At 42.1% G+C, this 143,568-nt stretch overlaps 3 protein-coding genes across 5 annotated transcripts in view; 2 read left to right on the top strand and 1 right to left on the bottom strand.

Annotated features, from left to right (window-relative positions):
• The window catches only part of PPP2R5E (protein phosphatase 2 regulatory subunit B'epsilon), a 71,350-nt gene extending 18,025 nt beyond the window's left edge, over positions 1-53,325 (top strand). For both annotated transcript variants that reach the window (XM_064713384.1, XM_064713385.1), the window contains exons 3-14: positions 23,408-23,604; positions 35,548-35,649; positions 38,229-38,321; positions 42,228-42,358; positions 42,443-42,502; positions 43,153-43,261; positions 44,264-44,317; positions 44,412-44,462; positions 45,292-45,411; positions 46,496-46,623; positions 48,409-48,510; positions 51,119-53,325. In XM_064713384.1, the coding sequence (XP_064569454.1) occupies positions 23,408-23,604; positions 35,548-35,649; positions 38,229-38,321; positions 42,228-42,358; positions 42,443-42,502; positions 43,153-43,261; positions 44,264-44,317; positions 44,412-44,462; positions 45,292-45,411; positions 46,496-46,623; positions 48,409-48,510; positions 51,119-51,218 (1,247 nt within the window). In that variant the 3' untranslated portion in view covers positions 51,219-53,325. The remainder of the gene's footprint in view (positions 1-23,407; positions 23,605-35,547; positions 35,650-38,228; positions 38,322-42,227; positions 42,359-42,442; positions 42,503-43,152; positions 43,262-44,263; positions 44,318-44,411; positions 44,463-45,291; positions 45,412-46,495; positions 46,624-48,408; positions 48,511-51,118) is intronic.
• An 18,560-nt stretch (positions 53,326-71,885) lies between these two features.
• On the top strand, positions 71,886-73,983 carry GPHB5 (glycoprotein hormone subunit beta 5). The gene is made up of 2 exons (XM_064715640.1): positions 71,886-72,086; positions 73,795-73,983. Exons 1-2 carry the CDS (start codon positions 71,886-71,888, stop codon positions 73,981-73,983), a joined length of 390 nt encoding a protein of 129 aa, XP_064571710.1.
• Positions 73,984-78,278: 4,295 nt separating this feature from the next.
• On the bottom strand, positions 78,279-142,418 carry RHOJ (ras homolog family member J). Of its 2 annotated transcripts, XM_064714017.1 has the most exons (7): positions 142,319-142,418; positions 142,044-142,150; positions 140,185-140,400; positions 94,450-94,508; positions 88,443-88,607; positions 87,244-87,339; positions 78,279-85,926 (listed from the first exon to the last, which is right to left on the bottom strand). In XM_064714017.1, the coding sequence occupies exons 3-7, from the start codon at positions 140,360-140,362 to the stop codon at positions 85,780-85,782; spliced, it is 645 nt and encodes a 214-aa protein (XP_064570087.1). In that variant the 5' UTR covers positions 140,363-140,400; positions 142,044-142,150; positions 142,319-142,418; the 3' UTR covers positions 78,279-85,779. The 2 variants fall into 2 exon arrangements, with proteins under 2 accessions (XP_064570087.1, XP_064570086.1); XM_064714016.1 differs by lacking the exons at positions 142,044-142,150; positions 142,319-142,418 and having other exon boundaries at positions 140,185-141,146.
• Between the last annotated feature and the right edge of the window lie 1,150 nt (positions 142,419-143,568).

The following is a 143,568-nucleotide window of genomic DNA, read 5'->3' as shown; positions in this document are numbered from 1 at the left end:
TTTAGTAGGTTTGCCTAAAAAAAGAGACATTTAATGACTGGAGGAATTGGGACAAATATGACAAAGGAGTCGCAGTTTAAAAAGGTACTTACTGTGGGGATGTGATCTGCTGTTCATGTTGAATAAAAAAAAAAGAGTTCAGCTACAAATATTTTGCTAATCTTGATGGGAGGGCAGAAAAAATCCAACCCCAAGCCCTTTCTCTTCCTACCTGTCTTACGTTTTTTTTAAAATTATGTCAGTTTATGCAACATTTTGAACTTCATTTTCAAAGGGAACAATACTGTTTCTGATTATGATTATGTAAGTTAAGCTGAAAGCTGTGGAGTGTCATTTTCTGAAGTTTTCAGAAAGCTCAGTGTTACTATTAACATTTTTCTAAGCCATAACACAATGAAAATTTACCTTAAGGGTTTATTTTGTGCTGAAGCCTTTGGGAACACCCTAAGAAGACCATGAGTAGCATTAGTGAGGTGGTGGGACTGGGCTTGGCTTTCTGCTGGGTGTGTGTAGAGCTTCATGGATGATCCAGGAGGGGAAGTTTTCTTCATCCCTGCATGAGCATCATCCATCCCTGCAGGTTGGATAGTCCTGGCACCTGCCAGGGTTTCTCACCTTGTTGCTGAGCCAGAGTTCAAAGGCTCTTTAGCCATTTCATTTCTGACCTGTGAGATGCTGTGCAGGACACATGAAATGAGGTATCCCAGTATTCTTTGTTATTTTCTCTTTTAGGGATGGAGAGGGGAGATAAAAGTATTGTGAAGGTGCTGTGCAGCCTGGGTAAAGAAAAGACCTAAGAAATCCACTGCTCAGTTGATTTAACAGGGAGGATGAACTTCTAATTAATTTCCAAGTGGGATTTCTTTTATGACCAGTCCCATGGGGAGAGTTGATGAGAGGATCTCTGTGGCAGGTTATTAAATAGTTAATTTCAAGGGAGATAGTTTTGCTTCTGAAGCAGAGGTTTGCACACGTGTGGGTAACAAAGCATTTCCAGTAGAGCACATTTGATACTTAACCTGCAGAATGTCAAAAGAGGTGATAAATGTTTTGTACCTTTGGAATAGGTTTGATTTTTGTGTGCCTGAAGCTTCTAGCAGGTGCTATAGAAACCAGGGGAAAGCATTATCTTTTCAGCATGTTGCACTCAAAGTTCACGTTGAGCCACAAAATATCCAAATGAGTGACAATCTCTTGTTTGAATCTAAATGGAAAATGGAGTTTTCCGTGGCCTACTTATTCTAGAAATGATCATTTCATTGTAGGCAGATTTAACTAAAACCTAGGAGACTTGGTCAAAATTACAGGAAAGAAAAAAGATATTATTCACTTTTAAAGTGAGGCAAAGAAAATGACAAGAGACTTTTCAGAGGGTCTCTGTTGATCTATCTCGCCTGCTTGTTCTTCTTTTGAGAGAAAGCAGTTTTCAGTTTTCATAAATATGTTCTTGGTTGTTTGATTACTTTTTTTTTGTTACTACATTGTACAGTAATGTGGCTCAAATTGCTGTATACAGTTTTTTTAAATTTTGGGGGCGTTTTTCAGAGTTTATAAAGTGTATTTCAAAATGGTGCTTTAGAACTCTGCAAGTGGTCCCTTGCTATTTGTCAGGGGTGATGTTTGTGCTCTAGGTCAGCTTTTTGCCTTGTCTGTGAACACCAGCCCAAAACTGGCTGAATTCTGAGACAGCAGATGACTCTGTGTGTAACAGCTAGATAGGGTTATCATAATTAAGAATGCCCAGGCATTTTAGCATGTTATTAACCACAGTGTAGGTGTGTCATCCTCATGGAGCAGCTGAGGGTGATTTGTTTCCTCTGAGGTGTGATGGAGGCATCGCTGTTAGATCTGGCTGGGGCTCAGTAAGATCAATATGAGGATGCATCATGGCCAAACTTTAGGAGGATAAAAGAGATGTAGCCCCATTAAATGATGGAAAACTCAGAGAAAATGCCTTATGCAATACAATTAAAAAATAATTTTGAATAGTTTATTAAAAGGCTCATGAGCAGATGTGTTCATAGTGTCTTATGGGGAGGAAATACTGGTTAAATAGAAGAACTGATGCTGTCAGCTAAAGCAGGATCCATGTGGTTTTAATAGTGAGGGAAAGTCTGTGCTGGCAGGAGCTCTTTAAATGGATGGTAAATTCTCTGTGAGTTTGCTACAAGTCATGAGTTTTGATTTGAGAAGTTGTAGTTGAGCACATATTGCCAGATTAATTCGTGGAGGGTTGTTTCTGTAGGATATCTTAGGGACTGTTTTCATTTAGGGTAAATTACTTGCTTTGGTAGCTTCTTCCAGCTTGCAGTCTCCTACATCTGCAGCTCTAAGACTCCAGCTTCTCTCCCTTGTGAAGCTGTCCAAGTTGATGGAAAAGCAGCAAGGAATTTGGGAAGAAAAGTGAGGTTTTCATGAGTTAGACTAGTGGGATGTTCCCTTGGAGGAATTAGCCTCTGTTCTTTGCTCTGCTCTGTCTCTTGTGTGAATCTCTGCTCCTTTCTGTCTCTGCTGCTCAGCCTGAGACAGGAGGGGGTGATTTACTCAATGCACGATGACTCAAAGTGCAGGTGAACTTGGTGGGAGCTTCTCCTGAGCATCTCACAGTGCTAAGTAAACATCCAGAGAAATCAGCATGTCTCCAGTTGAGCATTGAGAATTAATGGGTGCTTTTAATCTGACTCTCTTTATTTCTCAGCATTCTTCTACATTGGTATCTTGTGAGTAATACAGCATAAAAATGACAGTCTCTTAAAAAATTATTATTGTCAGCTTTGAGGAAAAACAGCGTAAAAATTCCATACAACATTGTGCTAACTCTTTGAGATTCACTGCTTTTATTACAGCTAAGTAACGGAAAGATTGCTCTAATTTTATTTTAATAGAAACAAATCTGATTGAATTATTTCTGTTTTTCTTTTCAAAAATGTAACTATCACAAACATTTTAAAAAGTCTTGATTAGAGGTGATGAAGTGCCTAGTGAAATTCAAGTATCCAGACTGGAGCAGTGTTGCTTCATTGGTTCATTTTGAGCATGAAGTCCTTTGCTTTTCAATCATATTATATTTTTCTTTAGGAATAAAATTTTAAAATTAATTATTCTTGTTTTTTATACAATGCAGTAATTCCTGATTTTTATTATACAAAATTAATTACTTTTTTTCTTAAGAGTAGTGTACTCCTAGGGTTTTTAAAAATTTTAAACTGAAATCTATAGTCCATTTTGTTGCATCACTGGATATTTTTCCTATCCTAAGCACATTTTAGCAAGGCTCACCAGGTTAAAGAAAGGCCATAGTGTTAAAATAATTTTAAACTGGGATCCTGCTTAAGCTCTTCTATTTTCTCACTTCCTGACTGAGCCCAGCTATCTTTGCCTGCCCTTTCTCCCCTCTTTTGTTTACAGCTGAGGACAGGGCTGATACCCCATGCATTGGAGATCCTCACTGTCAGCTCAAGGAATTCATTAGCAAATGCTTTGTCTTAGGGAATATTGAACAGCACATCCCTACCCTGGGAAGTGATCTTTTATGGCATCAAAAAATTCATCTGTGTGGGCTTTCAGTGTTTATTCTACTAACTTGGTAGTGGAGCATGAAGTAATTTATTGTCATGTGTTACATATTAATAGATCCAAAAAAAAAAAAAAAAAGGAAAGCAAAATAAGGTTAAATAAGGTTTTCTGAATATTTTATTACTTTATCTGAGCTCCTTAAAACTTGCTTTTTGGTTTATTTGTAATAAGTTTGGAAACATGAAACAGTGTGCTGATGAATCTGAAATTTATGGAGATTTGATATATACCCTGCCCTTAAATATATGAAATGTTTATATCTGTGAATTGCTATTCAATATATCTTGTTGAAAAATGATTATGCTCATGTTCTCTGAAAATAAAGGCTTGTAATTCGAGACTGCCTGTTTGAGAGTTCCCTCCAACGCTGTCTCAAGGTAGAGTTTGAAAAAGGAAGCAGTTTATAAACTGCTGAAATACAGCTGAGTCTCAAAGCAACCAAAGAGTAAAATTGCTCAAAAGAAATAGTTGCTCTGATTTTGAAAGCGAGTCAGAGTGGAGGAGCTTGCTTTGTGCTCAGCTGCTATTGGCTGCACAAACCCCTCATCTCTGTGGCTAGTGCTAGATAGGAATATTAATAATATAACTCATGCCTCGTCGTATTTTGCTGCTTAATCATCTTGTTTGGCACACCCCTGGCCATGTTGTACGTGGCCATAATTCAGGAAAGCAAACTCACTGGGGCACTGTGTGTTAGAGTGCAGCAATCAGGCTGGGATCGTGCCGATGATGAAAGCACTGCCCGGCGTGGGTTTATCCAGGAAAACCGGGGAGAAGCTGTAGCAGGCAGGAGCCGGGAGAGGAGCTCCTCCTGTGCCAGCCCATGGCTGTGCCTCCCTCGGCACAGCTTTGCTGAGGATCCAGGCTGGGTAAGCAGAAACCTGTGTCAGCTTTGCTGCAGGCAAAAACTCCAGCTCTCTCATGTCCTTGCCACTGTTGTCTTCCCTGTGCTCTTGCTGCTGTCAGAAGTGGTGTTTCAAGGAGGTTGATAATATTGTGTTGGAAAATACTTGATTATGTTAATGTAGTTTGGGAAGGTAAAGAGGGGCTCTAGCATGAATTCCAATAGAAGAGAAAATTTTTATTTTTAATATTTCCTCTTAATTTTTTCTGAACCTGACATTTCCTCGGAGACCAGAACTGAGCCCTGTGAGTTGCTTTAATTCAAAGTGTTGCTATATTAGTCAGGAAAACTTCTGAAAAAAATGTGGAGTAGAAAACAAATGTTTGGCTTGATCCTAAAGGTTGGATCCTTTATAGTTGACGATCCAACCTTTATATATCCTAAAGGTTGGATCCTTGTATTCTCTCATCATTTTATCCTTTATAGGATAAAATGATGAGAGAATACAAGGAAGTAGCTAAAACAAATCAAAGGGGAAACTAAATTTGATTGGGTTTTGTTTGGTTGTTTTTGTTTTTTTCCTTTGTTTTATTTTTAAAAAACCAAGTAGTCCTTTCCCCCTTTTGGTTTATAAATAGTTTAATCTTTAAATAGTGTAGGTTCTTTCAAGAGACCCATGATTTTTTGTGAAGTGGCTTCCATGCTCTTGTCAATGCATGAATAAGAAATAATAGAATGGGTGGGGAGGAAGTTGATTGTAATTTGACTTAAAAGCGTGAATGTTTTGACCTCAGCGATTGGCAGTTTGAAAAGAATGATTTGCTGTGCTGTTTGTGTGAGTGCTGGGTTGTTTGGTGTTAATCACCATCCAGTTATGAATATAATTCACTCGTTAGACAAGTGAATTAGACTGTAGGCTAGTGCTGGACTTCTAAACATACCTTCAGTAAACACTCAGGTCAAAAGGAGGGAGGTTACTTGGAGTGCTTTGTTGAGGGAAATTTCACACTCATCTTGTGGAAATATTCATCTTGTGGATGTAATGAAGATAATGCTCTTCAATTTGGAGAGGTCTGTAAAAATAAGAAATTTTTATTATAGTTTCTTATGTAGTTAGCAAGTGTATTTTCTGAAATACAGTTTTGACTGTGAAGTTTTCATGTATAAACAAAGGTGTTAGGGTTTCCTTTTTGGTGAGATGTTGTTTTATTTGCTTTTTCTAGAAGTTTGTGTTTTGGGCTCTGAGTTTCAAGTAGGATGCTTTTTGGTTTGATTTATAACTTGACTACTTTAGCAGCTGATACCATTTAAGAATATTTTGTCTTTGCTTGCTGTAACAAAGCAGTTGAGTCAGAGGAAAGCTGATCCTTACTTTTCTAAAATGATACTTTTGTTTGTGGTTTTTAGAGCTTTGAGACAGTGGTTAGAAATCAAATCAACATAAAACCTGATCCTAGCTACAGAGTTCTCCTAGGCTGGAGAGGCGCAAATCTGAAAGTGTAGGATCAGTCCCCACATTGTAACAGTTTTTCCTGCATTTCAGAATTTAGAGCAGTTTTTGTGATGCTCAGGAATAATTCTTATTTGGTTATATTAGCACTTTGCCTGATTAAGGATTGCTGAATCAGGTTCAGTAGTTGAAAGGTGAAGGAAGATGAGTGTTAATGTTTGTATTACTCTGGCTGGTGTGTTTTGTGGTAACATTTTAATAAAGCAAGGGCTGATCATTGTGTTGAAGGATGTTAAGAGGGACTGTGTTTGTATTCTAAGCCAAAAGAGAGATTTTCAGTTTATTTTTTGCCCATCTTTTTGCTGAAGTTGTTGTTGAGCATGCCAGGGCCTGAGTTGGTTCTCCTCCAGTTGGAGGCAAAGAATTATGCTTAGAATACAGGTAAAATTTACTTACAAAAATAAACTTGAACTAGAATTTTCAAAGTTTTTATGTGAAAATTATAAATCCAGAAGTTTTTGTACCAGTAATGTGTGTGCTTAAATATTTTTCATAGGAATGAAACACTGTGTTTCAGTTTGGTTTAAGAGAGGACATCAGCACTCTTATTAGGCATAATAAAAAGTAGCTTAGTTTAAAAACACCAATCTAGTGGGTATTTCATACACCTCCTGTGTACTGTCCCCCATGGACATTAAGAAAACATTAGGGGTTTCAAGTACTGTAAATAAGACATTTACTGTGGTCACAGCGTGGTTTTGTTTTTCTTTTGTCCCCCCTAAACATTTTCAAATAGTTCTAAACTTCTTCTTCCTACAGATTTCAATGAGTTCCTTACTTACAATGAGAAAATAAACTTCCTGTTTTTTGTTGTTGGTTGTTTTTAGTTTGCTTTAAGGGCTCAGGAAGCAGAAAACCAGAAAATGACCGAAGATTGTTATCTTAGACCTCCCCAAAATTTAAGGGTTAAAGGCAGCTTGTGAGGGGGTGCCATGGAAAAAGTGGGATGATCAGGGAAGGGGGAAGAGCCAGGGAGGGAAGCTGTTGCTCAGTCCCAGAATGGGGAGCAGAGAGGAACTGGCCAGACCTGTTGTGTGGGAGGAGCTGGGGCAGGGGCAGGGCAGGGAGCGCACGGAGCTCGGCCCCAGCCCTGTGTTCTGCGCTGAGGGGCCGAGTGCGGCTGGCCGAGCTCAGCCGCCTGCCCTCAGCCTTTTACAGTCTGAGCTCTTTGTAACTTGGAAACAGAAGAAAGTTCATGGCTTGCTTGATGTGCTGTTTCTTGGAGATAGTGAGGATGTGGAGAAATGATAAGATTTTATTCCTGAACAGATAAAGTTCTGTACAATAGTACACCACTGTATAATAATACAATTTTGTTTGCCATACTTACTTATTATTCAATCAAAATCTCTATGTGTGAGCTTACGTCTGTCTATCAATTGTTTGAATTTTGGAATTATTTGATTTTTTTTCTCACGTATCTGAGCTGTTGAAGGGAGGGCCAAGAGTAAATACTTGCCCCATGAGTGCCCTAAAGTGGTGCAGGTGCTTCAAGGAAGGATTATCTCACAGTGGAAAGAGTAGTGCCCAGAGCAGAAGAACCTGTCATTTTCCTCTTCATTACACAAACAGCCTTTTTAATTTCCTCTGCCTTTCTGAATCCTGATTGAAACCTTGCATGAGGCCAAGGCAGACTGGGTGCCCAGGTATGGCTGTGTGCAGTGAGAGAGGTCTGCCTCAGAGATGGCATGAGAGGAGTGTCCTGTGAAATAGTGAGAAAATCATCAGGGCAAAGACTCCTTGGGTGTGCCTGAACCATTTCTTGGATGGTTGGAGTATGTGACTAGGGGTGACCATGTCCACAGCTAGAAACTCCCAAACGTTTTTTCCAGCATTTTGGGTGAGCAACCATAAAGTTTGGGAGTTGGAGGAGGAGTGAGAGGGATGCTCTCGAGCTGGATTTTAGGGCTCAGGTTCCCTGGTGATCTTGTGATGGGCTCTGAGTGTCCTGTGGGGTTTTGTTCTCCCTCTGCTCACTCCTTGCTCTCTGCAGGCACTGATGTCCCTCACAGTGCTGTGTCATGGCATTCCTCATTGGTTTTGAGCTATCTCCATGTGTTTGAGCCCAAAGAGATGTGCACACCCATTCTGTAATTGACTCAAACCCTCAGTCAGGACCACGGCTGTGCACAGCCATATGGAACTGTTCCTTCAGAAAGAGAAACAACCCCAGCCAAACCACACTAATGGGAGAGTGGGAAGCAGGGATGTGCCAGCTAATGGGGTGGTGGTGGTTTGCTAGGCAAGGATTTTGCAGTGTGTTGTATGTGTTCTTTCTTTTCAGCAAAATCACATTTAAAGCAGATTGTTTTAGCCTTCATTTCAAGTGAAAAGGAGTTCCTTTCTCAGCAAAACAAACCATCATAGAAGCATTCAGTTTCTCATTTGCAGAATAAATGATTTTAAGTTCTCTTGAGTCCAGCATGGAAAAAGTGTTCCATCGTTTAACTGGATGCTGTGTTCTCCAAAACATCAGGTTTTTTTAAATGGCTGTTTCTTAATGATCCACAGCTGAAGGACCTTCCCATTACTCTTGGCAGCCTGAGCTGTCTTCATAAGGTGGAACAGGCTCTCTCTTTGGTCCTAGGAAATAGTATTAATCCTGCCAGTATTGAACTGAATCCAGAATTACTAACCTGTCAAAACTCTGCTTTTAGTTACTACAGGTGATATTCAGGATATTTGAGAGTTGCATTCATGTTGTCAAAAACACATGATGTATTTGTCTGTGGTAACATCAGAATTTCTAGAAGGAGTTTGTTATGTTAATATTAAATTATTCCAGTCTCTGTTAGTAAAAATGAGTCAGGTTATCTTAATAAAATGGTAATTTTCTAATTATGTACTATATTTCTAAAGTAATGGCTTTTAAGTACTAAGCATTTAAATTTGCCTTTTTAGTGGAATAATGAAGTATTACAAAGGCTGTCAAATGTTTTAGGATGCATTCAGATAATTTAGTTATTTGTTTTTCCCAGTGTTTTCCTGGTAAAAGCTGCCTAACTGGTTTGTCTTTCTCATGGTCTGTTTTTCTGTTTGTACCAATTTGGTAGATAACTATACAGAAGCAGAATAGTTGGGAGGAAATTCCAAGATGTTTCAACTTTTCATTAGCAAAGTGATTGGGAAACAAGGAGGGTTTACTCAGATGTCTGAAACATCATTTTGTAGCTGTATAGCATGCTGGGCTGTGTCACATGCATAAGAAAGAAGTCCCTGTGGAAAAGCACCCCCTCAGAATGGGTTGCTTTTATGTGTGTATTGTCTTTGCTTGTTTCAGTCTTCAAAACTCAAAATTTGCATTATTTTTGTCATTTCTTTTGAGTAACCCTTGCAAGTTTGCACATTGGCGTAGGTAGTATGAGGGGAAAAAAACCCCTGGTGAATAGGCAGGGTGAAGTTGATCTTCAGTGCTGCAGTTTTATACGGTGCTTGCTTAAGGATTTTGAACTTTAAGCATCTTGTGCAGGAAGGCTATTATTAAAAAAAAAAGTGTGTGGGACACTGGTGTAAAATCTTAGAAACTAAATTCTGGTTAATTTGTGTTAAACCCTGGAACAGATTTACTGGAAGCTTCCCTGTGTGAATGAATGTGAGCAGCTGAGAAGGAGTTACTCAGCCAGGTTACTTTTCCAGTTGTGACTAAGGGGCCAATTAGCAGCATCCGGATGAGACGGCAGCGCCTCGGTAAAAATAGATGGCATTTGGAGGAGCTGGGGGCTGCCTTGGGGGAGGGCTTCAGCTCTAGACTGAGAGAAACAAGGGAAAGAGGCACCCTTCAGCAAGGAGTAGTGCAGGACTGTGAGAATTCCATGAGCAGCCCAGAGGAATGGCAAAGAGCAATGCCAAATTAGAGCCTGAAAGCAGCAGGCCTCTGCTGCCACAGGAGCTCCTGAGCTGGGCTCATGCTTCCATTTGACAAGAGCATAAGGCTGGCATTGATATGAAAATGAAACAAGCTGTAGCATCCTCTGAAAATGACAGGAACCAGAGGTGTGGGTGTAGAGCTCGCTAGATTGTTAGCTCTTGTGTTCAGGATTGATACGTTAATGCCTCAGTCAGAGGCAGGAGTAAGTCACACACCAGTGATGCTTCAGCTGATTTGCTTGCAGGCAATTAGCTGGCTACTGCTGGCATCTCTGAGACTAAATAATTAACTACCATGTGGGTACAGGGAGGAGAGCTGCTGGATGGGCTGGGATTTTGCTTTCCAGCCTTTACTGTTACAAGTTAGTCCTGGGACCACAGCAGCTTTGATGGTCCTGCCCTGTTGTTTTCATAGGATACTGAAGCTGCTGGATTAGGATAGTTAAAAACTCTTTTGTTGCCCACTGACCTACTTTGGCTGCATATTAGCTATTGGATTGGGAAAGGGCCATCTGTGTATGTGCCCACTGGTACAGCCTGAGTGCAAAGAGGGCCTAGGATGCTGTCTGCCTTCTCTGGATAAACCTCAGTGCAGGGGAGGCAATTACTTAAAATACTCCATTTTATTGTGAATGGCTGGCTTCACTCAGCATTTAATAATGTATTAGTGAATTTGATAACTTCATGGAAGAAAGAGAAGGCCTGAGGGATGCACTTGAAGTCCTGCCTTTAAATACAAAGGGTGTAAGTTAAAGATTTCTTACTAGTGGTGTAGTAGTGAGCTGGCTGCTTTCTGGAAAGTGCAAGCCAGGGGAGGTGTGATCTGTGTATTCCTTTGGACAGATACAAAGCATGTTTGCTGATCTGTACCTGCAAAAGCTCTATAAAAATGATTGCAGAATGTTAGGCTAATTCACCAGTAGTGTATTTGGATCACCTCACTTTTAGAGTTACCTGTATTTGTATAAATCTGCAGAACACACACTTTTCCTGCTGAGTTTTTCTCCATTAATTTGTTGTGGAATACATAACTGATGTGATTGCTCTTCCTTTTTTAATTTTTTGTTTTAGTCATTAGTAAGCAATGAGCTTTCTGCCAGTTAGAGCAAAGGTGTAATCACAGTTGTAATGAACCAGAGTCACACTCCTTGACTTCAGTTTGGCCAGGGTACCACCTTCAAGATGAAGTTTGTGACCACAGCACAGCTGGGGACAAATATTGCTGGAAATCTAATTTCAGTTTATCATCTTCAACAGAGAGGCAGCTGAACTAATGAGTAGCTTGGAAGAGGTAGAGAGGGTAACAGTTGATGATGAAGGGTATTGTTTGGTAACCACAGAGGAAGTGCCTTAATTATATTTAATGCCTAAACTGTTATGTCTGGTTAATATTTGTAACAGTCTAAACTAAGAAAGCTTTGCAAAGTGACTCTAAGCCCAGCAAGCTGTGCCTTTGGTTACTTGCATGGCATCCAGCATAAAGTTTCTAATTTTCTCAGACTTATTCTTAAGAATTTAATACAAAACTTCTAATATATTATGGGTCAAATATTTATTTTTAACAGCAATGTGCTGTTGTAGACTGATAGTGATATTGCAGAGAGTTTAAACAATTTCTATAGAAATTCAGGTGCCAAGGCCCAGTGGTCATCACATGTATTTGTCTGTCCAGGAGCAGACTGCATTTCTGTGAGACAGAACCCCCTGTGATGGATTTACACACAAGCAGGTAGAGAATGTTCTGCCTAAAAAAACCTAGATTATTTTCTTCAGCGTTTTTGAGGAGGTGAGAGGTAAAGATCTTGTGAAAGAAGGTCCATGTGCCTCATGCTAGTGTGAGGTTATGATAAAGGTTGTTCTTTAGACAGTTATAAATATTCTGAAATTAGATCTTTGCTCCCTAGAACCATGTTAGGGAGATAAAATGCCTATCCCCATTTAGGGTTCAAGAAGCAGAATAAAAAGTTTCTGTTCAAAAGGGAGAAAAGTGGCCTAATAGTCTATGTCAGTCAATTTTGCAAGTTTTAGCAAAAATACCTGGTTTAGGTATAACAGAGCAATAGACTCTAAAGGTAGATAATTACTAGTAAATGACTCTCATTTACATAGCTTTGAAACTGAGCTGAGCCATTCTGTGATGGACAAGATGCTATTTCTAAAGGAATAGCTGTTATTTTTACTTAGACATATGTAATGATAATACATAATAACATAAAATACCCAGCACAGCACATATTAACTTGACAGGTTATAGATGAGTATTATATAAATGTCATGTTTTTCCCTTCTATTGCTGAGTTGTTCCAGATCCTGAATAATCTGAAGATCAAAAAGTTGCTGTAGAAGTGGCATAGAATGGCAATGTGTTTCTGTGCACCAGGGAATGTGAGAGAGCTCTACAGCAATTGCAAAAGCAAAATAAAGTCGAGTTATATATTTATTTTCTGTCATTTAGACATATGCACTGGGCTTGGCAGTATGAAAAAGGGCGTTCCCTGTGAGTTATTTGAGTTATTGTCACAAGGTGTTGAATAGCAGAGTGTGAGGCTCACAGGTGACCGTGTCACACCTGCAGGGAGTGCACGGAGCGGGAGCCGCGTTCCCGGCAGGGAAACTGCACGGGCTGCTCCTGCTGCAGAGCCCTCACCCAGCACCCTCTGAGCAAGGCTTTGGAGCTTCTCAGCTGCCCAGGAGCTGTTATCCCAGCCTGCACATCAGGCTGTACCTGCAGGTTTTCCTGTGTTTGCCACGGCTGGGATGTAGCCGGGGTTTTGTTCTTGTGCTCAGCAAACACGGGGGCTCCTGTACCCAAGGGATTTGCTGCTGCAGTGGTGTGACCGTGTTCACAGGGGTTTTAGGATGAGGGAAGAGACAAGGGTCTGACTCCATGTTTCAGAAGGCTTGATTTATTATTTTATGATATATATTACATTAAAACTATACTAAAAGATTAGAAGAAAGGATTTCATCAGAAGGCTGGCTAAGAATAGAATAGCAAAGAATGATAACAAAGGTTTGTGGCTCGGCTCTCTGTCCGAGCCAGCTGACTGTGATTGGCCATTAATTAGAAACCCCCAACATGGGCCAATCACAGATGCACCTGTTGCATTCCACAGCAGATAACCATTGTTTACATTTTGTTCCTGAGGCCACTCAGCTTCTCAGGAGGAAAAATCCTAAGGAAAGGATTTTTCATAAAAGATGTCTGTGACACAGTGAAGCATCCCTGCAACCCCAGCTGGCTTTTGGCATAACGTTGAGTCCAGCTTGTTGATTCTCATCTTGGACATCTCAGTAGGCTGAAACTAGAATTAAAAAAAAAACTAAATGAATAATGAAGGCCAAACACCCCATGACTTTGTTGTTGCATCACACTGGAGCATATACAGAAAAGAAGGAGGTAAGAATATCTCTTAAGAAAGAGAAGAGTGAGAAAGACGAGATAAGAATAAGAATGTGTAAGAAGTTGAGCTTTCACTGTGTCCATTTGGGCACTTTGTAGTGATTTCCCAGCTTGTTTCTGCAGTTTTGGGGTATGTTTACTAAATACTGGGTTCTTTTCTTGCACAAACATAGTACTTTGACATGTGTCACAGACATATTTCCTGAAAAATCCTTTCCTTAGGATTTTTTTTTTCTGAGAAGCTGAGAGGCCTCAGGAACAAAATGTAGACATTGATTATCTGCTGCTGTGGAATGCAACAGGTGCATCTGTGATTGGTCTCATGTGGTTGTTTCTAATTAATGGCCAATCACAGTCAGCTGGCTCAGACTCTGTCCGAGACACAAGCCTTTGTTATTAATTTCCTGCTTTTTCTATTCTTAGCCAGCCTTCTGATGAAACCCTTTCTTCTATTCTTTTAGTATCATTTTAATGTAATATATATCATAAAATAATAAATCAAGCCTTCTGAAACATGGAGTCAACATTCTCATCTCTTCCCTCATCTTAAGACCCCTGTGATCACCACCACAGATGTGCAGTTCCATAAAATCTTTACTCCATTACACACATTTTTTCCCTCTGTGGAGGGAGTGAGAGAGCAAACAGTTGGGTTGTGTAGTGCATTACTGGAAAATGTTGGGAGCCTATTGTGGTAAATTAGCATGAAGTAGAATATGTTGCTGACTAAATTTATACTGCCAAATGAGAAGAGAATGGAAATAATGTTTTCAGGGTTCAATTAAACTCTTCTCAATGTATAAACAGGGTTGTAGAAATGTATATTTTATATGTATGTATATTATTTAAGCTAATAAATTTGAATATTTTAAAATATAAGCCTGAGCTCTTAGACATTGGGTTATGTATATAGAGCAGCTCTCACATAATTATTTGTTTCATTCGAGAATGAATTCCTGTAACTTCTGGGATAAATTAGTGGGTCAGTATCAAGCAAAGCAGCAGTTCTGGCACTTGCTCTGAGCCTGCTTGGATAAGAGTTATGAGTTGGGTTTCCTGTGCTCTTGTTCAAGCTTTTTTTCAAGTGTCTGGGCATTTCTGTATAAATTTCATAGAGCAGCTCTGTAGTTGAAGCAAAATGAATATTGCATATTTTATTTGGACAGATGGCAGTTTCAGAGCACTTACTAAGCAAGATACAATTTTTGCATTCTTACAGGAAGCATGTACAGATGTATAATTTTATCATTATTTCATTATGCACTTAATGCACTGAAGAAATGAATTGCAATGCAAATCCTGGACTGTGACTGCATTCAGGGTGGAAGTTGACTGTAAGATTGCTGTGACGTGTTTGTGTTCTTATGTTTAATGATCATTACAGAGCACAGGCCTCTCATGTCATGCAGAAAAAAAATTGTGATCTGGTAAGAATCTTATCAAAAGAAAGACAATAATCCTCTTAAGGCTTCTTCTGTCTTAGGTCAGGAGGCCATCATGGGGTTTGTGCAAAGGTTTGTTTCTTAGTGTCCTGGAAGTTGTAAACATTTTAAATCTAAGAAGCCTGGAAACAAGGTCCTGTTCATTATAAATGGCTGGTCTTGCCATAATATTGCCATTAATTTACAATGGAAAAAAAAAGTACACATGGTAGCAAGATAAAGCTGAAGCTGCAGTGCAATCCATCATGCTCTCTAAAATCAACAGAAAACAAGTATGAAATAAGAGATTTGAGCATACCTTGACCAAGTTGAAATAATGAGCTGGGACTTGGTGTTTCTGTTGATGTTCTGGCTTCCAGTGGTCTACTCCGAGCTTTGGAATGGATGTAGGATGGCAGGTCCTAGAGACCAGCTAGGCAATTAAAAACACACTGAAAAGCACCTGGAAGAACTGTTAGATATTTTAAAGGAAAGGGTGATTCCCATGGAGCACTAAGGTGCCATTGTGCAGCTTGCTCTATATTGGATGTTTGAGAAATCCCTTGGAAAACTAAGTGGTTTTATGTACATGGTGTTCTGCCTCTGCTCTTTGGGATGTGATTTAGGGCAGAGGAGTTGAGCATATAGGTAAGTTCAGTTTACTTTGCATTTACTCTACCTGTAGCTTTTGCTATTCAAATGTCTACAGAAAAACCTGACTTTAATTCTGGTGTGCTGCTCCTGCTGGTCAGGGCTGAATGGAGCTGGTGGAGGGCTCTGCACTGGAGGCATCACCAGCTGGGGCTCAGCAAAGGTGGAAGGAATAACACTTGGTGACTAATCCTGGAGCCTCCCCAGCTGCAAGGATTCCCCATGAAGAGTCAGTCTTGTGTTTGTAACCAAGCGTGGTGCTAAAATCCAGATCTTCTGAGTTTGTGGTATTTTGATTCTTACACTGAGAATGTTCTAACAGCTCAGGGAGTTGCAAGGCATGAGCTGAGTTTACTGTGTTTTAGGGCTGTCTCCCAGGTTGGGTTTTTTCTAATACGTCTGGCTAATTAAAAGGTTAGAGTCAGAAAAAAAACCAGAAGCAATAAACCATCCAAGAAACAAATAAAAAACCAAACTGAAAGATGCTTATGTTTATATACATGTAGAATTTAGGAAAGAAACAGTGGGGATTTTTTTTTGTGCTTTTTAATTTTAATGAAGAACATTTGCAATGGAAAAAAAAAGTACACATGGTAGCAAGATAAAGCTGAAGCTTCAGTGCAATCCATCATGCTCTCTAAAATCAACAGAATTGCTGTGCTTTTCTTCCCCTTCTTGGAGGAGACTTTGAAAAGTAACAATTAGGTGTTTCATGTGTAATGCTGGGTGGTATTGGGCAGAAAGTGTGTGGCAAAGGTATCCTGATAACTTCTTCACCACCTCAGGTCAGCGTTTTCAAGTGGCAGGACTGACATTGGCACCAGCTCTCTCTGGTGACTGTTCAGCAAACTCAGTGACTTAGCTGAGCGAAGAGTAGCTCCTACTTTGAAAGTGCAATTCAGTAAAAACCTTTCTAAAACAACTGGCATGAGCTTTCTGAGCCAGTGTAAAAGAAACTTGAGTCAGTCCAAGAAGCTGGCCACAGTAACTCTCAGTGTTTCAGCAAAGTATTTTTGTCTTCTTTTGGAACTTTGTGCCGTGTGTTCAATTTAGAGAATTGAAATCATATTTATGTGTATTTTTGCCAGCCTTCTTGCTTTCCTGGCAAAAAAAGAAATGACTAGTAATAATTTTTGAAATATTAGTAAAAACTGAGGAGGGAGAGAGCAAAAGGAACCTACAAAACCTTTGATCAGCCTGGGGCTCAAGTGTGTTAATTTGATGTCCAGGCAAACTCACCCCAAGTAATGTAATTGGATATATTAAAGATGTCAGAGTGTCAAGAACCTCCAGATATGTGGCTGCTTAATCAAATCCAGCCCCTAACCTCTAACTCCTTCATTCTTGTTTTGCTTAACCACTTTGAGCTTCTACTTTTTTTTCCTTTTAAAATATTTTTCCTTCACTGTGTACATCTTCCCTAAACATTTTTTCCCTCCATCTTCCAAGTCGTCTGCTCTACCTCATTCTCTCTCTCCTGATCTTTTAATAATTTATGTTGTTTCCCTGCCTTTTTTAACTTATCTCTACCTTCTTTATAATATTCACAGCCTCTTTGCTGTTCTTCCATCTCTGCTGAAAATTTTTTGTACACTCATCTACTTTTTTTTTGGCCATCAATTTTGCTCTGAAATCTTGTCATTTGAATCATTTTCCTTATCTTCTTTTACCTTCTTTGGCCTGGATCATTTTTGGAGTGAATGGACTTGCATGTAGAATAGGTAAATGTTGACTGTTGTGCGTTTATTTCATTAAACTCATCCCAGTTCTCGAAGAACTAATGGGGAAATGCTGAAAATATTGTCAGTTTACCTAAAAAACGAAGATATTGCTGCCTGATTATGAAGAGACATGGTTCTGCTGAGTGGTGATTATCAGTCCAAGCATAAGGACTGCTAATGTACAGACCAAATATCTCGTGAGGCTATTTTTGTGGGACACCAGTTGGTGCACCAAAATACCCTGGCAGACTTGTCTTCCATTAATTGCTCAGGAATTCTCACTATCCATCATGTATTTCCTTGATTACATGTCATTATCTGAGATGTTTGATGTAACTATTTCATAACAGATTCCTTGTGTAGGTCAGTGATGAGTGAGAGCACCCAAACTTGTAAAACCTCAGGTCCCTTAAGAGTCTCTCTGCTCCCTTGGGAGTGCACATCATCAATGCCACTTTGCACTAATACAGACCTTTTGCAGCCACTGTTCATGGAATAATGTTTTGTTATGGCTCATAAATGGCTTTGACAACCAGGCTTGTGGTCTTGGTTCACTTCCAAGTTGAAAGATGTTCACAGCCCAGACATCAGTGGTGAGAATGGACAAGTGTTGATCACAGGTTAATGAACCATAGCCCAGAGGAGGCTTTTCCTTGAAATTTTGACTGCTGTGGCTCTGGATTGAGCTGTATGAAAATGAAGAGAAATTAAATTAAATTATATTATTGCCTGCACTGTGCCTGCTGTGGAAATAGGCAAAAGGTTCAACTTCATAAAGTGTAAAAGTATAATTTTGAAAAATATGGTTTATTAAATTATTTTTATTGTCAATTTATAGCACTTCATCCACGTAGTAGTCTATTCAGGGGCTGAAACCTGAGGTAACAAGTATGTGAGTAAAGGCAGAATTTTGATTAATTTATCTACATGACAAAATTTGGGCAGTTTATATGACTAAGAATACATCTTTTAAGGAGTACACAACACAACCCTGTGTTGTTTGTAATGCTGCCCCACTCGAATGATATGTTAGATCTACACTGAGTTTATAATACCCACCCCAGTAAATGATGTTTGTTGAATATCTATTAAATGATTGGAGAGTCTTACAGGCAGTTGAGGCATTTGTAGATCCAGGATCCCTGTGGAACTACCCAGGAAAATCCCACTTGGTGAGAATTTGCTCAGTTTGTGTCAGGGCAAATTTATGGCCAGGGAAATAATTCTCAATTTTGTGACAGATTAGCTGAAGAGGCAGTGATTATCAGGAAATTGGTGGATTATGTCCTGTGTTGCATTTCTAATCATGCAGTTTGAATGTGCTGGAAATGGTATGGTAACGTTGTGCTTTTTCTTTCTGAGTGTTTTCACTCAGGAAAGTCAGCTTGAGTTTGTCCCACTGTATTTATTGCTGTGTGAATAATTGTACTGGTTAGATTTTACATATTTGGAACACAGTGCCTGACTGCTGCCCTGCCTGTATAATTATTAAGTCTAGAGAATGGCTTGGGAAAACAGCTTTGAGAAAAGCACCTCTTATAAATGAATGATTACTGACTTGGCTAAGCATTCATAATATTGACAGCCAGTTAGGAAAATTAAATCAATGGAATCAGGATAGTGATTATTTTTCTCAAGAAGTGTTTGTATAAGAAAAAGAGGGCAAACATTTGTACTTCTTGGAATGTTAAGAGCAATATTCTGCTGTGAGAAGCGACCTATAGACACGTGGTTGTTCTGTATTTCAGGACTGTAAGTTAGGAAAAACTCTGAGCTGGGTGTCACCTTCTTCTCAAAGAAAACCAAAAGCTTTCAAATTCAAATTTGCCAGTTTTATTGGAATGAAGACTAGAAAGGTAACTTCTTCCATAATAAAATCTTCACAGTGATTTGTGAGGGTGAGCCGTAGCAGTTTTATGCACCACTGCCCCCTTTGTGCAGGTAGGTCTTGATGCAGTACTTGGTTGTATTTAATGTGATTTGGTGAGTGGCAGCAAAGTGGGAGCTGTTTGGGGTTTGGAAGATTTTTTTTGTCATAAGGAGATTTTGCTTAACTAGAAAAAGAATTGTGCTAGGTTTACTTAGTAACTGGAAGATAGGAAAATTAAAGAAGAGTTGAGGAATTATTTTGCTATTAAGTCAAAAGGAAAAGTTGAAATTTTGCAACTGAATTGAAAGAGGAAATCTCAGAGGTGGAGTGAATGCAGAGTTCTCAGATGTTGGGACATTATAAAGAAGTTCTTAAAATTAATGTGAATAAAAATGTTACTATTAGTCTCTCTTCCTCATTTTGGATTTACTTTGGTTTTAGTATGTGTTTTTATTTTTTGTGTTTAGTGTGGTGTTTGCTTTTACTATCATACAAGAAGATGATGCTAATTCTCTATGCAAATGTCATCTTCAAGCTAATGAATACCATTAATGTATATACTGGAAGCAATACTTATTCTGAAAGCATTTTGATTTTAATGATTCATAAATGTTCTGATAGTGCATATGTGGGTGAAGGGGGTAGCATGTGTGAGCATCCTTTAGTTCTGCTGAATACTTCATATGTAACCTGCATATTTTGTCTTGTTTCATTCTGATTTTTGCTGCCCTGTGCCTGCAGTCCCATGGCTTTTTCTCACAGTTGTCATGCTGCTTTGAGCAGCTCAGTCCCTCCCTACACCTTCACTTCTTCACTTCCCAGCATTGTATCCTTCATTGCAAAATCAGGGGCAGGAGGGAACTGATCCAGGTTCTCCCCCATCTGTTTGTTCACTTGCCAGGGAGAGGAGAGGCAGAGCTCACTTCCCTGTGTGCAGTTTCTCTGGTGTGCAGTTTGTTTCCTATAATCCAAAATGAGTTACTTGTAAATGACTTTAATTAAAACATGAATGTAGTATAAATGTTGATATGTTTTTATGGATGTTACAGACTTGCATATAAAAGTCTGCCATCAGATTTTTATGTCTTTAGTTGATAAAAGGATGCAGAAGGCAGAGACTGATGAGAAGGGATGGGCTGGTTGGATTAGGATTATTTTGGGAAAAGACTATTAAGAGAAAAACAGAATTGCTTTAGCCATTTTACTATTTCAGCCCTTGCAGTAAAAAGTGTTGGTCCATGTCTAAAAAAATATTATAGCACTTTCTGTCAGTTTTTCTGATAACTTTATAAAAACTTGACTTTAAAGCTCTGATTCTGTCTTGATAACCAGCATTCAGATGTCCTAGTACATGCTTTCACTAAGCCGATTTCCTTTGAGTCTGTGAATACTCACTGTATTTCAAAAGCTCTGAACAGTTTTAAATGGCTGAGGAGAAAACTGACAAGCCTGAAAATTAAATTGTAGCAAAGACCTGAAAATGAGGAGAGTTCTCACAGTCACCCAAACAGAAATTTATCTTGCTTTAAATTTTGGTTTTAATAAATGTATACTCCTCTGTGTATTTGACATAAATCACACATGCTACTTAATAGTGTCACTTTAATTTTATTTTATAGGTTATTAAAGTGTTATGAGTATTTACACAGATTTATTAGAGTGGTTGCTCAATTTTCTGTTCTTTTATGTGAAAGTAGATACAATGGTAATATAGCAGGTTATTAAATTTTGGGACCTAAATGTGTGGCTGTGTGTTAGCATGGGAGTTAAATTCATTGAAAGCTCTGAGTATCTGCTGAGAAGAAAAGGGTTTGCTGTCTTTCCTCAGCCAGCTGTGAACATCTGTAAGGATCTGTGTGTTCATTCCAAGCTGCTGCATGAGGGAGTTCTGCTGTGGGCTCTGTAGGTATGTGCCCCAAATACCAGAAAAAGAACCCCCACCCCAGAATCTCAAACCAGCCATGGTCTGTGTGGGAAGGCTGGCAACATGGAATACTGATTTTATTTATTTGTGCCACCCTTTTCTTGGCTTAGGACCCCCTAATTTTTCAAGCATATTTACTCTCGTATACATGCCCTGTTTCCAAGTACAAACCCCCCCTGGCATTGTGTGTTACCCTGTTCCCAAGGCACCCCAAATTCCCAGGAACATTGAGAAAAATTACTGAGTGAAACTTCTTAGAGTTGTATTCCCTAGTGTGAGTGGCAACTTGCTTAATAAAGAAAAGCAGATATGACCAGAACAATTGGTTTGTGGGGTTTTATTCTGTGGGGCTTTGAGGTTTTTTTGTTGTTTGTTTAGAGGTTTTTTGCTTGGCTGTGGTTTGGTTTTACTTAGTTTCCCCTATGGTTCATATGGCCTGTTGATGCAGTCAGACTGGCATGAATTTCATGAAGGGTTTTAGAGTGGTTTTTCTTGAGAAGAATGTAATTATATTTTTTGTTTTGTTCCCACACCTCCAGATACTTAACAGGAGAAAGAAAAAGAAAAACTTTTATGACTTATTTTAATGCTTTAGTAATTTAAAAGTTTTTATTTAATATGAACCCTGCTTAAAATGAGTGTAATCTTGAGTCATATATATGAGTCTGGTTTTAACTTGTGCTGAATTGTATCCTAATGGATTCCACTTGATTTCAGCCTGTTTTTCTTTAGCTATAATGTCCTTGTTGGTCAAAACAAACATGTTAAAGTCATGTAGAACAGTGCAACCAAACCTCATTATGGTCATGTAGCAACATAGATTGTATTGATACCTTCTAAATATTTTCAAGGTCTGTGGTGCATTATAGGTGTAATAAAGAAGAGTGTAAGTTTTAGAAATAAAGCTTTTGAAAAGCAACCAATTGCACTTTTTCTTTTTTTCAGCCTGTGTATAAGGCTGTCTGTGGAAGAAATGTTTCATCATTTAACTGTTGCTTTCTTGTTAATAACAGTGAATTCTGAAGTCCATTCATCTCTTATTTGAAGGCAGGTAGTCAAGAGAGCAGTCACAGAACTCTGCTTCCCCAGGCCCTTTATGTCCTGTAGGGCTGTAACCTTAGAAAGGTCGTGTATAGAAATGATCTTTTTTGTTGTGGGTGAAAGCTAATGAGTTTCTCTGTCTCCTTGGCTCATCTTAAGTTTCAGCTCTGTTTGAATGTGTGAGGGAGACCTGGCCAGTGGAATGGCTTTAGGGTGCCTGATTTTGGGACCTTCAATATTCCAGAGGTGTACATGGAAGGAGGATTCTCCTCCCATGTAGATTCTACTTCAGTGCTGTAAACAAAAACAGGTTGAAGAAACTGTTGCATCTTTATTTGTACTGCAATCACATTTATTCTTTTTAGTGTTTAAGCACTGGTTTTAATTAAATTGAAGCACTGTGTTTAAGCAAAACAGATTTGTGGTGCTTAAGTCTTAAAACTATGTAAAAGTACCATACGATTATTAACACCTCCCAGCATTTGCCAGGTATTCCTTACTATGACTTATTCTTTGTCAGCAATGAGAAGTTCCATTTAGATTGGCCTTTGAGAAGTCCAGGTTTTAAGAAATAAACACAAATTCTCTACTACTGAAGCTTTTTTTAAAGTGAGATCAGGAAGGTCAACCAGTGGATTTTGGTGCTGAGGAAAGCATTGGTGCCTAAAGAAAACCAGGTAGTTGAAAGGAAGCTCCCTAGTCTGAGGACAGACCTTCAGAGTAAAAATGGGGAATTTCATCTCTACAACTTTCTGCTGTTGCTATCCTCTTGTGTACATGAACGTTGAATAAATGAAGCTGCCTCTGTATTCTTTTGAAGCATTTGGTAAAGTAACCAACAACTAAGAAGTTGACATTCCTTTTATTATTGTATTAAGTCTTTTCATTTGCTGTGAATTAAGAAAATGGAACAAAAGTAGTGAGTTCTGCTTACTTTATTGGTCAAGCACATACTATTTTTTGTGAAAATGTTCCTATTGATGCATGTTATATGTTCACAGTACAGAAAAAAATCCTCACTGTGTTTCAGTGAAATTGATTTTGCTATGGGAAGTGTCAATATGGGGATAATGATTGAAACTCAGAACTTGTTTATGGAATTATGGCCTTGCTGTGTGTTCATATATATGTATTCATGTATATTCATACAGGGCTATAAATGACGTGGTGTTTTTAGAAATACAAATTAATCAAGCTTGATGTGTTTGACACTTCTTTCATCCTCCTTTGGAGTTGAAGTTAATGATGGTAAAAACCAGCCTCCAGTCAAAGTAGTTGTTTATTGTAAAATTAAGTCTTGGATGCTGGTGTGTGTCCATCCTCTACTTCAGCCTGGACTTTCTTGGTGAACTTCATTTTCCTCATAGCAGTTGATGATTAAATTCCTTCTACAATACGTTCAAGATCTCAAACACACAATAGCAATACAGTTCCTGTAAGTGGTTCATTTGTTAATCTGAGCTCTGTTTTACAAGAATTGTATGAATGCTGCTTTCCTTTGAAATTGATCTTCAAAAAGAAATCCTGTTTTGTATAATAAGATGCCAGACTCACAAAGATTTCCTTTCTTGTTTCATAGACGTTCCATCTTCAGAGCAGCCTGAACTGTTCCTAAAGAAACTTCAACAGTGCTGTGTCATTTTTGACTTCATGGACACGCTTTCAGACCTTAAAATGAAAGAATACAAGCGCTCCACTCTTAATGAACTGGTGGACTACATTACAATAAGCAGAGGCTGTTTGACAGAGCAGACTTACCCTGAAGTAGTTAGAATGGTGAGTTCTTTCTTTCTCATGGTCTCTTTTTAAACCCACTTGCACTTCCAGTTACACCCTGTGGGCAAAATTGAACCCTGGAGTAGGTGGATTAAATGATGCCTTTGGCTTGGATTTGCTAATAGACATTGCTTGGGGATAATTCTCCAATGACAGAAATATTAATTTTTATATATTTTAATGAAAGTCAAGTAGATTATGGTTATTATAGTGCCACAGATTATGAAAGGAAACCTAGATTGTTTCCTGATAGAGAAAGCCAGCAGCCATTAAATCACAGTCCCTCATGTTTCCTCCAATCTATCTTCCCTCTCCTCCCAGTGTAAATAATGGAATAATTTTTGCAGGTTTCTTATCTTTCTTTGAACTTTCTCCAAGTTCTTGGGTGTCTGCCTCAGGTACAGATACCTTAAAGCATGCATGGATAATAATTTTAAAATAATAAATGCTAAAAATGTTGTACAGGATTGTTGTGTCAATTTCCTGGTTGGGTTATGTGGATTCATTGCAGGGGCTGTTAAGAGTGAGCAAGATTGCTCAACTATAAAGCCACACCTTGTATATATAAATTGTTAAATAATAGTGTTTAATTGTAAAAATGGAAACAGTACCAGATGCTCTATGGTGAAGAATGTTCGTTGCAACTGGCAAAATCAATCACTGCTTTAAAATGTTTGTTCTGTGCTGCTGTACAGAACCCTTATATCCTGTTCTCTAAATGAGAAAGCAATTAATTAAATATAGATTTAGTCTTGACAGTTTCCTAACAGTACTGTGTGATTGTGGAATCCACTGGCTATGTGCTGTAAGAAGAAAAACATGAATAGTTTTTGCATTGCATTGTGTTTGCTCCTTGCTTCTTTTCTGACACACAGATACATGCTGTGTTGCTTGTCTGTAGTATTTAAAAATAGCTGTAAATTGTGACAGAACCATCAAGCAGTTAATCATGAAGGAAAAAAAAACAGAATTAAGGGTGTATGAAAAAATCTTAATATGTCTTCTTTGTGTGTATGAATTGTCAGAAAGCCTGTAATTATGAGTTCAGATTCTTTCCCTTCTCCCTCACCCTCTCCTGCCCCTTTCTGCACTGGACCAGTCTTGTGAATGAGCTGCTTGCTGTGTTATTTCTTCACAATGTGAACTCATGCACCATTCACATACCAGGCAGAATACAGAATGACTTTTTTTTCTTCTCAGTTTTTCTGCTGGTGCTGCACTGTAGTATCTAAATGGTTTGCATGTGTTAGTTTAATCTGATGTGTACCCCTTGTGATGAACAAAGTGTATCACACCCTTTGCCTAGCAAGGATGTTGATGCACAGATAACTTTAATAAAATAGGGGACTTTCTCTGTGTGCAGCAGATGCCTCCAAACTCATCCCCCCAGAGAATTTGGTAATTTTTATAGCATTTCTGTTACTGAGGTTGTATTCTTGGGTTGACACTGGTTATAGTTGTTTACTGCAGCAACATCTCTTGAATAACAACTCTGCAAGTTAGTGTTGACTTAGCTTGGGCCCCAGGAAGCAAGAAGAATTTGATTTGTAATTGTTTGTGAGGTTCAATTTGAATCATAAATAATAATCTATGAAACAGTGTGATCTTGAACAGTAAAGTAAAACCCCTTTAGTATCATGTCCTGCTGTCCCTGCAGTCACTTTTATTGATTCACACAACAGGTTTTAACTTAAGGAAATGATGTATTGCCTAAAGAGTTTGAAAAGCATGGTTTTGAATAATTTCCTTAAATATAGTCTGTATCTATGATATGGAGTAGCTATTGGAAATAAAGATACAGCCTGAATATTTCCAGTGGATTTCACAGATATTTACTAATGGTGCTTAAGAAATTCCAGTTTCACCTTAGATCCTTTTAGATCGAAATCTGTTCTCTCATCTTTCCTTTCATGGCATCATGCCCTTCTTCATTCTACTTTCTTCTACTTTGCATTTGTGGTGCTGAACCCAGGCTGTTTTCTCTTCAGTGCTGGGATGCTAAAGCAGGAGAGGGCTGTGAATATTCTCATGTCCTCTGTCTGGCTACCCAGTGGCCCCTGACTGCCCAAATCTGATTTTTTTTTTAACGAGTAAAAAGATGCCTATTATTTAAGTATTTAAAGACGTGAACATGTTTTTTCCCTTAAGAATTTCCTGAGGAAATTTGAAGTAAATATAATTGGAAATTGTAATTTAGATTTTGAGTGAAACTCCAGCCTGCAGCAGCCACCTGAGCTTTGGTGAAGGTGTAAGCAGCTGAAAGCTGGACTCCCCTGATTGTGCCTGTCACAACCAGTGGTGTTCTTGGTGCATGTGCTGCTGGAAAACTTTGGTGGTTGTTGTGTTCCATGGGAGCAGGATGCAGTGCTGTGATGCTGAATTTGTGGGGGTGAACCCATAGCAGATACATGAATAATTCCTGTTGATGGTCCCAGTGAATGCTGTTGCTGTGTTTCTGCTAAACCACATCACCAGGGCTTTTGAGGCTTGCAGGTGGTTTGGTTTTTGTAGATGGACTATCTGGTAAAAATGCTAGTTTTTCCTGCTGGTCTTTGCATATAAAAGCAAGACTTCACCACTTTGAGAACAGTTACACACGCCCTAGAGGGAAAGGTAGTTCTTCTAATATGCTATAGGAAAAGTTTTGAGCACATACTGCCTGGTGAAGAGATGGCATTAGTCACTTTGTACTGAAGCACTGCTTTATAGTGTAACTTATTCTTTGCAGTAAATACATGTTCTTGTTTCAGGCAGTTTTGTGCCCATAGTCATACACTGAGACAGACTTAAATGTGCACAGTTGACTTCACAAGTGCAGCTGCCACCTTCATTGTGCTTTTGGGGATTTTCACCAAAGTCTCCAGCTGGGTTCACAAGGGAGCTGTCACATTGACAGTCTCAGACCTGTCATGATAGTGAAGAAAACAGCAATATCTGTGTTCTGACCAAATTAGCATCCCCACTGCCTGCCTGCCACAATTGTCATGGGAGTGTTTTGATTGAAAGACCAGGATCTTAAAACTGATCAAAACTGAGCCCAGTTGTTTTATGTCCCTTTGAAAGATCTCTGCCCCGTTATGTTTAGTGTTTATGAATCTGAGAATTAGTATTTTCTGCTTGTCCCTTTGGGCTACTGTGATCTGGAGGTGAAGGGAAGAAAAAGTTCTTTTGTGAGTTTTAACATCATCTAGGAGCAGGAGGGAAAAAAAGGCACACCAGTCTAAACCAGATGTTTTTAAAGTTACTAATATTCATAGAGAAGGATTAATAGTTAAAGTATTTTCTAAATAAACTAAAATATTTGAAAATAATTTATGTGGAAGAGACTTCTTTTGTTTGAAGGTTTTATAATGTATGTGTATGTTAATGATCTCTGTCAGTGACCCCAAAAGGTGTTTGGCTCTAGACATACTAGGCTAGGAAAAAGTTGCCAGTAGCATTCTTTAGAAGAGCTGAGATTTCTAAAATATAAAGGTTTGAAAAAGTCATTTGTGGCAGCCAAATAACTTAGAGATGTTTTTCATGCCATCTAAAATTTATGCCATTAAAAGCTTTATCCATGCTTGTAACATCACATGTTTTCATCTTCTTCTCTTGAGCATGTGATATGATTTTGTATTTATGTATATATATAAATGTGAAACCACTTGGCTGTTTGTCAACCTGTGTGCAAATCTGCTTTTTTAAACCCCTCTCTATAGCTTGATACAGTGTCTGGCATGTTATTTGTTATTCAAAAAAATAAAATAAACCAGAATCTCCTAATGGCCACCAAAGCGAGTTGCAGAGGCCTCATCCATGTCATCAATATCAGTTGATGGGGAGAGGAATTGGGATTTGTGGTAATGGCCATGAGCTGAACAGATTTATTCAGAAGGGGATTGCTCAGCATGCTTCCCCTGCAGTTTGATGTGTTGTTCAGAAGGGCAGATGACATTCTTTAGAATTAGGCAAATCTTAGGAAAAATGGCCTTGCCAATTAAGCCACACTCTGCTAAGAAGGAAATGCCTGTAATAGGACTTTATGAGCCAATAATTGGACACTTAATCTAAAATTTATTCCTGTCTGAGCAAAATGTGGAGGCTTAAACTAATGATACTGATTTTTGCTGGTAGATTAAGCAGTGGTAGTTGAAGGAAATAAATGTTTGTTTTTATCTGTGGTATCCTGAAGGGTGTATGTGGTAGAACTGTTTGTGTTTTATGGATGTTAAGACATAGATTGAGGAAACTCATCTATTTAATTTAAAAAATGGATGAAAAAAATTGACAAGCTTTTAAACTGAGAAGTCTGAATTAATCTCTTTGTTGGTGAGCAACCTTTCAGCTCTCCTACTTTCTTCTTTAGAAATTGTAGACCTGGGCCCTGACGTTTACACATCAGTGTGTGTTTGCCAGCCCACAGGAGATGGCTAATGAAACTCTCTTCAGATCCATCTTTTAGAATGGAGTAGTGATACTTTGTTCTCTTTTCTAAGTGCTGAAATGCCTCTGGCTTCCCATTGTCATCTTTATCTTTTCTGTAATGGCAAATTGAGTAAAATAAGACTGTAATTTCTGTTCAGCCCAAGTGAAACATCATAGGAGATGTCATGTGGTGTAGGAGCTGTGTTAAGCAACAGAGGGAAAGAAACTTGGTTAAATCAATACCCAAATAAACACAAAAAATGCATTTTAAAGGTCAGATTCTGGTTTGGGTTTATTTTTTTTTTTATTCTCTCTTTCTACTGACATAAATCTGGAGAGATTGCATTGGTTTTTACTGCAGGTTTGTCTCAACAGATGTGAGGGCAGAGTCTGTTCAGGAGTTTGTTTGTGACAGACCCGTTAAACATAAAGAATATCTTGCTAAGCCATGATTTTTTTTTTAGTATGTTGAGCAACCTATTTTTAGGAAGTGTTCTAGTGTTGATTAAACTATTCATATTCTTATTTTTGTTTACAAGTGATTTCGTTTCTATTATTGTGTCTTGTTAGAGATGAATCTAGTCTTATTAAAATTCTTGGTGATTTAAGGCCAAATTCTTATTTTGATTAAAAACTTGTATTTCATGTAAGATTTGCATTAGATTCAAAAATATATAATATCCAATGTTTTTGGATTTAAAAATGTATGTTGGCAAATCATTTTTACAAAATTAAAAATTCACATAATAATTTAATCGTAGGAGAAATCTTATAATTATTAGATTATTAATTCAGATACTTTGATTTTGTTTTTTATAATTATGTACAGATTTATGAAGGCATCTGAGTTTTGCTAAAAAACAATATCTTGAGTCATTGTTACAAACATTATCCTATGATTTTTGCATATCTAAATACTTTTGTTGCAGTGTTGCAATCTTAGCTATCTATTGATTCCTTCATTATAGTAGATTTTTGTTGCTCTCAAAAAATCAGTTGGAGGCAGCTCCTCTTGCAGCAGTTGTCCCTAATAATTTTTGTGTACAGTCTGTAATTACATTTACCTGTATCCATTATTGCTGTGGTTGGTTACATGGGCCTTGCATGTGTCAGGCTCTGTCTGCATAACAGTGCAGTGACTGGGTCTGAAGGAGAGAAATAAACTGGGAAAACACTTTCTTGTTCAAGAAGCACTTGAGCTGTATTTATTTATTAATTTATTTACTTACTTGAAGGACCTTTACATCCCCACACACTATTTTGGCTGTGTCAACCTTTAAAGCATTTTGTCTACAGACAAGCACAGTGTTAATCTGCTTCTGAGGGATTGTTTTCCTGAGTTTTGAATTGTGTGTTTTGTTCTTTAGTTTGGAGTCCAGGACAGCATGAGTTTTGTAATGCTGTCTAGAGTTCACGTTCATTCATTGGCAGGCTTTCACTTGATCTCCTGCCTGCTCCAGAGGTGAGGGGCTCTTTCTGCTGGTGCTGTGCTTTAATTTGTGCAAGGTACTTAGCTACTGCTGTGATTTTTCAGACTGTATTATAGAATTACCTTGGCACACATTAAATAAATAATTCTTCCATTGAATCATCTGAAAACTTAGTTACAGGGAGATAGTGATGAGTGGGGTTACTGGTAGGGTTTGGGTCTGGGTGACCCAGAGTGGAATTGCAGAGCTCCAGTTCCCAGCAGGGAGGAGGTTGTACCCAGGGCCGGGGCTGAGCTAACACTTCTAATTCAGATCCAAGTGCCATAATCCACCTTGGTTCTTGTCTGAGTGAACAAGATTAGAACAAGGGGTGGTGGCTTTAAACTGGAAGGGGAGAACAAAGAATAATGGCTTGAATTTGGAAGGGGACAGGGCCTGATTGCGTGTTAGGATGGAATTCTTGACTGTTAGCTTGGTGAGACACTTGCACAGATTATCCAGAGAAGCTGTGGCTGCCTCATCCCTGAAATTGTTTAAGGCCACGTTAAATGGGGCTTGGAAAAACCTGGTCTAGTGGAAAGTGTCTCTGCCTGTGGTAGGGCAGATTGGAATTAGATGACCTATAAGGTCCCTTCCAACCCAAACCATTCTGTGGTTCTGTGAGGAGTTTCAGGGTGTTTGTAAATTGGGTTTCTTTTGGGCAAAGCATCCACTGCAGGAGTATAGCTACTGATTTTTTCAGTGCAAGATATCACTAGAAAGCAGCTCCTCTCTCTGTAAACACACATGGTGTGGACATTGCACCTGGCTCCAGCTGTTTTCTCCTACAAACTCGCTCCTGTTGTAGTTCTGCCAAGAGAAGCATTGCCCAAGGATCTTGGGTTTGCTGCTTCCTCATCTGTATGGATGGAAGCTGCTGCCACCACTGAAGTGGGTAAGCTAACAAGTTTAGGAGCCCAGATCCAGAGCTAAATTCTTGCAGGTTATTGATTGAATTTTTAGAAGACTTAAAGGTCAAGGGAAAATGAGAAGAACTGTTTTCCCCCCAGCCTGTGATCTGGATTGTTGACTGTGTTCACAATCCAATGTAGTTCATTTTGATGCAGCCAAGTCAAAAGCAATGCTTCTGGGCAAAAGAAGGCACATAATATTAAGCCCTGAAAGACTGTGTTCAGGCAAGCAGTGGTGCAGAAAAGAACCTGAGCATTGTGGATTGCTTATCATGAGTATCTTAATATGAATTTCTGGTAGGCTGCACTGTTCAAAGAAGTGAATGTCGATAAATTAATATGACAACATGCAGGAGAAAAGAGGGAGATGGTCTGGCTCTTTATATATACCCCAGTGCACTTGTGCACAGGTGGGAGGTCAAAGGAAGGAAGCAAAAATAATCACAGGATTAAAAACAAACAGAGAAACCAACAACTGCCTGGGTTTAGGAGCTTTGTTTTTCCATTTAACGCCACAGAGGTTGAGAGTTGTCATGTCTATATAAAAATACCTATCTATAGATAGACACATACTGCATATGCAAATATATATATACAGGTGTAAAAGAGATCTGGTGGCTTAGCAAGAACCAACAGGGTATCAGGCAGATTCAACCTTGAGATCACAAACAGTGCTGTAGCTAAATTGGTAGTGAAACTTTAGGAAAAGAGAGCTGGTGGAACAGTTTATAATCTTTTAAGATAAAATTAGATACTACATTTTGTAAGATGTTCTTTAGTCAAACTTCTGGGAACAATTCAGAGGGTTTTATAGAGAGATTATAGCTGAGTGACTGCAGTAGTTGCTTCAGGCTCTAGAATATGTAAATGTGTAAATGATATTGAAAAACTCCACATATGCAGATATGTTTCAGAAGGAAAACTCCAGTGTCTTTTCTGGGGACCAGTGTTGTCTCCAGGTTAGATGGCTTCATGATATGACTTAATTTCATTTTATTGCTTCTCTATGTTATTATTATGCACAGCAGTTTAAACATTGTGAGCAGAGATACTGGGTTTGAATTTTATATGTACATGGGGTTTATTTGGATGATTCCACATATTTTTAATTGAAGAACAGGTGTTCCCTGTAAGCTAAATGGGTATCCACTTACCCTGCTTTTATATAGAGAATACATTAAACTTTGTGTGTGTTTGTTTTCATTTCAGCTTTCATTCAGGAAGACTATTACTGATAAAAATCTTTGTTTCAAACAGCACAGAGTAGAAGTGCTCAGCTGCAATTCAATTTGTGAAGTGTTTCTGTTACAGTGTTGTCACTTTTATAGCACTCCAGTGAGGGGCAAGGAGAGGACTTCCCAAAACACGAATTTTGACTTCAGGCTTGAGCCTCTTACTACCTTCTTTTCTAAAAGATTTTTTGAATATAAATGTGGTGATAAATGTATCTTGAAGCTTGATGCTTTTACCTTTATATTCCTAATTTTGTGGTTGTGTATTGCCAGGTAGCAGCCATCAGATTTGTTCTGAAATTGCAGCTCATTCTCAGGGAGGTTACAGAGCAGCCTTCCCTGTCTTGTTTGTTTTAAACAAATTGACATTGACTTGTAATTGCCTGGGAGAGTTTTTGTCTTGTGTCTGGCTGGAGTTAGGTGTTAGGTCAGATCTTAAGAAGAAATTCTTTATTAAGAGGGGAAGTGAAGCACTGGCACAGGTTGCCCAGAGAGGTTGTGATTGCCCATCCCTGGAAGTGTTCAAAGGCAGCCTGGATGGGGTTTGGAGCAGCCTGGTCTAGTGGGTGGCATCCCTGCCCATGGCAGGGTGGTGCAAGGAGATGACCTTAAAGGTCCCTTCCAACCCAAACCACTCCATGATTCTGGAGTTTGTGCCTGACTGACACAGAGCTCAGAGGTTTCTGTGCATCTCCAGTCTGGAAATCTGTCATTTCAGCATTTCCACTTTGGTCTGAGATGTTTTTGATTCAGTGCCAATGGATAGATTGAACTGCTTGTTAAGTTGGTTTCTGGCACTTGGGTGTTGAGATTCTGCTTGATGGAGGAGCTCTGGTGGACTTTGCACACCCGGTTTGGTGTGTGCTTCTGAAAGACACAGCCATGGAGAAGAAGTGCAGGTGTTTTTGAGGGCAGAGAGGGCACATCTGTCTTGATAGAACTTTCTAGAATATTGGAGTTCTGGTTTGCCTTCCAGAAGGATCATCTGGGCTTGGAGGCGTTCCTAATTGGTGGCAGACGGAAGTCAGTATTGATCCATGGTCATTTGTGCTGGCTTTGGGACAGGAAACCGTGGGGACTGTGTGTGCAGGCTGGCAGGGATGTCCTCTGCCTTGATGATCCAAGCAAGGTCAGGAGAGCAATGGTTCAGCCATCCAGCTGAAGGAATTTTGGCATGCTGCTTGGGCCCAGGGATCAATCCTAAATAGCTGCCTTATGCCTGTCTGAGAAAAAGTCTTTCCAGATCTGATGTTCCTGTGTTGTGTGGTGGCTGTCAGGGTCTCCAAAGTACAGCTGGGCAGTTCATGCATGGAAGGACTTGTTGTCTTCAGTTCTCCCTTAGAGGCTTATAAACATTAACCACCCAGAGGCTACTGATTCAGATAAGCTGCTATAAATTGACACTGCATGTAAATGAGCTATCGTGCTGTGTTGTGGTGATTAATGTAACTGTAATGGCACACATTATCTCCTAAAGTTATGATAACCTGGGGAAATCACTTAAAGATAACCTGTTCTGTCTGTCTTCCTCAGGGAGGAGGATATCTGCATTTTGGCTCCACATAGCTTATCTTTGCTCCTAATGCAAACCAGAAAATTAAAGAGAGCAGACTGCATACTAGGACCATATTCTAGCTTGCATTGCATTTACTCCTGCATGTTAATTTTCTTATGCAAAACTCCTGCTTTTGAGTTGCCTTGAGACTGGCATTTTTTAATAGGCACTCTCCAGAGATCATACTAATTCTGTCCCAAGCTCAAGATCCAGGTGTCTGTGCTGGAACTTAGCTAATTGTTGCTGAACCTCTCATACTTCTGTCGTGCTGGTAAGGCCCTGGCACTAACTGCTTGAGGCTTGGTTTGACTTAAATTAAGTCTTACAGGAATTTGTCTTTGTTTAGCTCTTCATTCTGAAAGTATGTGCTTTCCCTTGCAGGTTTTACTTGTGCCATAATTCAGTATTTGTTCCAGTTTCTAAACAAAACAGCTGATGAGTGATCTGTAGGTACAAGTTTTAATAATACACGTAGAGTTAAATTTGCAGAAAATTCTTTCTTGTTTCAAATGAAATTTAAAGCAGAAAAGGGGAAAAAAAAGCTGCCTTTGATTTTCTTAGTTTCTTATTTTGATCCAAATCCTGAGAGAGCTGGGATTTTTGACTGTGAAGCATTACCAAAAAATGCTTGAGTAAGTATTTTAGAATCCCAAATCTTTGGATTCAAGGTACATTTCCCACTTTTTACTTGGGAATCCTTTGGGCTGTCTGTTCTACCATAGAAACTCTGTCTTGCTAATTGTGATCACTCCTCCTCTCCCTGCATTTTCATATCAGGGATAGTAGAAGGAGGAGCTGAGGAATCCTTGAGGAAAGACAAACTGTAACATGTATGTATTCCTGGAATAGTTATTTGACCTCTCATGAGATTAGAAATGTCTCTTCATGAAAGGGCTCTTGAGAGAAGTGAAGGAGCTGGGGAAGAGGCAGGAGAAGGGAGAAGATCTTTTCCTAGTGAGTGCTGGCAGTCACTCTGTGCTGTGCACAGGGCAGGAGGAGCTCATGCCCATCTGCAGGAAGTGCTGATCTCTCCAGGCTGAAAGCAGCGCTGAGCTTTACAGAGAGGGGCTCCTGAGGAGCCTGCAGGACTGGAGCTGCAGTGGCACACACCCTCTTGTGGCAGGAAGGGACAAGTCCCAGCACAAACCAGCGTGGCCTCTTGTTTTCTGTGCTCCCTGGTTTGCCTTGCTCGCTCTTTTGTGTTCAGTGAACATCCCTCACTCAGGTGCACCACCTGTGCTTTCCTGCACTTGCCTCTTTCATCTTTCTGTTCTTGCAGTGCCTGAATCTGTTCTGTCTTGCAAATTCTAAAACTTCACCCTATTTAAAGCTGGTTTTATCAGTATTTGGATAGTATTTAAACTGTGGGCTTTAAAGTGCCCTTACTTACTTAGTTGCCAACCTACTGAAAATACTCCTTACGGACTAAAACATTTACAGGAACAAAAAGGCTGGAAAAATAACCAAGGGTGCTGAAGAACATACTAGTTTTGTGTCTTAAATAGCTTAGTTTGTCTGAACTACTATGAAGGGGTCATGTATAGATTAGGGGATAACATGCTGCTTTTCCCAGCTGTTTGATTAACCAGCTTAGGGCTGGGTCAGATGCACAGGAGCAGGGCAGGGAAGGCACATCATCACCTTCCAAGTGCAGAGGGGCCCTCCAGCATGTTTGCAGTTATCAGATTTGCTGCATAATAAGCTGTACGCTCCATTCAGCACTCTAATTAACCCAGGAAAGCTCTCTGGCTCAGTCTGTGCTGATAGCATGAACCTCACAAAGCCAGGCAGTCTCACCAAAGTACCTCTAAATAAGATTAAGCAAAGCGAGCCAGCCATGAAATAAAATGTAGGCTAAGTGTCGAGCAAATACTCTTATTTGCTTTCATTTAGTACCAAGTTCTGCACTTGGCATGAGGTGTCCAAGCATTTAATGTGTGAGTAGCACTGGCAACTCCTAGCAAGTGCTGACAGATGAGACCTTAATCATTAATGTTTCTCTGTAGAGACAAAAATAACCAAATGCTGTATGACAACACTTACAAACACGAGTTGATGGTATTTCCTACAACTCCTAAGCAGTCCTGGCTCCCACTGATCCCATCAGGATTGGGAATTACATGTTGGTGGAATATGGTGGCAGACTGGGTAATGCTGGGATGTCAGAGGAAAGGAGAAAAGCCAAGGCTGGCAGGTTTGTGAAGTGTCAGGTTCCGTAGCCCTGTGCTGCTGCTAAAGATCCTTGTCAGACAGCAGGAAAAAAACCCAGTGTGAGTGATGGAGGATGGAGCAGGTACAGACATACAGGGTCCTGAAATCTATTACCTGTTTGCAGAATGGATCTCATCCTCCTTTCTTTGCCTTTTCAGGTATCTTGCAATATCTTCAGAACTCTCCCACCTAGTGACAGCAATGAATTTGATCCAGAAGAAGATGAGCCCACCTTGGAGGCATCGTGGCCGCACTTACAGGTTTTTGATTATTTACCTCAGAAGAAATTCTTGTCATTGCTTGATGTATCTAATAATTTTCTCAGCTTTTTTTTAACCTGTGAATCAGAACGAGTCTGTGAGACACTAACATTTATTAATACTGTTTATGATTCTAATATAGTACCTACAGAGAAGGAAGAGAACTTTGTGATATTTCCAAAATGTTAAAGCTTTCTTTCAAAATGATATTGATGGTGTCCCTCATATTCCTGTTTTCCTTCACTGATTTAAAAATTATTTTACTTTCCCAACTGCTTTGATGCACAAGTATTTTTCAACAACTGCAGCAAGAGCATTGTGAGGATGACACTGCTGGCAGTTTTGCTTTATTGAAGGTGGTTAATATTCATAGGAAAGTGCACAGGTGTTGGCAGCTGATCAGAAAAAATGAATGAGAAGCTGCATCCCTATCTAAGTCCTCCTTCCTCTCCTCAAGGTTTGCTCCCAGGTGTTTGGAGCAGGAATCAAGCTCGCTCAGTAGCATCCCTTTCTCTGAATTTCAGTTGTCAAAACAAGCAATTTTGAGACCCCCATGTGGAATAACACTGCATCCAGGTCTGGGGTTACTACCACAAAAAAATTGTGGGCCTGTAGGAGTGGGTCCAGAGAGCAGGGTGCAGAGATGATCAGAGGGCTGGAGCACCTGTCCTGTGAGCACAGGCTGAGAGAGCAGGGATTGTTCATCCAGGGAAGCCCCATTGCAGCCTTCCTGTACTTGAAAGGGAGCTTGTAAAAAACCAAGGGAGAGAGTGGCTTTTTACATGGTCAGATGGTGACAGGACAAGGAGAGATTCAGATTGCACTTTATTAAGAAGCTCTTGAGTTGTGAGGGTGTGAGGGCCTGGCACAGAGGGTGCCAGAGAAGCTGTGGCTGCTCCATCTCTGGGAGTGTTGAAGGCCAGGTTGGATGAGCAGCCTTGTCTTGGGAATGCTGTCCCTGCCCATGGCAGGGAGGGTGAAATGAGGTGATCTTCAGTGTCCTTTCCAACCCAAACCATTCCATCGTTCTGCAATTTTCAGTGAAGAACATAAACTAAACTGGAGAAAATACTTGATACTAATGCAGTAAATTCCTTTATAGAAAATATAGATGAAGATGCTGTGTGTGTTAGTCAGGGTAATGACTCACACCACTGGTAAATTTACAGGAAGTTTGCTTGAGTAACAGTTTGTGGAGTTTGGGAGTTTTTGTGAGCAAAGGAGCAGAATTGATCTCAGCCTGAAATGAGGATTCTGTTTTACAGTTGCATGCACAATCCTGTGAGGGTTTTTTTTCACTCTCTTGTGCTCTCTAATTCAGAATCTGTTGAAATGTAGGTTCATCCCTCATTTATATTTAAATTTCACAAAAAATAAGAATCTTCAAAACTTCAAGGCAGCTCTGAGGAGCTGTGCCTGCCTGGAAACAGCACATTCAGTGACACTGGTGCTGTAGTTCAAAAAGTCATTACTTGCATGGAAATGAGGGAATTTCTTATCCAGTGGATGACTTAGCATTGTCAAGAAGAAATTCACCAAAGTATTTGTGAAAAGTCAATGGAATTGATTTCCTGATGATTTAATGTTGGTGTTATGTAAGCTGTCACTTTTCCCACAACTTACTTCTAAACCTCTCTCCTTCTTTTTGATTTTCTATTGCTTCCTTTGAGAAGTCAGAGAACACACTTAAAAAGTACCAGCAGCAGTTTTGCAGCGTATTTCTGTCATGGAGAAATTTAAAATTGTTTTAAAATGTAATTTTTAAGCTTCTTTTCTCCTTTCAGTATCAGTATTCATACTCACTAAAGACAAAAAGGAAGAAGTTTTCAGTGGCTGCTCTTTATGAAAAGGTTCTGCAAAGAGAATGGCTGGCTGGTAGCTCATTATCAGTGACAGATCAGAGTTGCTGTCTTATGAGGCCACAGCAGTCTCTGTTTCACTTCACTTCCTTGTTCCCTGCTTTTTATACTCTTCTTTTTCTCCACTAAATGAAAAGTCTTGCATGTCTCACTGAAGAGTTTAGGTAGAGATGGAATCGCATGAAAATAAGCAGATTTTCTCCAGCCCTGAGGCTAATCTTTACAGTAAGTTAGGAACTTCTGAATAAATTCTGGTTTGTATTCTTCTTCTGTGTTTCAAGTTGTACTAGAGCACTACTCTAAGCAGTTTCTAATTTAATTTAAATATTTCCAACTGTTTCACCAACCCCTTCAGAATTGTAATGTCTGTATTTGATGTGACTTCAGCAGTTCAGAGGGCAGTTTAAATGTGCTTCCCAATTACTCTGGGAAGCTTTACAAGATGATAACAAGCATTACAAGATGGCAGTGCCTGTTCTTGGTGATGAAATGTCTTTGACTGGAGTTAAATAAGCAGAGGCAGCTTAAAAAGCTCATGTAATTAATTTTAACTAAAAGGTGGTAACTTAATAAAGGAGAAAAATCTTTTCTGTTTTTTTAACCCTTTGTACTGGGGAAAAATAAGCACTTAATCTTTAATAATTTAGGGAAATACTAAAAATATAAAGAGTAATCAAGTCATAAATTAAACCCATGTTTTGTTTATTTTTTCTTTTGCAGCTTGTATATGAGTTTTTCATACGATTTTTGGAAAGCCAAGAATTTCAGCCCAGCATTGCCAAAAAGTACATAGATCAGAAATTTGTATTGCAGGTAAGCTGGTGTGTTTTCTTTAAGGCTTAGTGCTGCTTTTGGGGAAAAAAAAAATCCTTTAAAAAGATTTAGTTTAGAATTTGAAAGTGTAACTTCATTTGCAACAGAAAAATGCTAAACCAGCATCTACAATGAAAGTTTTCAATCTATGGAGGAAATGGAAAAAGGTGTGTGTGTTTATATGTTAGTCTCTGTTACTATAGATACATAAAATAGATAGCTTGGATCCAGTTTCAATACCTCAGTCAAAATATTTGACTTTCTGGTTTTGAGACAGAGCTGAAACAGTAATTGTTGAAAAATGAAAAGTTTCCCACCAAGTAGTCTCAGAATGCTGTTCTCTCTATCTAGAGACTACTTAAACACCAGTTTTAATGTGCCTTAGTATTGTTTATACTTCTGTTTTCCGGGTAAGCCAGGACACTCCACAGATACATTTTTTGTCTTCAAATTTGAGAACAGGCCTGACTTGGGTTTTGTTTTCCCTTTGTGAGGTTTTCTGTAACTGCACAGTCAAAAAGAACTTTGTGCTTGATGCTGTCTGTAGCTTGCTTGTGAAAATCAGGGGAATTTAGAAGGATTGCTGTTTAGTTAGAAAATGGAGTTTCCTTGCAGGCTGTCACTTGAATGAAAAAGCAGCTTGGAGTTGGCAGGAGAGACTCAGCATTTCTGAAGATCTTTCTCTTGCCCCTTATCACTCATGGAGCTTTTATTTTTCCCTGTACTGCTCAGGCAATAAAAGTTGTGCTTTTACTGTTCATCTATGTTGTCTGGATGAAGAATACCTGAAAAATGTAGAGAACAGAGCAATTTCTGTCCTTACATTCAAAGTTTCAAAGAAGATAATTCAGTTTCTTTCTTGATATCACAAGACCTTCTTCATCCTACAAAAGCAATAGGATATACTTAAATTTTTCCTTTATCCTTCTCCTAAACACAAGAGCATTTTTCTTTTGGATCAAACCTCTGGTGCTTTCCTTTTTGTTCATCTCAGTAGTGATTTGACAAGAAGATTCACCAATGTGTTCATCCAGTACCTGGTGGAGATAAAAGAACATGCATGACAAATCACTCCTGACAGGTTTTTTCTGGCTGGTTTTGGTTTGATTAGATAGAGCAGGATTGCATTAGGATGAATACATGTGCTCTCCTTCAAAATCTAGTAAAAATAATTCTTAGATGCTCCTGTTCTGTGCTGCTTGGTCATGACTGGCAACATCCCACTCAACCTTTTCAAGACATTCAAAACTGTCAGTTTGGCACAGAAGAATGGGTCTAAACCAAGGATTTTTAATTTTTTTTTAAATCTTGCTAGTTTCCATTAAATCTATTAAATGGAAGAATATTATCTACTGAAAGAGGGGAATATGAGATTTTAAAACCTACATATCAGAAAACATGATATGACAATTAAAAGGGCAAAGGAGTTCTGATGATCCCTATGTTCTTATGGGGTTTGGTGATGCACATTTTTATATTGCTGTGCACAGTGTCAATTTAAAATACACATTTTTCTAGAAAAAGTTCTATTCAGACATACATAGACACACATATGCACACTACATATAAGTAGTTATATTTCCATGTGTGTAAATACTTTGTGGTGAGCTGTAGGAAATTGGGGTGTCCTTCCACTTCTTGTTGTGTTTGTTGTGTGTCAGGGGTAACTTCTGGGTACCTGCAGATCCCTTACACAGGACAGCAATTTGAGACTTAAGAACATGAAGCATTTTGGTGTCTTGTGACACTGACAACACAAATGGGACTTTTGGAGTATTTGAAATCAGCTTTTTCTCAAAATTAATTTTTTTAAAATTTTAATGATGTGTTTCTTGGCAGTAAGGATGCCTGTATAAAAAAAAGGAAAATGTTAATTTTTTAATGGACTTTTTTCAAACTTTTTGCTTGTTTACTTGCTTTTTGCTTTCTTTTATTAAGTATAGCTGTGTTTCTGGCTTTCAGCTGTATGTTTTAATAAAATACTGTATTTACCAGTGTAGCTGTTCATTTCTAAAGCCTGCTTATGTACAGTTTGAAATGGTTGGCAGTGGTTGCTAAGAGACATACTATTCAAATATATCCACAAGTCTCTGTTATGTAGGTTGCTATTTTGGAAAATTAATTTCCCTTTTCTATGTATGTTTAGAATAGTCAAAATAAATTATGGAAGTCCTGCTGCTAATTCATAAAAATAAGACTTTATTGTTGAAACCTGAAAACCAATTGGACATAGCAAAATAACAGTCTTATTATTATTTTTTTTTTTAATGAGAGACTTAGTTTAGCAATGTTTCCAGATAGGATCTGCATAAGAGAACTGGAAATATAAATACTTTTCAATCCAGTAAGGAAACAAAAACCATAAGTGCTTCCAGCTGTTTGCCGTCTTAGGCTGAAATGTTCTATTTGGGGACGGATGAGGTGACTATTTATTTATTTAAATCCAGAGCTAATTGAGGAGAGCAATGTGTTTATAACCTCTGGAGGGCAGCTGACAAACCTCACACTGCCCTCATGAAATCCCCACCACTGCAAAGATGATACAGTGAGGTCTCACTGCAAGCTGCAGAAATGTTCCAAACAATGAGGAAGAATGTGTGCATCAGTCCTAGACCTGGGTGTTAGAAAGCAAGACCCCAGACAGCCTAACAAATTTAAATCATATTTTTTCTTATCTTTTTCACCTCCTCAGAGTTACATAGTAGTTTAACAGGGATCAGGTGTAGCATGCATACACTGACGTATCTACTTGCTGTAGGTATTTATAATTTATCTGTTTGTGAATCTAAGATAATTTTGTTTTCTGCCACTCCTGTAATGATTTTCTGACAGCATCTTACCCATTTGTAAGACCTGTTTGACAATCTACTTCTCTTGCAAGACAGGTACTGATTCACAGTTAATTTTTTTCATGCAAGACAGATACTAGTTGCCTATGATTACTAAAAATTACCTAAAATTCCCTGATTTCTGCATATTTGTGGCAGTTGGTTGTGCTTTTTGCTTTAAAGTTTACCTCTGCATTTATTCCAAACATCCACCAGAATACCCAATGTTGTGGTGTCACAAAAAAAATGAAGAGGGTGAATGAGCTAAAGGAAAGCTCATACTCTTGTGGCAGAGGATTCAAGGGGAATAAAACAAAGAGCTGCAGGTGATTTTCCTGCTGCTCATTTCATGCAGCTTCAGGTGTCAGTGTTTGGGATACATTTTGTACAATACCATACTAAAACATCTTCTTTCTTGGCTAAGTCTCACATAACCATTTAAGATCTACTTAGTAAACATGGGTTTTCTATTGGTTTTTTTTCTTTATTCATTGTTTTGGTTTTTTTTAATTGGCATTGATAATGAAATCGCCATTTTGTTCAAAGTGAAGGATTAATTCCCTGTGATGCTTTTGATTTGTGGCAATTGGTGGAGATCCCATAGCAGCAGATCCAGTCCTGGCATGGACTTCCCTGTTGAGTTTTTCCACAGCATGAGGGCCTTGCAATCACTAGGAAAGCTTAAGAGCTCTTCATATGAATGGCAAGCAATTAGAAAAATGTGACCTTGACACAACCTTGTGAGAACAAAGTGTTAGAGCAAATGAGGAGCTTCTGGTTCTGCAGAGTCAGGGAATGGTGGATGGTAAAAGGCAAACTGCCTTATCATATTTATTTTTGGGGAGAAGATGGGCAGCATTTTGGAGCTAGTTAATCACAAATTTATTTTTCTGAGGTTTATGATGTTATACTGAGGTTCCAGCAGGTTTTTTTAATACTGGTTATCTACTCCTGGGGTACCATGGATGTCACATTCTTTGACTCATGTGTTTCCATGAATTCAGTTTGATACAGAAGTCTGTTGTGTCCTGCTTGTCAAGTGTCTCCTGTTTCAGTTCTCTTTTTCATTTAAACACAGCTGTTGGAGCTGTTTGACAGTGAAGACCCTCGGGAACGAGACTACCTAAAAACAGTCTTGCACAGAATTTATGGCAAGTTCCTGGGCCTTAGAGCATTTATCCGAAAACAGATTAATAATATTTTTCTACGGTAAGTTGTGGAAGAAGGAGCTTTTCACTTATGAACCCTTTAGGAAACTGATATATTGCTTATATTTAACTTTTCTTTTTTTAGATTTGTTTATGAAACTGAACACTTCAATGGCGTAGCTGAGCTGTTGGAAATTTTAGGAAGGTAAAGGAGTCTTTATTTATTATCTAACTCAGACTTCCCTTTGGACACGTCAGGGTAGTGTCAGATTTGGAAAAAGTATTATGATAATCCCTGACTCTGCAAACAGATGTGTGCACATGCTCATCTTTAAGCCCATGTGCAAATCTCTGTCACATCTTTGCCAAGAATATCTAACTACAAGTTCCAGCCAAAGTGTTGGGTTGATTTTGTGTGTGAGTCCATTAAACACTGCACACTTCATCCTTACATGCTGGAGGATTATTTTCTTCTGAGCACACTTAGCAGAGGGGATGTTTTGAGTGAGTCTAATTTTGGTGCGTTAATTACTCAAGACCACCTTGCTCAGATGAATTTACAGACCACATAGACAGGTCTTTTCTGTTTGGCAGCAGGTTTGTGCAGCTGTTTATGTGATTATTCCTAATGGGAGCTGGATTGCTACCTGGATATGTAGTGCCCTGCTAATATAAATTAATACTGTTTATAAAGCAGGGCCAAAAGCAGGACCAAAGTCAGCAGCTGTTTACAAGTGCTGTTTGTAAACAGCTGCTGACTGCTAAATATATTTTAATCTAGAAAGTGCTTGTTCAGACCTCAGTAATGCTATCTGTGATGATGACACTAACAAATATTTCTTTTCTCATTTCCAGTATTATCAATGGTTTTGCTTTACCTCTCAAGGCAGAGCATAAACAGTTTCTGGTGAAGGTGCTGATCCCTTTACACACAGTCAGGAGTTTATCACTCTTCCATGCACAGGTAGAAATTAAGAAAATATTTGCTGTTCAGTAAGAATTATATGTATATTTTTAAAGGTTGCTTTGTAAATTTAATTACATGCACATAAAAAGGGGGAGGGGAATTCTAAATGTGGAAAAAATACAATTGATTTTTTTCAAAATTACTTCAGTATCTTTTGTATGAGAAATATCTAGCTTCTGTTCTGATTAGGTAATTAAAAACATAACATAAATCTGTAATAGTTTGGAAATTTTATTTGGTAGTTAGCTCTATCTCAAGGTTTTCCTCTCTGCTCTTTTCTCATTCTCACAAGTTTGCCTTTCCCATTCTCTCTCCCAAGAGGATTTTTGGGTTTCCTTAGTCTTGCCCTGTCAAGGCTGTTCTTCACCCTGGCAACGTTCTGAATACTAATACCCACATTTTTTCATATAATATTCTCCCTCACAGATTTCCTTAATACTGCATTTATGTTCTCATACATCTTTTTATACCTTCAGCTTTCATGATGTAATTTTTCCTCTGATAGCTGCTACCTGTTGCCTTTCTCTCTCATTCTCAGAAAGTGAAAATTTTCACTATTTCTTTTGGTGACAAAGCTCTGTTTCTAAGTATGTTATTCCAGGTTTTAGCTGTGTCGACTCATCTTGCAAGAATTCTCATGACTTTGCTGTATAAAATTAGTAAAAAGTTGCACTTTAAGAGAATAGCAGAAGCTTCAAAACATTTCTTGTATAACTATATTTAGAATTCAAAGTTGTTCTGATTTTTATTTTATATGCTACTTTGTCACTTTAATTGTTCTTGTGTAGAACAATTGTTTCTTATAAACTCATTTCTTATAAACTGATTTTTGAATGGATTTGCACAGTGCAAACTGCATCTTAGTCTAAAATTGGATGTAGTTTGAGAGAGCTGAATAGCATCTTGCCTTAAGTTTTTATTTTTAAAGAAGTTGAGGTTTTGTGGTTTCTTTATAGAAATGTTCTAATTTTGTTTTTGTAAATTGTTACCTCTTCACAGCTGGCGTATTGCATAGTACAGTTTCTGGAGAAGGACCCCTCACTCACAGAACCAGTAAATATTTCTTTCATACTTTTTTTTCACAATGAATGGTTTACTCTGTAGAGAGAAAAGTAAAAAATCTAACTTCTTTTTCCTTCTAATTTAGGTCATTAGAGGTTTAATGAAATTCTGGCCAAAAACCTGCAGTCAGAAAGAGGTAAGAGATATGCTGATATTACAAAGAAAAAGAAAGTCATTTTGCTCTAAAACATAATAAGCAGAGAATCTTTAAATAATTTGAGGTCAATAGCACATTCTGTGGTGAATCTTGGTATTATTTCTTGTAGATGATTTTTCAGTACTTTAATTCTATTTTTTTAAACAGTTTTGACTGTGCAAAGTTTGATAAGTCTGGTTCCTATTCACAAAATAGTTCCTGGTTCTGCTGCAGAGAATTTTTTAGAAAGGAGAAAATAAACATAATTAAGGATAGGTTGGAAAACTCTGTTAGATTTGGAATTGTTTCCATATGAAGACAGTATTTTTCCAGTGAGGATGAAAGATACTTTATGTGGTGTTTACCTACTAAACACGTAAAAGATACAGTTAAATATGTGCATTTTTGTTTCAGATGCAAATTAGAGTTTCCCTAGTGAGGTTTTGTGAAACAGCGAATCTGTTATTTTCAGTGTTGCTCTCGAAAATGGGGTAAAATTATGAGAATCTCCTTAGTTACTGAAGTTTGAGCCTTTGTTCAGATCTTTGTGTGAGACAAGGTTTTCAGCATGGATGTTTATCCTGGTGCAATTCTGAATTTCATTCAAAATTCTTTAAATGCAGCACTTGAAGAAACTTGTCCTTGTTTTAAGGGACTGAGTCCAAAAGCTGCCAGTGGAGAACTGATGAGATTTTTTGAGACAGGGTCTCACTGAGCTGAGTGAGGTTTCCATTTCTTCCTGAAGCAGTAGAATTTGGAGGTTACCATCATTCTGCAGAACAAGATGATTTGGAGATTTTATATTCAATGCTTTCTTTTTTGTCTTTAGGTCATGTTCCTAGGAGAGCTGGAGGAAATCTTGGATGTAATTGAACCATCACAATTTGTCAAAATCCAGGAACCCTTGTTTAAACAAATTGCCAAGTGTGTCTCTAGCCCTCATTTTCAGGTCAGTGGTAAAGGTTATTGTTTATATGGGAATGTATAGTCTCAGTTTCAAACATAACTCCCCTCAAATGTAAATATTATTCTATGTTATGTTTTTAAGTACTTGTCCTCTGTGGAAGAGGATTATGTTGGGGTGGAAGGTTAGGTCTGAGCTCCATTAATAACTTGCTGGAGGTGTTTGGGGTTACAGCTCAGAGCTTGTCCTTCTGAGCCCCTCACAAATCCTTAACCTGTGTCCAAGCAGGCTTTGAGCCCTCTCACTGAGGGTGGCAGGTGCTGGCCCCATAGACCCTGGAGGATGGATTTGCTCCCTGGTTTTGGTGCAGTTCCTGTTTTCTGGCTTGATTCCTTCTAACCATGTACCCACGTGTCTGGTTAGAGGTGACACAAACTGTGTAGCCTGGTTTAATCACATTGTGTAATGGGAGGAAGGGGAATGGATGGGATGTAAATGGATATGTGAAGAGGATATAGAGTTCATGGCCTGTAGTGTCTCCATATTAAGCCTGGTGATCTGTCCTGGCACAAAGACAGATGTGACTTTTCCAGCTCTTCCTTGGACTACATCCTTTTTTAAATCATAATTCAGATCAGCATCCTCCTTCCTACCCCCCAGCTCCTCTCCGGGGTAATTGCTGTCCTTGGTTCCTTCCCCACACTTCAGATTTCTCCTCCCTTATCCAGCCCAGCTCCTGGGCCTTTCCCTGTCTCCTTCCTCTGGTATCCCAGCGCTGCTGGGTTTTTTCCAACTGCACTCTTCCTGATTTTGAGGGAAAGGGTGATGGGAAGTCTGTCTGCTCTTCCTTCCCCTCCTCAACTGATGCTGTGTCTGCACCCAGTCTTCAGTGAGCAATAACACATTGCTCAGGCAACAGAGAGTGGGTGCTGTGGGATCAGAACTACAGGATAGAAATTAATTCCATTAATGCATGTTATGCTACTGATTAGAGTAGTTGAATTCCAAAACTAATGGCTCCTGTTAGCCCATCTTTGTGGAGTTTCTCTGTGGTTTGTTTTTCTATCAGAAAATCACAAAATTACAGCTATCTGAATTCCTGTTCCTGTTTTATTTCTTTCACTCAAAGGTGGCTGAAAGAGCGCTGTATTATTGGAATAATGAATACATCATGAGTTTGATAGAGGAGAACTCAAATGTTATACTTCCCATCATGTTTTCCAGCCTTTACAGGATTTCTAAAGAGCACTGGAATCCGTAAGTTTGTGCATTTACACTTTATCTTTCAGCATTTGACTTCCCACTGATAAACTCAGGGAGTGTCTGCTGCAGAACATGTGAATGGGAGAGATGCAGACTCAAAGCTGCTCTGAGCAAGTGCAGCTCTGTTAATGACAATATGTATTAGTCTGCACTTGAGCTTGTCTCAGTGTTTTTAATTAACTGGTATGTGTACAAAAATCACTACTTTGTAGGATAAAAATAGGCCTTCTCACAAGCTGGAAAAAAGAAGAAATTAAATGTTACATTGTTGTTGAAGGAAAAATGTTGCTCATCAAGTGTTTCTCCTACGCAGTTTTTTTATAAACGGGTTGGCTCTTAAGCCTGATTCTAAATTGTCTAGAAGAATATCTGTTGGCATTAATAAAGCTTTGTGGCTGTATCATCAACTGATACCTCTGGGAGACTTTTGGTGTTGGCATTTTTTTAAACATCCATGAAACAAACAGACAATATATTCTTTGGTTGGGTTTTTCTTTCTACATTTATTTAAATACAGCTGTTTTCTATGACAATAATTAAGCAGTTACTTAGCATTGATATTTTGATAATTAGGCAATTTTATTTTCAACTGAATGGCCTAGTAAAAAGTGTTTTTATGTAAAATTGTATTGCAGGAAGATGACATACATCCTTTGTTTTAGTTGGAAAGTTTTTTTAAGTCAAGATGATTAGCATTTAGTAAAGCCAGTATTTTTAATGAGCTGTGCTATGTTCAGGTTGCTTTGAGACCTTACTGTAAAGTGTTTCATCTTTTCAAACATTGGTCTTCTTGTTCTGTACTAGTCAAACTCTCAAGGTTGTGTGCTTACATGACAAATCTAATGCTGCTGGAAAGCCTCTGTAACTTAACACTGGTCACAAAAAGACACTTTCCAGTCTCAAACCTTTTAATACTATGCACTGAGATGCTTCTGCTAATGAGAATGTTCCAGTATCCCAATTCATAGAGTTTTCATACCCATAGTAATTTTGTTGCACGAGCCAGGTAATGACACATCTAAAATAAAGGAGCTATTTAAAGATTTTTTTATATTTAAAAGAAATTTTTTCACGTAGGCAACAAAAATGAAAGTTTATTTAAAGAGATGAGAGAGACAGGGGTGCGTGGGAAATGGCACATGGTTTGTGTGTCCTGCAAGGATTAGCTCCAAAGGTTCCTGGCACTTGTGCTGTTGATTCACTGCCTCCTGGCTGAGGAGCTGCTTCTTAAGCAGCCCTGGGTCTTGAATATGACAGCCAGAGTAGTGGATCAGGAACTGTGAAAGGGAAAATGAATAAGAACTGCATGAGCACAAGGAAATCACTCTTGAAATACAGCTTTGTATTTTGCATAGATGGAGTGAATATTCAGCTTCATAGAAGAGTCATAAGGAAATATGAATCACTTTCATTTTGTGTTTGAATTCTATTCCTTGTGCCAGCATTGATGATTTGAATCTCTGAAGTTGCATTCAGAATTGCTCCACAGCATGAGGGAAGAGACTGTAGTTATGTGTAATAGCTTTCTGTTGTTGCCTTTCACGCTGGAGTTTTGGCCTGCTCCATCTCAGTAGTCAGTAGGGACATGAAAGCCCGTTCTCACCTTTAAGTATGTTAATCCAAAGTAGTTTCAGTGCAATCGAAGAATTTACATAACCATGCTTGCAGGAACAGAATCGGTCACAGAAAGGCTGCGAAGAGAAGACACTTTTTATTTCACGTTTGATTTCACCTGAAACTAATGGATTCCTTTCTTTCTTCTCTTTCCATGTTTCACAGGGCTATTGTGGCTTTAGTCTACAATGTGTTGAAGGCATTTATGGAAATGAACAGCACCATGTTTGACGAGCTGACAGCCACTTACAAGTCAGATCGTCAGCGGTAACTTTTTAAAGCTTTTTTTTTGTCAGCTGTGCACATGGCCTGCAGTTTAGTTCTCCCCTTACACTCAGGTGCAGTTGCAGAATCTCAGACATTATAAACACTGCCCCATTTTTGCCTTTGCCTGCTTGTTGGGCTTCTCATTGCAGGATGTGAGATTGTGTGCAGGTTGTTCTCTAGGCTTTATTAAATACAGTATCCACTGCATGGCTTGGGAATCCACATTCCTTGGCAATTCCTTTTTGACACCACATTCCAAAACACTTAAGTGTATCAAGATCTTCAATGACAAAAAGAAAACAGGGGTTGAAAGGTAACACTTTAAGTAAAGACTTAAAAAAAAAAAAAGTTGCACCGAGGTGTGGAAAGAGACATGAGGGAAACCTCTAAAATTGGATTTTCCAAGCTGCTGTTTGTTGGCTCTTAAAGCAAAGAGACATCTCTCAGCTTTTTTGTTTCTTATTCAGAGGTCCTGCTGTATCTGAGTCTTTCAGCATGCAGGATCCATTCAATACACCACTCATAGAGGCATTAGTTCAGCTCCAGTGCCTTCCTGTCTTTTCTGCCATTTTCCCTAATCTTTATTTCTCCATTACAGTGCAGTATCTTTTCTCAAAAGTTTCACCTTATGCAAAGATTAGGTGAAAAAAATGAGCAAATTTCAGGAACTTTGAACAGGCTGCAGCTTCATTTCAGCCATACTTTGGCTGTGACTCAGGGTTCCCCCAGGCAATGCAAAGGGCACTGCATGTCAGCAGAGGTTTTTAGGGTAGTCCAACCTTGAAAGTCTCTTGGCTGCTGTAGTTTTTTGGCTTGTGTGACTGGAGTCACTGGCCTTTTATTCCTCTTTGTTTTATAGCCCAAAAAATGTGCACATAACAGGCTAGTTCATTGATACGATATTTTACTTCTAGAGACTTTAGAGATAGATTTGAACTAAGAAGCCAGATATTCTTGACATGTATTGATAAAGAAGTGCCAGTCATGAAGTGCAGTTGAGACAAACTCTGTGGTTTCCTAGCAAAAAGTCAGAGAGTTTTAGGACTGATATCTAGTCCAGATGTTCACTGAGGCAGCTTGGTGACCTGAATCCATTTGTGGTTGCACTTTGCCCTTTAAGATGAGGAATTCTGCTCTGAACAGCACCAGACACTGCAGTGGTGTGTCCCACGTCTGGATAGTGGGGGAACTTTGGTGGCTGAACTGCACAAAGAATTTCTTTTGCACCTGCTGACATTGTACTTCTTACCAAGGCTGGTGCTAACCATGTCACCATTTTTATTTGGTTCTTATCATTTTAAAATCTGAATGTATAAACCCAGGATATTTACCTTTAGGTTTTCAGAAAATCTTCAGCATCTTAATAAAACCACATTTTGGAAGGATAGCTTTGATACCACTTAAAGCTTGAGGAGAAATATGTTCAATATTAATGGCTAGGACAGGTCAAATAGATGAGTTGGATGAGGTGATCATCCTCTAACAGACCTTTAGGTAAGCAGGCATGTATTTCCTAATGATTAGAAGATAAATATTGGTAAGTAGCCTGAAAATATAAGGCTATTTCACTTATTCTTATATTTAATTTTAAATACTCTCCAGTAACAATAAGGCTCTTTTTTTTCCTTTACTGTTCTTCAGGGATTTATCTGAAAGTTGTATTTTTTATATGTTTACAATCCTCTTGGGAAATCAGAATTCCCAACAAATGAACCACATGTTGGTATGTTGAGTGAATCAAAGTGTGTAGGAATGGTTCTAATCCCTTGAAATACTTCTCAAGACTTCTCTAATGTGACTGGCAGAGAATCTGTGTATCTGTCATTGTTAGATTTCCATTTCATCTAAACCTGCAAGGTGATGTCATAGAACTTGAGAGCATTTTGTGCCTTGCAGTCTCAAGGAGATTTATTCACAGTAAGCTGAGGCAGAGACAGGAAATTTAGAAAGCAAACAATGCAGGTAAAGTAAATGTTAGGTTTGCTGTTTAATTTTCTCAAATCAGCCACTAAAGTCTGTTTTTAAAGCAAATGCTACACAGATTTTGTAGGAATTTGGTGTGGAAAAAGAGAACTCACTGCACAAAAGGCAAATCTTGTAGGTTGAACTTTGCCTTGGTTGGTGCCTAAGCTATAGCGAAGCCAGCAGTCAATGTAAGTAAAAATAGTGATTCTAAAAGAATCAAGGAATGCTTTCTAGAAAGTTGCTGTGATTTAAAAGATTATTTATATCTTAAATAAATAAACATGAAAATAATTACATAACTTAGTCCAAAATGTTAATTTTTATAACTTTGACAGATCAGTTCTGTAGTAGAAGTCCACTGCATTTTTTAATTCCTCATTGCAAATTAGTGTCTATGAATACTGTCACTTTGCTCAGCTTACATTTTATGCTCTTCCCATACTGCTTTGTTTAGTTAAATTTATGTAAGTAACAAAAAAAAAAGAAAATATTTAAAAAAAAAATAAATATACATTAGGAAAATTGCAGTTGTGTTTACAAAAATTAGTGCAGCTATTTAATGTCAGCTATATATTTTTAACATAAATATTATTTATCTCCAGTCTTCTCTCCTGCTAACTCTTTGTTTTATTTCATCTGTCAGTGAGAAGAAGAAAGAGAAAGAGCGTGAAGAACTGTGGAAAAAACTGGAGGATTTGGAATTAAAGAGAGGTCTTAGACGTGATGGAATAATTCCAACTTAACAAAAATACAAAACAGCATTATTAACCTGTGGAGTCACACATTTATGTAGTAGAAGATGGAGCAACAGTTTTCTGTATTGTGCAACTTTACAGTAGATTTCACATTTGTTTCATTATTACAACAGCACTGTATATACCTGTCTCTAAGTAAAGGAAAAAAATAAGGACTTTAATCCAAAGTTTGGACAACAGATGGACTTCTCAGAACTTTGCAAACATAATCATTGTTTTAACCCTTCTTTAAAACCAGTCTTCAAAGATCTGTTGATGAAAATTGCAATGTCAGATTCCATTGTCAGGACCTGTTCCTTATTTATCGTTAGCAGAGAGTATAATACAACTTTCAAATGTGAACAATCTTAAAATTTAGCTTGTCTTTCTGCTAAACTGTTACGTGTATTTATAGTAAAAGAGAAAAAAAGACTGTCATTTCCTTATGAGTTTGTGTAACATCCTCCTTCTCTGGATAACTTTACTGTAATTTGACTTTCTTTTCCTTTTGCATATCTTCATAAGTTGAATGTCCATTCAGATCAGGGCCATGAAAAACATTGGTCCTGAATAAAAGTTTTGTTTACTGGTGTGAGCATTTTTTTAGTACCAGGCTGTCTCTGGTGCTTCCTTAATTTGAACATTAGGAATTAAAAAACGAGTAGGTGATAAACATAGTAGGAAAGGGAGCTTTGGATTCGTGCACCTATTTATTGCAAATCCAAATTAGTGTCCACAATCCATGGAAAAAAAAAAAAAAGGGCAGTGGTAACACCCTGGACTTCAGTACCTAACCAGTATTAGTGATGCAGCATTGGACACATGAACCAGAGTTGGTTTAGAAACACCAATTGCTAAATTATTACAGTATGTTCTTATTGGACCATTCTGAAAAAGTAAAGACACATGCTAAACAACACAAGCATGAAATTGATCTCCAGTGGTCATGGATCTAATTGGAAATTGAGTTGAGATAGCAGTTTGGACAGTTTGGAGTTGTTGCCTTACTTTTTAATATGTATTTATAAAGTGTTCCAGCAAAAGAGGATGTAGCCTCTAAGAAACATACTCTAGTGTTTTTGTGGTTCTAGTACTATTACTCATCACAGTACCAGCCCTATGATCTTAGCTGGAAAGGATTCTGGATAATACACTTCTGCATTCTCATCTGGATGCTCATTCCTAACTACTGTATTTGTTACCAAAAGTGGTTCTACAAATGCTACTGAAAAAAAAAAATTCTGGAAATCCTAATGTTCTGAGTATTAATAATAAAGTTTAAAATGCTTTTATATCAAAGGTGCATTGTGACCAAATTGTTTAAAACAAAAGAGGAAAAAAAATACAAAAACAAAGAAGAGGGCTGTATTATAAGTATACATTATTGGCTATCTGCTTTGTATTTGAAAGTGGAATCTTACATCTTTGGTAGGTAAAATGCTGATAAGACTTCTGTACAGTATATATTTAGCTAATGCAGTTGCATTATTCTATACCGGAAGGTATGTGTTTCAGGATTTTTCTCCAGGATGCTTTTGAACTGTTATAGACATATGACAACAGTGAATTGATAATCCTAAACCATCAATCCAGCAGTATTTACAGTATAAAAATGAATTGGTGTTCATGAGTCTTTGTGATAGTTGCAAACATGAATTTATGACCTGTTGCCATTGATAGAAATACAGTATAAATACAAGCTTGTATATTTTTCTTCCTACCTTTAAATATACAGTAGGATTTGAAGTTTTCTTGTTTTCAGGCACGGAAAAAAAAAAAGTAAAAAAGAATTCCCTCCTAGACTACTGACTGTTTCAGGATTATCAGGTCACAGTTTGTACTCCTGGGTCTGCACACACTAATGTTGTAAACTCAAGGCTTTGTAAGAACTTGACACTGTTAATTCTGGAAAGAAAAAAAAAGTGGAACTAGTCATATGCAACACCAAACACAACATGATTTAATGGGATTACTATGAGCTTCTTTTAAGAACATTGACTGGGACTCAATGTAAATTAGGCAGTTACTGTCATAGTTGAAACATTTTATTTTAAAGTGCTGAAGCAAAGGTGCAAGCTGAAATACTGAAGATTAAATAAATTTATAACAAATCATGTCCCTTAGCCCATTGATTTTGACAGTCTTTTATTTCTGTTACCAAGAAAGCAAACTTGCTAGTGTGATTTCTGTGTGAAATGATCATTTCACAGTACAAGAGGGTGGACTCAAACTCATGCTCAAAGACTATGTTCCATTGTGAAAAACTGAGAAAGAACGGAGGAATAAAACTTGATGTTCTTCACCTGGTGGAGTAAAACACAACAATGTGAAATTAGAAAAAGCACCTTGTCCTGTACTTAGAGTTTAGGTGAGTGTTGTTTGTTCATAACTATTTTTGGTTTTGCCATGTCATTCTACTCTTGATCATACAAAACTGACCAGACCCTGGTGGGTTGCAATATTTTGTGGCCTCTTCCGCGGGGACAGCGGGGAGTGTCTGACGTTCCTAGATGATTTGTCACTTCTGAGAAGGAATGTTCCTTCAAGGAGAAGAAGGTGATGGGCTGTTGCATGAAGTCTCTTGACTCTAAAGGCTGGGTGAAGCACCTGAAGATGCACCTGCAGCCAGGAGCCCGCGTGTGCCGCAGCCCCAGCGCCGTGCCCGGCCCCGCAGGGCTGGAGCTGCAGCAGGAGGAAGAGGAAGGCAGCCCGTGGGCCCGAGTGTGATCAGTGCATCATAAATTACACTTCTGTTTGTTTGCTTCTTGAGTTCCACAAACCACCTTGGTTGGTGTCAGTGTTGTTGTTGGCTGCTCGTGCGGCAGCGTGGGGTGGTCCTGCGTGTCCTGGGCCACATTGGTCTCAGGGGAAGGGTTGGGCACTGCTGCTCACAGGAAGGAGCTGCGGGGGCATTGGGGCGTGGGGATGTAACAACTGTGCAAGTAAAGTTCCTCTCGTACACTCTGAATTGACCACATGTTGCTTTCTTCATCTTGCACGTCTCCCGTACTGTTTTCCTTTCGTTGCTTTTGAGTGTTTTTTGTCTCTCTTCCAAAGGTTGGAATGCTTTAAATAAAGGTATTCTAATGCCATTGGAGCATTTTGCTAGCAGGGTTATAGTAAATTTAATCTTGGTTTTGTTAGCATAAGTAAAAGCGTTTAATTTATTTTTTTTTATCTGTTCTCATATATGGAAAAATCGAGGGTGTTGGAGCCAAGAATTGCTTGAGTAAGAAATGCAGCAGCTGTACTTGCATTATACGTGCGTAAGTGCAGCCTTAGGCTCTCTCACTTGATGGAAAAGAAAATATATTAGGAGCTCTTAAAAGCTCTTTATTGTTTTGTGAGGAGTGGGAAGGATGAGATTCTTCTCCCTCCAAGTAAAACTGACATAATTTCCTTTTAGTTCTGTCTTTGAAAACAAAGATGCCCTTTTCTCTTAATTGTGTGACACCACTATCCCAAAGCAGTTGCCCTTAAAGAAAACAAGAGTGATGATGCTCAAGGTTGAAGAATGTTTTTATTTACTTACAGCTTTTTTAATTTGACTCCTGTGCTTCCCTTAGCTGCTCTGGAGTGAGCCATGAATTAGTTCTTCCTAGTTGGTATGTGCAGCAGATTTTATGTAGCCCAGTTTTCCATTTTGAACTTTATGAAACAACATCTTGAAAGAGAATGGAACTACTTTTGGTAGAAAACTTTTATCCAAGTGTTGCTTCCCATCCACAGAAGCGTGTGCTTTTTATCACAACCTCTCTGAGTAAGAGTTTTTGTTACTTGGATCACCTGCTGTAAATATGTTGTATTCATAACCTCATGGAGCCATGAGGAGTTTTCAAATATAAATAGTACCAATACATTTCCTGTTGTCCTATTTTTGATTGTAGTATAGCGAATGACCTGTCATGCTTTTTGTTTCAAGGTTAGCATTAGATTCATAGATCTTAATATTTTAGCATTTCATTGTTTAAGCAGGAGAGGGCAGCAAAAGTTCATTTTTCCCCATAGGAATGCTCTGGTCCCATTACTGTTTTTAAACTTAGGTGCATCTAACTATCTGTGGGTAGGGGGGGGAAATGAAACTTTTTTATATATATTAAAAGGTGCATATGAAAATATATAGACTGGTCCAACCAGACTGTGAAAATGTCTTCTACTCTACATCCAAGTAATAATAAAAATATCTTCCACCTCTGGATAAAGTACAAGCAGGTCTTAAACTCTTGGATTCAAATGTCATTCTTTGGAAACAGTTTACTTTCTTAAAAGTGGTATCAAAGAAACTCAAACTCAATGGTGCTCCCAGCTATAAATGTGTTATCTTCCTCTTCTGCACATGCTCAAGAGGCTCTGTACTGTGGGTGCATCTAAATAAAGAAGCAATGAAGTGTTTTCCAGGTGCTTGGCTTTTTTTTCCACCTCCTCCCATCTAAACTTCGTGAACCTTTTCAGCAGTGAACTTGGAGCAGTCAGGTGCCCATCTGCATGTATCAAATGTAAGGAATCTTGTCTGGAGAAAAAAAACCCAAAAAAAAGAAGCAATGAGGTGGTAATTTTAAATTTCAGCCAGAATTACCATAGCAAACACTCAAGCTTTCATTAAGTTAATTTTTTTCCAGAGGGCCTCTGATGATGGTGAGTATCCTTGTACCTCCCACAACCCCCCTGTGAGGGAGGTCAGGATGCAGGAAAGAGGCATTAAAGGCACACAGAGTTCTTTGGGAACCCTCTGAGCCTTCCCCTGTGCAGCTGGTGAAGGGATTTGTTCCTTTCTGGCAGCATTCCAGAGTTTCAGTGCTCGTGCTGCTCTCCTTGCAGTTTGGAGGTGAAGGGAAAGGCTGGAGGTCATCAGGGGAAACCTCTGGAGAGAGCCTGGAAAGGGGCACTGCAGGTGGATGGCTTTAGCAGCAGTGTAGGAGAGCTGGTTGCTTCCATAAAATGAGAAATATTTATCAAACATCTTATTTTTAAATATCATGTTTTTAACGTCATTTGTTCCAATAGTCTAACCCTTAATTCTTTCCAATTTTTTTTCCACCTTTAATTTTAATCAGTTGGATCTTGCCTGTCTTTGTTAGAAGAGCTCATTATCACAAATCTCTTTAAATACTTGTAAGACAATATTCAGAGCAATTCAGCTTAACAACTCCACGTCTCTCTACTTTCTTATTGCAAGGCAAGTATTTTCTAAAGAAGTTAAAAAAATAAAGAGAACATGCACTAAGTTGGCCTCCAGGGTAGGATTTGTCTTCTTACTTGCAAGTTAGAAATCAACCTTTACAGGATTGGAATTAAAAACTTAAATTAGTTTCCTACTTTCAGTAATGATAATTGCTTTGCTAATTTTTCATCTTGGTCTTTCCTTCTCAGGGATGTTTTGGTTTCTCCTGCAGCCGCAGAATGTCTGGTTTATCTTACATAAGTTTGGACCTCAGATCACAAGTGTGTAGCCTACAAAAGCAGTTTTGTGTGCAGGTACAGGCTGGTCCCAAGGCTGCATTAATTAGTGCCTCAGTACTCTGAAGGAATAGCTTGGGATTTAAACTGGACACTGATACAAAGTCTCAAATGATGATCTGTGATTTTAAAGACGGAGCTGAAGCTAAATCAAATACCCTGGATTTGTTAGTAAATACCTTGAAAGCAAGTGTACCAACCCACTGTGAGCTGTGACCTCAGGCTCTTCTGGGAGCTTCCATGACATGAAAATAGGCAATACAAAAACTTTATTTTGCAATATTTTAATGTTTGTTTGTTTTTGTTTCTCCCCTGTCCATCTTGTCTATTCAGTATTATCACCCCTTCAGTCAGTGAAGGTGTGAGAAGCTGAGGGTCACTCGGGAAGGATGGAAAGCTTGAGATGCATTAAAGAAATGTCTGGTTTTTATTCAGTGGTTCATTCTTCCATACACACTGAAAGTGCCTGGGAACTTGGCATTATCCCTGCATCTGGGAAGGGCTTCCAAAAAGAAAATGAGAAAAGAATATTCTACACACCAGCTGAAATATTCTACACACCACCTGAATCTTGTCAAAATCCTTACTTGGCAAGCTTTTCCTTGTGTGTAAGCAGCCTGTGCAGTTCCCTGGCAGAGGCAGCAGTGTCCCAGCAGTGGATATTCCTGGAGCCCCAGCAGGAGCACACTGGGGCAGTGGCTCTGACAGCCAGGGAGGAAAGACCTTGTGTTTGCACAGGGATTTGTGCAGCCCTCAGTAAAGGCAGAGGTTACCTGCAAACCTTTGTGAAGTGAGCGGGCTTGGGTCAGGTTTGAGTCTTTGCCTTTTGAACCTTCAGCACATGTGAGCAAACTGGACAACTGATCCAGCTCAGTTTTAGGTTTTTGTATTAACTCTGCAAAGTGTGCTGAGTGGGATTGCAGCTTATGCTCATCCCAAAGGCTGTGCAGCAACTCCCCTGCTTTTTTAGATATTTGGCAATGTTTATGATGTGCATGAGTGGAAAATCACTATATATTTATTTAATTGTCTCCAACCAACATGGGCATCTGTGTTACATAATCTTCCATTTCAGATATCTTGGAGGACCAGGCTCAAGTCTGCAGGTGCCAGATCTTGGAGTAAACTGCAACTTGGCAAAGGGAACTATTGATTTCTGGAGGAAGGAAATGTGGAACTCAGACAGTGGTAATTAGTTTGTTAGCCCACAGACTATTTCACAAGCACAAGGGGATATTATTGCTGTTTGCTCTCCATGACACTCATCAGACAATAATTGTCACGGTCAGTGGTTATGCACATTTCAAACATCAGTTCTGGGCAGACAAAAATGACTCAGGAATACAAAGAAAAGAATATTTCCCACTGCAGTGTGGTGCCCCCAGCCCCCCTTTCTCCTGTGCTGCACCAGGTTCTGCAAACACAAGTGTAAGGAGTTGTATTGGGCTGAATTTAGGCAAAATGTGCTGTTCTAGTTGAGATTGTCATAAGGGGAACATAACTACAGACCAGGGGGCACTTCAGCCTTTTCCAAACAAATGCCTTTAAGTGGTCAGCTAAAGAAATGGGATTTTTTTAGAGGCCCTTCCACCAGATCAGGTTGTTCCAAGTCCCATCCAGTCTGGCTTGGGCACTCCAATGGATGGGGCAGCCACAACCCTGTGCAGGGCCTCAGCACCCTCACAATAAAGAATTTTTCCCAATATCCTGCCTAACCATGCCTTCCATCAGTTTGAAGCCATCCCCCCTTGTCCTCTCACTACACGGCATTGTAAAAAGTCCTCTGATCAATGTCTGCAAAGATCCCAAGCTCACAAGCTGCACAAACCTTTTGGATTTTTCTGCTAATACAGCTTAGGCCAAGCATGTGCAAGAGTTCTTGCTTGCTTGATTTTTGTCTGAATTTGAGAGAGCAGAGGTGGCCACCTGTCCCAAGGAATTTTAGTCCCTCAACTTCCAACTTTTTCAGCTGCTTTTTTCCCCCCCCTGAACATTTCATCCGGTTTTCTTGCACTGGGTGTGAGTTGGTGACTTTCTCTGCAGTTCAAATACACTTTAGTGACAAAGATCCCCCTTTACATCAAGTGCTTCAGACTTAGCAAACCTGGCATTCAGGTGCAAGAGAACACTCTTCCAGCAGGAATCAGGTGCGCCCAGAATGCGCCCTTTAACCTATGATTTCAGTTGCTTGGAAAAGAGATTAACTAAATTAAACTGTAAAAACATACACATGGACAATTTTTCCTATCCCCTTCAAATAATAATTTCTGTAATTTATATTTCTGTTAAATCCACAATCAAACCGCTTTCACTTCCTATTCTAATTCACCAATCCCCTCTAAAATCATTGACAATGATATGTATGCTGTATATAATTTCATGGGACAATATCCAATCTATTACTAGGACTTAAAATCTAATAATTAAATTTATATGCTTGAATTAATTGTCTAGGAAAATAGAATCCATAAATAAGCCATTTAATGTCATAGTGGTTTTTTGGTGTTTTTTGGGTGTCAATTAGTCACTGATATAGAATATCCTGTTTTGATTGCATCATCAGTGCAGCAGGGAGTGTGGGCATGGAATCCAAATCTTGCAGCAATAAATAAAACTTGATTTCCAATGCTTAAGTTGTTGCTTCAACATAAGCCTGATGTCATGTGATTGCTATTGGGTCAACCGTCATTCATTGTGGCAGGGTGGTTCAAAGAAAAAACGGATTCAGTTTTATATTCCAGTGCTTTATTGGCCAGAAAGAGAAAAATCAGATGAAAAGAAAACATTTCTACCACAACATTCCTTTTCAGTAGCCAGGGTGGGCAAAATACAGGTCAGGCTTAGCAGCAGTGATTTCAAGCTTGCTATGGAAATGCTGGTAGTTAAACTTCTGTGACCTTACTTCCACACTGGCTTGTCTCCTTCTGTGCTGCCTGACTTGGCAGCAGATGAACTCCCTAAAACACAGCTTTAAAATGTATTTTCCTTTACTGAAACCTGTTGCGGTGTGTTGCTAGAAACCTTGAATTGTTTTCCATGTGTTCACATTCTCTCATTCCCATCCATTTTCCCCATCAGGCCATTCATGCTAATACATTTTCCAAGCAGAGTGTCACCTTCTGGAAGTGTATCTCTGCAGAGCTGGGGCTGTTATCTCTTTACCCTCAGAACCATGGCTGAGGAGGTGAGAGGAGGAGGAGGAGAAGGTTTCTGGCCTCCCTTTGCCAGTGGGATGGGAGTGTGAGCAATGCAGGGAGGACATCCCCATCCCTGCGTGGTTCCTCCCTTCCCTGAGGGGAGAGGGCTGTGGGGGAACCCTCACCCACTCTCCACTGGATCCCCATTCCTTAGGTTTTCCATCCCACCACACATTTCCCTAAGGATCAGATGCCTGGAGAGGAGGATATGCAGAAAACAGGTTTGTGTTAGTCTGGGATAGAGTTTGTCCCTCTGCAGAAGGGGATTTTGTTTAAATCTCAAAGATAAATCAGATGTTTTCTATCCAAGGCTAAGGTTTGGGATCTTTTTAAAGATTATTGTCATTATTTTTACTCTGACTGCACTAACATGTTCTTGAATGATGGAGATCTTGCCTCTTCCAAGTACAGAAACAGGGTGAGACAGATTAAGTACAGCTCTTCTGTAAACTGCAGGACTTAATTCTCTTCCTGCCAGAGTCAATGATGGAAGCCCCGTTGCTGTCACCAAAAGCAAAATAAAGATCTGTGAGGAGATTGGACAAATCTGCTGTGTCTATGTGGGAAAGTGGTCAGTACTAACAGGGGTGACATGGACTCATTTCCTCTTCCTGCAGTAAATGGATCCCATTCATATCATCCACTATTGTGTGCACATTGTCTGTGTGACCTCCAGAAAGCTTTTATGGATATCAGCTCCAGAGGGAATGGGTGATCCCAGTCTGCTTCCTGCCTGTTTTACAATGACACCATCAGCTCCAGAAAAAAAACCTGAGTAAATGTCTGCTGCATAATTTGTGATCTGTACCTGAGCATTCAGGTAAACACTTCAGCACATGTAATGAACCCAGCCCTGGGATGTTAAGTGAGGCAGTTTTACTGAGGCTGTCTAGACACAATGTCTGCCTACAAAAGAATTTGGTTATGAACAGGGCCTCATTGTTCAAAAGATGTTATTCTGCTGCTAGGGAAATGGAAAAGATTTTTTTTTTTCTTTCAGGAGCAGGGAACTGCCCTTTCCTGGTGCAGTTGTCATTTCATAAATGGTGTTACTAAAAATTTTCTCCTCTGAGACCCTCCATTATCATTAATTACGTAAAACATTCTGTCTTGCAAAAAAACCTGCTAACCTATTCTTTGACATGCAAAAAAAAAAAAGGAAGGTAAGCAGTATAATTTCACTTGCTTTGTTTGGAGAAATGCATCCAGGAGAGGTGTTTTGTATGGACTGCAGTAAGTGTCACTGAGATGCTGAGAAGCAAGGTGTGTACCATCTGTTTTGGCACCCTGCAATGGAAGTGGACCAGCACTTTGTGGAAAAAGGAACCTTGCATGGAATGTTCTGCTCTGCCCCTGACCGGAGAGGAGAAGGAAAAACGTGGGTTTGGAATGAAGTTTTAAAGCTGGAGGTGCTACAGTGAGGTGAAAAGACCAGTCAAAATCTGTTCAAACATTTATCTGCCTGGAAAGATGATCAGATGTTTAAGGAATTAAGGAGACAAGGCATTTTTGAAGATTTCACAGGATGGGGTTGTCTCAGCCATGTCAGTGAAAAGCTCAGTCTGGATCTCTTCACTGCCTGGGGGTGCTGACCAACAGTGGCTGAACACGAGCCAGGGGTGCCCAGGTGGCCAAAAAGACCGATGGAACCTGGCCTGTGTCAGCAGCAGTGTGGCCAGCAGGAGCAGGGCAGTGACTGTCCCCTGTGCAGGACACGGGACAGGATTGTCCCCTGTGCTGGGCACAGGACAGGATTGTCCCCTGTGCTGGGCACGGGGCAGGGATTGTCCCCTGTGCTGGGCACGGGACAGGATTGTCCCCTGTGCAGGACACGGGACAGGATTGTCCCCTGTGCTGGGCACGGGGCAGGGATTGTCCCCTTTGCTGGACACGGGACAGGATTGTCCCCTGTGCTGGGCACAGGGCAGTGACTGTCCCCTGTGCTGGGCTCAGGACAGGATTGTCCCCTGTGCAGGCACAGGACAGGATTGTCCCCTGTGCTGGGCTCAGGACAGGATTGTCCCCTGTGCAGGACACAGGGCAGTGACTGTCCCCTGTGCTGGGCACGGGGCAGTGATTGTCTCCTGTGCTGGGCACGGGGCAGGATTGTCCCCTGTGCTGGGCACGGGGCAGGGATTGTCCCCTGTGCTGGGCACGGGGCAGTGACTGTCCCCTGTGCTGGGCACAGGGCAGGATTGTCCCCTGTGCTGGGCACAGGGCAGGATTGTCCCCTGTGCTGGGCACAGGGCAGGGATTGTCCCCTGTGCTGGGCACGGGGCAGTGATTGTCCCCTGTGCTGGGCACTGCTGAGGCTGCACCTGAGATCCTGGGCTCAGTTTTGGGCCCCTCACCACAAGAAGGACATTGAGGGGTTGGAACAGGTCCAGAGAAGGACAGCAGAGCTGGGGAAGGGTTTGGAGCACAAGTCCTGTGAGGAGCAGCTGAGGGAGCTGGGGAGGCTCAACCTGGAGAAAAGGAGGCTCAGGGAAAACCTCCTCCCTCTACAGTTCCCTGAAGGAAAGCTGTAGCCAGGTGGGGATGAGTCTGTTTTCCCAAGTAACAAAGAACAGGACAAGAGAAGCCACCTCAAGGTGTGCCAGGGGACATTCAGATTGGGCATTAAGAAGAATTTCTTCACCTCAAAAGTGGTCAAGGATTGGCAGAGGCTGCTTGGGGAAATTAAATCACCATTCCTGGAGGTGTTTAAAAGATTTGCAGATGTGGCACTTGGGGACATGGTTTAGTGGTGGGCTTGGCAGTGCTGGATTAACAGCTGGACTCAGTGATCTTAAAAGTATTTTCCATCCTTAATGATTCTGTGGTTTTACCTGTCCTTGTATGTGACTACTTTAGGCTGACCTCTGTGTGGGGCTTAGAGAGGTTGTTGTCCTTCTCTTCAGGTGTTGAGGAGAGGGCAACAGGAGTTGGGAGCTCTATTCAGTGCCTCCAGTAATTTCCTATTTGCATGTGCCAAACAGGTTTGGCAGAGGAGAGATTCAGAATACCACCATATCTGGATTAAATACCCTGAGCCTTTTAAAAAAAATGTATGAAAATTCAGTGTCCAATGGCTTTGGGGATAAAAACCCCTTGACAATGATGTCAAGAAGACCACACTTAAAGCAGGGAACCATCCTTGGATCATGTTTTGAAGTTCACACTTTCCTGTGACATGGAGAATCCTTTTTATTCCAGAGTTCCTCTCAGGTCAGGCAAAATCTGTGTTGCTCAGCCTGCAGCCACAGTCTGTTTTTATATATTAATTAGAAGGTTTGGAAAACCTTTGCCTGGACACGGTGCTGTGCATGCACTCAAACAACTTAAACGGGGGAAGAGAGCAGATTAGACAATTTTAATCTATCTGCCAACACTCTGGCTCCTCGAATTAAAAAAAATAAGGCAATTTCTCAGTTGAAAAAGGCTGTGCATTGTCCAGAAGCTGCCACTGGTACCAGTCTCTTTAGAGACACATTATAGTTCCACCAGTGCTCTCCACTCTGTGCAGGGAATGCCACCCAAAGCAGGAAGATCAGTAAATGTTGGGCTGTGGCTCTGGAGTTTGTTCTGTGTCTTCTTGGCATTCTGTGATCAGCCTCTGTGAGGAGGGATTTCTATAGGAAATACAGACCAGCAGTTTTCCCTTTTCAGTGTCAGTGGAGATTTGGCCATTGCTAACACTGGTAAATTTAACCTACAGTGCTTGTTGCTCTTGGGTGATGCTTTATAAAGTGTTCAGAAACTGGAGCCTACAGGACACCTGATCCTTGATGCTAATTAAAGAGGCAAAACCTAAATTTAATTTTCTAGCCTTATGTTTTGAATCAAACCCAGCATTTTATTATCATTTCAGCTTAATCTGTGAGTCATTTGTAATGCATTTTCCTTATAAAGCAACATCTGTATGTTGTATTCTTTACTTGTCCAAGAAGTTCAGAGTCTTTTAGTACTTTGAGTTGACTGGGAATCCCTGGGGTACAGTTTGGCACACACCTCTGCAAACATACCTTTTAGTCATTTACTTCTGGGTTAAAACCTAAATGGATGATGGAGGATTTAAGCAGCTGGATTTCAACATCTATTTGCCACATGCCAGCTGCAAGCAAAGCAAGAAATTATTATACTTAGCCATGATTTACATATTTGACCTTTGAACTCCACAGGATATAGCTGACATTGTCAGAGTCAAATACTGTATGAAGCTCTGTGAAACTTGAAACTTGGCTTGTTAGACTTGTCTGATCTTTATAAATTAATGTCTGGTTTGAAAGCGTCTTAAATGACAAAAGTTTTGTTTTTATCAGGATTTATCTGTCTGATCTAATTAAAGTAGACATAGCTTGCAAAGACTGCAGAATAAAAAGCATGCTTGAAGAAAGGCAGAGGTGTGTAGCATCAGCACCATAAAATTGAATTTGTGGTACTTTTCTCAGTTAATCTCTATTGATTAATCCATATGCAGGAGAGTGCAGGCTCTGACCTGAACTTGCAGCTCAGGTGAAATCATTACTACTGTGATATCAGAATTTGTAAATAAGCTGTAAACTATAATGAGTGATGTTAATTGGGAAGAAATTCTTCCCTGAGAGGGTGGTGAGGCAGTCACAGCGTGATGTGCCTGTGGCAGTGATGCTCAGAGGTGAAAGATGGATCTTTGTTATCTCCCACTCTTCTTATCTTCCTCCCCTGGTAATTCTTCAGTTGCTGATAAGTTGGTGACTCAAGATAGACAACAGAAACCTGGGCAGCCTCTGGTACCTCAGCTCTCTCTGCAGGGTGGTGGGGTTTGTTTCTGGCCTGCTGGAACATATTTTTCTTCCTGGCCTCTGTGAGCCCTGCTGGTCCCACGACATGGGGTGAATCTGCACCCACAAGGAACTTGTAAAATTCAGTGGGAATGGGGTGAAGAACTGGAAACAGGAGGACTCAAAGTGTTGTCTGAGGTCCACATTTCCCCAGGGGGTAAAAAGAGTTCAGGCTGGAAGATTTGGTTTTATTTACTTCTGACACTTCTTGCCTGTTACTGTCTGGGTCTGTGCTGTGCTGAGGTTTGACTTGGCCAGGTGCCTCTCTGGGGTTTGGGACTCTCCATCCTGTTTATTTCCCTGGCTGGATTTGGATTAGTTCAACAGTTCTATGAGGTTATTCTGACAGGATTCACAGGAAGAGACAGTAGCTTTGTTTCATTTCCAGCTTTGTCTAATTTGCAAGCTTCACTCATCACGAAGGCAATGTTAAAAGGGGAGCATTAGCACTGGGGTTATGTGAGTCACACAAGGTGTCTGTTCTGGCTTTGAACAGTAGGGAAATTATTGAATTAAGGTAATGGATCTTTGAACTTCTGTAGTTTTGATTAAGGAGCTTCATCTTCAAATTCTGAGCCCAGAGCAGCTCTGTCATTTCTCATTAGTCTGTCCTAAAAGACTAAAATGTCTTTTCTAAAAAGACAATTAAAGGAAAGCTATGGAGTGCAGAAGGGACTTGAGCTAAGGTGGTTATTGTCAGCCACATAAAGTTTGCAGGGCATCTGTATTTATTGTAAAAATCTTTTCCATACTGTAATGAACTCAGATCAAATCTCCAGGTAATTCCCTGGTGTACAATTAGAGAGCCCAGTTCTCTCTTCCATCAATATTCACCAAACTCCATTGGATTTGAATTCTTGAATCCAGATTCTGGGCTGAATGTGATCAGCATCATCACCATGAAGGGACAGTTTGATAGGGAAGAAAATGTGGCTGTGTTTGAGGACAATATGAGGGTGCACACGCTTCCAAAGTGCCTGAGGAAACTGAGAAGAATGTTACAACAGTGTAGTGAAGTGGTGTTTGATTGATTATTATCAGGAACTATGCATGACAAATATACCTTTCCAGAGCAGCCTTAAGAAATGAGTCTCCTTACTTTCCTAAGGACCACGACAAAGGAGTTTCACAGCCTGGGCTCAGTGCTGAACATTTACTCTCCTCCTCATCCATTCTGGATATGTGGGACTGTGTTTGTCCCCTCACCTTTGTGTATATCACACCCCCTGAACCTTCAGGAAACTCCCCAGGAATGCCCCAGTTGCAGGTAAATCCTTCCTGCCACTCAGGTTTTGAGAAATGTGTCTTCAGCAGCTGTTAATCTTTGCAACATGTAACTTGCAGCCACAGTGGAGTAGGACTCTGGAATCAATATTTGCACTAGTTTGACTGGGACAGATATCAGACAAACTGGTCTGATCTTTTATTTTAATTTTTTTAAAACATATTTTATTTTAAATTTTGCTATCCTTTGCCATGGGGCCAGGATTAATTTTGTTCAAACCGGTTATTTTCTTGACAATGGAGAGTCTTTACTTCCAATATTTTTCCTTCTGATTTCTACTTGTGAAGCATTTTGCTCAAAGTTTAAGGTTTGAGAAACTAGCTATTCTGAGGTACCCTGTATATAAACACACAAAAAAAGGAATTTTAGTAAACGTATTCAAACTATAGTTTTTGTCCATAGTAACAAATCAGGTTTTAGCCCATACAGTATCAAATCAGGTTATGATCAGATTCTGAACTGAACCTGCAGTTCTGCTATTGACTTATTGGAATTACCTTGTTTAGGGTGCAATACCTGTATGTTAGAGATGTGCACTGCCAAATTTTAGAAGCTTCAGCTCTTCCAGTGTCTGCAGGACCTTCATTAGTTCTCTTCTGGATTGAATCCATCATAGCTACAGGCCTTTTTTAGCAGAAGAGTGTTATCTCTCTGGGATAGATGTGCCTCAAGCAAACTGTGGATTAGTGTTTTTTGTTACTGTTAAGCCTCACCCTTGGACTTCATTTTCCAAGTCTGATGGAAAAGGAAGAGAAGAATGGTGTCTGACAGATTCCTTATAACAGCCGTGCTGCTGAGGCAGAGTCTGTGCTGAAGCAGCTGGGTTTCTGCTGCAGTCAGCACAGAGCTTTTCCCCAGCACTTCAGATCTGCAGGGCTGCATTTTACAGGTGTGCTCACTGGGCTGTTCTGCCATTCCTAACACAGGTACCCCCACAAGCTGCAAGAAATGTTTATCTCCTCTGTAAGAGGGCTCATTCCCCCGAGGACTGAGTGTGGTGTGATTTACTGCCACAGCAGCCTCAAGAAATCCTCTTTCCTCACTGCATTCTCGTCCCCCTAATGCTCATTCAGCCGGTGCCAGCTCGTGTTGTGTTAAGCCCAAGAAGCAAAATGAGCAGAAAGTCTTTTAAAGCAGAAGTGGCTTTGTGTGCCCAAGACCTTCAGCAAGGACTGGTGTCCCATTGTCAGCAGGGAGAGCCCACATTTATCTCAGTCCTGCCCAGGAACACATTTCCTGATGGCTGCATTTTGCTCCCTCTGCTTGCACTTGGCACAGTTTCTATCAGAGCCTTTCAAGGAGCTTTACTTGCTGCCTTTGATTTTCATTTACAGATCAGCCATGCCCTCTCAAGGTTAAACCTGCTTTGTCTGTCCCTTTACAAACCAACTCTTTGCACTCTTTCAGAACGTAGAAAATGACAGAAAGTCACTCTCCAAGACAAACATGCAGCAGCTGTGGGGATCAAATAATCTTAATGCACTTGTTTGAAATGCTGTTTTCAGGACATAAAGGTTATCTTTTTTCCAAAAAACAAAGAGTAAACAAACTATTGACATAAAGTCTGGTGTTAACTTGTGATTCTAAAAGTGATTCTAGTGCTATTTTTTTCTGTGAGTTCATCAAATTACATCTAACATTTACAGCTATGTATCCTACCTGATAGTTTTATGACTGTTCTAAACTGAACCCTAATCTCTCTTGGGTGCCACCTCCTGTGAACTTGGCCAGCCATCCCACCCCACCTGGATTCCTCACCCATTTCTCCTTCTGTGGTGCTTTTGAACTAACCCCCACCTTTCCAAACCCCTGCTGTGTGCAGTACATTAAATATCTCCTGTCCAGTCACTGACTTTTCTTGCCTGAATGGCCACTGGGTTCTTTTGGCCTGCCACAGCCTACATGGCTCTGTGCAGTGCTTACTGTGTGTACAGCATTGGTATTTCCCTTGCTCTGTCTCATTAAATAGCTCATCTCAGCTCCTTTCTCATGATCAACCCAATCTGAAATCCTACTGGTGTATTTATTGATTAACTTAAACATTAAACAGTAAGACAGCAAAAACTCTGTGTGGGAAAAAGGCAGCACTCAGGCTTTTCACACAACACAATGCAAATCCTTCAGGAATTAGTGTTTGTCCCACAAACAGACAGGATTTTCTAGAGACAGAATAAGTGAGAGTCTGCAATTTCTCTTTTGTTTCACTCTAAGAGGCCGTTCAGGACAAATGGAGATGAGAGAAAGGGATCTTACTTAGCAGGAGTCACTGAAACCAAGCTGAATTACACAAAAACTCCAGCACCTGGTTTTTTAATCCATAGAAGAAGAGGGATCTGTCAAAGCTGGTTCATCTGCCATCTGGCACGTATTTCCTGTACCTGCCTCTAATCTTGGGCTCATTTTTGCTGGTACATTTCCAGAATCAAATAAAGGGGACTTAAGCTCAGTATTTTTACTTTTACATGCTTTCCCCATAAGTCAGGAACTTTTAAAGTGTATATTTTTGAAAAAGCTTTAAAAGTTTATTTTCTAGCTTTATTTTTGGTCAGTGAAAATTACAGAAAAGTGGTTTCAGGGTTATTTTAGTGGAAAGTGATCATTTTAGACCAGTGACAAGACTTTGGCTGATCCTCTTGACTTCCCTGTGATTTCACTTGTCTTTGAATTTCTGCTTTTCCCTCTTGGTTTCAATGGGGAAAAAAGGTGTCTGGGACATTGTCTGGTGATCTGATGGAGACATTTACAACACCTCCATTCAACATTCCTCCTCCAACATCTCACCTGATCACCCTTCACTTGAACCTGGAGTCATTTACTGCCAGTGAGACTGGGAACAATAATGAGGGAGAATACTGGGATGGATTTTAAACAACCTCTCCCTCCTAACTTTCCAAATTTATTATTAAAAATTCTGTTCCTTCTTTTTTTTTTATTCTTTTGGTGTCTGTTAAGTGCATAGTTTGAAGCAGTTGTTTCCCATGTCATGATGGCAATATGGCAACAGCAGTAAATGCCTGCAGCTTTTCTGTTTTTCAGACAGTGCCTTCCCTCTTTCACTTGTTCCAATCACTGTTTCCTAATTTAGACACAAAAGGTAGACCTTGAGAGTAAATAACCAGCCTTTTCCATTCCAGCTTGTGTGACTGCTCCAAGCTGAATGATGGAACCCAGCAAGTGCTCTGGGGTTCCCAGGGCTCTGAGAACAGGAGGGAGCTCTGCTGCTGCACCAAATGTGGGCTGCTGACCCTGACAGAGAAACAAGGACCTCGAGCCATAGGTTATTTGCCCTGAAAAGGGGAGAGCGCCATTGTGGTGTACCTTGTTGGGTCCTGAATGGTTCAATATCTCATTTCCTCAATGGCAGTTTGTGTTTTCCATAGCTCATGATACAGAAAGCTGAAATGCAATCCATCAGATGTATGTATGGGATATTTGTAAGGTAAATTAACAAGCTCATAGTAATCACTGCTTCATACTTGATAAGATGCATGTTCTGGACATCAACAGATGCTGTTTTGCTTGGTTGTTGTGGTTTTTTTCCTCTACTCTTTTTTTGATTTCTACTTATTTTGTTTTTACCTCTAAGACATTGTAGCATGGATTTTATTTGAATCAAGGTTTCCCCTGTGTTTTCTGTTCTCATGGCTGGGTTCTATTGCTGTGGCTGCCTCTGACAGCATCATCCTGAGGGGTCCATAATCCCTGACACTTGCCCTGTATTTCTGGATTGTTCTGGGTCCTGGAGCTGGGAAGTCACTGTCCATCCATGGTGGAAAGGAAAGGAGGTGACTTTCTCCAGGCCATTGTGTGAGCTTGTGGCTTCACTTCTTTATCCCATTCTTCTTTTATGAACTCACTGACCAGCAAGTTTTTCACAGAACCAACTTCCTCAGCTGCTCCCTGTCCTGTGGACAGCTGAGAATTGGCTTTGCACAGTGAAGGCAGAGGACATGATTTCTGAATTTCCTTTCACAGTGGAGCTCACCTGTGTTTGAGCTGCCTGCCTTGCCAAGAGAACACTTTCTTTCCTTGTAAGTTCACATCTCCTTCCCCCATCCTTTACCCCTGCTTGTACACAGAACTCAAGTAAAAAAGATCTTCTGCAGTTGACAAAAATCCAGGCAAGTTTTTGTACAAGTATCTGACAAGTCTCCCTTGAGGATGTTTACTTAGGGCTTGTAAATTAGAGGTAATGATAATTTCAGAGCCAGCTTCCAATTCCTTCACAAAGGTGTTGATATTCCATTATGGAAAAGAAGATCCATTTTGCCCCAGTGCATGCTCATAATTTCACTCACCAAGACACTCCTTTTTTGATCAGGTTATGAAACAATAACCTGCAAAAACAACAATTCCCTTGAAGCTAATCACTGCTGGAAAGGGGAGCCTTACTTTACAGACAATGGCTTTGATGCCTTGGGTGGTTCAAGTAAGGATCTGCCTTGATTGACAAGACCCTTTCTATAAATTTGAGCAATTAGACATCCCAGTAGCAGCTGCTGGGGAGATCTGCTGGTCACAAAGCTGACAGAGATTGCAGTGCAGGTCTCCTGCTGCTCACTCTGACATCCTGAAACACCATCTGCAATTTAAAACTGCAAAAGGAATTCTGACTCCAACGAATTAGGTGAGTGCATGTCTGTGTTTGCTCCCTGTCATGGCTCTGGCTCATGAATAAAGCAGCAGGATTTGCTAAAGTGGCAAAGGATAAATGTTTGATTTGTTCTGAAGTTTGTCTATTTTGCTCTACATATATTTTTTTAAAAATAAGGAGTTTTAGGATTTTTTTACCCTGTTGAAGGTTATATATAATTATACTCCCTTTAATCACATGTAAGACTCTAGTGTATACATGCTAACATATATGATGCAAACATCATGTCCTGATATAAAGCTCTGATTTAGCAAATTTAAATCATTTTGCTTAAGAGGAGCCTAGAAACTCCTAGAAACAAGCATCAGCCAGGCAAATGGCAGTCCCAGCTCACTTAATTTTGGTCTGTCCAGCTGAGGACAGACCCCAGCACAAAGCACTCTGTGCCCCATGAAGTAGGTGACTTTCTCAAAATTCAGTGTCAAATCTGGGATTTCTAAGACAGATGTGTTTAAATGCAAGTATGTGAATTGTAAAATGGCTTAGTGCTACTTTCCAGCACTCTTTTTTTGACATAGGAGTTGTTCCAGAGAAGTTGCTCGCTTTCTTTGCTGAGACAGAAGGTCAACAGGTATCAGAGGATCTTGGTGGGCGCTGGGCTGCTCCGGTGTGAGGAACTGAGGGTTCCTGTGGTCACCTTAGCCATGTTCCCCTGTCTGCCCAGCTCTGGTCACTGCCTTGGCAGCCTGGGCTGGGTGTGAGCTGTGCTGAAGGTTCAGCCAAATCCCTCTGGCTGCAGCCCTGGGAGGGGAATGGCACCAGTCCAGTGCACTGGGTGCTGGTAATACTCCAGGATTTTTACTCTCCTTTATTTTTACTCAATTACTCTCCAGTAATACTTTTGGGAGATGCTGAGATTGTAGCACAAATTCAGGGATGCTTGGCTCCCAGCTGTGCAGATCTTGGCTTTGTGTGAGCTCAGGACGGTCCAAGCAGTGTGGTAGAAAGGCATACACTGCAAAACAAATGTGTAATATGGAGATTGGGCGTGTGAGAGTATGGAGAGGGGCTGAAGCATGAGCTGGTGACTTTATGTCTTCCAGGCAAACTCCCACTGCTCGGCTGCATTCTGTGACAGACCTTTTTACTGAGATTTTCCACTTCTGGGAGTAGCGACCCCTCATTCCTCCCCTGGCCCCTCTTCTCCCAGGCCGAGTGAGGATGAGGTTTGAAGGGAGGAAGGGCTACCCCTGCCTCATCCGAGCCCATCCACTCGCCCTTCTCGCTGCCGGGCTCTGCTGGCTCTCCCAGCCCTGCCCTCCTGTCCCCTGTGCCCTCAGCATGAAGCTGCCCTGGCTGATCCCCGGAGCTCTCCTGGTGCTGCTGCCGCCCGGCCCCGCCGCCGCCGCGGCCTCGGCGCTGGACCTGCGGACGTTCGTGGGCTGCGCCGTGAGGGAGTTCACCTTCATGGCCAGGAAACGCGGCTGCCGCGGCCTCCGGGTCACCACCGACGCCTGCTGGGGCCGCTGCGAGACCTGGGAGGTGAGGCTGTGACCCAGCGACACCCCTGGCTGATGCCTGCCCCCCAAAAAAATCCCTCTAAAGACACCCAGCCCCAGTGCCCATGGCCCCCTGGCAGCGTTTGTTGTTGGCTGTCCCCTCCCTCCTGCCCCACAGGGCAATGGAAGCCATGTGATGATATTAATGAAGCACTTATGTAATGCTCTTACTGCGCAGTCTGAAAGCCTCTTACAGCTTGAACACTTAAGGAGAGGGGGACTTTATTACTTTGCTTGAAAAAAAAATATTCCTTGGAGATTAGGATGGAGGCCCCAATTAATGGGTAATATATTTTGTTCCAAAATGCAAATCCCAAAGATAATGTCTGTTTCTAATTCGGTCCCGTTTTAAGTCATAGCCCTGTATAAATTTGAAATGCTTAAGTTTTAGGGGTGTACAGAGGGAGAAAGAAGGAGCATAAGTTCATCCACACATGTGTCAGAGAGCATGTTTCTGAGTGTCTTTGCCATTCAGCAACTGGAGAGCTCAAGGGGCCAATCCCAGTTTAATTTATTCAGAAAACCTTGAGTGTCTCAGAGGGATTTTGTCCGCATGAAGACAAGGACTCTACATAAGTGACCAGGGATGGAGCAGGCTCTGTGTGCCAACCCTGACTCCCCTTCTTCTTAACATTTTGGGATGAGGGAAAAGGCCACCGGTGGCAGATTCCATAAGGTGCCTGGGAGGGATCTTTTGACTCCTGCTTCCCCCTGTTCCCAAGCTCAGACCTTGCAGCCTCTCCTGCTGAATACACCTGGCTGCGGATTCAACAGTTTCCAGAAGGCACCACAATGTGTTTGGATGTGCCTTTGTAAGAGGGAAGGTTTCTGCACATCTTCTTGCTGAAATGTTGTATTTGTTCTCTCTCCCACTTCTTGGTTCCCAGGGAAGGCTCTTTGCACAGCACAGAGGCAAAGAAAGAAATTAAAATATGTCCTGGCTGGGAGGTATTAGGCAGTGGGCTCCCATTCCTGTGTGTGCTGCCCATTCCTGGAGTCTTTGGAAAATGGGTGCCCCTGTTAAGGAGAAACTGATTTTTCAGCAAAATCAATGCCACTGTGACACCACGTGGCAGGGTGGGTTCCAAGGCCTTCAGGCTCCCATCATCTTCTGATGGCTGAGGTCTCTGGCCAAGCTGATTTTCTCCAGAGGAGTTGCAGACTTCTCTGCTGGCTGCTGTGCCAAGAACTTTCCCCACAGTGTACAGCCATTGGGATTTGTGGAAGTGCAGCCTGACAGGGAGGACTAGTCTGGCTGAGAAAAAACCCAGCCCTTGGCACCTGGATGCAGTCCTGCTCTTAGGCAGCTTGTACACGTGAAGGGCTTCCAGCAGAATGTGTTTAATGGAAAATCAATGCATTTGGAAGAAGGCAGCTGCTTTTGACAGCATTTGGTCGAAACACTCATACTCTGCTAAAATCCACTTTTGGGATAATCTTTTGTCTTCCTTCAAGCAGGTTTTAATTGGAGCTTTATGCTTTAAGCGAACTGAAACACATACATGCACCCACTCCCCTCCATGGCAGGGCTCCAAGAGGCAAGCTGTTAAAGGATGTAGCCTAAAATTTATTCCATGGCCCCTTCCACCTGATCCAGTAGCTCCTCTATTCACACAAAATCCCCTTGAGGAAACTGGGGCTCCAGATGTTTGTCTTGCTTTTTGCCTGAGGCCAGCATTTCTCCCCTGCAGAAACCAATCCTGGAGCCTCCTTACATCGAGTCCCACCACAGGATCTGCACCTACAACGAGACCAGGATGGTGACGGTGAAGCTGCCCAGGTGTGCCCCCGACGTGGATCCCTTCTACACCTACCCAGTGGCCATCCGCTGTGACTGTGACATCTGCTCCACTGCCACCACTGAGTGTGAGACCTACTGACCTCCCCTCCCAGCCTGGGCAAGGAGGGGATGAATTCTGCCCCAGCTTCACACCCTTGGTGCCTCCAGTATCCTGGAGGGTGTAAATCAGCCCAGAATTTGATCTCTCCCTGAAATGCTGCTGCTCGCTGATTTTTCTGGGCAGAGGAGGCTTAATCTCCTCTCCTTGTCGCAGACATCTTTTTATGAAAATCCTTTCCTTAGGATTTTTTCCTCCTGAGAAGCTGAGAGACCTCAGGAACAAATGTAAACATTGATTATCTGCTGCTGTGGAATACAACAGGTGGATCTGTGATTGGTCTCATGTGGTTGTTCCTAATTAATGGCCAATCACAGTCAGCTGGCTCAGACAGAGTCTGGGGCAGCTGCCTTTGTTATTCATTCCTTTCTATTCTATTCTTAGCCAGCCTTCTGAGATGAAACCTTTTCTTCTATTCTTTTAGTATAGTTTTAATGTAATATATATCATAAAATAATAAATCAAGCGTTCTGAAACATGGACTCAGATCTACGTCTCTTCCCTCAACCTGAGACCCCTGTGAGCACTGTCACACTCTCCTTATGCTTCTCAAAGCATTATTGCTGTAGAAACCCACAGCCTTCCTAAAGCAAATCCCATAAAAAGAAATGTTGCAGTTTCCCTTCCCTCTGTGTGACCTTTCTCCCTGCACATGGACTGAACAGCCACTGGGGTGTGGAAATACCCCACAAAAACATTGCCTCCTCCACAACAGCCTGATTCATCTGGGGTTTAGCTTCTTCCCAGTAACATAAATGCAGTTACCAACACTTCCATCACATCCCCCTCCCAGCCCCATTAGTTAATCTTACCCTGCAGTCATTCAGGAGTAACAGTCAAAGAAAAAGGTCTCAAGGCCAATGAAATGGAAATAAGTATTCAGATCACTACCTTGAAATTAGGGAGAATGCATACTCAGCCCTGACTCAGCCAAGGACTTAAGCTCATGATTAAGTGTTTTGCTTAGTATCAGTGGACTTTTACAGTTAAGCATGTATTTCAGTGCTTTGCTTTATTGCAGCTATTTTGTTGAAAAAAAAAATTGCCTTACAAGGGACAATTCCTGAAAAAAAGAAAAAACCAGAGAGATTCACATTATGTGCAGAACCATCTGCTTTTGTCCAGGGATTTGGAGGGGAAATGGCTTCACATGGAATCAGTGAGACTCTGCAGAGCCCAAGGCATCTCTCCTGACAGTTTCCAGAGTCAGAGCGACCAAGCCAAAACGCAACGATCATGGTTTGGTTTCTGCGAGCCCCTGGCTGAGGTGGTGGGAAAGAGGGAGCTAAGGAAGGGTGTTCCCACAGCTCCCTGAGACCTGCTCCTCTGAGGGTGCACACAGAGCTGGGGGACAGCCAGATGTGCCTGCAGGAAAGCTGTGCAGTGTCCAAAATGGTGGGTGAGACATGTCCAGCACAGGAAAGAGAGCAGATGTTCCACAGGACACTTCACACCTCCCCAGACCCACTCTGGGGACACCTGGGAGCTGCCACAGGAGCCCCCTGTGACCACAGCCACACAAGTGCCTTTGTTCCCTGGTTCCCACCTGCAGGAGGACACACATTCATCCCTCATTTCTCCCCTGAGCAAAATGGGAAATTAAGCGAATGAAGGAAGATTTGCCAAGTGGGAGAGGCCCAAAGGAGCTCACAAAACAAAGACACCTTCTCAGATAGCCATTAGGAGAGAATTGCTGCTCAGGGCAATACCTGCACCTGTCTCCTCCCACTCAGTGCCTTGTCTCCTGGATGCAGTCACCTTCATTTACAGGGATGCATGCTTGAAGCTACCCCAGGTGTCCTGTCCACACTGAGACAGATTTAATTTAACCCCTAATTTATTGGTTAATGTAATATTTTTTATCTGTAAAAGCTGTACTATGACTGAGTAGGAAGATCACCCATTCTGTAATTCTGAATAGAGGCTGCTTTGTCCAACAGCATCAGGAGCAGTTTTTTTGCTGATGGAGAGTTTAACTACCCTTTAAAAAATCCTCATGTTTTGTTTCAAATTGCACATCACGATCCCTCTGATATTGTCAATTGGCATTACAGTTATTATGGGAAATCTGCAAATTGTCTTGTGTCCTTAATAAACCTCAAACCTGCAGTATGAAAGCAATTTCAAGCAATGTTTCCCTCCTTTTCCTTGTGTAGAGATTTCTCACATAGAATATCTATAAACTCCTACAAACTCTTTGCCAGAGCTGTGAACACCTGCAAAACATCTCCTTGGTGTGAAGTCATTTCCTTCACTGAATTTCTCTGATGGAGTCTGGCTGTGCTGCAGTCTCAGGATTAGAGGCAGGGTTAGAAAGTGGCAAACTTCCTTCCTTTGCAGCCAGCAGGAAATCAGGGCTGAACCCGGACATGGTGAGACAGTAGAAACCTCAGCAAGTGATCAGAACAAAACTCTACAGGGTGGGAAAAGGATTTTGACTGATGCAGCCAGCCTGGGGAACAGAAGGGGGAGATGGGAAGGATGTACTGATGAAACCAAATCAGCAAAATGCTGCTTTCTGGTGATCTTTCAAGGAGGAGAGAAAAAGAGATGCTGTGTGATGCCCTGAGTGACAGAAATCCAATCAACACTAGATTGCAAATGTGGAACTTTACCCCCAGAAGTTATTACACAAGTAGGTCTTAATTCTGTTAAATTCATATCAAGTTTTATACTTAAAATCACAGAATAGTTTGAGTTGTTTCTAGTCCAGCCTGCCTGCAAAGAGCAGGAACATCTTCCACTAGACCAGATTCTTCAAAGTCCAACCTCATCTGGAATGTTTCCATGGATGGGGCATCCACCACCTCTCTAGCCAGTGTTTCACCATCGTCTCTGTAAAACACTTGTATAAATCAACCCTCTCTTTGTTTAAAATCATTAGTCCTTGTCCTGTCACAACCTGTGACCAGACCTTTAGTTTTCACATCCTTAATTCTGAAGCTGGGGTGGTACATCCTGCCCAGAATTTGTGGGCAGCCAACACAGCCCACATATTTCAGAGCATGAGAAGCTTCTTCCCAGGCAAATGTCACCTGCTTGGGAGCATTTTAATGCTCTTTAAAGCCATGGATTTAGATGTCACCACCCAACTTGTCCAAAGCAGTTAGACAGCTTTTCTGTCTTTGGTATGTGTTTGCAAGGAGTGTTTTTTGTCATAAGGGCAGTGATACCTCTGAGGTTTTCTCTCTCCCATGTGGATTTCTTTGTGCCTCAGTTTCCCTTTTGGACACTGGGAATGATGCTACAGGTAATTGTTTCCTCTCTACAGTGTGTTCTGCAGTGTACAGGTTCTGAGGCCCCTTGTGCCCAGGCACAACTGTACCCTGCACTCAGTGCACTCAGTGCCTGCAGGATAAATAGAAATTATTAGGTTTATTGTAGAAATTAATGGCTGCATTATTCCCTTGGCTACATCCACCCAGCCTTATCTGGCAGCAATTTAGGAATTTTCTGCTCTGGGGGATTCCTTTGGCACACTGCTGTTAATCCCAGACATGTCGGTCCTGTGTCCCACTTCTTCCCAGATAAAATCAGGCCATGGAAAGTCTGATGAGTAATGCCACCTTCCTCTGGGGAAGTAAATAAAATATATTCCAGGTATATGCTGTGCCCTCTTGGATTGTCCTGGCTCCTCTGAGGATGTATCCATTCACAGCAGCCAGGGATTTGGGCTGCAGTGCCTCTTTATTTGGAGTAAACCTTGATATGCTTTGTCTTTTCTCTGCAAGTGCTGCAGGCAGGGCTAGTTTAACTTGCTGAGGTTCACAAGCTGCAGGAAGATGAAAAGAGCCTTCCTCTGGTGAAACTTGCTTTGGTCCAACCAAGATGAGGGATGTTGCTCAGGAATGGTGGGATTTCTAGGCTTAACTTGAAGACCAGACCAGCGGGTCAATGAGATTGCTTCTGGTCTTGAAATGAATTTTAATGAACAGCTGGGTAACAAAGGCACTTTAAAAACTTTTTTTTGGTAATTAATTTTTTTTTTTTTTTTTTTTTTTTTAAATCCACATCTCTGCACTGGAAGACTGGAGCCAGTCATATTCTTATTTCCACACCAGCAGGGCTGTCATTCCTCCCGTAAATTCTTCATCACCATAAGCTTTTCACTTTCCCTCCTGACCCTCCCTGCCCTGGCTGCTGAACCACAGGGTGCACAGCTCATCATTTTCCTTGCCAATATGTTTGTAGGTGTTTTTCCTACCTGAAAAGTCCTGCAAGGTGCATGTGATGAGCATCTGGGAAAATAAACACAGCAGCACACCTCCCCAAAAGGATGCTGTCAAAATACTTTGAAATACATTTATTTTGTTAAAATAAACTATGTACAATAAACGATATTAATGTGCATTACAATATACAGTAATTACATGTTTAAAAGATGATAAACAAAAGAGTACAGAATTATGTGCTGTAAATAGGAAATTAATAGTGTTTACATGATTTTTAAACTATGCAGAACACATTTGCTTAAAAACTGAATTTCCTTGGTTTGAAATTGTTTTGCTTTGAATTCTGAAGATTTGGTTAATCTTTGGAAAAAATGCATACCACTCAAAAGTCAGACATACTGCTTTAGTGCCCATCCTTTGGTTTCACCAGCCCCATATTCCAGCAATATTGCACACAGCAACTTTTAAGAGAGAAAAATTCAGTTGCTCACATCAAGTAAGTGACTCTTTCTCCTAACCAGCTGAGACCTGACTGGTGATGAGTTAGGTTCTGATTTGTGTTGAGGTCATTGCATCTGCTTAACAAATTCAATCAGAATAACTTGTTGAACTGTTAGTTTTAAATATTTCTTAAGAACTAATTTTAAGTATAACTATTAAGCATGAAAATAAAGGAATGAAATGTCCTTGTCTTTGTGTTCTTGGGGGAGCAGAGAATCTCTGTGCAGTGAAATTCTTGGTTTTGTAGAAGTGCATCAACATCATGACACATTAAGCTGGATTCAGTTGTCCTCACACTCCATCTCCCTGCTCCTCTCTGCAGCTTTCTTTGAAGTCCTCCCAGTCTCAAGGTGCTGCTGAGCCCCAGGTGTGACTCCACAGAGGCACCTCCCAGCCCATTCACGAGCCTCAGTCCATGTTTTTTGGGGCATCATTGCCACCACACCATGTCCTGCTCTGTTGCATTTCCCACATGGCACCTTGGGCTTGGGTCACTTCTGCTCATGAGTGAAGAAGACTTTGCCATTGTCTTTCCCCTCTCATGTAAATTTTTGTTATTGCTTATCAGTGAATTAATATTTACAGACTTGGGGGAGTTTTGGCTCATTATCTCCATGCTGACAGGGCAGCTCAGTGCCTGCCAGGTCTGTGATGCAGTTAGAGCAGCTGCCTATTTAGGGGAAAAATGCAGAGAGGGACAACAGGATAGCCACACTCTGGACATGATTAACCCACAAACTACTTTGACAGACACGAGACAAATTTTTCTACATGTTATCAATTAAAAAAAAAAAGTTGTATTGGAAGATCTGAAAACTGTAGACTGGTGACAGCTGTTTACTCTGAATTCATTAACATCCAATCAAAGTCAAAATTCACCAGAGTTGGTATCAGTGAGAGCTCAAACTGATCTTCACCAAAACCACATCAAACCTGGTGTCCTGAGTGGCATGAGATGAAATTAAGTGACAGCAATGAGTTTAGGGTCTTTAAGCAAAGATAACCATATGTCTTGAATATTACACTGTTATTAAAATGCAACTTCCATGTTCAGCTCAGTAGTGGTTGAACTGAGGCGTTTCAGCTCCAGCCTCCAAAGGTGACCTCAGCAAAGTCTTTGGATGCCCCAACTCCTTTCAGGAGTCCTTAACCAGCAGCCAGAAGGTATAGAGGATTCTTGGACCTGGCTCAGTGTATCTGTGTGCTCAAGGCTTGGTCAGCCAAAATAAAAGGTCAGAAAAGGAGGAAACATAAAGATTCTCAAACATTTCCCACATTAGTCATGTGGAAAACCCCATTAAAATTTCCCATTGCCTTCATGAGAATTGAAATGAAGCCAACATAGAGCATCTTTGAAAATTCCACCCTACTATTATAGTTAGAAGCAGCCAAACACTGCATTATGGTCTGCACAATCTGAAAAGGGATGGGGATCCATATTTTCAAAGCTGAAGAGATTTTTCACCATTGACAGCAATTCACATGAGTTTTTGCTTGTTGCTCTTGGTTTCTGAAGTAATTTTCCTCCTTACAATGAGCTTCTGACTCTTTTTGCTGTTATGGTGTGGCTCCTGGAACTGCCCAAGAGAACAGATTTTTGTTCCCGTGTTTCTGAAAGCTTTAACTGAAACAAAGAGAATTTGAAGATTTTTTTTGTTGTTGCTGTTCTAGTTATGGGCATCCCCTTAACATCTTAAAATGAAATTCAATGTTTAGGATCAAACTGACTAATTGTGGCTCTGGGCCCTGATTTTGCAGCTCTCCCCTGAAGCAGAAGTGATTCTGTTGCATTCATGACTTGGTGATTTTGTCCTGACTTTTTGATGCAAAAATATTTCTATTCCTGTTTTGTTTTGATAGGTGAAGACAGCTGAGATCACAAGCCACTACCGAAATCAGTGGGAGGCTTTTTCCTGCTTTCAGATGGTCTTTATTCAAGAGGAGGAAAATAAACATTCATAGTGGAAATTTGTCTTCATTTTTGCAAAGAGCTCAAATGTGACTAGAAGTTATCTGACGTAGGTCACTCCATGCTCACCTCCTGTCACAGCAGATGCTCCTCCACTCCTATAGAGTTGTGAACCAACAAAATGTTCTGTTATTTCCAGATTTTCCTTTTTTAATGTAGGATAAAACAACATCACAGGTTGTCCTCAGGGAAAAAGAAAATCCATGGAGAAAGGCATGTGCAGCCACATTCCTGCATTTTCCCTCTTTGTTTAACAAATGGTCCCTGGGCCATCGTGAGCATGTGGATTACTTTGTGGGAGAAGACAAATGTGCTTTTAGATAATCCTGGCCTGAGACAGATTGATGCCACTGCAAATTATTTTTAATCCAGATGAGGTTTCTGTGTGGTGAGTCAAGAGGTATTTGCTGTGTCACTTGGGGAAAAAAGTTACAGGAAAAGGTCACAGGCTCAGAGCAAGGTATAAAAGCAGATGGGCATCTTTCCTACATGAATTAAAGGGAGAGATAGGCTGCCCAGGGAAGTGATTGGGTCACCATTCCTGCAGGGATTCAAAAGAGTACAGGCCACCACCACTAGAGCAGCTGGCAGAGATTTTCTGGCAATTAAACTGCAAGGACAGATCACCAATGAGCCTCCCTCATGACCTGAGCAGTGCCAGTGGGATTGAATGAGACATGAACAACTTGGAGACAGCTCCTTGTGAAGAGAGATTCTCTTCAGTAGGAGGAAGACTGCCAAAATCTCTCCCTTTAATAAAAGCACTTGGAATAACTTTATTTCATATTAAGATGCAGTGCTATATTTAATTCTGTGTCTATTTTGAATGCTTTGAGTGCTTCAAAAGAGAAAAAAGGTGACAAATATCAATGTCAGCTGCTGAAATTATTGTTTTGATTGTCATACTGGACTTGGGGTGAATTCTGTACCTACACAGGGCATATATCCAGTTGAACAAATGAGAATGGACCTGAGTAGGGTTAGAGGCTTGTTTCTGCCTTCTCCCCAACTTTTCAGAGCTCTGGGAGGCACAGGACAAACTTTGTGAGTTTTTGGGACCTCCTTCAAGTCATGCTGGAAGTGGCAGGACTGTCCCATTTATCGTTGGTGTTTTCACAGGGCTCTGAAGGGCAGAGGCATATGTAGGAGGTTTTCATGTGATAACAACTCTCTGATGAATTGAGATCTCTCTCAAATACCTCTAATCTCTCCTTGCAGAGGTTTGCATGAAAATACTTTGGGTTTGAAACAGCAGCTTCAGGTTAAGAACTCTGGGTAGAACAGGAAGGTTTCAGAAGAGGCCAAAGGAGATGAGTTTTACAGGATCCAGCAAGTTTTCTGTAAGTTGTGAGTGCTTTTGAAATGACAGCAGGCTATTAGCAAAGGCAGCTCTGTCAGGAAAGGCTTTGACATCAGCTGCATTTAGGGGACGTTGTCAAATAAGTTCCAGGGATGGTTTCTAACCTTTATGACTCTCCTTAACAGCGTTCCTTTTAAGGTGAAATTGGGATCTGATTTCTAGCTCATCTCACAGTGAGTAAACCCATCTCCTTTCACCTGGCAGTCCTTTATTGATTTTCTTTCCTTATTACTAATGGTGCTTGAAAAATAACTTGAAGTTTATATCTGTGGCCTTATGCCTGCACTTGCACTATGCTGTTGTGGTTTTTCTGAAAATAAGCTTTACTGCCTTTCACACACCATCTGCTGCTTTTAAAAAAGGCATTAGGTATGACTTGCCAGATAGTCAATGACTCTCCTTACATCTGCCTGCAATCCCTCTCTAAAGCCTCTTGGCCTGCGCTGTCCCTGCCTTCCCCAAAAAAATAGTGTAACAGGGCAGATCCTGGAGAAATTGCCACATTTCATGGACAGGTGTGTGTTCATAACCTAACACAAAAATGTTTATGGGACCTGCATTAAACATGGCTTTTCAAAAAACATTTATTTTTGCTAGAAGAATAAAGAAAATAAATGCAGTGCAGAGGCCATTTCTCAGTGGATTGTAACCACTGTCCCTCTTTTGCAGCTCCCAGAATTCAAATTTTGGTCAAAATCAGTTTGCAAAACTTGAAATTTTACTGTCTCACAAGCTTGACATGCTCCATTTTGTAAGTGCAAAGAAACCCCTGCTTAGCCTTAACATTTTTTGTATGTATATTAACACTTTTCTATCTGCTTCCTCCATGCAAGGATTTGTTCGGGTTGCTGCAGTTGAACACATTAGGGCAGCAGCATTTCAGCTTCTCCATCACCATATGTTTTGTAGGTTATTTCCCTCAAACCACTGCAGTTACATCAATGCTGCAACTTCTCACTTGATTTTTGATTTTACTGCTGATCCCATGCCATTCTATTAAGATTATCAATCGCCCCTGGCACTCAGTGGCAGGCAAAAACCCCAATTTAATTATTTGTGGCATTCCCTGCTGCATGCCAGGGTGCTCCATTTCACTTTTCCAGTGTGCTTGTTATGTTAGGATGAGCTCAGCTGTCACTCTGGATTTTCTACTTCCTCTATTTCCACATTTTTTGAAGCTCTAAGAAAACCAGGCAGCTCCAACCTGAGCCCTTGCATTGTGCTTCAGCTAAACCAGACTTCACCTTCTTCCACCAGAGACTCATACATCACTCTCCAGCAACCTACATGAGCTAAACCAATCGTCCTAATTAATTTCCACTGAAGTGAAAGGCAGCACAGTGCAGATATAATTTCCTTGAAATGTGTTCAAGGCCTTTTTGTTGTTGTTGTTTCAGCGGAATTCTAATCATGTTGTAAGCCTAAATATTAATTTATTTAATCCATGCCTAGTTCTCCTCATACTCTAATATATTTTTACACATTATAGTTCAGCTGATAGACAGTGTCCTGTTGAGGTGAACACTCACTGCTCTGCCTGGGGATGGACACAAACTCTGTGGCATGGCAAGAGCTGGGAATTAGCAGCCAGGGCCTCTGAAGTATTAAAACCAAACAGAAAATATGCACAAAAAAGTCACCAGCAATGAGGGGAACTTGTCTGTCTCAGGTATGGCTCAACTGTGTTTTGATCCATGTTTGTGTGCAAGGGGAAAGGGATGGTGAGTGGAAGCCACTGGGTAAAAAAAGAGCAAAGCATTTGCCTAGAGTCTGATGGCTTTGGTCAGAGAGAACTGTTGATTTCTTCCTGGAAATGTTTAGGGGTGTCAGAGCTGGTTTCTGTAGCTGTCCATGGTAAACTGGGGTTGGAATTAGATGATCTTTGAGGTCCCTTCCAACCCAAAGCATCCTACAATTGTATGACATGGAGTTAGTGCTGAGGGAGGAGCTCAGATCCATGAGCCTGGTCCTGATGCAGGACTGGGCACTGCACCAGCCTTGGCCCCTTCCACGTGCCCTGGGTGCTGTTCCCATGTCCTGCTGCAGTCACTGTGGCCAGCACCAGCTCTGGAGTTCCCTGCTTTGTTTGGTGGCAGGAGTGTTCTCAGCCAGGACACCGTGCTCCCCAAGGGGAGAGGGCTGCCATTCTCTGGGATGGGGAGCAGAGGGGAGCAGGGCCCATGTCCCTGGGCTGGGACATTTGTCCCACTGCTGTCTCTTGCTCCCTCCTGGCACTCCTGGACATGCTGCATACAGACACAGCTTCTGCAAGGAGTTACATCTTCAAATCTGTGCGTGCTGGTGCTGGGATTTCCTGCTTGGGGGACGAAATCCATGACAAGGCAGACTTGTGGCACTGCCAGGGTACCCAGAGGCAGCTGCAGGTAACAAGACACCCTTGAGTTCACCTCTGAGTGTCTGTGTGCTGCGATGTGCAAAGCTGCAGGGCCTGGGAGAGCCTTTAGGCACAAGGCACAATTTCCCAGCAGCAAGGGGAGGTCACAAGAGCTTCCCTTCACCATGGGCTGGGTTTTCCATCTCCATGCTGGTGGCTGTAGCTGCCACTTGTGGAAAAGTCCCCTCCTGAGGACTGCAGCCACACTGTGGAACAGAACTCTCTGTGGAGATGGAGAAATGGGAGCAGACAGAGAAGAAATGAATGGGAGGAGGGAGGCTACAAAAAGTCAACAAGTTCACAACTCCACTTTGATGAGGTTTTTTACAGAAATACTTCATAAAAAAAGGATAATTTTAAGGCAATTGGATCACCTCAAAGCACTTAATGTCGGTATGACCTTTGGCTTTATTCATTTTTTTTTTCCTATTCTTGGCTGTTGGGTGAGACGTAGAAATCCAGCTGATCTGTAAGGTAAATTCTCAGTTGCCATGGCAATGTGTCTCATTCTTGTTCTCAGTTGGAAGAGAGATTGTTCCATGCTGCTATTTCATGTTTAAGGCAACATTCTTTGGTGGCAGAATTTCTTTGTTTCAGTACATTAATGCTACAACTCTGTACTTCCTTTCCCAGCTTAAGGAAACATGGCTCAGCCTGACATTCTTCTGTAAAAAAATACAGTTATTTGCATTTTTTTTTAGTTGTAAGAACATTCCTTGAGTCTGGAGGTAAATGTTGATCCATTTTGATAGCTTGGGTGCAGAAACATCCTGATGCTGTGAAGTTTCACCATTAAGTGAAAATAAACTGGAATGACTCCACCTTTGCTTCCACGTGGTTTGAACAAACTAAAGTATCTCCTGAACTAGCAAGTCTTATAAAAGAAAAGCAGTTTTAAAGTACATCCTAACTATAGTGTATATCTTACATATTAGATTTCTATAGATCTCCATGTGCTTTCAGTCAATTCATATTCAATTCCTAAGGACTGCAAATTCCTAATTTAGATCAATTCTTATTTAAGGCCACAAAAGGAGTTTCTCCTGTTTCTTTTGCTGTCTTTAGCTCTTTGTTTTGTCACAAGCCACCTTCACCTTATTCCTAAGGTGGGGAGCCAAGCGGGCATCCTGGTTTCTGTTGGTGCAGTCTGCAGCAGTGGGACCAGGCTGCCAAACAGCTCTGGAGGGTTAGGAAAGCACAGAGACAGGAGTTGGCCAAGGGTGATACAGCTTGGAGGTGTCACAGCATGGAGAGCTCCTATATTTGGGTAAGAAGGACCCTTTTCTGATCATGCTCCCCGTTTCAGTTGTGTGTGACCTTCATTGCCTTTCTAACCTGCTTGGTTTCACTGAACTCAGCTGGCTCTGCCTCCCAGGGGATGTCACACAAGGGTGCAGCACCTGTGGCACTTTGCACAGCGCTTCTTCTTCTTCTTGGGGTGGAAAATGGTCATGATTGCCTCGTCAAAGACAGTCTTAAGGCCTTTCTGTGTGAGTGCTGAGCACTCCAGATAGCACTGGGCTCCGATCTGAAAGAGAGGAGGGAAAATAAGAGTCAGTAACCACTGTTGGGAGACACAGAGTGATGCTGTTCCAGCATCTTCCTGCATTTAGAAAGGAGTGAGACCATTTCTCTGTTTGTATCTGGCTGTATCTGGGGTGAAGGGACAAGCTCATGTGGTCATCCTGAGGAATCAGCATCAACATGAGTATCTCACCACATGGGAGTGAATTCCTGCAGGAATTCCCTGCACAACCCTCCAGAGAGAGGGGCTGCACCCATGTTTGAGGGCTGGACCAGGAGCTTGGCCTCCTGCCTGTGCAGCTGGGAAGGCTTCTGAGGAAATGCTGGGTTGGAGTTGAACCCCTCACACACTTGGCTCTTCTCCCCTGAACTGTCACTCTTGTGTCCTGCCTCCTCCTGTCCCAGGGAGCTGCTACCTGGGGAGGGCTTCCAGTTGGTTTCTGGGAATGAGGAAGCATCATTTTGGGACAGGAGTCTCCAGGGTGTGCTGGCATGACACAAACACCCACAGAGGCCTGGGAATGCAGCCTCAGCTTATTCAGCAACCTTGTGGCTTATTCAGCTTGTTCTGCTCATGGATGCTTTGATTTTGAGGGCCAGGGACAATAATAGCACCTGCAGCATATAAATGGACAAGGCCAGGATCCAGAATCCTGCACCCCAGAGCTTGGGGAGTGATTCTGACCCCCTGCATTTCCAGGAGAAATGTACAGTCCTACAGAAACTTTGGGAGCACCTTCTCTGCTGCCTGCAGTGCCATGGATACGTGGGAATCCAGCTGTCTGTGCTTTTGTAAGGGAAAGGGAGGAGTTTGACAGGAGGTGGCTTGACTGCAGAGAGGCGTTTGCCACATGCATCTCCTGGCAGAACCCTGAGCAAGAAACACTTGACTTAGATAAAACAGGCCGTAAAATCTGTTTTGATGCCCATTTGCCACCTGCTGCCCTGTGTTCCTCACATGGAACCTTGAGGAACCAAGATTTTCTTAGACATTGGTCATGGCACCTGCCAGAGATCAGAAGTGTTTGGACCATTCTCTTTGACACATGGTGGGATTTTTGGGGTTGTCATGTGCATGCCCAGGAGCTGGACTCATTGACCCTTTTGGGTCCCTTCCCACTCAGGATATTCTGTGTTCCAGCTGACACTACAGCAGAAGTGCAAGCTCAGGGGTCACAAGGTGTGCCTGGGTCCAGCCTGTTTGAACAGAGGCTCCAATCTCTGTCTGGGGCCAAGGGGCCTTGGGGGAGCCTTGAGGAAAGAAACCCAGAGGAAAGCTGGGATCAGTCAGCCTCATTGGCATCAGAGGAAGCTGTTTTACCTCCTTTGCCAGCTTCACTCCGTGCTCATAGGTGAGGGGTTTCTCCTTCATGTAAAGCAGCCGCGCCAAAGTTTTGGGATCATCACGGAGGTCAATCTAAGGCAAAATACACAAAATTTGGGCTGTGATTCTTCAGGCAGATACTCATGGCTTTACAGACCCACATCAGGGCAGCTGTATCACTCCTCAACTCAGGTGATACTTAGAAATAAATTGCACATTTACTTACCTGTTATTTTTGTTTCAGTTTACCATGAATTAGCTCTCCTTTGCAGGTTGTTGGGCCGCAGCTCAGATGGGAGTGGTACAGGAAAGAACCCCACTGGTGGGGGAAGCTGCTGCAACCCTGCACTGCATCACCCAAACCCCACCCTGACAGGCCAGACTGGCACTGCTCACTCTGGCTTGAAACAAAATCCTTTGTTTCCACGGAAAACATCAAAGTGAAGTATTTTGGCATTTAAAAACTGCCCATTTTCAGACTGTGTGATCCAAAGGATAATGCTTTTATTTCTAAATGGGTATTTTAGATTATTCCAATGTAAAAAACAAAGCCAGTGTTTGAATTATTTGCCTTTCCTGTGGCATGAAGACTTTGGTTTTGACCAGCATTTGATCTGTTTCTCTAATTTGACTTAGCTTACTGTCCAGTGCTCTGACATTTTCCACATGGTTGTATCCCTTCCCTCACAGTCTCTATCCACTCTGTGTCTTGGTAACAAACCCATATTTAAGGCATTTTTATTTGATTGACAGATTAATAGATTTTAAGGCCAAAATAAAGGGGTTTGATCATTCAGTCTGACAATCACTGTAACACAAGCAGGATGGTGAGTCACCAGTTGTAATGTTGATACAAAAGCATGAAGGGAGGCTACTTCCTTCCCATGTCATCGGGCTGGTTACTCCCATTCTTAAAATTTAGTTTGAAGTTTAGCTTCAGCTTCTAGCCACAAACTTTGATGGTTTTTTTTTCCTCCTCATCAGAGATCTGTATGAAAACTTTTCTCCCTCTAGGTATTTATGACACATTAATATACATTTGAATAAAAATATGGGATGAGCTTTGCCAGCCAGTCTGGACACCTGCACACTGGATTCCTTTCCTAGTCCCTGCAATTTCCTCTAATGGGAAAATCTGGCTGAATTTCCTATGAGTTCAATAGGAAACCTTTCCAGATGCTCAGGAGAGGCTTTACCTGTGTTCCTATGAGGACATAAGGCACGTTGGGCATGCAGACTTTCAGCTCAGGCACCCACTCCTCCTGCACGTTGTGGTAGGAGGCAGGATTCACCACGGAGAAGCAGATCAGGAACACGTCTGTGTTGGGGTAGGACAGGGGTCTCAGCTGGTTGTAATCCTCCTGCCAGGGGACAACAGCGGGAGTGTCACTGTGACAGTGTTAACAGGGGTTTGGGGTTGAGGGAAGAGATGAGGATCTGACTCCATGTTTCAGAAGGCTTGATTTATTATTTTATGATATATATTACATTAAAACTATACTAAAAGAATAGAAGAAAGGATTTCATCAGAAGGCTAGCTAACAATACAATAGGAAAGAATGATAACAAAGGTTTGTGGCTCAGACTCTCTGTCTGAGCCAGCTGACTGTGATTGGCCATTAATTAGAAACAACCACATGAGACCAATCACAGATGCACCTGTTGCATTCCACAGCAGCAGATAACCATTGTTTACATTTTGTTCCTGAGGCCTCTCAGCTTCTCAGGAAGAAAAATCCTAAGGAAAGGATTTTTCATAAAAGATGTCTGTGACAGTCACAAGGTGAGGATGACTGCAAGGGGGGGTGTCATGTTGGGTTTGATGAAGGGGTCAGCACTGTCCATACTCATTCACACTTCCCAAGCTCCAGGTGGCTGCTGGGAGGGGGAATAACCACCCTTCAGAGGACAAAAGTGCTGATAAAATGATTTATCAGCATTTTACCAAAAAGAGCTGAAAGATGCCCCATCTCTGGGAGCTGTTCAAAGCTGGATGGGGCTGTGAGCAAGCTGGTCTAGTGAAAAGTGTCCCCTATCCCTGGTGAGGTGTGTGTGTGTAATTAGATAATTTTGATGGTCCCTTCCACCTCAATCATGCTGTGATTGTGTGAACAAGTCTTGTTTGTGTTCTCTGTGGAGATGGTGGTGCAGAAGGTGATGCTGAACAGTCCTGCAGGGTGCACAGCAGTGTGCCAGCCAGCACAAGACATCCTGAAACCAAAAAGCAGATCAAATCCAGCCTGCAGTACCTGGGTACTCAGGGTACCTGGGTGATTTAGTGTTTCCACAGGCCATGCATGGTGGAAGGAGATGTTTTCTCCATAGTGGTGAAGAAGGTGAATTTTCAGACACTCAAATCCCAGCTGTGCTATGTCATGAGCTGGCTTTGATAGCTGAGTTTCAGGGAAGAATTCAGGTCTGTTTTCAGGCTTGAGAAGCTGAGAGCAAGCAGAGGTTTTGCAAGCAATGTGAAAGGGACAGCCTGGTTCTGTCTGACAGTGGGAGCATTTGTAGCTGTGTCTGGTGGGTACTGTTCAATGAAACCTCTTAGAAAACTCCAGTGCAATGAAACAGATGCTTTTTAGAGAGGATGCATCTGCTCCAAAGGCTTTTTTAGGGGTTTCAGAATTAAAAAAGGGGAAAGGAACACAAAGCTGGAGTGTGGGAAACAATAATACATGCTGCTGTCAAGCCTGACTGCAATGTAGATCTGCAGTTTATAGTTTCTGCATTCTGGACAAGTCTCAAATCTCTGCAGTCTGGTTGATTTTGGTTATAACTGTGTGAAAACTCAGCTGGTGTGATTTGCTTTGCAGATACAGACTAGTTAATACAAGGAAATAAGGTTAATAAAAGGGGGAAAAAAGACACCTGGGTGCTGTTTCTCAGACTCAAGAACATTTATTTTAGGTAGGGAAAACCCACATTAGGGCAGGAACAATGCAAGCTGCTGCTTGTCCTGCAGGAGAAAGTGATGCAGGACTGTTCAGTGTGTGTCAGAATAAATGATGTTTTAGTGCAGCCTGATTTCTGCCTTGCTTTGATTGAGTCAGCTAATGAGAGGCCTTAATTGGGAAGTGAGACTGGCAAATCACCTTTCTGAAGGGTCTTTTTCACTGACTACACAGTAATAAATTGACCCAGAGTCCTTCTGGATCAACACTATTTTGCAAAATATACCAATGAATTACTCAAAACCAGTTGGCACCAACTGTTTCTAAAAAAATCCTCAAAAATTTAATTATTTATTCTGAAAGGAAGCATGAGCCCAAATTTAGCTCTGTGTCAGGAAAGAAAAGTTTAAAAAAGCATCCTGAAACACAAACAAAATGTTTTGTTTTGTCTAACTGGATGTTTATTGTCCCAAACCCACTTTGACAGGAAGAATAAATTCTCATTTACTTCCACCAGCCCTCACAGCCACAGTATTTGGGGTAAAACCAGAGTGTTTTTCAAGTGGCATAACTGTGTCTTTACAGTGGCATAGAAAGATCTGAAGAAGGATTTACATGGGGAGGTGTTTGGATGTATCACCTCCCAGGAAAGTGGATTAGGAATTGAAGTGGATTCAAGGAGTAGCAGGGAAAAACCCCTCAGAGATGTTAGTGGGGTTTGTGGGGTTTGTGCACCAGCGATGCAGCTCATGAAGGAGCAAAGTCAGTGACAGGAGATTTATCCAAGGCTCCGGAGGTGGCAGCCAGCCCCCAGCAGAGGTTAATAGAGACAAAGTGGATGCCAAGCTGAACGGATCAGAGGAGAAATTGCATTGTAGGGACAGCTTTATGTGGATGCTGTGGGTTAGGAAAGCCTGGCCTGATTATGGGACATTGTTTGAAGGCAGAACATCAAACCTGAGGTGGATTGTGGCACAGCCACCACGGGCTGATACCAGCAAAGATCTTTTCTGTGCTTTGGGTTTGGCTCCTGAACCAGCCACGTGGTGGCAGCAAGCCTCAAGGAATCCTCATCCAGGAGTTTTGGGAAGAAATTGGCTAAATATAGCCATTTTCAATATTCCAGACGTGCATATTTAGAGGCGCTGGGACTTACTGTACCATTAAAACTGCAGATTAAAACCATGAACACTCTGCTTGGCTGTGACAGCTCCAGGAGCCTGCATTTAATTTCATTTTCCTTGTTCCTTCTGAATCCCTAGAAAATCATTTTTCAGGAAGAGCATTCCTGATTTGAGCTATCAGCACAGAGTATTATATAAGTTGTAAGCAGGGACAGCCCTGCATCTCATAGCAGAGGTCTCACCTCCCACCAGGGCACATGGAATTTTTCACAGACAGGTTAAAACACAATTATCATGGATAAGAGTTGATCTGGGCTCCTGAACATGAACAGGATCCTCCAGACCACATCAGACAAGGACCCCTTCTCTGTACCTGCTCTCCAGGAGAAGGCCTGATGGCCTTGCAAAAAATAAAAAATAAAAAACAAAAGAAGAAGAAGAAAAAAAAGATAAAATAAAATAAAATAAAATAAAATAAAATAAAATAAAATAAAATAAAATAAAATAAAATAAAATAAAATAAAATAAAACCTTGCCGTGGACCTTTAGAAAAGACAGCCTACTGGGTAATTTCTCCTTCAGTGATGGTCAATCTCACAAAAAATGTAAAAAAGGGACTGAACATTTCCATGGGTATGGGCCCCATCCAGGGAGGAGTGCTGTAGCAAGTGACAGCAATGTTTGGGAAGGGACTCGAGTCCTTGTGGGCTTAGGCTGTGGCCGATCAATAATTTATTTTTATCTATTTATTTTCCCAGCTCATGCTTGCATTGTGCTGCCTGCTATTTAGGGAGCTCAAGGCTTCCCAGTTAACATTGCCTGGCCACTGGTTTGGCCTGGAAATGCCAGTGCCAGACCAGGCCCTGCTGAGTTATTTGTCTGTGACTTGCCAGGACCAAGATCAGTTGGTGCTGCTCCCTCCCCTCCACCTTGGCCATCAGCTCAGCAGTGTTTGTGCCCCAAAAATGCAGCAGAATTGGCTATTTTTTTTTTGTTTTTGTGTTGTTGCTGTGCTGATCTCTTGTACACTCTGCTAAAGCATTTTGCACCTAAGTCCAGCCCAGCAAAAAGATCACAGTTTTTTCCTCCTAGGACCATTTGTGCCAGGGATACAGAGAACCAGATACCTCAAATCTGGGGTCTCTGCCAGCTCTCCCTTCAGGCTGACAGAGGGTCCTGCTGCAGGAGTACATTTTTCAATTGTTATTTCATTAGCATATGTTTTATAGCATCGCAGTGTCAAGGGCTATTTCTGGCTATGACTTCACACTGATGCCTTTGGAAAGCCACACAGCACAAGGAGAAGGAGGGAGGAAACAACCCAGATGATCTGTTGTTATAACTGGAGCATGTGGGAAGCATCATCCCTGCAGCCTCCACGGGGACAATCCAGTCATTAGGGGCTGATTCACGCTCTGGGCTCTGCCTGGAGAGCCACGTCCTCTGGAGCAGGGTCTGGAAGGGACCTGGGCTTGGGGAGCCACAGAAAGGCTTTGGAGGCAGGTGGGGAACTGTCTAGTGTGAAGCAAAATGCTGAGGAATGGATGGAGGGGTGAGGCTTGTCAAAGAGACAGCTGAGTGTTCCTTCTGGCTCAGGAGGACAAATGAGTGAGAGGAGGTGTTGCTGTGGAACTGGGTGGCAGGTGGAACTGTCAGCCCTACAAAACAAGCAGGAATATTAAGGCACGGGGTGAAAACTGACTGGGAACTGAATATAACTCCAGTCTGGCTTGCAAAGGCTTGCAGGGCTGATGGATCGTGGCACAGGCTCTGAGCTCAGAGTTTGTGAACACAGAATGAAAGACTGAACAGGATTTGGACATGGGGCAAGGGCTTGGGTCATATTTTGGGATTGGCTTTTGGATCATCTGTTTTCACCATGTGGATAGGAAAGATGTGTGGTCTGTAAGGGCCACCAAAGCAGCTAAGACTAGTGCTGCCTACAGAGACATGATAAGAATAAAACTAAAGAAAGTGAAACCCAAAGCATCAAAGCCCCAGTTCTGCTGAGTGCAGGTTTTTCTGGAAGTGACAGTCTGTTCTGGTGTGGGTTTTTTGATCTCTCTGCACAGTGCTGCAAAGTATATTCTGCCTGAAGTGGCCTTTTGCAGACAGCAGGGTCTCCTTCTGCACTGTTTGTGCCTTTCATAGCAGTCAGTCATGGCCAAAACCAGCACAGCCAAGAGGGTGCTGCTTTCCTGGTGGAAGCAAAGCCCTGCATCCAGGGCTGCTGGAACCCAGAGGGAGTGAAGCAAATTCCCAAATTTGCTTTCTCCCCTGCTGGCTTCAGTGTCAGCTGTGACTGGAGGAGCTGGTGGATGTGGGTTACAACATTCCCAGTCTGTGAGGAACCTGGAGCCTCCTCCCTTGCTCTCAGCAGATGATTTTTTGCAAGGTTTCTGTGCAGACTATGTCCCTTTCTTTATTTTATCACTCACTGGCATTTGGAGTCAGGAGAGGGAAATTTCACCACAAAAAAATGTGTTGCTCCCTGTACTTCCTTCTGCCCTTCTGCTGGCAGAGCAAAGCAGTGAGAAATAATTTCTTCTCCTCTCCAGGGGGTGAAATTATTCTGCAAGCTTTGAGTGCAATCACACCATATCAGAGTGTGGACAGTGGAAACAGCAAAAGAATTCAAAATGTAACTAAGCATGGGATTCGGACTCTCTTGTAATGGACACACTTGTCCTGGGAGAAGAATGTTGGGATGTTGGGGTGGATGCAAATCTGGCTGGGTTAGCACTTAAAAAGTCAACAGCTGGTGACTGATAGACTAGTGCTGAATTATAGCAGTTTTCTGATCTTGAAAATGGGAATTATTCTCTGTATCTTCAATGCCACCATGTGGTAAAGGTAAGAAAACACTGATTACACCAAGCATGGTATTTGCAGTAGGAAGATGGGTATATGGGGGGTTGCACAGCCTCATCAAACTTTATTTTTTTGATTAGGCAAAACACAATCTTAGGGATGAATGTATTTGTGTGTGTTTTACTGCTGAAACAGAATGAAAACGAAAGGGAGAAGGTCAGCAGTTCAACCATTACAACTCAAACCTGATTGCTATTATTTGTGAAAAAAATCCCAACAAACTCCACAAACATTACCAACAACAAATCCCAGTGTATGACAGTAACAAACAAGCCATGGGGAAGGAAAATGATAAATGTTTTGCAGTTCTTTACCTGCCCTGCAGTGTCATAAAGCCCCAGCAAGTGTTGTTGTCCTCCCACAGTCACGGTTACTGGAAGAGAGAAACAAGAAATGTTATTTATGCACAGGCCAGTGGCCTCATTTTGATGTGTTCTAATCCCAAAATGCCAACAGACACATTAGCAGGTGTCCTCCACTGGGCATCCTGAACCCAGCACATCTATCCAACCCAAACTGAATCACACCAAAAGCAAATCCTTCATGCCAAGATCTCATTTCTGCACAAACAGCCCAGGGTGATGAGCTGCACACACTGCTGCCATCAGGGTCCAGAGACAGGGGGACATTTGCCTGTCCCTGCAGACACCAAATGAACACCCTGGACTTGAGAGCACAGGATTCCTGCCTCCCCACCATGGGCATTGGGGTGGGCTGGTCATGGATCATTGGGAAGGTTTTTTATAATTTTATTCCTTCCAGGCTGTGGAATGATGAAGCATTCAGCAGTAGCTGGTGTTTGGTGGGTCTCACTGGAGGGGCAGCTGTCCTGCCCTGTGAAGGTGAAGCGGCAGTGTTTAGTACCTGGGACTGTGTGGTGGGTGAAGGACAAGGAAGGAAGAGGAGCTGGAATATTTTCAGGGATGTTGACCACATTCTGTGGCAAACGAAGGAAAGCTTAGTTTGTTGCTCACATCCAGCATATTTACTCCTTTAGCAGAAATCACTATGAACTTCATTTTGAGCCCACTGACAAATTTTGACATCAACAAAAATGTTTTCTCATTACCCCATTATTTGCTGATTCCTGTAACCAGTGTTATTTCTTATACAGGACATGATCTGGGTTAATGACATTTAGTTAACCAGTTAATCTGCTTAAATCATTACTACTCAACTGGAAAGAAAGGAGGCCAGTCCAGTTCCACCCATTAGTCAACAGGAAGCCTTCAAACATTTGTCAGGAAGGTTGCTTAAAATAATTATATTGTTGCAGCATATGGACTATTAATTTTTTTTAAACATGAGGACAAGTGGCAAGACCTAGGAATGAACATAAAACTTTGTCAGGAATGGGGGAAGAGGCTCAGACTGGTGTCTATCAGGTGATCCCAACTTGCAATTAATGAGGCTGGGAATGAGTAATGGTTATTTTGAACAATAGAAAAAAAGAGACTTGAAAACATCATGCAGTATCCTGCTGATTTTTGGTTTGTTTGGTGATAAAATTTGTAGCAGAAAAGCAGCTACAAATCTATGGAATTTAATAGCTCCTGCACTGGGGAACAATGTCCTGTTTGAAATCTCTTGGACTGAGAGTCTCTGCCAGTGTGACTGGACAGGCTGACTATTCAGCAGCTTTATTTGCTTGCAGAGACACAGCAGTGCTGTCAGCACATAAAGAGCAAACCTGACATCCTGGAAGTACAAAGGCTCAGTGGGGACCAGACTTGCTGATGAGAGCAGGCTGGGCTGCACTCTGCACTGCTGGGGCTGCCTTGGGATGTGCACTCAGGAGGAGGTGGGGAAGGGGAGGCAGCTCCCTCTCCTTATCTCAGCTCTGCACTCTGCAGCTCCAGGGAACTCATGGACGCTGGCCATGGATGCCCAAGGTGGGAAAGAAGTACAAGAGTGGGGACATGGCCACCAACACAGACAGGAGACAGTCCAGATGCCCCATCCTCTTCCTTCAACCTGACTTGAATGAAATTATTTAAAATAATCCTCCCTGGTGCTGTGGTTTTCAGCTTCTTGTGGTGTAGGGAATCCCAGAATGCCCAGCAGAGGTATGAAGTGTGTAAGTTACTGGCAACACTCCTGCTTTTCTTAGCTGCCTTCTCAGAAGCAGTGGGGTTACAGGTGTCAGCACAGCTCACCGGAGGCAGCGGGAAATTTGCTTTTTTTCCCCCACTTGCAACCTTGGCAAGCCTCCAATCCGCCCTTGTGCCAAGAAATGCAGGAGCCAGACCTGCTCTGGAGGTTTTACTCTGCTCAAGGACCAGCTGTGAAGATGTACCCTTCAGCTGAAGGCAGCATTCCAGCTGCAGTGCACAGCTGGCCGAGGTGGTGTTTGGGAGCACACGCGGTCTCTGGGGCTGTGAACAGCAGTTCCCTGTCAGTCCTTGGTGGAATGTGCAGGGAGCCTGCAGAGCTCCTCCAAAGCAGGATGCTCTCAGGACAGCTGTGAGGCACATGGAGGTGCAGATTGTGACCTGTGCAGAATGTTCACAGGGGTCTTAGGATGAGAGAAGAGACGAGGATCTGACTCCATGTTTCAGAAGACTTGATTTATTATTTTATGATATATGTTATATTAAAACTATATTAAAATAATAGAAGAAAGGATTTCATCAGAAGGCTGGCTAAGAATAGAATAGGAAAGAATTATAACAAAGGTTTGTGGCTTGGGCTCTGTGTCCGAGCCATCTGACTGTGACTGGCCATTAACTAGAAACAACCAACATGAGACCAATCACAGATGCACCTGTTGCATTCCACAGCAGCAGATAATCAATGTTTACATTTTGTTCCTGAGGCCACTCAGCTGCTCAGGAGGAAAAATCCTAAGGAAAGGATTTTTCAGAAAAGATGTCTGTGACAGTGCAGATCAGCTCGACTCTGAAGAGCCATGTGCCACACATCAGTGCTGACAGCGTTATCCAGCTCTGCCTCTCCTGCTGGCTCATCCTGAGCACTGGCAGATTGGGCTGGGTCCTGCTTGCAAAGACATGTTCAGCGCTTAAAAAACTTAAAAGCTGAAATTTACTCTGCTGTGAAGCTTTGCTGGCCCATCTCTTTCTTGGTGGCATCTGACTGAGAGAGCTGCACTGGCAAAAAGCCCTGGTGCAGATACAAATTGCTGGTGTGTTCCAGTAATTAATATGGTTTGGAGATAAGCTGTTTGGATGGAGGATCAGTCCACCTCGAGTGTGCTGTGCTCTGCCAGAAGGATTTAACTCCTAGACTCTTATCTGTGCTTTGTGGTCCATGAAGTCACGGTGGATGTTTTGCAGCAGGTCTGTGGAGCCACACACTGAGCAGTGACTGATGGCTTGTGCAGTTCAGTTTGGCTCCTGGTCACCTCTGGGAAATGCTGAGGGGGAATAAAGAGATTGGTGGTGTCCTACCATTACTCTTTCCCCACACAAGGGATAAGAATTGCAAGGGCTCTTGGAAAAAATACATCCTGAGTCTATCCAGCTTGCATATCACATTTAATTCTGCTTCTACATCTTGTCCCTTATGTGTCCTGCTGTGAATTTCTGCATGGCACCAGTCCTATATTTTTACTTTTTCTCTCTTTCTTTTTCTCTCTTTCTCTCCTTTTTACATTTTTCCTTTTTTCCCCCTCCCCCGCTTTTTCTTTTGCCCATCAAACTTTATATTTTCTTTTTTCTTGTCGATTGTTCTAGCCTGTCTCATCATCAATGGATATTCTTCCTGCCCATATCACCTCTGAATTTGCAGCTACCACCCCAGCAAAACCTCAAGTGCTGTCCTTGGATTCCTGGCTCTGAATGCAGTGGGGACCAAATGGCTCCCACTGGCAAATCAAATGAACCCTGGCTCTTGAAACAGTGATGTCCAGGTTAATATATTAGTGCTAAAATTTCCACCACACTTTCAAGCAGGCAAAACAGATGTGAAAATAAATGGCTCTTGCCTGTGAAATAAATGGCTTTTGCCTCTGAAAACTTCATGGTGTTTTTATACCACGAGTTTATCAATCTGCCTCTGTCAGGCAAAAGTCTATTCAGAGTATCCACTTGGTGGGTCATATTTATGAGCTGAGATTGCCCTGCTAGATTTGTAGGCCTCACTTCTGGCTTTATTCCAGTTTACTCTTACTTACCCTGTTATTATCTTTTCCTGTTCTCTCCGTGGACAGGCCTATGGGAAGCCAATGAGGAATTCCTTCCCAGCCACTGGGGTAATGCAGGCTCCTTTATGGGATTGTGAACTCGACTTTATGAGCAGTCTTGGAGTAACAAGACAAATATGAACTCTCCTTGTCATTTACTGACTGTATTGATGTATTGATTAAGCACTGAAACGACCTGGCCTTTAACACTGAGTGCAGTAGAGACTGCAGTAAAGTGAGGTTGAATATTTGCACAATCCTGGCCCTCCTTTCTCTCCAGTCTAGGTTGCACCAGATGATGCAGCAGGGCAGATGTTCCCCTCCCTTCACTAGGTGGTTTTAACCAAGTGCAGAGTGTGTAAAACACTGCTTTAAAGGTGATTGCTAGGTCATAAATTAGCTGGGTATTGCTTACTAAAGTTTGAATTACTATTTTGGGTCACTTCCAAGGTTTTATAGCAGGTCTGTGTGTCTGGAGTTCTGCTAAATGACCTCAGCACAGAGCTTGGCCACCACAGCAGAAGGACAAGGTGTAGATCGATATTGTGTGGGATGGACCTCATGTGGACCATGAACAGGTCTGAGCTGGGAGCTCTGTTTTTAAATCCATGCTTAGTTTGTGTTCTGGGGACAATGTGACAATTTCCATTGATGTTCTCAACGCCCAGATTGCCCCAGATCCACCTGTCAGTGGCCAATCTTTGCCCAACCCTTCTCCCACTGTGCTTTGTTTGGTAACTTTTTGGGGCTGAGCAGCACTCATGGAAGAGCCCTTCAGCCAGACAGCAGCAATGTTCACTGCACTGACAGGAATGGGACATAAATTGTCTGCTGAACTCTCACAACATCTTCAGTTTGATTAATGGAGCAAAGCAACACATAAATCTCTGTATGACACCAAGCTAGGATGCAATATCTCAGCCTCGCTTAGCTGTGGCACAGGAGAGTGGATTTGCACATCAGGGGGAATTTTTCCATGCCAGTGAAGAAGTGCTTGCAGAACCCAAAGACTGTGAAACCCCCAGCCAGAATACACACAGGAGCCAAGCAGTGTCTAATGTGACATCAGATGGGAAAAGTAATCTATTTATTCCAGTGCCTTCCTGCCAACAAATTAAGGTCCAGCTGCTTCAGAGAAAGAAGCCAGGAGCCTGTGAGCCAGCAGGGATGGTGGCACCTGCCTGGGTGGAAAGACTTTCTCATGGTTTTGGGCAAATTAAACTGCTTCAAGCCTCAGACTTTCACAAGGGCCATCTTCAGCCCTAGGCAGCCAGCTCTGAGTATTAATCTGTGCACAGACTGCTCACTATGATTACATGTACCTCGTGAATGTTGCTTAACACAGAATAATCAAAAAATGATAAAATGATTGGGGTGGAAGGGATCTTAAAGACAGTGTAGGTCCAAGCCCCCTGCCATGGCAGGGATATCTGGCACTAGACCAGGTTGCTCAGTGCCCCATCCAGCCTGACCTTGAGCACTTCCAGGGATGGACACCAGTACAAGAACAACTGCAGTTCTGGTTGATCTGCTGGCACTAGAAATGCCCAAGTCTCTTTGTTTTCATTCTGGGAAAAAGGATAAAACCAGAACATGGGCAAAAGGACAGATCTTGGTCAGCAAGTTCCTTCTAAGGCACCTTTCAGGGTAATTCCTCTGATGTGAGGCTCCTGACACAGTGAATGTGGTCTGCTCTCCAGCAGCTGATGTCCCTGGGGATACTGACTCTGTGTTTGCTCACTGGGTAATATTTTTCCTTCCTTCCTAAATGCACTTTTGTGAAATCTCTTGTAATGAACTGGAAATTCCCCTCCACTCTACAGATGTTTTCTGCTCTCTGGAACTTACACCAGACAGGACAGGAGTATTCTGGTAGGAGTTTGTTTGAAGAAGAATGATTTCAAAAATCTGGTTTATAATTGTCCTCTTTTTGTACTGCATAGCTCCTAAATAAGGGTCTCTGTGGCTGGAATTTGAGGATCCCTGTCCCAGCTAGGCACTGAAACTCAAAAACACCTCAAAGGCATTTTGATCAAAGATATCCAGATCTTTAATTCCCTTTGGTTCCCATAATGGTCAGGCATCTAAATAACTGAGCTGGAATTACATATCCCAGGCTTTAAGAATTAGGAGCTTTGAATATTCCATCATAAAACAAAGTGAATGTGGGCAGTGCATTTTTATAGCACCTTCCAAGTGCCTCATGTACATTTCTGAATCCTATTTTGGGTAATATTTTTCTTCAGAATATCTTCCTTTGGCTAATCCAGGTGGAGAAAATAAAACTGAGGGATTAGGTGTCATACAATGCTTTGATTTTTTGGGTGACTGTCTGGGAAAAAATTTCTGTTGCTGTGGACCACCCTTCAGAAGTTGTTGTTCTGCTGCAGCTGAAGCTGGGAATGCTCTGGAAACTGGGAATGCTCTGGAAACTGCAAATCAAAGCCCTGGGGATGCCATAATCCAGCAGACACCAAAGAAATACAGTAAAAAAAAAGAATAAGTAAGACCTTAAGGACAGACATGCAGGACGATCCATGACAATCACCCAGCTGAGCTCTGCCACTGGTTCCCACTTTAGCCAGAAGCCTCACTTGCAGTGCTGCCCTTGGAAATATCCCTTTTTGCTTTGGCTGAAAGGCAATCCTGCAATGTTTTGTGGCCAGCCCACCCAGGGCAGGTAAGAGCTGGTGTTACAGGACCCTTGGCTGCACAAGGGTCTGTGACTCCAGCCTGGGCCTTTCTTCACTTCCATACATCAGGGTCATCTCCAGGAGTCTGAGTGATTTGATGCTCAAGGAATGTTCTCCCACTCTCTCCTTCATGACAAACAAGATTTGATTACAGCCAAGTCAATGTTCTACCCCAAACTTGCCCTGCAGCTTATCCACATTCTTCTGAAAAGCAAATCAAAAGCACGCTATTTTACCCTGTAATTGGCCTAAATACCCCACTTTATATGTAAATTTTACTAAATGCTTTGAATTGCTCTTGGAATCATCTACCACCAGTCACACACAGACCTCTGAGAGCCAATATTTTCCAAAAGGAAGGCTCTGAGTAAACCTCACCATTCCCTGTCACCTCATCAGTGGATGAGATCTATGTTCTGCTGAGCAAATACTTCTGCCCATCTGATATTTACAATATCTGAAAAACATTTCCAGTCTGCTCCCTGTTGGGAGCACAGAGAGGCCTCCAGGGCTGGGATTCAGCTGATTTCACTCCTGTAGCTCTTGGTCTAATGAGGTGGTGAGGAATTTGCTGCTTTGTCTTTAGGCCACAGACATTTAGTGATTCTAAAGCCAGATAGGATTCATAGTATCATTTATTCTGCTCTAAATAGCTTATCTAGTGTCTTCCTACAAGGCATATTTTCTTGTTCTTGAATTATTCTTGCAGCTGTTTTCCAAATATTTTGTTGAGCAGTTGCTGTGACCAGACAGTGTGGTCTAGCAATGGTTTCGTTAATGATCTAGCCAGAGGTAACATGACTTTCCTATTCCTACCTGTCACCCCCCCAATGGCTCATCTAAAGCTCTCTTTGGTTGATTATCCTCATTATTTAATGAGTCTTGCTGTGCTTTATTCCTTTCTTAAGGCTAAAGTCCAGTCATTCTTGGCTTTTGTATTTGCAAGCCTTTTTATTACATTCTTTTTTAACTCTGTGGCTGAGTGGAAAATCTGGAGACTGTAACTCAAACACCCACTGAAGGCATCTCACAAAAGGGGAGGGGAACAGCCAGGCTCCTGCAATGATCCCAGAGCATGGAAGTCAACTATAAAGCTTTTTTGGGAGTCAGCATTAAAGGCTTTGGGAAGTCTGGGGTTGTCTATGCAGTGACAAGCTTTTTCAACAGAATGTTTCAGAAACATTCTGTATAATTTTTCTCAGAAAAATTATAAAAAATAAAAAAATAAATCCAAACCCTTCTCAATGTTCTCTTTCCAGACATCTCCCCACTGCCTCTATGGACTGCTCTTCATCCTGGGCTATTATCTCTAAGGGGCACCACCTCCCCTCTTCCTTGTCCATACAGGTTTGAAGATTTCAGTGGAATCAGTGGGAAAATGCCCAATCCTGCCTCCTGCTGCAGCCCCCCTGGGGAAGGAGGGTGGCACCAAGTGAAAATTCCATTGTCCCATCTGCAACAGCAACAGATTCATGGAGACGGTGCCATCCTAGAGGAGGATTCACAACTTGTGCTGTGTGGTTTTTTTGGAACCTGAGAGAAAAAACAATGCAGCTCTTCACAGAGGAGGTGTACCTGTCCATCAATCATTTTTAATCGAGCAGCTCTAATGAAATATTCTCAATCTTTCAAAATGCACTGAGAAGTCAGACTTCAGCACTGGCCAGCATACATGACATGGAACACAAAAGCAGTGGAGGTTGATTAGGAAAATGAATTTGGTCCAGAAATGGATGAAAGAGAATAGAAATTCCCAAAGCTTCCAGAACATCTTGAGCCAGCTTCTGCTCAGTCTGGGACATTACTTATTTATAGGCAGCATGAATGAAGTTGATTTATCGGAATCATCGACCTCATTGTTTGTAAAATCAGCACTGGAGGATTTCCCCTGTATCCCCATGAATTATTGCTGTGCTAATCAATCCTTGAACAAATTCAGCTCCACTGATGGCAGGGTCTGAGGAACCCTGGGGTCTCTGTGCCCAGTTTCTCCAGTAACAGTGTGGAGGGAGCTCTTGGGAGCTCAAGGTTGTGCAAAGCCCTGCTGGATGGAAAAGGCAAACATGATCACAGTCCTTGGGGAATTGAAGAGCAATTGACATTGTGTCCAAGAGAGTGTTTTGTTAGATTCCCGTCTGTCTTAAATGGAGGGCTGAGCCCTGCCACAGGCTGGGAGGAGCTTCCTGAGTGTTTCAGCCCCATCAGTTGTCCTCATGAAGGGAAGTTCTGCTCTTGAGTTAGAAACCAATAATAACTGCCAGATAAATGTAGTAAATTTGTGGGCAAATAGGCTCAATGGTAATCTAATTGAAGGTCTTTTTGCTCTTCACTGAAAGTTACAGAACTAAATCCAACCAAATGCAAGGCAGACTAACAACTGCAGCATTGAGCAATATAACTACATAGAACCTGATCATGTTCTTTAAAAAATGTGATTGTTACTAAACAATGAGGAATACTGGATATTATCTTAATCCTGGTGGAGGGGAAATGCCTTTTCTGAGACTATCTGTGACATTGAGATGAATGAAAAAACAAAATTTTGGCTGCGACTGTAGTGTAAACCTATTACAAAAGGAAAAAAAAAGGCAACACGTAGATTTTAAAATATTTTTAGCTCTACTAAATATTTTTGAAGTTTCCATTACTCCAGCACAATATTTAGGAAAATCAATTTTTTGGAGCTGGGTTTATAACTCAAGTCAACAGCAAACACAGTAAAGCTCTCTGATTATTAATGTGCAACTGATAATTGGAGTACCTTCAACAAGTATAACAAGTATTTTAACAAGTTATGCTGACCTGACCTGTAAAAGACCAGATACTACAGCATTTTCAGTTTACTTTAATATAGATAAAGTGAGTCAGGACTCTAATTAAATCTTGAAACCTAACAGTGAAGGATGTATTTGGAGACTCCTAACAGTGATGCTGAGATCATGATAAGCAGAGAAAGGAGTGGGAATTTTGCAGCAAACACAAAAAATGGGAATGGAGGGAGAAAAATACAGGAATAAAGGGAGTTTTGGACTATTTTCCTGTCTCCTTTCTGCTGTTCATGTGAGGCAAAAGTCATTCCCCTACCTCAGCTGAGTGCTGGGGAAAAGAATATCCCCAAAGTTATGTCAGGCATCTGGTTATCAAGGGAACATGAGACTTGGTAAATAGCATCAGAATAAATGGGAGATTAGTGGCAAAATGAAACAAATTGCACTGAAATGTATCCAGGCAATACACAGGGTGTTTCCCAGAGCATGGGAGGACAAGTCTCCCTGTGTGGCTGGGGGGAATCAAGGCAGCTCATCTCTGCACTTGCACTGTTCAAAGGTCAGGATAAGGGGATATTTTTGCCTGGAAAGCAGAGGAATGCAGCCTGCAGAGGCAGTGCTGCCTCACAGTGCTGGCTTCTTGCTCTAGGTGTCCTTCTGAAGCCTGTGGTGACCTGCTTTGGTCTGGGTTATATGACAATGGGAGCAGACAATGCTGATGGAAGGGCACAGAAAGTCATCTCTGCAGTGGGTTTGTCCCCACTGTGGGCTGGACCTTCCAGTGATGCAGTGACTCTGGCCCAGTGACTTACACTGGCAGAAGGCCCTGTCAATACTGGCAGAGCACTATAGCACATCCTACCTCCACCAGGTGTGATTCTGGGGGAAAAAATGGCCTTTCTGCTTATCAGCATCTTCAACAAAAAGTACAGATGCCAAAGCTGGAAAGGAAGAAAAAAATTGCCTGATATACAAGATGGGGACAAGTGTGTGTTTTCTATAAGAACCTGATATTGGAGGAAATATGATTTATAATATAATAATGATTTATAATATAATATAGGAATATAAACCAGGAAGCAGCCACAGCTTGGCTGCTGTCTGTGCAAAGAGCCTGGGACTCCTCTTCCTCACCCTCGGTGCCAGGTAAGCTGGGCAGGCCTGCCCTGAGCTGGCTGTGGTACCTAAAGCCAGGATGTGTCTAGTGCCAGGCTGAGGTGTTTGGGATGCTGTATTTGGGCACAGATATCCAGGACATGTGTGTGTGTGTGTCCCAGGCACTGCCATGAGCACTTGAGCAAGGTCTCTGCAGTCAGAGGCTCTCCCTGGCTCAGCCAGCACAGCGGTGCCTCGGGCATCATTCCAGAGTTAGGGCAGCAGAACTTAAAATAGCATGTGATGGCTCTGGGGAGTGGGACTTAAAATAGCATCTGATCCTCTGAGCTGTGAACTGATGGGGCAGGGGCACGTTTGGCACACTGAACTGAATCCAGCAGGCCCCAGGGTAATGCTGAGGTCAGTGTGAGAGCTCAGGAGCATCAGGTTTGCCCAAACTCCAGTGCTCCTGTAGCTGACATTTTACATGCCATCAGTCCTGTTTTGGGCAGGAGGAAGATTAATGGTGTTTTATAACCCCTTCCCAACACCAGTTTCTTTAACACTTTGTCTGCATCTTGTTTAAGTCTGACCTTAATGCTGGTTTTTCCCCATGAGTCATTGCTTGAGAGGCTTGAAAACAAAATACCTGTTCCTGAGCCTAAGGAGGAGCAGGACAGAAACTCTGCTTTGCACTTCCCAGAAAAAGAATCAGGCCCATTGTCCTTTGCACCAGGAACAAGCCTGAGCTGCTATTTGCCCTGCAGCTTGCAGAGATTAGCCAAACATTTGGGCAGCAGCTCTAAGCCTGTATGGCTTGAGAAGCAGAAATGTTAAACACTGAAAGCAAAAGTCTTGGAAATATTTAAACTTTCTGATAAGAAAATGTGAAGTTAGGAATTATTATTTTTCTCTTGGCTACCACAAAGGTTTTAAGTGCTGCTAATGCTTTTTCTACACCCTGCTGAGGATCTTTCCACTCTCCTGTCCAGTGTGGCAGTGCTGCAGACAATGGAGTGATTGTAATGTTGGAAAAGCAACAGTTGGAGATGGATGAAATGGTCTTAAACCTCAGTGTGCTTTTGTGTGCCTGTGAAAGGGAGAGGTGAGAGCAAACCTAAGCTCTGGATACCCTTATCCTTTATTTCAGCATGGTTGCACTCACAAGAAGCAGAGTGTGATATTCCATGATCTCAGGAGGGCAGTTTCTAGGGATGATTTGGTGGCCCTCTCAGCACAGAACTGGGTCTTGCAGGCTCCTCTCAGGAGAGCAAGAGGCTGCAGGTTGGCTGCAGCCCAGGGTGTACAGAGGAGCTGCTGAAGTGTCTGCTTGAGCTGAGGCCAGAGGATTTTTCATTTGAACAGAAAAAATAAATCCAAATTCCTCTGTAGAGCTGGAGAGGAATTTTCAGCTATAAAATGTGATTTCTACAGAATCCGAAGTTTCCATGGGAAGCTCTCACTTTCAGCAGAGGAGTTCAGATGTTTCCACTGGGAGAAATGAGGTGAAATGGTGTGAACCAACTGACCCTGATCTGAACTGCTCCCTATGTTCCCTCTCAAAAAGACCTGAGCCAGTTTGAGCAAAGCTCTTTCCCTGACAGTGACAGTGACAAGGACTCCTGCACCTGAGGCAGTGACCCTGGATGGGAACAGTGACCCTGGATGGGAACAGTGAATCTGGATGGGAACAGTGACCCTGGATGGGAGCACAGCCCTGGATGGGAACAGTGACCCTGGATGGGAACAGTGACCCTGGGTGGGAGCACAGCCCTGGGGTGCCAGGGAGGCACCAAGGCACTGGGATAACTGGTGACAACTGGGAGAGCAGACCTGCAGCCTGGACTGAGAGCAAACACAAATATCCAGATCTGGTCCTCCAGATGCCATGGAGAGCTCCACACGAAGGTGAAAATGAGCTTTAGCACAGAGTCCAGGTTTTTCAGGCTGTTGGAAATGCATTAAACTGCTGGCATGGATAAGCACAACCCTCACCTTGATTGAAAATTCTGAAGTAAAATGGTTGAGTATTTTTCAGCAGATCCATTTATTTATTTCTTTTTCTTATTTGCAGGAAGTTTGTTCTTATGAAAATGTTATCATTTCAAACCTTTCATCCACATGTACAATGAAAATGAATTCTGAAATGTCTAGCTTTTCCAAGTGACAGGAATTAGTGATGGGTTTCTGCTCTAACCAAAGCTCTTTAAACTTCTAACTCTCATGTTAGGATTAAATAATTTAACTGTTCTGTTAATCATTCCATGCTTGAATACAATTTCTGAATGAAATGTTCTAATTCAGTGGTATTTCCACGAATTTCTTGTACTGCCTGTTAGCTATAACTCCATTTAGAGTGTATTTACTCTTGAAAAGATTTATTAGGTTTAATTCACCTTTGCTGCTGCCTTGTGAACATCAGAGGCAGCTCTGCTGAGCTCAGAGGAGTTACTTTTGCTTGGGAGAAACATCAATCATGTAGCTGCAAAACAAGTGAACTAATTTTGAAACAAGCAGTGTATATTTTCATGCAAATTGCTGTTAAAATGTTATGCATGCAATGGTCACTAGGTGCAGAGAGCAGAAACTTATGAAGAAATTATTATTTTTATGACATTTAATTTTTTGCCTTAGGTGAGAAAGGAACACAGTCAGAAAAATACAAGATAGCAGAAAATAGCTCAATTAAAATCAAAATATTAGCCTATATGAAATTGGGCATATCTCCAAATTATTCTTTTACCTAGCATAAATATTATTTATTTTATACCTAGCTTTATTTAAAGCTGTGTTTGCTTAAGGACTGACTGAAATACACAGCTCTTAACATTCTGAGAGAGTCTTAAACATCATGCCTGGTAATTTTTCTATTTCCCACTGCTCTCCCAAGAGCCCAACAGTTCAGTCCCTCTTGTTTTCTGGAGCTTTAATCTATATAAGAAAACGTTGACACACTTCTTCAACTACATGAAAGTGCCACTAATGGGGATCCCATCTGACTTCAGAGGAAAGGGACTTTGAAGAAAAATCACAGAAAACTGCAAATAAAGGAGAAATGAATCAAGGTAGAAAATCCACAGCTACTTCCCCCAATTGATTACCAAGTATGATGTGAATTCTGCCTTTGATTTAAGCTGCTGCTTAGCACAGTGAATGGATTTTGAGCAGTGTATTTTACACAATGAGATACATGAAAAGTCTTGTTTTGAAGAGCGACATTGTTCAACGTTTCTATTTTTGCAGTGGCAACACCTCAGATTATGACTCCATTGTATGAGGCCCGAGCAAACAGGCTGAGAGAGGCCCTGCAGAGCAAACACCAACAATGAAGGTGGAGAAAGGAAATTTCCTGTTTTACAGGGAGGGAAACAAGGTGTACAGAGGGAATGTGGCTCCTCAGGGTGGCACCAGGCAGCTGGGGAAAAAACCCTGAGCCTCAGTCTGTGGCTTCCTCTCAGCACAGAGATTGGGTTTGGCCATCCTTAAAGTTTGGCCATCCATGATGCTGAGTGACCATGGAATCACAGAACCAGTGAGCTTGGAAAAGATCTCTGGGATCACCTGTGACCAAACTGCACCATGTTAACCAGGCCATGGCACTGAGTGCCCCGCCAGCCTACCCTTACACACTCCAGGGATGCTGGCTCCAACTCCTCTCTGTGTTGGATCTGACCACCCTTGCTGTGAAGAAATTCCTCCTGATGTCCAACTCAAACCTCCCCTGGTGCAGTTTGAGGCCTTGTCTTCTTGTCCTGTCACTGGCTGCCTGGGAGAAGAATCCGACCCTCATTTGGCTACGGCCTCCTGTCAAGGAGTTGCAAAGCAATAAAGTCCCTCCTGAACCTGCTCTTTTCCTGGCTAAACACCCCCAAATCCCTCATAGAATCTGTGCTCCAGACCCTTCACCATCTTCACTGTCCTTGTTTGAAGCTGCTCCAGCACCTCAATGTCCTTCCTGAACTGAGGGGCCCAAAACTGGACGCAGGACTGAGCATGAGGCCTCAGAGCCTGGCTGTGGATGAGCCTGACCTGTTCATCCCAGGCCAAGATTCACAGAATCATAGAACCATTATGGCTGGAAAAGATCTCCAAGATCATCCAGTCCACCCCATCTCACACTAAACTGTGTGTCAGGATCCATGTCTGCTTGTTTCTTTGCTCTGGCAGGTGTGTGGAGCAGCAGAGAACAGAATGCATTGTCCACATGTGCTTTTGGAAAGTTAAAGTCCCTGCAATATTTTATTTGAGCTGTTTTCCCTGACAACATGATTAGAATGGTGAAGCATTGCTGCTGCTGGGAATTGATGTTGAGCATCAGCAAGGCACATGTTCCTCTCAGCCACAGCTGCCTGGCAGGGCTTGCTTCTCTCTAGTCACTGGGATGTTGCTGAGTTTTTAGGCATTCTGCAATTTTCTATTGATTTTTAATGAAACATGCTGATGCTTGTATAAAAATGCACCTCAGGGTCTTGTGCTGATTTTGTCCAGAGCTGAACTCATCAGATAACGTTTTATTCCCAGTTCCTGCCTTGCCAGAGCAATGTGTCTGACAGGTGCACAGAAATCAATTCAGAGAGTACATCCTCGAAGAAATCAGGCTGCCAGATTAAGTAAAACAGATATTAACTCAGACACCTCTGGGCTCAGCTAAAGCACACTTCTGTGCATAGACAAAAGCCAAGTTGTTTGCTTTGTTTCTTGTTTAAAAGGGTTTTTTAGAATTTTTGTGCATTCTTATAGCAACATCTTTAGAAAAGACTGAGAAAATTTCAACTCTCTGCTTTGGTGTCACAAAATTGGAGTGAACAAAATAGTCTGAAGCATTTTAAACCAAGCCCAGAGGAGTTTCAGATGATCCACTGCTGGAAGTGTTGAAGGAAAGGCTGGATGGAGCTTTGAGAAACTCAGTCTACTGGAAATTGTCTCTGCCTGTGGCAGGTGGGTCAGAACTAGATGATCTTTAAGGAAATTTCCAATCCAAATAATTCTATGATTCTTGGATGGGTTTAGACATCTTGTGCCACACTCTCACTTATGCCGGTGGTGTGAGTGAGCTCTGATGTGGAGAACTGGTTTAGAAAGGCTGCAGGGGTGGAAATTTGGATTTGCAGGGGTTATAGAGAAGCCAGGGCTCTCATGTAGCAACCCCAGGTTGCATTTTGAAGATCTCTGTTGCTGCCACAGGCTGGAATTATTAAGAATATCCCTTTGACTGCTTTCTAACCCATCCATATAAGGAGAGCTGCCACGGAGCTGCATGGGGAGAGAAATTCAAAGGGAAGGACGCTGCTGGTTTTAAACCCTCTCTGACACTGCCTGCATGAGTTGGAGGCAGCACCCTGGACATCTGGGATGTGTAAATCTGTCTGCCCAGCTGCCAGCTAATGCTCTGATGCACTGGGAACTCTGCTCTGCAGTCAGTGACCACATTGTGTGCTCAGCCACAGCTTGGGGCCAAACAAAGTGGAAGGGGAGACGAAGCAAGTGTGGACCACAGAGCTGTGTCCAAAAGCCCAAAGGCACAGCTAAAGTACAAGAAAAGGAATAACTTTTGTTTAAATTTCTGATATTTCTAGTGCTCTGAGCAAAACATCATTTCTATTTTCCTTCTGCCTGTGTTTTTCTGTTCTCGTTCCACCCAACATTTCTCACAGGGAGGCAGGGCGTAAGTGAAATGCAGAAGGCAGGATGAACTCAGTTCCTTTCACCTAGTGTACTTTATCCATCTGTCTTTTCCTTTGATCCCAGGGTTATCCAGGGCTCTTACATCAAAGAAGAATCAGGACAAAGTCTGTGTATAAGGGTTGGCTGTAGATGTTACACAACCAGGCAGGGAGGGGAGGCAAGGGAAGGGCTGTGCAATCTCGACCCCGTGGAACTGGGAAAAGGAAGGTGAGAAAAATGCTGCTTGGGGTGGTGTGTTTATTCCAGTGAATAAACTGGATTTTATTCCAGCCCCCCCACTCCCTGCACTGCTGCCCCTCTGCCAGCTCTCAGGGCAGCTCCCCATCAGCCAGAGCCCCTTTGCAGGTCAGGGAAACAGCTCTGCTGCACCTGAACTGACCAAGTCCTGGACATTTTGCCATTTTACATGCCCTTCTGAGATGCCATGGTGCAATGGAGACCCCAGGGGACTCTTTCCCAGCAGCAGGCTCTGTGTGAACACACAGTGTTTGCTTTGTGTGCCCCTCTGCCAAGTGACATTTTCCACAGATGCTGGCTGGGATCAGTCTGCACCTGCACGTGTGTGTAACCCAGGCTGTGATTAGCCCATTTGTCTGAACAACTGTGCTTTCAGCTCTTTTTTCTTCCCCCCTCCACCCCATGCTCACAGCTCCTCTTTTTAACAATTTGATCTGCTGCATGCAGCAAACCTGTGCTGCAAAACAGACACACTGCAATTACTGCCCTTTCCTACCACACAAAGTGAACTTGATGTTCCTCTCTTTCTCCTCTGCTAAACAGACACTTTGTTGTTTATTTTCAAAGCATTTAGCATCAGAGCTGAAAAGTGAGCTGCAATATCTGTGGGCTATACCTGAATTATTAAATAAGACTGAAAATATTAGTGGAGGGCTTTCTCTGGTTTAACAGACAGGCTTTCATATTAGATTAACAGGGCTGTATTTAATGGAATCACAGGTTAATTAAGGTTGGAACATAAGATTGTTGAGCCCAGACATTAAGTCCATCTCTGCCATGTTGCCACTAAGCCATGTCCCCAAGTGCCACATCTACATGTCTTTTGAGCACTTCTAGGGATGGTGATTCCACCACCTGCCTGGGCAGCCTGTTCAAGTGCCTGACCTCATTTCAGTTTGCTATGGTTCCTAGAGAGATGCTAGAGGACATGGGCAGCTCTTTAAGTGGCTATAAATATGACAACATTGAAAGGCTTCCTGGTCTTCTTGGAGAGCGACAGAAAGTTGGGAGTGACTTCCTGGCTTGTTTCATCCTTGGAGACAACTTGGAGTGGAGATAGTGGCAGCCGTGTAAAGTGGTTGATTTAGTGGCTGTTGAAACATGTAAGGATTAGGGATCCTTTGTAAATCAGAGCCAGGATTTGGAGGAGGATGGGAAAGAGAGAGCACAGGCACAACTGCAGCCTTCTCTCACTGCAGGATTTCTCCTTGCCCTTGGTGTGACTGCACCACATGCCATTGGTTTAAAAGCAGCACAAGGATTGTGAATCAGAATCTGTGGTGGAAATCCCTTGGCCCAACTCAATGGAGCCACATCTCTGTGACAGAGGGATGTGATGCAGAAGCCTGGCATGGAGCAGGATGGATGGATCTCTCTGTCTGAGATGCACAGCACTATTTTGGGCAATTTAACTGCACGGTCAGTGATGAGTCTGCTCTGATGCAAGCTGGCAGGCTTCAGTGCTGAGGCTCAGATGGTGAGCACTGCTGCTCACTGCATATTCCTGAATAATTTCCCTTTCATCTTGCCATACTTCTGTCTTTTCTGGCTGTTTTGAAATATGCCTCTAGTCCACATGTATGGAGATGTCTGCAAGGCAGTGTTGCCTGTGGAAGGAACAGCACCTTGCCCTAGATACTGAAATGTCAGTACAGCCTTGCCATCCTAAAGATTTATGCAGCAATTCTGCCTGGAGAGCAGAAGCCTGCTGCTTCCCTGTGTGTCTGGACAGGCTGGTTAGATATTCTGGTCCTGGTTTTACACACTCTATTTCTAAGAAGCTCACACCTTGGTGCCTTTCCCCCTGACTAATGTAAAAAGGCAACCCACCTCTAATCTGGTTATTAGAAGATCATCCAGCTCCACAGGTCAATGAAGAGTCAAAAGCATCATTTAATTCTTGAACTTTGCTGCTGGCCCCTGGCCGTGGCTGGTGCTTGCTGTGAATCCAAAGCAGTTACACAGAGAGCAGCCAGGATGTGTCTGGGCAGAGGCAGCCCAGGGCCAGAGGCCAATTGTTTCCCTGAGCTGGTGGCTTTTTTTCTTCCTGGAATTTTGCTGCATTGTGACTTGCAGATCATCTTCCTCTCAGCCAGGGAGAGAGGCTGACCCTGATCCCACTGCTGCTCTGGGGTCCTTGCTCAAAAGGACAGATTTTACAGTGTGGGTGCAGAGGAGGAGTGGGATGTGACAGAGTTCACAGGGGTCTAAGGAAGAGGGAAGAGATGAGGATCTGACTCCATGTTTCAGAAGGCTTGATTTATTATTTTATGATATATATTACATTACAACTATACTAAAAGAATAGAAGAAAGGATTTCCCCAGAAGGCTAGCTAAGAATAGAATAAGAAGGAATAATAACAAAGGCTTGTGTCTTGGATTCTCTGTCGGAGCCAGCTGGGCTGTGATTGGCCATTAATTAGAAACAACCACATGAGACCAGTCACAGATCCACCTGTTGCATTCCACAGCAACAGATAACCATTGTTTACATTTTGTTCCTGAGGCCTCTCAGCTTCTCAGGAGGAAAAATCCTAAGGAAAGGATTTTTCATAAAAGATATCTGTGACATAGGGACGCAATTCCACTGGGTTTATTCACAGTTCAACACATTGCCAGGAAAGGCCTGATAAATCCCTTCTGAGGATGTTCCTCTCAAATGCTGATGTCTCATTCTCCCCTTTGCCCACAAGGTCATCACTGGTGTTAATCCTGCTCTGGTGGTTCATGCTGCCCTGTCCTTCCCCACTGGGGGAGAGACTTCCTGCCTCTGAGTCAGTCTGGCAGCTGGACCAGAGAGAGCAGCTGGAAAAAGGGATGGGCTCTGCTCCTCACACACTGCATCCTCCCTCTGCACCCTGACATTGCATTCCTCCCCACTCACACCAACATGCAGTGAAGATCTGCTCTCTCTGCCATGCCACAGAAACCAGGACTTCTACAACTACTGCAGCACCAAGACTTGTGTTTAGGGAGCAGCAGGCTGACTTCCAGCACGGGGATCTGTAGGACTCATATTACAGTGCTTAGGAAATACCCATGAAGTATCAGCTCATTAGACACACTCAGTGGAAATTAGACACACTCGGCATTGGAGGTACATCAACAATGAGTCAGAGTTGCTGTTTGTCACTGCAGCTCGTGGCTGAAGTGCTCTGAATAACAGCAGGGCTCCCTCAGCTGTGCTGTGTACGGCAGAGAGAGGCAGCCAGGGAGGTGCTTCATGTGCTTATGGCTTGCTCTAATGTGGTCCACTTCAAATTATTTACCTTCTGAAGTCACAGAATCATGTAATCATAGAATCATAAAATGGTTTGGATTGAAGGGACCTTAAATTTCATCCCTCTGGACCAACAAGGTGCATGGAGCATCAAAGCTACTCAGCAATGAATGCCGAAAAAGAGTATTTCCCTGTGTCTTGTGCTGGCTTTTCATATTTATTCATTTAAAAAAAAGGCCACTTCCTAAGAAATTTGCTTTCCAATTAAAGTCTATAAAAGGAAATGTTGTCTATGAAAGGTGAAATTGATTACTTTTCTCTAAAGACAGAATGAGTGGGAGCTGTAGGTGTTTCTTTGGAAAATATTGAGTTGAATGAAATTATAGGGGGGAGAAGGAAGCCTGGTTTTAACCAGTTCTGTTGAGAATTGTGGCTAGTGCAATATAGCTCAGAGAAGATATGGATGCCCCATCCCTGGAAGTGTTCAAGTCCAGGCTGGAGTGGGCTCTAACCTCATCTAGAGGAAGGTGTCACTGCCAGGGGCAAGGAGGTTGGAATGAGATGATCTTAAAGGTTCCTTTCCAATCAAATCATTCCACTGTTCTATGATATCTTTTATCCACACCTCAGAAAGAAGGAAGAAAACCTTTTGGACCTGGATGGAAAATGTTTGACTTTTTCCTCCTTCTGTATCACAAGTTGTGAGTGTTGTCCACATTCACCTCCCTGTCACACTGCTTCTGTGCGTGTAAATGGTAACACTATTCTTATGAATGTTACTTCACGTGTGGACTTCAAACAAGTGACAGTTATGCTGACAGCAGAGTTAAAAGACAGGGAAATGCATCTGACAGGCACTGCTTTCCTTGCAGAAGACTGAGGAGATGGTAGCATTCATCTGAGTGGGTATGGTGCTTTTGTCTCTGCGTGGTTACTCTATAGATTTTACCATTGCGTGACAGCCTCTCTTGCTCTGTGTGTGAAAAGATCTTTTGTCCCTTTAAATGTCACTTGCTGTCAAATTGAGGGAAAGCTTAGAAGGCAATGTTGACATTTATGCAAACAGATCTAAAAGAAATTTCTGGTGAGGTTCCACTGATAAACACTTTGGCTGTGATCTTGCGGTTGGGTGTGTGCAGGGAGATGTGTGTGTTCCTGCAGACCCTCTCTGACTGCTGGGAGAGGACACATATATTTAAATCAGGTATTTTTCTTGGGCTTTTTGCTGGACAGGGTTTTAGCAAGAAGTTTTGAGAGGAAGATGAATGACAGAAAAGCACAAAGCCACCAATTCTCACTGGGAGCTGTATATCAGAAATGAAGTCAGGCTCTTTTGAAACTCTAAAGTTGCTTGATTATTTAAGAAATTGTCTGAATCTAATTTTCCTTTTCCCTCCTCCACACATTTACATTTTTCTGTCCTGTTAAATCCTACCTTGTTAACAGTCATGAGGACCTGAATTTTGCCCTCAGCTGTTCATGCAAACCCTCATTTTCAACCAATTAGACACCAGCTAGATAAAGGATTAGATTAGCCTTGCATGGAAACACACAGAGATCCATGAGGTTTGCATGGGCATGTTGCATCATGCAGTGATTCCTGGAGTATGAAAAATCATTGAATTGTCTAAAATCATTGAATTGTCTTAAAAAATTTAAGACAATTAATGTTTTTAGACAATTTAATGATTTTAGACAATCACTGAATTGTCTTCATTGAATTGTCTAAAAACATTGTCTTAAAATTATGTTTTAAGTGAATCTTGATTTTTTACTCAAATCTTTTTGATGACAAACCAGCAGACATTAAGATCATAGTTAAACATTTAGCTTCAGTTGTTAGATCCTGGGTTTTTTGTGTGGACCCAAGTTATTTTTGAGGCAGAACTAAGAACTGAGAGAACAGAGCTCCTGTAAGGTTTGTGAATTTTAAGTGAGACCACACCACTTCTGTCTTTCTGTCTCTCTGCTGCTAGAAGCTGCCCCAGAAGTTTGTCCTGCCAAGGCAGCTGTTTGTCTGTCTGTCAGTGACAGAGTCTCAAATTTGTCTGGGGAGCACACAGGAGCTGTGCCCTCAAGAGATGTCTGTTCCTGAAAGAAGTTTTCCCTTCCAGGCTTCCCAAGGTCATGCTTCACCATGAGACTTGAAAATCTCACATGACAGGGAATAGTGGGACAATCTGGTGAGCACACTCAGAGGCTGAGTAAGCTGTCTTTTTTTGTATTGCTGTGTAAGCTTAAAAATGTGGAGAAACTCCATCGACTGTGCTACCAAACTTGGTGTTTTTCATCTGCTCCTCTGCTGCTGTAGTGACTTTTGTGTAGATGCCCAGAGCCCCCAGCCTTGTGCTTTGGTTATGTTTTCTGTTTTTTTGGTGTTCCAGCAATTCTGATGTCTCCCTTGGGCAGAATCCCAATGAGTCAATGGAAAAATTGTGTTGATATTACTGAAAGCTGGAATTGGCTTTTAAGACCCCCTTCCTAATCTGACCTTGACACTGCCTGTAATTCACAGCATATGCAACTAGAAGGATAATAATAGCCTAGGAATGAAGGTTAACTGTCACCCTTAAAAGTGAAATCCCAATGCAAAGTGGATACTTGTGTTCACCCCTCTCTACTCTGTTATGCTCAGGTCTTAGAGATCCTTCTTTAGGACAGTAATGATTGTTGGCACAAAAGATTTAAGAGCTGTCACTCTGAATATGAAAAAAACAATAATAATGAACCATGTCAGATGATTTAAGCTGGTGTTCAAGACCAGCCAAACCAGGAGAAAATGGTCATTTGGAGTCCTGTCCAATTAATAAATCACAGGAGCTTCACACCTGATCCATGCCCCTTCTGTGGCTGTATGGGAATCAGCTCTCAAAAGCAGCTCATGGTGTGATCCAACACCAAATGGCAGCTGAAGTTTAGGGCACTGCTTTGGGCTCTCAGATCACCCAGGAGAGCTTGCCCTTGCTCTGAAGGCAAGCTCACGGGCTGCATGCAATGATGAATAAAGATGATAGCAGCTGAGCTTGTTGGCTGGCATACCCTACTGTCTTCAGCCCAGGCACCAGAGATGTATTTATGTATTTGCACAAGAGATGTTATGTATTTGGACTAAGAAAGCAGAGAAAGGAAGAACAAAATGCTTCAGGAAAGGGCTTTCAGAAGCTCTAAGTTCTGCAGAAGCTGGAGACTCATTTTCACTTCAGAAGAGAGGCAGCTCTGGACCATGTGCTTTGCTCAGATGTGTGTGTGCTGCATCTGGAACACAATGGGGACTCCATCTGCTGAGATGAACTCTGCAAACATGAAAAGCAGCCAATGCCTCCCCTGTATGCAACATGCTCAGGAGAATGGCTCTGTTGTACCCGGCTCTCCATAGGAAATGAAAGAGCCTGCATTGTCCTTCCCAGGCACAGCCTGAATGCAAATCCATAAATACAGTTAATATGGCTGTTCTGCTTCCACAAGTTTGTTCTTACAGTCTCTACTTACTAAAATGTTAAGTCCTTAATTGAAATTCCACCTCCAGTGGAACAGCCCTCCATCAGCTGTCCCTGGGAAAACAGGGCAATGACAGCAAAGGCATTGTGATGAGCTTTTCTATCTCCTCCTGTGTTTTTTGAAAATTTTCCATTATTTTGGCTAAGAGGTCAGAACTGGTCTGGAAACTAAGTTGTGCTTTTGATTCTCTATTATTGAGCAAAACATAACATAATTTAAAACAACTACCAAAATCAGAAACCAGTCCTTGCCCAGCTTGGGAAGAGCCTGCTTAAATAATAACTTTTTTCTCAATGACCCTGTGTCTCAAGCAGCACTGAGTTACCAAACCCATCTGGCCATATATATTTAGATATAAATTGCTTTTCACAGCAGAGAATGTTTGCACATAATTTTACATAAAGTTCTCATTGTTCTCTTGTCCTTCTCATCTCTCTCTTCCCGTCTCCTTAGATTTAATTATTGCTTTTTGTCCTTGTTGCTTTGATGAGTAACCTTTAACAAAAAGCTCTCAGCTCACACAACACAGTTCTCCAAAGACAATTATGTGAGGCTTGAAGATATTACATGTAGGTCCATGAGAAGGGATGGGGTAGAAATAGGGTCCCAGGAAACCTCCTGACTGCACATCCACCTGCCAGTGCAAGGCAAGACATTGGGAATAGCAAATGGCAGATTGCAGGAAAATAGCAGATGACAGATACCTCCCAGAGGTGCTGACAGGTGATTCAGTGTCTAATATTTGCACACATATAAGATCTCATGAATATATGCTAAATGTGTTCAAACAGAATCTGCCATAAGCTCTACTATGGATCTGGTTGTCCTTGTACTCAGCTAATGTCCTTAGGGGAAATTGGTATTCTAAAATCAATGGGTTTTTGTAGGAACATGTTTACACACACACTTGCACTCACATTTACATTTAGAAAGATTTTCAGATGGACTTTGCAGATTTAAAGCACTCTCTTGGCATCACTTGCCATGAGCTGCCTTCAACCCCTTCTCTGACCAGGAGACTTCCTCACTGTGTGAAGAGGTCCACCTCTCCCAGGTTTGGCTTTGTTGAAATTGTCCCTGGTTTCCACAGTTTGAGGTAGACAGTGATATTTTGTAGCTCTGGAATTGACTGGGAGAAGAAGAGAGGAAGAACACACAAAAGCAGAGGGGGAGGAGGCAGGCAATACATCAGACAATGTGGACTGTTTCCCAGCATCATTTAATGACTGCTTTGAATGGCTGAGAAATTACACCAGAAGTCTTACAAAGGCAGCAGAATATATGTTTCAATGTATAATTATATGGTTATATTGTAGTCATAAGGATAATTATCACAATTAAAAAACCCCCAAATCATTAATCTGTGCTCTGTCTGTTCTGTTTTATTTCTGCATTACAGCTATTTCATGCATCATAAAGTATTATCCACGACAGGAATTGGAAATTACTTGTTTTATATTGTTGTGGTTTTATTTTGCATCAATCTCTACATGTTGTCAATGCATGTAGAGATTCATGCACGTCAATTCAACTGCAACTGGGCAGTTGAATTTTAGCAAGAACAATTCACTGGCAAATAATGCTGCTGAGGACCAAAGTATCTCTGACCAAATTCTGATGCACATAAACCCTGCAAATACTGTCCCAGGTGGCTCAGGCTGTCAGGATCTGACCCAGTCCACAGCATTCCATTCAACAAGTGGCAACCCCTCATCTGATCCATGTGGGCATTTTATGGAGCAAAGTCCTAAATTTCAAGCCTTATAGCTTGCACATATGTTCCTGCCACCCACCACGGGCTAGTAATATTCCAGCTCAGAAAGGCACTCTTGGTTTTGCTTGTCTTGTACATGATACATGAGCATGCTTGTTTATGTGAAATTTGGGAGAACAAAGGCTAACTTGATCCCACCCTTCCAATAGGTTATGTGTTTTTTCAACCCTGAAGCAAAATTCTACGTCTGTATGTTTTGGCTTTTAAATTCAATAACCTGCAGGCCTCAAACACATCAAAAAAGAAATGGAAATCTCATTATGACACAGAAGGTTTAAAACTTAAAAACCACAGGCTAGATCAACAGCAAATGGGGCACCACAGACATGCCCTTCTCCTTGGGACTTCCACTGGATTCAGGATGGAGGGATGCTGTGAAAGTTGTTTTACTTTGCCTGTGCACTCTTCAACCATCACAGTATGTTGATGGTACAATGGCTTTTTTTGGATATTACTGTAGATTCTTATTTGACCAGATAAACAGGACAAGAACAGCGAGTGTGACTTCAGAAGGTGAAGAGGAGACGCTGGGCCATGTGAATGAGCATTCACTCTCTGCCCACTCTTCCTCTGAACTGTGAATCTGCTTTGACTGTGCCACAGGAATTTCACTGGGCAGTTGAATTTTAGTAGGAAACTTTTGTTCTAAATTTTGGGCAGTTGAAGGTCATTAAGCTATTCTGTAGGTATGAACTCCATTTAAAAAAAGAGGATCCTTCTGCCCTGAGCTTCCTATTCTCTCATCCTCTCTGCTCCCTCTGGACTTCTACCTTGCTGCTCTGTATTGTTTTTCCACACAGTCCCTGGCTTTGATGTCTGCAATGCTGGATTTTTTTTTCCTTCACACACCTTATTTTTGAAACCTTCTGTTATTTTTGTGACCTTTTGGGATACTTTCCAGAATTCCAAGAGAATTCTTTGCAAGACAGACTTGATATAGAGAGAAATAACCCCAACCTGGTTTTACAGGACATGTTTTTCCACCCTGATAGTGTGTATTTTTAACCCTGTAATGTCCTTCCCCCTGCTCCCACGGGTGCTGTGCACAGCTCTGGTGTGCACCCAAGGAGTGTGGAGCTTTCCCAGAGCTGTGTGGGTTGCTGTGTTGATGGGGAAGGCTGTCTCTGGAGGATGCTGCCACCAAAAGCAAAATGCCTCTGTCTGCCATGCAACTATTTCCACACAACCAAAAGTTCTAAGGCTTTATCTGCATGTATATCCCCTGCAGGGAGTCTCTGCTATTTTGCACTGTTGGTTTCCTAAGGGGAAGGAGAAAAAGCCCTGCTTGGAGCAGACCCTTTGAGGGACTGAAAGCTCCCTGGAGGAATGCGGCCCTGAACCGAAGGCGTCAGGTGCAGCTGATCCCAGGAAAGCTCAGGGTTTACGAGGGTTGAGTGGGCCATGGAGGGGGGAAGGAAGGATTCCTGGCCAGAACCCAGGGCCAGGCAGCTGGGGATTTACAGAGCTGCTCTATCTGCCCTGATTTCTTGGATGTGGAGCAGCCACTGAGGTGTGCAGGGGGCGGTGGGAGACTTGGCAGGTTAAACACAAACCCACGTATGAAATGGGAACTGCAGCAAGGAATCCTTGCTTTTCAGCTGCTGGATATGCAGGAACCTCCAACATTGTGCGTGATTTCTGTGCGTTCCACACAGGGATACTGATGCTATTTTTTCAGAGGCAAGCCCTAGAAAGTGTGGCTGGCTGATGTGGCTGCCAAAGCTGTGCCACTTGGGCTTTGCCTGTCAGAAGTGAAAAACACGGCTGGTGCTTCAGGCACTTCCAGAGTAAACACCAGCATCAGTCCCTTCAGTTTTGAGACAGGCAGTTGCATTTAAAAATGCTCCAGTCCTAGTGAGAAAGGCTGTGGGTCAGGGGACTGTTTCTCAGGGTTTGTTTTTAACCCTGTGGATGTTTTTTAGGGACTGCATGTGCTCCTCTGAAGTCTCCATTTTGGCTGTGCTGGGCCAGTGATGCTGAGCCTATGCAGAGGGGACAATGCTGGATTGTTCCACATGAAACAGCATAGAGGCTTTGCATCATCTGCTAAAACCAAGGAATTAAATTATTTTTTTGCTTCCACCCTACTGAGAAAATTTAAATCTAAACCTTCTAGCTTGCAGAGGTCTTGGGGGGCCAACCCTGTGTAATTTATGCAAAACAAAAGCAGGAGGATGATCATTCCCACTCCCTATAGGCTGGCAGACAAAAAGGTTTGGATCACTCTAGCAGGTCCTTATGAGATGCAAGAACAGCATCATTTCATCTGTGCCTGAGTGCTTCAGCACAGTCACAACACTGAATTGATGGCTGAAGTGTGTGGCAGCAATTACTGGTGTGAGGATTGCTCTGGAAAGAAACACAAAAAATTAATTTAACTCCTGCACTCGCCACTGTAAGGTAATTTGGACATGCTATATTCCCAGCACAACTGTAAATTTAAAAACAAGCACAGCCAGGGCTGTAGTTGGAGAGGGACTGGATGGTGCAACTGATCAAAACGTGCTCCAGAACACACTGGAGTAAAGTTTACAAAAATCTGCCTTTTAAATCTTATGCCTACGATCTGTTTCATTCTGGAACAAAATATGGTTCTTCCAGCCTACAATATGGAGTGACTCATAGTATTGCCATTCTGCTCCCAGCACAATTGGAGCATACCTATGGTATGAAGTGGGAGAAATATTTGGCCCAGAAGAAAGCTCCAGAACATTTTCTTTTTAATGTACTGTCAAGACACGCTTAATAAATGGAGAGTATTCTTTCCATATTGCGTAATTCTGACTTTCCTCATTCTGGGCTTTTTTCAGCAGAACACGCAAGTGTGTGCTTATCTTTAATGAGTGTTTAAACCCAGATGAGTGTAAACATGATTAGGGGAAGGACTTTCCTTGCCATGCATGGAGGCAAATGTGTAATTACACCTGCACAGGGGCTGAAGGAAGATTTGGAGGGAAGCTTTTAGTGGCAGAAAGCACAAGAACATGCTGTGGTCCACAGTCCCTCTCTCTGTATTTCTGCTGTTCCCCTCAGGGCACAGCTCAGTGGTCTCCAGCATCACTCATGTGGGTATGGGCTCAGCAATGCTGGGAGAAACAGCATGAAGGGCAATAAAAGGAAAGCCTGGCTGACCATCTGGAAAGGCTTTGAGGCACAGGGTGAAATCCCTGTCCTGGCCATGCCAGCAGGAATATTGCCTTCAGCAGACTGATTCCACTCCCTGTGTAGGAACAGACGCTGAAACAGAAAAGAATCACGGTGAGATGGCCGACTGGGAACTGTTTTGGCAAAGCAAACAGGGCTTAAACCTCGAGCTCTTCCAGGGGAGAAATAAAGGCAGGAGCAGCTTTAGTGCATGGGGGGGCAGCGGGGCGGGCTGTGGGTAAGGCTTTGGTCCATGACACGGATGATTTGGCCATGGTTCCTGCCCTGCAGCTGTGTGACCCTCCCAGGCCAGTGCCTCCCTCCAAATATAATGTATTGACACAAACCTGCTTTTATGTATTGCTGTGCTTATACTAGAGACTGCTTATGGGTTGAACTTAATGTTTGCTTAGTATATCCTACTCCTTGATGTTAAATGCTGTTACTATTAACTGCTGTGATGCCTGCTGCCCACAGGGCTTTAATGATCAAGGTCATCTAAAATAACAGTGGTTCATTTTGTTTTTAAGCATTCAATAGTGTGCAATGGGTTGCTTAACATTAGGCAGGGTATGCATTATTATGCTGCGCTCATATATATGACCAAACAGCCCAGAAACCTTTCTTGCTTTTGGTAATGAGAGCTCCCAGAATCAGAGAGCTCATGAACATTTGAACCCTCCAGAGTGTGAAATAATAATGGCCAGCTGGTGCCATTTCAGTGGGGAAAGCAGTGAGCAAATGGCAAAGATACGAGAATTAAATCTTGTTTATACCGCACCACTGAGGACCACTAAGAAACTGGTTTGGTTTGGTTTGGTTTTAAGAGGATTTCAAAACAAAGGGGTTTCTCAAAAATCTCTGCCCTCTCAGAACAGCAACATTCCTCTGTACACTCAGGATCTTTGGACTTTGAGTTAGAAGCAGATTCTCAAATAAAAGATGGATTGGCCGCTGCTGAGAACCTCTGAAGAAATTAGGATGAGAAAAATGTCAGGAAATGTACCCCTATAAATCTCTTCAAACCCATCCCCTTCAGCTAAAATGCTAAATTGTGGCTGGTGTGTTCATAAGGCAGCCTGGGGTGTCTGAGAGGCTCCCTGACACATTTAACAAACAGATGGTGCAAGTCAGACACTGCTCAGGTTATTTCCACCTGGTCAGTGATGGATTGGTGTCCACAAAACCAGGGCTAAAGTAAGCTGTGGGTGAGTTATGGAAAAATTATATCTTCTTGTAATTACAGGAACACACCAGGGACAAATTAACTCAATCCTACGAATAATTTCATCCTCATAACCTTCTGTTCACTTTGTAATTTCAAGGTGAAACAAGGGCCATATCTTTTTGAACTCAGGACCACATTCCTTAGCCTGTGCTGCCATGCTTGTCTATGTTTGCTCACCCCATAAAAGCTCTTTTTTCCACCCAAGGCTGTGTGGATGATGGCAAACTGCAGAGGTTTTTTCTAGCAAACATGCTTTCCCTCTTGAACCTTTTTCCCTGGAGTTTTTCCCACCCCTGTTCCTTCAGACATATTGATGTCCATGGTCTCACTTCTTCCTGGTATAAGATCTGTTTTCTTTTAAGACAGCTACAAGTCTGGGAAATACACACCCTGGTGTCCAAGAGGGCAGAGGGAGGTATTTCTAGAAATAGCTGGATGACAAACAAACCACTACAAGCTCTAGTCTTGGCTACCTTACTGTAAACTCAGCCCATAGATTTTTTTTTTCATTTTCAGAACTGAGGTTTCCCATCTGCCTATGGGTGAATATAAATCCCAGCAGATGTTAAAGAGACATCTGGAGTGTATCCATTGCACTCCCTGTGTCAGTGATCATCTCTCCCAGTCACTCTGTGCTTTTGCTGAGCTAAGAGAATTTGTGGCCTTCCCTCCAAGTGGGTGACTGCAGAAATTGTGATGTCAAACATCCTCTGCTACAGCTACCAAACTCTCTGATGCTGAGACTCCCACTGAGCACTTGTATTTCCATAGCCAAGGCTTTAATGACCACCCAAACAAACCATTTTATAAACTAAAGCAGTGGGTGCTGAGGGTAGGATTCCTGCTGGCCTGCAGGGAAGACCCTGATGGCTGTGACAGGACTCTTGGTCATGGAGGAGCTTCATGAAGCTGAATGAGAGGATTTGAACATCTTAAAAGGCAAAATGAGGGGGGAGGATTTCCCAAAATCTCTGTTCCCAAGCTGAATTTGATCTCCAGCTCTACAAGGTGGCTCCAAAAACCCTGCCCTAATTTTCCATAAGAGGTAAATATATTTTTCATCCTCTCACATCTGGCCATGGCCTGGGGTGTGCAGGCAAGAGAGAAAACTTTTCCAGCCAACTACATATTTTTCTGCCCTGGGAAAGACTCCATTGTACAGTGTGAATGCCAAAGTCCAGTTTCCTTCTGGGCTCTGCACATTTTTTGAAGTTGGTGTTTGTTTTGCCTGATCTGCCCTGACTTTCTGGTTCCTGTTACTGTTCTTTCCTATTGTTGCTGGTGAACTCTGGCCCTTACCAGGATTTTGGTGGGGCTGCTTTTCTCTGAGCAGGTACACAGGAGATTTCCCAGAATTGGAGAAATGGCATCTGTATTCCCCTGCTGATCAACCTCTTATTCCTCTGACTATTCCAAAACACAGAGAGAAATAAAGTTCATTAATAAGCCCCTGTAATTAACAGGAATTGAAATAGAGAGGGACATTAGAAGATTGTCTTTGCCTAGCAAGACGCATCTGTGAAATTATTTGGGGGAAAATTCCCTGAAATGGAAACTATAGGTACTTCTCTAATTGTTTATAGAAATTAATACAACAAAGAATGAAATTTGGGGGGAAAAGTCCCCAAACATATGGCTTGTTTGTAATCTAATTCTTTGACAAAAATAAAGCATGGAATTATTAATATATGAACATTTCCCTGCATGTTCTGTAAATATAAAAGGAGAAAATTGATACTTTATTCTTCTGAAGAAGAAATTATCTACTGTGTATCTGTATCTTTATTCTGATTCCTTGGGAGCTTAGAATTTTGCACAGAATTGCATTAATTAAAATACCTAGTTTTTTTTCTTATTTTACTCATCTATTGTCTTTTTATCAGATGTCATGCATTCCTTCCCCTCAAGGGTTTCCTGACTTAGATTTGCTTGGCCCCAGCTCTGTGAGCCTTCCAAAACCAGATGAACCCAAGTCTTGTGTGAGCACAGCCAGCCTTGAAAAACATTGACTAAAATCTATTACTCCTTCCTTTTTCTGTCTGAAAATGTATTTACCACAATTTCTTCATGCTGAAGATCTTCAGACTAAAAGCCATTTATTATGGCAACAGGCATAAATATTTACAACTAATAGAGGCTATATCTAATTTTAGGCACCCACACCCATCACACTGACTGGGAAAGGAAACCAGCCTCTTTCAGGTTATGCTTCCAGCTCTTCTGAGGGAGAAAATCCATCAGGCACCATCAGTAGTGACTTCTCACTACTTCTGTTGTCTCTGTTTTATTTCTTGCCTGACAGCTCACAGCAGGAACACATTCAGAAGGGTTGCCCACATAGGAAATCTGAAATTCAGTGGTCCTCAGACACCCCAAATGAACTTCCTTAGGTCAGATGTAATTCATGCTTATGACAGGATTTTGAGCCCTCCCTGGAGAAGCTCCTGGGAAGGACTGACTGTTTTAGCTCCAGGCTTATGGAATGAATCCCTCCTATCAAACAGCAGTGCCTTGGCTTGTTAATATGACAGACAGCAGAAATGCAGATGTATGGGAGGGATCCTGGAGGTGACGTGACAGAAATGGGGATATAGGTTGAATTTCAGCCAAACTGATTGCACAGAACCCAGTTCCCCTAAATAGAATGGTGTTCTTCCTAAGTGAATGCAGAATGAGCTCCCAGTAAGGTCCTTTATAGTTCCTCCACAGTTCACAAACAGCATTTCTAGAATGTGGGCACAGACACCTCCCTCCATGCGCACTGGGCAGCACAGCTAAGTCCTTGTTCCAGAGTCACAAACTTTGGGGGCCACTCACTGGAGCAGGATTGTGTCTGGCAGAGGGAAGATGTCCCTTGAAAACCTTTGAGAGTGTTTGGGGTAACTTTATTCTTCTGGGAATGAAACATATATCGCCTTATAAATCAGAAATGTGGATTTATTGGGCATTTACATGATGATAGAAGTCATCAAAGTAGAAGACGAAAAAACCCCTCTCCAAGAGAGAGTGAAGACAGAATGAGCAACACAGTGTGAAGACTGTTTTCCCTTCTCCTGAGCACTTGCCTGGTTCTGCCATCAGCTTTGCCAAGGCTTGTGAGGATTGCCAACCTCTCCCTGCAACCACTGCAGCTCTTCATGCTGAGAGAGCCCAAAACCACACCTAAACTCATGTTATTTGAAGCACTTTCCTTGGAATTTTTTGTCTTTGCTGCACAAATATTTCACTTAGAGGAAGCCTGCCCTTGGTTAATAATGATTGCAATACAGCAACTGGAAAAAGGATAATAACAACAGCTAAGTAGAACCGGCCAGGGGATGATAATTCAGCTTTGCGACAACTTCTGAGGTTTTACAATTTGTTTTCATTTTACAATGGAATGAAAACAAAACCTTCAGATATTATGTTTTCAATTTGGGCCTTTTTTGCTGCACTGTCAGAAATAACCAGAGGGCCCTGGACCTCAAGAATTTGTCCTCTCAAGTATTTAAAAAATGCTTCAGCTTTCATGAATCAGCATTTTCTCTTGGTGAGACAGTTCACGAAAAATGCTCTGGCCAGAACTTTTGCTAACCCCAAAAGTTTAAAACTATGAGTCATATCCCCCAAAACACAGTTGTTACAAATCACTTGTTTTGTGATTTGTGGATATCTTCTGGACTGTCTGATCTTAAACATACCTTTCCCCCCCATCCTCTAAGGATGTACATGTCTTTCCCACACTTCTCCACTTCTTCTCTCCTAATTACTTGGGCATTTTTTTGGTTCTCATGCAGCTCCTTGGCTTGTTTGACCTTCTCTAACCTAGACAACGCTGAGATAATATTTTTATGGAATTCTGTGGCAGGGCTTTGCCAGGAAAGAGGTGGCTGCTGGAATGGCTAGTGGTCACCGTGGGGTGGTCCCACCACCATCCCTGTCTGGCTGCTTGCTGGTTCTCACTCATCTCAGATGACATTTTCCATGGGGCAGAGCTGACATCTGTCAGGAGGAAGAGCATCTGCTCTCATGCCCTTGGCCCTGGCCAGCTTGGCAGCATCAGAGGGAATCAGAAGAGACACCCGGTACCAATTATCACCCAGGGCAGCCGCTATGTGTGCAATGTCTGTGGTTTGGTTTTGGACCCAGAGCTGCCTCAGAGGTGGCTCTGCAGGATCCATAGCTGGTTCTGGCCAGCTCCTGTACCCAGGAAAGCTTTGGGAAGACAATCTGTCTTTCTTTTTCTTTAACATTTCAGGTGGAAAGACCCTGTTCATGAGAAAATAAAGCAGCGTGGAAAATAACTACCAAGAAAAGGAAACATGGCTATTCATTCTAAAAGCCAGAGGAAGCAGCAGAAAGGAAATCAGGACCTAGAAAGACTACATGTGATGGGAAGTACAAAGTGCCTTCTAGTCAGGAGATTTTTGTAAGAATTGTCTCATGCACCTCACCAAGACATACTGTGAATGCATTTGGCCAGGGATGAGGCTCCCCTGTGTCCTCAGGATTTTCCACCCTGTTGGGCATAGTCTTAAAATACTGTTCTCCTTGCAAAATCATTGCAAGACTTGCATTATTATTTTTCTTTTCCTAATCTCTCACGTTCATGCATTTAAATAGAAGGCAGGGGGAGAGAAGCCCAGTTGGGAACACCATATGGAGAGAACACAAGTTATTGCTGTTCCCCCATTATCTTGGCACAGATTCCCTTTGTCAAACATTACTTCAGATTTGGGACCTCATTCTGTATTCACACTCCCTGTTGCTTCTTCCTTCCTTGGAAGCATTAGGAGGGACTTATGGTATTGCTACAAGGAGCTCTTTACAGGAAAGGAAGTAAATTGGGCAATGTGATTCAAATAATGGAAGAATGAATTATTTCACCATTTCCCGTGAGGGACACTTGAGGGAGAAAATGCACTTAACACTCTAAAGTATTAAAATAAAAGAACCACAGCAACCTCACCCAACTGGACTTGAACCAAACCAAATGGTTTAGGTAAATGCCCAGCAGATCTTCAAGTGGCACAATCTGTGAGAGACTATTTCTATGTGTGGCAAGGAAAATTCTCCATATTAATGATATCATGAGCTGGCTCAGCTAATTTGGACTTCATCCATAAGGTCTGGTTTCTGGCAGATTAGCTGAGTTTTTTTTGAGTATGAACTCCTCTTTTAATGTTGAGATTGATCCTGTTTTCATGGCTGATATTCCTGGAAAATATTTTCTTAAAGCTGTACTTCACATATATTTTTTTTAAAAATGAGAGGTGTTGCTCCCTTGTGTTCCTGGAAGAGGCTTAAAATATCCTGAGCAGTAACTAGAAGGTAATGAGATGAAGGGAACTATGCTGAATTTTTGCAATTCACTGGTTACATTGCTGGCTACCCAGAACAAAGCAGAGCTGTACTGTGGAGATAAAGGATCTTTCTAGGAGCTTAAATCATAGCATCCTAGAAGTTGTTCATGCTTTTGCAGAAAATTTTGGTGGCAAGTTTTCAATGAGCAAAAATGGGCTCAAACCTACAGTCTTCTTTGTGTTCTTGATACAGCTGAAAAGGTTTGTGTGTAGCTATAACTAAACAAAAATAAAGATGCAGTTTCAAAACAGCTCTCTAGGGCTATTTTGTGATTTATATGCAGATAAACCACGAGCCCTCAGGGAAGTTTGTGTGCCCATGTGGAGCCATTTGGGAAGCAGGATCATCCAGCCCAAACCCAGCTGGAATGGGCAGCATGAGGTCCTGGGCATTACTGCCCCAAGCCACTGCTTGATACAGACAGCATAAAATAGATGGTCTCAGGAGGCCTTTTCAGTGTGAGTTTGTGCCAGAGCTGAGGTTCCCTTGTGGAAATGCCTTGATTTTTCTAAATAAAAAATCAAGTCTCTGCATTTCTGCTGCTCGTGGACAGAGACTTCAGGAACTGGGCTCCCAAAATTAGACATAGATGTTGACTTTACACCCAGTTATGGGAGAAAGCCAGTTCTAAAATGGAGCTGGAGGCATTGCTCAGAAACCATGTGTGTCCTACATGAGGAGGGTCTGGCCTGTGAGGACATAGCACCTGGATGGCTGCCAGCTCTGAAGATGGAGCATGAGACAGTTTGTGAACTTAAAACACATTTTCCAACCTTATGGGATTTTCCTTTAAGTCTGTTCTCAGCAGAGCAGCATATTATTGCAAATAGATGCTCTTTTGGTCCCATCTCCCAGGGGACAGAAATTAATGCTATGTTTGAACATGTATGTTTTCCCACTCATTGCTGAAGCTGTGCTTTCCCTTAAAGTCTGCAGAGAGCTGAGCATGAGCAGATACTGTTAATGCCATTACTTCAGAGTTAGAGCTGGAGTCAGGGCCAGAGAGAATTCAGTGAGAGACGTGGCCTCTGTTAGCAGGGGCTGGAAAGCAGTTCCATTAGTCATCTCAGGCATCCTCCTGCTCTGTGGCAGGACCCTTCTGCCCAGCCCCTCTGCACAGCCCTCTTTAACCCTTTCAGGTGCCCAAGTGCTGGCTCCTGTGCTCACCCCTGGGATTGCTGTTCCCATGAGACACTTTTATGTGGGAATCCACAAAATCAGATGATTTTGGGAAAGCTGCAAAAGGCAGGCCTCAGAGACAGTAGAACTGTGATTAGAGCTAAACAGTAGCCATGAGATAGGTCAGCAGAAAAATTATTTAAAAAGTAGAAAAGGAAGGACAAATAGAACAATTGTCTGTGTACTAACGCTTGTCTAGAATAACTCCCTAAGCTACAGAAAAGTTTATCTAGCAAGATATTAGGAAGTTTGAAGCATAATAATGGAGCTCTGTGCATTGTGTTTTAAGGCTTACAAGTAGGTATTGTATTTGAAATAACCAAGAATTGTTTTAACAAAAGGTATGTGTGCTTATAGTGGTTGATGGAACTATTGTCAATATGCTTTTGCTTTGTGGGATTGGTCAAAAAACTTTTAAAGTAAGTTGTAACATTAAGTTCTTGGTCTGCTGCCTGGGATGTGAGCTGGTGGCATCTTCTCATTGTCATAACCATGTAATGAGACTGATGCTGGAAAATAAACCAGCTCAAGGCATGTTCCTCAGCAGTCCCATCCTGTTGGTGATTTGTACACAGCCCCTGGCCAACGATACTTTTACACTGTCCTGAACCAGGAGTGAGGATGTTGGCACAGCACTGTGCTGCTTTTTCCTTCTTGCTCCAATGCCATCACCCTCCTGACTGTGCCTCCCGTGCCACTGTGCTTGGGAATATTTTCACAGCTGTCCATCTCCTTCCTCTGGGAGCTGTTTCTTGTTTTTTTTCCCCCAGTATTTCTCCTGTCAATGTAAGTTTTTTTCCAGCCTTTTCTTCCCCTGAGGGAGGTTGGTGTATTTGTGGATTCATTGCTGTGCCAGTTCCCGAGGTAAAAAGGCAACCCTGGGGCAACCCCAGTGCTGGACACACACTGAATGTGAACTGTGTTAGCTGAAATAATAGCCTGTCATGGTCCTTCAGACCTTCCCCTTCCCTGGGACCCCAAACATCACTTTGGGGATGAGGACCAGCTAGAGGACAACAAATCTCAGCAAGTGACTATGTTCCCCAGGAAACTTCCAAGCCATCTTGCTTCACATATGACTTTCCATTTAAGAAGAGGATTTTGATCTCAGCCTTAAATGAAGGAGGGAGACCTCTCACTTTGAATGCAAATGATGTTAGATAAGGTAAATAAACATTTTTGTAATCTTTTAATTAGTAGACATTACTTTAAAACTAATTTCCCCAGATATTATTTAGAGAGAAAAAAGAAATGAATACTAGTTCAATAATTCTGTTTAGAATACATTCATTCACTCCCCCTTGGCATAAAACATTGGGTGACAATTCATAAAACTTTCATTCTTTAGTAACATTCCCTGACTTAGGTGGAATACCCATATCTCAGGGTACAAGGACAATATAAGTGGAGATTGGCAAATGGTCACTCTTAAAAGCAGATGAGAAATAGAATAACTTGTATTTTTTCATTGCAAAGATAAATATTAATTTGACAGGAGATGTCATTACTGTTTAATGACTTTGTCTGAAGAGAACAATTGAAGGAAATATGTTTGCTCTTCCTCATCCCTTGCCATTTCCATGATGTCATTAGGTCTGGCCATAACAAATGGAAATTCAGAACATAGGAAAGGCACTGCCTGCATGGCAAAATCTACTCAGTGATGCAGAGTAGCCATGATGTGTATCACTAGTGCAGACATCAAAGTATCAAGTTTATCAAGAGAGTAGAAAATGAGAAGCAAGTTTTAGCAGAGGTACTTAGCATTGACTTGATCAGTAACTAAGACATTGCAATGATGATTTAGTGAAAAAACTGACACATCTGGCAGAAATGAAGTTTTCATGTCTAGGAATTTGGTTTCTTAGACTTCTTTGCTGAATTTATGTTTTTCTTTCCTACATGTGGAGAATCTTCTGCTGTGAAGCATCTGCTTGGCTGCCTGGTCTGGCACCACTCATAAAGTGGCTTTGTCCCCTCATGTGGGTTGCTTGGCCACATGTACTGAGTCAATTATTGATTTTGAGATAGTGGATGTGATTAATTTCCAGCTGTAGAGATTGTCCTTCAAGGGCCAGAGGCCACAGTTTCAGTTTTGTTCTTCTGAGCTGGCGTCACCTCCTGCAATGCTAGCCAGATGACAAGGGGAGGGAAAGACTAGGCCTGAATATCTTGGAGTAGTAGAGAAGAAAAGGGTCATTTTTTCAAATCCCTTCATGTCTCTTTGCAGCAGTCCATTGCTGGGTAAGCAAAATTCCAAAATCTGTTTGCCCATCCATAAATCAGAAGAATCATGCCAAAAAGTTATTTTCTGAAGCCCTGGGCACAAGTTGCCCTGTTGGGCCAAACTCACAGCCTGGTGTCTTCATCTCTGACATAGCAGTGGGCAGCTTTATGATAATTTGCCATTCACCAAGCCAAATTTAGGTCTTGTCCTGAAATCTAAACCAAAGTTGTGCCAGCTCACTTCCTGCAGAAGTCTTTTTCATTAGCTGATGATAGCACTCAACCTCCCCAATACATGGTTCAACCCCCTTTTTTGCACACCTTGTTAAAATTCTGTCCTCAAGAACTGTTTTAAAGTGATAAGTTCCCTGGGTTAATCACATACCATGCAAAGAAATATTCCTTTTTAAGCCATTTGACTTTTCCTTCTTTCCAATCCATTCCCTCAGGCCTGTGGCTGACCTTAAGAAAAATCCCATCATTCTACATCCAAACCACCAACACTCACTCAAATGGTCTAACTCCTTGTTTAGTATTCTTTGTGACTCCTCTTGCCCTTCAAGCACTACATGTCTAATACAAAAGAGTAGACAGTGGGGCTTAGGTGGAATTTAGGCTGGATAAATCTGGATAAAGCAACATGGCTGCTCCATCTACTCCTCTAATTCCTGGCCCTATCCTTTGTGGTGTGTGCTGTAGTTTCCTTACTCTACACCCAGTTTTCAGACTGCCAATGTCCTTCTTGGTGCAGTGTTGTCCCCTGCTGTGCTTGAAGCACAAGGACATCCACTGGCTGGGGAAATAATTTCTCTGTGTTGGGCTGCTGCAGCTCCTGGCTGCCAGCTGAATCCTGGCTCCTGGTGGGTGTGGGAATGGTACAGAGCTCTTCTGGGCCTCTCTGGAGCATAAATTCAAAGTAAAACCAATCCAGGAGTGGCAGCAGCACTAAGAGAAGCTGCACAACACAGCCAGAGGCAAAGGTAAGAAGCAGCTGGGGTGCTGCAGGCTGTCCCCATTCACAGCTGTAGGAGCAGGGGACAATGGGGACTTTGTCACCCCAGTGCTCAGAGCACTGCTGCAGAAACCATCTGCCCTGAGAAACAGAAACCCAAAGCACACACCTCTGTCTCCATGGGCTTCAAGTGGACTGTGCAGGCTCAGGACAATACAGGGATGTGTGTGAGGAAGAGATAGCAGATATTTATCTTGGGTCTCTGCACACTGACAGCACCTTCAGGAGGAAAAGGCCCTAAAATGCTTGGGGGTGTATGTGGAGCCTCCCAAATGAGTGTGAATCACAACCATGGTGATTCAGGCAAAAGGCACCTTTTCGGTAAAAAGACTGTTCAGGCTTCCTGGATGTGAGAAACCTGAGGATCGCTACATCACCTCTGACTTGTATGACTCAGGAGAGAATGAAACCTTCTGTTGGGAGACTGAAAATTAGTGTTTCTGTAAAACTCATCTTCAAAAAATCCATGGAAACATTTGAATTGCACTGGTGTGATTGTTGTGTCCTCATACCTTAATTGTTTTATTGAGATCCCTGGTCTATTCTGGATGATACCAGGAAGATTGGCAGAGAAGTCTTTTCAGCTCCTGAGAGGCAAAATGAACATATCTGTTCAGTGGCTGCCAGTTTCAAGAGCCAGCTCTTAAAAGAGTCAATGCTTCCTTGTCTCAAGGCTAAAGTTCAAATCTGTGTGATCAAAATTGGATGAACATTAAAAGGAAAAAAAAAAACCCACTGCACATATCCATGCAAATAAATATCACAGCTCTCTTTCAGTGCTATTTATATCTATTTGAGTTTAATGACCCCAAACATTGTATGAAGAGTTTCTCTAATGTGCTACCAAGACTGTTTATGGGAGACAACTGTCTCAAGAATGTGGCAGTGTGAAGACTCCCACAGCAGCACCCGTGCAGAAATTGCAGATCTACTTGGACAGTCTTTTCCTGTCAGAGTTTCAGCAGGGAAAAAAACCAAAAAAGTGATGATCTTGGGGTTATCACACACTGTGGCAAGCAGGGATGGGTTGAAGGCAGTGTGCATTAGCAATCAATTCAAAATGGCTAGCACACCAAAAGTGTGGCCAGATGTGCTCTTGTGCCTGTAGCTGGAGAAATTTGGGATGTTAGGGCTCCCCTTGGGTTTCTGCCATGTCTTGGATGGTGTTTCCTGCTCCTTGGGAGAGGCTGCAAGACAGAGCTGCTGCCTGGTGCTTGGCCTGGGTGCTCCTGCCTGCCCCAGGACAGAGAGCAACCAGCCATGGATCACTGACAGCCCACTTCCAGCTCCTTTCCTCCATGGGAGGACATGAGGAACAGGGATTTGGGTCAGTGCTGTGACATACAGGCACTATATGCATCCTATATACAGGATATAATAGATATGTGGATTTGCACAGGTACAAGCTGGGCAAGAGCAGTCATACTGCTTCTATGCTAAAAGTGCCAGAGCAGGAGACTCTCCCTTCTTGCACAGCTTGTCTGGCCACAAGGTTGGGATCACTGTTCTGTGAGACTGGTGATGCTCCAGCCCACTTCAGTGCAAAGTCAGACAGATTACATTGAATCATCACAGAAGAACAAAAAATGTGTCTCCTAACAGTAAGTAATGTCTCTCTTCTTCTATATTGCTTTTAATTTACAGAGCCCCAGTCAAGGCTGAGCTGTTCTGTATGCTATTAATTAGCTGATCACATGCCAATGCTAATTTTTTTCAAATGGGTTCACTATTTATAAATGTTCACCAGTTTGTGTCGACACATGAGGGGAGGAGGGACGTATTTACACCATCTACTTCTTGCAGATGCTTTGCAGTTCTCCCTTGGAGGGATTGACCTCTCTCATCTATCAAAGATGCAACTTTGGCTCCTAAAGCTGTTTGTATGGTATTCATCTCCGTATTATGCCTGAACTGGAGTTGAGTTTAAGACTCACAACCCTCTTTTCCTCAGACTCCAGCCATCTGATGAGTCCAATCACCCCTGTCTGCACAGTGGGCCAAGTTAGCTGCATGCCATTGTTATTGCTCCTTAAGCATGGAGAGGTTTTTTTTTTTAATTTACAAGAAATTCTGGAATGGATTGGAATAGTTTCAGATGGATGAGGCCTACAGTGATCATTTAGTCCTGCTCGAATATTTCAGGGCTGACCAAAACTCACAGCACATAATTAAGGGCATTATACAAATGCCTATTAAATACTGACAGCCTTGGGACATTGATCACCTCTCCAGGAAGCCTGAATATAAATTTTAGGGCAAATAAATTTCATGCTAAAAAATTGCTATGTTTTTAGGCTTCGTGAATATAAAATGGGATGCTCAGTGGCTTCCTAAGTAACACCACCCATTTTTCTTATGTATTTCACAGAGCAAGCCAGCTACCTTTGGTACTATTAAACCAACTCTGCTAGCTGTTGAATTGAGTTTTTGTGTTGGTCCAACCTCAGCCCTAAATAAACATTTGTAACCTCACATAGCTGGGCACAATACAAGTCACCCTGGCTGAGAGACCTTTGCTCGTGGAAAACCAGCATTTGATGTTCAAAAGACTGAGTGGAGCCAGCATGTTGAGGCATCTAGTCACTATCCAAACAGCCCCCATTGTTACAGTTATTGCCAGCAATATCCTGTTTGTCACTGGGATAGCACTTTGGTGAGCCTGCCCTAGAAACACCCATTTGCCTTGTGGCTAAACACTTCCAGTGCAGGATTTGGAAATTCACCAAAGCAAGGAAACCTACTCAGGGCTCTGGCCTCCAGCAAAACCTCTTCAAAATGCCTTGAGAAATACCCAGACTCATAACATTCCATGCATCCAATGAAAGAAGCCATTTTCATATCCAAGTAACAAATTTACCCTCCCCATCTGTCTGGCATTGCTCTGATCCTACTCTACACCCGTCACATCCCAACACTGGCAACAGGCCCTGAAGAAATTCGGTTTTGTGGACTGTGGGTGAAATCCGAGGCAGGATATTACTAGTGTGGAGCTAATAACTGGTCTGGACTTTTGTACAGTGCAGCTGCTCACGTGGTGAGCCACCAAAAGCTTTTTGTGCCAGGCACTGCTGTGTCTGAGCTGTAAATGCTGTGTGAGTTACCTGCAGGAATACCTGCTCCTTCCCTGGGTGAGTTACCTGCAGGAATATCTGCTCCTCCCTGTGTGATTTATCTGCAGGGATACCTGCTCCTTCCCTGGGTGATTTATCTGCAGGAATACCTGCTCCTTCCCTGAGTGAGTTACCTGCAGGAATACCTGCTCCTTCCCTGTGTGAGTTACCTGCAGGAATACCTGCTCCTTCCCTGAGTGAGTTACCTGCAGGAATACCTGCTCCTTCCCTGGGTGAGTATCTGCAGGAATATCTACTCCTTCCCTGTGTGAGTTACCTGCAGGAATACCTGCTCCTTCCCTGGGTGAGTTACCTGCAGAAATATCTGCTCCTTCCCTGGGTGAGTTACCTGCAGGAATACCTACTCCTTCTCTGAGTTACCTGCAGGAATATCTGCTCCTTCCCTGGTAAGTTATCTGCAGGAATATCTGCTCCTTCCCTGGGTGAGTTACCTGCAGGAATACCTGCTCCTTCCCTGGGTGAGTTATCTGCTCCTTGCCTGGGTGACACTTAGCTCCTGCCTTTGGTTTTCTTAGAGGCAGGTTGGGCCCAACTTTTATAAAGTGGTTTCCAGCTCTTTCATGTGAAAGGCACTGAATAAGCACCGTGCAGATCTAACAGTGCAGGAACTCAGATGTTTCTTCCCCTGACCACTGCTGTTGCTCCCTCCACCTGCTTCAGCTGCAGGAACTGGGGAGATGAGATGCAGCAGGGCAAGTGCACAGAGCTGGTGCCTCAGGGCCATGAACAGTTAAGGCCTTGGCCACGGCACTGGTGCAGCTGGAGCTTTTCCCAAAGCTGGGCTGGAGAGCATCACTGTCTCCCCTGAGCTGCTGGAGTCGTGGCAGTGAGAAACTGCTCTGAGATCACCACTGGAATCATTGGGTTTTCATGCTTCCCCTCCCCACCCCCTACATTTTCCATTAGGAAGACGTAAATTGGTAAATGCCCCAGGAGTCACAACCAGGCTGTGACCTGGTGAGGCAAGAGGAAGCCCTTGCTAACACACCAGTGCTGGTAATAACACCTGGGTGGAAAACCTTCCATGGAAATTGAAGCTTTGCAAAAATCTGCAGAAATTAATTGCTTGTGAGCATTTCCAGCACAGAAATGAACCATTGAATCTGATGTTTTCAGCTTGCTTGGGAAAACTGAAACAGTTGGTTTCAGCAGTGGCAAGGACAGGGGTAGATAAACCATTCTCCTGGGGTAAATTCCAATGTGATTTTCCAGAGCCTCCTACACCCTTCAGGCTCTGTCCACGTGTGCAGCTTTCCCATGTGCTGTGCTGCCTGTGCTGCCACCATGCCCATGATACCTCTGTGACCATGGTACTGCTGTGCCACCTCTCCTCTTCACCTGGACCACACAGATGGATGTGGAAAATCCAATGGAAGATCCTAAAACTGTAAGCTCAAGGGCAAGGTTGCCCCAAGTGAGTTCTTTGCTCAGTCAATACCCACAGTATTTTAAATAGGCTGTGGTATACTTTATGCCATGTAATATTTTTATGAGTGGGATTTTTTCCAGCACTCTGCTCTAGAAGTAATTCCTGCTGCTTGACTCTGTGTGCAATTTTGCAGTAAAATCAGTTTAATAAATGCTGGGATTCCACAAAAAACTGGAATTCCTGTGATCACTGCTAGTTTTGACCACCGCCACCGGACAGGGATTATCTCAGAACAGCATGTTAATAAACAGAGCTATTTTCCCCCCTTATCTTTATGAGTTTTGTCACTGAAAATATTTTTATATTTATGTGCTATAGTAGTTAAGAAGGCAGATAAAAATAGCTGGAGATACTTTAGAGGGTAAGTCTTCAAACCCTGAAAATGAGGCTTGATTTAAAAGTGCCTTCATACTCCTTTTACCCCAAAGAGATCAGGATTATGCTACTTCATCTTCCCATCCTTCCCTCAGCCCTCATATCCCTCAGTAACTTTTGAGCCCAGTGGCAATTTCCAACACTTCAGAACAGAGGAAAGGGAATCAAAGCAAGTCCCTGAGAGTCACCTGTGGCTGGTTAGGGAGGAGAAATTTGGAGTGCTGCCCCCACCAAGTGCCAGCCTGCCTGGCTGGCATCACTGCCCTTGTGATGTACACGTGTGCCCCCAGGCTCACACCAAAACCACCAAGACTGATGCCCCACATGGTCTGGCACCAGCTATTGGATGGCTTTTCCCATAGGCAGAGGTGTTTGCAGGGCATGGAGGAGAGAGGGAGAAGGGCAGTGGGTGCTGGGATCAGCATTTTGTAAAGGGTGAGCAGATCTGAAGTTATCACAGGAAAGTTGGTGCTGCTGCAGTATAAGGCAGCCCTCAGGGATTGTGGCTCATGGAAGCATGTATTTCCAACAGGCAATATGTTAAGTTTAATATATGTTGTATATCTTGTCTGTGGAAATGTTTTTTTCTAAAGGGATCACTCAATCTATGTGGTGGGAAGAGCAGAGAAAAGAGAGAGCTGCTTGCATTAGAAGTGACGCTGCCCACTCTTGTGGAGGAAAAGGTCTTCGCATTTCCACGGATCAAAGTCTGCAATTACACAGCTCTCTTGTTTGGCCAGTTCATCTGCTCAACCTGACACAGAGCCAGAATGCAAACAGGGATTTTTCCCATTACAGAATACCAAATCTATGATAAGCCACGCCATGAAAATTCAGTTTTTAAGGAGGTGGGGAGAGAATGAGGGAAACTCCAACTGCTGCTGCAAGATAAGCAATGAGTTTTGCAGCGCTTCTAGAATCTGTGTCTGGGATCTCATTAAAAAACCCTGTGAGCAAAAGGAGCACTGTGAGAAGAAAAACAGCAGAATTTGGGATAGTAAAATTTAAGCAGATGTTTGAACACCAGTTTTAGCCTATGAAACATCTTGTGATAACTTTGGACACAGCTGGACAAAGTCAGTAATTGCTACAGAGAGAGGCCTGTAAATATTGTGCTTAATCTGTGGGTCTGCTCTGCACAACAATGCAGTGAATATCACTGGTGATCTTGATTATGTTTGTGCTTTTTTCTTATACTACAAATTCCTCAGCTATGAAGGATTCAAATCAATCACCTCTTCTGCTTTTCACTACCATCAAGTTGTAGTATTAAAATCTATTTATAGATGGAGTAACAAACGTCACTGGAAGGAGAGTTATATACTGACAGCTTGGAAAGAGACTGTGCTGGTTTTCTCAAAGATCACTCCTTAAATAGGACATATTCTCAAAGATTATTCCTTAAATAGGATATAAGTATTGTAATTTATGCATCATTTGCCAAGAGGGACAAGATTGTGATAACATATATATATATATGTACATATATATATAGAGAGAGTCTTCCTAACTGCAAATTGCAAAGCTCAGAACTTCAAAAACTAACTGATAATACAAAGTGATAGAGGCTGAATTACATTTGTTGTCCCAAAACACAGTGGATTTAACTGCATCCCTAACGCTTCTTATTCGCCAAAAACAAGACAAAAATAAGAAGAAAACAAATAAGTTCTCTGAATAAATCCTGCATTGTCCCAGTTTTATGAGCTGCCATCTAAGCTGCCTGGCAACCATCCAGGCCTGAATGACATTCCTGGACAAGAAGTAACCCGTGCATCCCTTTTGAACTGTCCTCTCCTCGAGCTGCCTTCACCTCCCACCTGGCTGTCCTGCAGCTCTCCATTAAATTTCTTTTAAAGCACTTTCTTACCTGCATAGTGGTCAAACACAGTGGGGACATACTCCTCTGGGAAGGCATCATTGGCATAGCTCATCAGCAAACAGGTTTTCCCAACTGCACCATCCCCTACCACCACGCATTTCAGCATCTTCTTGGTGCTGCTCCTGCTCCCGTCAGTGCAGTTGTCATTTTCCTCCTTGCAGTTCATTCTTGCTGCTGCTGCCACTGCTCTTGCTGCTCCCAGGACTTCCAAGTGCACATGAAGGAAAAATGAAGTGCGATTGTATTGACTTTTCCTGAGTTTGGAGAAGGAGGGGGGTGGGGAGGGGGGGGGAGAGCAGCAAATCTCAAACTCAGGAAATCATACTAATGTTTCCAGGCTGTCACAGCCGCTTCTAACAGTTACCAGATCAGTCAAGAGGATCATCGAGGTGAATAAATTAAACACACAGAGAGGAGTAGCATAAAAAAAAAGAAGAAGAGTGATCTGTCCTTTTTCGTCTGTCCCAGTCAGGAAATCCTCATCCTGCCCGGCCGTTCCCAGTCTTTATTGCAACTTCAGAAAATATCGGCAGCCTGTGGCTTCAATCCGCGTCTCCCTTCCTCCAGCCTGGCCGCAGGAACCAGGGATTCCTGTTAAATCCACTCCATTTTCCATCTCATTGCTACACGGAGGAGAGTCTGGAGGGTTTTAATGGAGTTTTTCCTTTCTTTCTCCAGCTTGCTGTGTGTCAGGAAATCATGGGTTTCCTGCTGAATTCCATATTAGGATCAGTGGGCTTGTGAAGGGCTGCAAACAATGGGAGCTCTGTGTGTATTTGTACTTTGGAGGAACTCTGCCAGGACATGGAGAAAGGAAAACACTAGAGGTCCCCCTGCAGAATGAAGTTTTTTAGGCTCTCTGCTCCATCCAGCTGCTCTCCAGGCTGCCGGCCCCGGCGAGGAGGATTTGGGAGAATTTGGAATACGAGAATGCTGGAAATGCTGAGAGCTCTGCCCCTGTCCCAGGGATTCCTGCTGATCCCAGGCACGACCTCCTCTCATCTCAAATAGGTATTTTCTCCCACTTGGGAAAGGGAAAGGGGGAGGTGGAGAAGCAGAGAGGAGGTATAGCGGCTAGATAATGTCAACTTTCTGCCTCTATAGCTCTTTAAAGTGTTTGTTATAAAGAATAAATAACTGATTTTTCAGTTCATGCACTCACTTACTCTTGCCTTTTCCCTTGCCTTTTCCCTATCCTCCCTCCTCCAAAAAAGACAGATTTCCCCCTCCTAATGTAAAGACGTAAACACAGACAGAGAGAAAAAAGTGGAATTAAGAGTTAGAGAAATTAAAAAATTAAAGAAACAAACAAACACCCCCCTGTACAGCAATCTGTGAAAAACCAGCTTTGAACTACAATTCCTGCCCCCTCCTCTGGTTTGTTCCGGTGCTTCACGTGCCTCCTAAGTCTTCTCCCCATTTAAATTCACAACAATCTACGTGCACATGAAGGGCAAAACTTCCCTCTCCATGCACAGGAAAGATTTTGCAATTTCCAGCAGAAACGAGCCAGACAGTGACACAAGCCCCAGCGCAGCAGCCCAGCACATCCTGCTGGCTGCACTTCCCCTCCACGAGGCTGGGAGGCTTTGAGAGGGGGAAACACCCCCCTGCTGGCACTCCACCGGTGACAAACACTTCCCCTGCCCTGCTCACACCTGGGGAGAGATCAAAAGGACACACCAGTGCACACCTGGAAGTGCAAAGAGCAACACAGCCTTAGATAGGAAAGCTTATAGCCCCAAACTTTAGGAGTAAGGACAAACACAGCCATAATAATGGAAGTCTGTAGTCCCAAAATGTGTGTCCTTCAATTTGTTTGTGGTGAAGAGGCACAGCAGACTCACCTACAACCTCCCCTGGACAGGCTAAGTCTGTCAGAGCTCTTCAATGATCTACCTGTGCTGGATCAGCTCTGGGCACCTTCCCCAAGAGGTGCTAGAATTTTAGAATCCTGTAAAAGTTGGGGTTAGATGGGACATCAAAGATCATCTAGCCCTAATCCCCCTGCCATGGGACACCTTCACTAGAGCAGGCTGGTCCCAGCCCCATCCAACCTGGCCTCAAACATTTCAAGGGATAGAGGATGGATAAACCATGTGAGCAAGGTTTGTCTGCTCACCTGGAGAGCCCCAGGCAGCTGTTTGCTGCCTCTAGCCAGGAGTCTTGGTCATTCAGTGATTTGTGCCTTCACCTCCTCCATCCCCCTCTCCCTGCTGATAACAGGGAGCTGAGCAGGCTGTGTAGGCCCCAGCATCACACCTGCCATCAGAGGCATCACTGAAGGGTTTCCCAGAGTTAGGAGATCAGGTGCATCCTCCTAGCTTCACACTGCAGCCCAAGGCTGAGCTTCATCCAAGAAAACCTGTGAGCTCTGGGCATCAGAACCCCCATTCTCCAAGCATTTGCTCTGCTGATCCCTCCCACCACCAGCAGCCTGGCTGGGCTATCCTGAGGTGCAGCACATGTTACAGGGATTTATTCTCTGGGTTTATTTCTAGTTGTAATCGAGGTCAAACTCCAAGCCTGTGCTCTGAGGAGGCACCAGCACCCTGATCCCCTCTGTGCCTTTGCTTACTAGCCTGGTGGCCTGGTGGGGAAAGTTTGACAAATATGTAGGTGCATGCTGTTGCAAGGTAACTGCAGAGCCAGAGGAAGAAAAACATTCCAACAATTCATGGTTCAGGTCCCCACTGCCTCTATCAGACAAAAGTAAAAGCTGTCTTGCTTCCCATTTTAATCTATCTGCGAGCTTTTTTCAACATCAGACATACTCCAGTTAAGGCAAGATTTAATGCTAATTGGGCCAGATTTAGGCCTGCAACAAAATCCCCATGGCTCATTCCTCCCTGATCATAAAGCTGGGCAAGTCCCAGCCGGACTGTGCCCACATCCCTTTCTTTTGCAAGAGGTTGAAGGATAAAATTTCCTTGCTGTTTTTTTAAGAGGATTAAAGTGATTTTATTCTATCTTCCCCTTTAAAAAAAAGATGTTCCAAAATTTAAAACTCTTCTCGTGTTATTAAGGGGCAGAACTGGAGGATTATAGAATCAGAGAATCCCAAAATCATTAAGGTAGGAAAAAAAGTCCAAGGTCATCGAGTTCAACCTTTGCTCCATTATCACACATCAGCTAAATCACAGCACAGAGTGCCACATCCAATCATTTCTTGGACACTTCCATGGGTGCTGACTCTACCACCTCTCTGGGCAGCGCATTCCAATGCTGGACCATCCTTTCAAGGGAGAAATTATTCCTGAACTCCTCAGGTTTTTGCAGACCCTTCCAATTCCAAGCTCTGATGCATGGGACACTTTGTGGGGGATTAGTTTTAGTCAAAAATGCATCAATAAAAGGCCTTATATCTGTAAA

Source organism: Zonotrichia leucophrys, chromosome 5 (assembly GCF_028769735.1).
Source record: "Zonotrichia leucophrys gambelii isolate GWCS_2022_RI chromosome 5, RI_Zleu_2.0, whole genome shotgun sequence".
Lineage (NCBI taxonomy): Eukaryota > Metazoa > Chordata > Aves > Passeriformes > Passerellidae > Zonotrichia > Zonotrichia leucophrys.
Note: the sequence above shows the minus strand (reverse complement) of the source record. Positions and strands in the feature narration are given on the sequence as shown.

Excerpts from the sequence above, each read along its gene's own strand:
- GPHB5 (XM_064715640.1), top strand. The coding sequence starts at position 71,886 with ATGAAGCTGCCCTGGCTGATCCCCGGAGCTCTCCTGGTGCTGCTGCCG. Across the intron at positions 72,087-73,794 it reads GCCGCTGCGAGACCTGGGAG|AAACCAATCCTGGAGCCTCC; the intron begins GTGAGGCTGTGA and ends TCTCCCCTGCAG.
- RHOJ (XM_064714017.1), bottom strand. The coding sequence starts at position 140,362 with ATGAACTGCAAGGAGGAAAATGACAACTGCACTGACGGGAGCAGGAGC. Across the intron at positions 94,509-140,184 it reads TGTGTTTGACCACTATGCAG|TAACCGTGACTGTGGGAGGA; the intron begins GTAAGAAAGTGC and ends TCTCTCTTCCAG. Across the intron at positions 87,340-88,442 it reads ATGTCCTCATAGGAACACAG|ATTGACCTCCGTGATGATCC; the intron begins GTAAAGCCTCTC and ends ATTTTGCCTTAG.